General features: G+C 35.9%; 6 protein-coding genes across 12 annotated transcripts; 3 read left to right on the top strand and 3 right to left on the bottom strand.

The window, feature by feature from the left end:
• Positions 1-8104: 8104 nt before the first annotated feature.
• LOC144436374 (uncharacterized) lies at positions 8105-26544 on the bottom strand. 5 transcript variants are annotated; one of them, XM_078125162.1, is made up of 12 exons: positions 26263-26544; positions 24886-25019; positions 24000-24121; positions 22935-22946; positions 20886-21053; positions 19517-19695; positions 18519-18649; positions 17809-17841; positions 17225-17480; positions 11887-11976; positions 11355-11471; positions 8105-9934 (listed from the first exon to the last, which is right to left on the bottom strand). In XM_078125162.1, exons 1-12 carry the CDS (start codon positions 26385-26387, stop codon positions 9598-9600), a joined length of 1704 nt encoding a protein of 567 aa, XP_077981288.1. In that variant the 5' UTR covers positions 26388-26544; the 3' UTR covers positions 8105-9597. The 5 variants fall into 5 exon arrangements, with proteins under 5 accessions (XP_077981288.1, XP_077981290.1, XP_077981291.1 ...); XM_078125164.1 differs by having other exon boundaries at positions 11887-11949; XM_078125165.1 differs by lacking the exon at positions 17809-17841.
• A 31153-nt stretch (positions 26545-57697) lies between these two features.
• Positions 57698-61555, bottom strand: LOC144436777 (frizzled-7-B-like). Its single transcript, XM_078125637.1, has 2 exons — positions 60976-61555; positions 57698-57822 (listed from the first exon to the last, which is right to left on the bottom strand). The coding sequence occupies exons 1-2, from the start codon at positions 61553-61555 to the stop codon at positions 57698-57700; spliced, it is 705 nt and encodes a 234-aa protein (XP_077981763.1).
• Positions 61556-63845: 2290 nt separating this feature from the next.
• On the top strand, positions 63846-69115 carry LOC144436776 (uncharacterized). Its single transcript, XM_078125635.1, has 8 exons — positions 63846-64146; positions 64737-64847; positions 65436-65564; positions 66437-66646; positions 67281-67363; positions 67586-67638; positions 68151-68300; positions 68872-69115. Exons 1-8 carry the CDS (start codon positions 63846-63848, stop codon positions 69113-69115), a joined length of 1281 nt encoding a protein of 426 aa, XP_077981761.1.
• Positions 69116-81986: 12871 nt separating this feature from the next.
• On the top strand, positions 81987-89628 carry LOC144436220 (uncharacterized). The gene is made up of 10 exons (XM_078124954.1): positions 81987-82115; positions 83078-83225; positions 84457-84729; positions 85320-85413; positions 85871-85989; positions 86514-86702; positions 87321-87453; positions 88242-88507; positions 88974-89042; positions 89492-89628. The coding sequence occupies exons 1-10, from the start codon at positions 82068-82070 to the stop codon at positions 89590-89592; spliced, it is 1440 nt and encodes a 479-aa protein (XP_077981080.1). The 5' UTR covers positions 81987-82067; the 3' UTR covers positions 89593-89628.
• Positions 89629-91293: 1665 nt separating this feature from the next.
• On the top strand, positions 91294-111724 carry LOC144436219 (G2/M phase-specific E3 ubiquitin-protein ligase-like). 3 transcript variants are annotated; one of them, XM_078124952.1, is made up of 14 exons: positions 91294-91377; positions 92501-92773; positions 95714-95810; positions 99010-99228; positions 100307-100347; positions 100945-101063; positions 102163-102225; positions 103129-103182; positions 103830-103949; positions 104738-104950; positions 105858-106119; positions 106369-106523; positions 106981-107219; positions 107624-111724. In XM_078124952.1, the coding sequence occupies exons 4-14, from the start codon at positions 99105-99107 to the stop codon at positions 107869-107871; spliced, it is 1638 nt and encodes a 545-aa protein (XP_077981078.1). In that variant the 5' UTR covers positions 91294-91377; positions 92501-92773; positions 95714-95810; positions 99010-99104; the 3' UTR covers positions 107872-111724. The 3 variants fall into 3 exon arrangements, with proteins under 3 accessions (XP_077981078.1, XP_077981077.1, XP_077981079.1); XM_078124951.1 differs by lacking the exon at positions 91294-91377 and adding an exon at positions 92099-92400; XM_078124953.1 differs by lacking the exons at positions 91294-91377; positions 92501-92773; positions 95714-95810; positions 99010-99228 and adding an exon at positions 99812-99928.
• On the bottom strand, positions 111687-121572 carry LOC144436775 (uncharacterized). The gene is made up of 12 exons (XM_078125634.1): positions 121536-121572; positions 121119-121209; positions 120489-120576; positions 120216-120301; positions 119163-119256; positions 118562-118644; positions 116449-116499; positions 114832-114929; positions 114212-114351; positions 113365-113477; positions 112943-113094; positions 111687-112656 (listed from the first exon to the last, which is right to left on the bottom strand). The coding sequence occupies exons 1-12, from the start codon at positions 121570-121572 to the stop codon at positions 112451-112453; spliced, it is 1239 nt and encodes a 412-aa protein (XP_077981760.1). The 3' UTR covers positions 111687-112450.
• Positions 121573-144179: the final 22607 nt, after the last annotated feature.

Below are 144179 nucleotides of genomic sequence, written 5' to 3'. Positions count from 1 at the left end.
CGTCAAGGAAACAACAACATGTCCGTTTATAGTGTCTCCGACGTGATATACCTCGATTGGATCGTCCAAGTACACGTCGAAGGACTTCACTGCTCCCATGTTCAGCATTTTGACGATGTTCTCTCACTTTCCCTTGGCTCCAAGAATGTATTAAAAGGGGATGGTGGTGAAATTTGCCGGAACTGTTGAAATCCGGCGATGTAGCAGCATAATAGTTTACCGGTACATGTGGCTTCAACACTGTTCTTGTTTCATGTACCATAAATACGTCCAGAGGTCTCCACACGTACCTATAACTAAAGATGTATGATGTATTCCACATAGACTGTAAACATTGATAGAACACCTACACTTACGACTTTATACAGTCTTTGCAACAAATTGTTGTTTTTTTCTGACTGTGATATCACCCGTCTTCCAGATGACATCTTTCACGTCATTTTGACGGATATCGGTCGTTGAACGAAGATTAATGATGATATCACCATCACCGTACGTTATTGTCACAAAGCGGCGAGGTATTACACAACAAAAAGCCAACCAAGGTAGTAGGGTATAATAATGCAGCAACACTGTTGTTATAATGTTTGCTTACATCACTTGAGATTCTTCAGTTCTGATTGCGTTTCATTCTCACCTTTAACAAAAAGAAGAAGCACAAGTGAATTACGTGCACTAGTCACAAGACAAGGTATCAACGTGCCTGCAATATGAACTCGTCTGCCCTATAACGAACCGAACATCGAAGACAGAGATTTACTTATTACCAGCTGTCATGTGACACGAGTCTTGTCGCTGATTCTTGAAATCCGATATCCAAAAAGGACAACAATTGCAATAACAAAATCCCACTTAATTTGATATCCGTGGCAATGACAAGGAATCATCCGCTTGTAAGACGTAGGTTTGTACGTGTGATGTCCTGAGTAGTTGGATTCCACGCCAAAACGGCTCTATTGCTGTTGTGAGAATGTATTGAATGTCACCAGCATCTGTGGTCTGCAGTACCACGTACATCATCACCGTACGTAACCAATGACCGATGAGCGTAGGTGTAGTTCATCAAGGTGTTGTTACACCACCTTTCGAATGCGACGTGATGACGGTATGACAAAAACGCGTACGAAATTCCACTTTTTTTTTCAACAACGCTCAAAAGGAGAGATCTTGATATCAGTCAACCGAAGCCAGGCACACACCCGCGCTTGCGGCTTTTTTTCCATCACACTGTGCTACCTAAAGCAAACGTGTTTAAACACAATTTCCTTGTTTTTGTGGTTGAAATAAAGATTTATGCAGAACTAGAAAATCCTTGATTTGTTTCAATATGCGGCAGGAATTAATTATCCGGTTATTCACTCCTCTAACGATATCCATAAGCAATGCAGAGTTGATAAGCTTACACTTCAAATGGAATTATCTAATTTTGTTACGCAACAGTGTAAATGGAAATGGACTTGATGAGTTAAAGGCGAGGTCTATACAAAAACGAATCGTACGAACACGGCACGTATTAATATCCTGTGCAGTGTGCTCATGGTTGACACGGGTGACTATGTAGGGCGTTGCCATGCCAACGTAATCCTCTAATAAAGCCTCCTTTCTCATTCACTTGCTGAGTCTCTGTTTCTGACAGAGATGCATTTATTAAATCATCTAAGGCGGTCTTGCTCATTTCTCGTATGTATGTATGTATGCATGTATACATGTATGCATGTATGCATGTATGTATGTATGTATGTATGTATGTATGTATGTATGTATGCATACATGCATGCACGCACGTACGTACGTATGTATGTATGTATGTATGTATGTATGTATGTATGTATGTATGCGTGTGTGTGTATGTATGTATGTATATATGTATGTATGTATGTATGTATATGTATGTATGTATGTATGTATGTGTATGTGTGTGTATGTATGTATGTATGTATGTATGTATGTATGTATGTATGTATGTATGTATGTATTTGTGTGTGAGTGTATGTGTGTATATATGTGTGTGTATGTGTATGCGTGTGTGTGCGCGCGCACCTGTGTGCGTAGATGTGTGTATGGGGGGGGGGGCTATAGGCTAATTCATATCAAAATACCTAACTTACATTAATGTATTGAACAAGAAAAAACACGGTTTGATAGAAGTTATTGATTGCCGATGGACTTATATCTCCATAACACGTAACATGTCCTCGCAACCAAATTTTGCTACTTAGCAAAGAACCAGGTTACAATTTCACACGTTACTTATACCGTGCTTCTCACGTAGCATACAGACATCACTTCTTCCCTTTGTTGAAAATGTTAGTATTCATGCAGCCGTCAACGATTTCCGAAGATAACTTTTTTATCAGCAAATACCCTGAAAGGATGCACTTCAGTGTGTCTATACAAAACTCAAGGCCATACTGCTTAAAACATCAATGTATTTTCCTGGATGATTTGTTTTGATACTTGAAATCGAAATCATGTGAAATAACAGAGTTAATACAATACTACTACGGAAACTCAGTTTTCAGCATATAAGATAAATGCAAACTATTGTTGTTCGATGTGTTAGATTACGTGAATGGATGATGGCGATACCTCTGTTGTGTGGATATATTACTCTGGTAAATGAGCTTACTAAGATATATATATATATATATATATATATATATATATATATATATAGGAAGTCGGTGGTAAGATTTAACCGTAGCACAGTGCTCGATACGTCTGCACGCATATATATATATATATATATATATATATATATATATATATATATATATATATATATATATATATATATATATATATATATATATATATATATATATATATATATATATTGCAATGAAGGCCACAGAGCTTGTGCAACATAAACTATACAGTTCAGAAAAGATGATGAAAGCACTGTATGGAACTTGGGTTCTCATTTTGAAAGCACAATACTAGTAAATGGAACATGCCAGCTCATTTAACTTTGTGACATTTTGTGAGCGTATCAGTGATATAAATTTATCATGTGAAAGGTTTTCGCGAAACCATCTTGGGATGAGTTCATCATAACGAGGACAGAAATGATACTCGTTTTCTATAACGGAAACATTGTCTGAGCTACAGACGTGACAATAACGTAAGTTTTCTGGAATGTTTTGATGCCTTCCTCTCTCAATATTCAGATCATTATAGGACCAACGAAATCTAGACATTGCAATTCTATATTTATATAATAGACACAACTTAAATATTTCTCAGGTTGCAAAATTGACTAAAAGATGAGTAAGTTCACAGTTTTGATGTGGACGTTATTTCATCATGCCAAGTTTGCATTGCACAGTCTTTCATTCTTTGGGTTAATAGTATTAAAAAATCAGTGGTTGAGCCAGAAGGGAGGCGTCGCAGAGTTTTATTGACAATTAAAGTTCCATGAACTTACAGAGTACTGTTTTGGGACTTCCAATGTTTCCACTATCTTGATTAGAATTGCACAACAGGGGAACTGCTATCACCCAATTGTACAATTGTGTTATCTACCACATTGAAGAACAATAGATTTAGTTTGTGCCTAACTTAGGAAACCTAAGGCTCGATCACCAAAATCGTAATTAGCATATAAATAAAATCTAAATATTGGAAGACCCCAAAAGTGTATATAATGCACGAGTACGAGTATATGGAAGTCATCAGAAATACCAGCCTGCTGTGAGAAAGGTAGAATGAATCTCAGGGACCAATTTTCCAGATAATCAAAGTTCATGAAAGTTTGCTATAAACTAGGAAAGCTTGTTCCTGGTTCTTTTGAAATAAATAAAAGAAATTTGGGGTTTCACCGTCTACAAGGAAACCAATACTTTTTTGTTTTCCCTTAGAGTTGACATGTGACAGCTAGTAGGCGGCGGCCATATTGGATTCTAAAACGACTTTATTTTGATATACTTTTGACCTATTGAAACAGTACTAGTTTGTCAGGTGATCTGCCATCAAGTTGATTTTAACGGGCGAATTTGAGTTTTCTTGAACAAAGTAACGAAAACGGTTTAAACAGGCTTTTTCTTAGGTGTATAATACCTTTTTATCCAAATACCCTTTTTAACAAATCACCTAACATTACACTTTATTATCAAAATGTCGGTAGTATCGCTAATAAACTTCAAGAGTTTAATATGTATTTCAGTGACTATACTTGGGACATTATTTCACTCACTGAAACTTGGTTAAACTCAAAAAATTTTATACTGAAATATTGGACAGTCACTACAGAGTCTACCGAAGAGATAGGGAAACCACAACTAATAATAAATGTCCTAGTGGCAGTGTTTTAGTAGCCTTGAAAGATGACATAGTCGCTACAAGAAGGCCTCACCTTGAAACTGATAATGAAATCATTTGGATTCAGATTAAATTGAAATGCCACACTCTCTTTCTTGCGACTGTATACCTTTCACCTGATACCAAAGAATGTACAATGAATGACTTTGACATGTCGTTAGATCGTGTCCATTCAACTGCTAAACGTTCTTGTCTGTGGTGACCTTAATTTACCGGATATCTACTGGAATATAAATATGGAGATTCATTTGCTGAACCGTCACAGTTAAAGTGAAGTTCTAACAAATCTGATCGTTTTTTCGAGATTCTCTCTGAATAGAATTTATTGCAATTTAACACTAAGAACACCTGCAATTCCAAAGTACTTGATCTAATTTGCTGCAACGATGTCATGATCAGCCTTGAAGTTTGTGTTACTGAACCAGCTGTTAACTTTGATCAATTAGCTTTGGAATGCAACATCTCCAATTCTTTTGATAAATGTGTGAAATTACTTGACAGATTTGTATATAATTTTAAGAAGGCTGACTTTGAACATTTGAATACACAATTACGTTTGTTACCATGGGGTGGAATATTCAAAGTCTTCAATCTCGTAGGAAATTGCTGGATGCAGTCTTATCATGCTTAAATGGCTCTGTTCCGTTTCGTGTGACCTCCAGGAATCTCCACTACACATTTAAAATGGCACGTTTTAATTCTACTCAAAGGAAAAACTCGTTTTTACCTCTAGGACCTTCAATTTATCAATAACCTGCAAAACACTGACATATTTTCCAGTCTCAGTACTTATAGAAAAGATGTCCTAAATGGAATAGTTGACGCAATTTCGGTAATGTTATCTTCTTTTAATTTATTTTATTTCTATTTTTACTAGTTTTGTAAATATTATATGCATTTTAGTCTTTCCAATTTCAGAGTGTCTGTAAATGGGGTAATCCTGTAGACATCTCAAATGAATAAATAAATAAATAAACATCCATTCAATATCTTATATCAGCATGTGGCGTCAGGAGTTTTGGTTTGATAATGTTCAGCTTAGACTAACATCAGTAATATGAAACATCAATGTCATCAATTGCAAAACGATCATATAACAACATAACTCATACAAAAAATACCGCCAATGGCATTGTAGCACAACTGTACAGTTTTTAAAAATGTTTATCCATATGCTAGTCCATGCTAACAATAGGTGTTCATTTGCTGAATCCAGTTGCCTATCCAACCATGTTGCTATCTTTGTGATATACGCAATCATTTGGCTGTTCCTATGGGTGTGGTCATGTTGCTAGATATATTTGCATACATTTCTTAATGTTTTTTGTTCACTTGTGTATGAATTCCTGATGTTATCTTTGCAATATACGTGATCATTTGGCTGTTTCTATGGGCGTGATCTTGTTGCTAGTCACATTTGCATGCATTTATTGAATGTTTATTCATTTGTCTTTCAATTCCTGTTATCTTAGTTTGCAGTATACATGATTATTTGACTTGCTATGGACGTGGTCTTGTTGCTAGGCAAATTTACATACAATTGTTGAATGTTTGTTCAATTGTCTATTAATCCCTGTTGTTATCTCTGTGAAATACACGACCATTTGGCTGTTGCTATTGGCGTGGTCATGGTTGCTAGGGCCGATTGTGTCAAAATATTTTGAAGAAAATCTGCAGAATAACACTTCTAGAAACATCTCACCAATAGATATACCAAAGTTTCAGTCTCATCGACCAAGTACTTTTTTGAGATATAAATTTTTGACCAAAATTCAAATTTTTACACCAAATTTGCATATTACTGACGAGGTCATTATATGCTTAATAGTTCTTCATCTATACACCAATACATGCACCCCTCTTAAATTGCAGCCCAATATGCTGAGTAGTTTTGGAATTATAGGTTTTTGACCGAAAAGACACATTTTTAGCCCTAATTTGCATATTACTAAGTGAATCATCTTGTCATGAACAAATCTTAATTTACTCACATCTAAGAATGTCCCCATCAAATTCATGCCAATCTGCCCGGTACTTTTCAAATTCTTTGACCAATAATCACATTTTTGACCCAAACCCCACATCTCTGATGCAATCATTTTCATTTGAACAATTTCCCAACTAGACACCAGAAGTAACATGACCACCAAATATCAAAGCAATCGGTCCAGCAGTTTTTTATGCAAGTCTTTTAAAGTCACCTTTTGTTCTTTGCCTATTTTTTGTTCTATTCATATAAAGTATTTTTAACCACAACATTCTTATTTTATATTTGACTATAGTAAACACGGATCCCGCCAGAGTTACAACTGTAGACATGCAAGCAGTAACAAGTGGAACACTCTTTACAAACGGGACAAGTGAAGCAAAAAAATGAATTTGATTAATAACACAAGACACAACATGGTGGAACAGCAGAGACTTGTCTGTCATGGTTTGATAAGAAGTTATATGACCTCTATACATGCATATGATCATGAAACGCCAGAGGAACTTCAAATTACTGTGATTGTGAATAGTTAATGAAAATAGACCATAAAACTGTCCTTAGAAACGATAAAATGTTATAAAATGTAAAACTTTATGTCCAATATGCAACCCAAATCATAGTTTACTTTCCCCTGTTTGTAACAAGTTCCGGCATATGGCTCTGGTTCCATAATAGTTACTGCTTACAAGCCGATAGTTGAAGATGAATTTAAATGCAAATTGTAAAATCGCTCTCTCACATCAAGTGGAATATATTTTGGACTTAGTTTTAATGGATACTTAATATTAAATAAATCTATAGAGCAAATTTTCATTTTTTATTATTGCAAGTTTGTTGTTACTTTCAAGTAATATCGATGTTTATTATGATTTGATTTGCTTAAGGGACATGGCTTGCAACTCCATAATGATAGTTTTCATCATTTTTCCCCCAAAGAAAAGGTTACTTCTATTTTATCAGTTAATGTAATTTGTCTAATATCTAGTAGTCACAGGCAAAACTCCCACAGTATTAACTGCTTTGATACTGTATTATATATATATTATATATATATATTATTTACACCGCTCTACATATATATGTATTGAGCACTGTTTACTCCAGCATAGACATTTTACATATACTGAGTTTATATGTATATATCCAAATCCAAAAGAATAAGGATGTTATAAGTCACTGATCAGAGTTTCATGCTTCCTCAGTGATCATCTGGCGACTGATATAACTGAGATTTTAAAGGTCACCAGATGATCGCTGAGGAAGTGTCAAACAACTTTCAAGTTATAACATCCTTATTCTTTGGATTAAGTCTATAATGATCTGCTTCTAATATTGCATCAAGCAAAGTGCTCGCCAGTGAGACACTTAATGAATATATATTAATATATGTACATGTATGTGTGTGTGTGTGTGTGTGTGTATATATATATATATATATATATATATATATATATATATATATATATATATATATATATATATATATATATATATATATATATATATATATATATATATATATATATATATATATATATATATATATATATATATATATATATATATATATATATATAAGACTACAGTAACACAGAGTGTATGGTAGGAGTTTAGCTGGTGACTTCTTTCTAGTCATTAGACAAATTACATTAACTGATGAAATATAAGTAGTATTTTATTTGGAAACAGAAATGCCGAAAATATTTTGCAGACCATGTCCCTTAAACTGGCAAAAAGAACAGACAAGTACACAAGACATTTATAGTGAAGACACACAAACACAAGTACTATGTCAACATACTTTTAATAGTATCCAATACTCTTGGTAAGAATACAAATATTTGGTTTCTTTGTCTACAAATCTACCACTAAAATTCTTCAATAATAATAATACAAGAACAGTTTGATTGCTTGATCATATTGGCTAGTAAGAGGCACATTTGTATCTCATATTGATGACAATGGTTTTCACACACAAAGGTTGTCACTGAAGAAAACATAACAAAATCTATTTACTAGCTTATCTTTTGTCTGTCTAATTTTCATTTGTTTTGGAGAAATTTTTACAGAAATTTAAACAGAAAAAATTTTTGGGGATAGACAAAATATTTTGTTATGGACACATACTTATACAAAAATGTTGGTACTGTGCTATTACTGGTAACAGACATTCAAATGAAGACCAACCCTGTTGAGATGCGACAAATTGTTACAGTGGTCAAGCATGTATTGTATACACACTACCGTAAGAAAGATGGTTTATCTGGAATGTTTGGTGGACTCAAACACAATGGTAGATTACAAAAGTGTTGCACACTGTACAAGGTTCTGATCACGGCACATGTAATAATTTACATACATTAAATGGAAAACAAAAAGGTTAATTTGAAATAGCTTGATAAATATCATTTAAATGCTACAAATCATGAAATGTGTATGAATTTCAAAACAGCTGTAGTACAACAGATCATGTGTCACTCCTTGAGGACAGCCATTTGCTACTTTCTGTTTCCTTGGCATTGATGTGATATAAATATCCGTGCTTGAATTGAGATTATCATTTAATATTGACTTCATATGATAATTATTAACAATACATGTATGCACATAACGATTGTACAATGGCACCATGCTTACATGGTATTTGTAAAATATTCACATGATGTCCATATGATAATACCATGATGATCACATGATATCACCATGTCCACATGATATCAACATGCCCACATGATATCACCATGATACTCACATATCACCATGCTCACATGATATCACCATGATGCTCACATATCACCATGATATCACCATGATGCTCACATACATTTTGTATCACCATACTCACATGATATCACCATGATGTTACCATGATGTCCACATGACATCACAATGATGCTCGCATGATATCACGAGCTTGTATGATATCACAGTGACCTCACATGATATCACAATGATGTCCACATGATATCCCCATGATACTCGCATATCATCACAATGAGCTCACATGGAATAACAATAATGCCCACATATCATGATGCTCACATGACATCACCATGGTGTTCACATGATATCACCATGGTCTTCATATGAAAACCTTGTGATGTCACCCTGTTGTTTACATAACATCCACATGATATCAATTCCTGTACAATGCAACAATCATCATCATTAGTGACAGTAAGTACATAAAGAGTTAATCAATATGAAAATGACACTGGTATGAACTAGAACTTATTGCAGACATTTAAAATTGTTTTAATATTTCAAATATACAACTGTGGCAGTGTCTAATCACTAAGATCCATATCCATTTGTTCTGTGTTTTCTTTGGGACTAAAGTCTCTTTCAGTTTTAATGACAGGATGATCATCATCATGGCGTTCTTTACTGCTACCACTACTTTCACGCTCCTTCTCACTATCATAACCTTTCTCTTCTTCATCATAATCTCTAGTAACCTTGACTTCCTTGGACTTACTCTCTCTGTGCTCCCTGTCCCTGTCTCTGTCTCTTTCTCTTTCTCTTTCTCTGTCACGTTCTTTATCTTTCTTGTGTTTCTTACTTTTACCACTGTCTCGTTCCCGGCTTCGGTCTCTGTCGCGGTCTTTGTCCTTCTTCTTGCGTCTGTTGAAAAGAAATCATAATATGTATCAGCAATGCATATCCTCCCACTATGATTTATTACAAAGTTGAGAACTAGTATTATACTGCTAATGTTGATATTATAGTGTCCTGTCTATGGAGTTTATATACAACCGTGTACAGTTGAGGAATTCTTTATCCGTCACAGCTATGTACTAGTATGTGATTTATATGCCAATGTTCTGCTTCTGCTTGGCAGTGTGCAAAACACCTTGTGGTTATTGTGAACAGGTCAGGGTGGTACAGAAGTCATATGAGTTGACAGTTTGTGGTGGCTCTGGTTTGTAGTTCTTGTAAGTTCACTAATACCTAGTCTTGCTGCTAGACGTTCAGGCTTTCTTTCGATGCTATAACTATAAGCGAACGAAGTTCGCATGTGAGGGCTTGCCCGAACAGTCTAGCGAATGTCATTTTCAGACCGGACATTCCATTGAGATTACGATAAGCGGTGGGTTGGGCCATATATGCATATATATACTTTAATATATTCAATCTCTGCATGCAGGTGTTGACAAACACATTTACGTCATTACTATGTCTTATCAGTTTATGGTAATTGTGTTTGATGAGTGTGTAGACGTTGTCATTCACACATTTTAGTTAACGCACTGGTGGTTATTTTTACAAGCCCCTCCTTAAGATGAATATGCATGAAAATTTAGCTATTGTCCTCTGTTTGTGCTTGTCGCTAATACGGTTCTCTGATTGGCAGTTAATTATATCCTGATGACATTCACTAGACCTCGGATGTTCCATCCTCGATAGTGTTGTTCGGCTGTGTGTCGTATTTTATCGGAAGAACATCCGAGGGCTAGCTGATAGACTAACTAATACCATGCACCAGCCATTTAGAACAAAAAATATGGAATATATACTCTGGTCATTCTACGTCACATAATGTGCATCTATGTCATGATAACATGAGTCTACACCACTGGTTCTACTGTGTTAAAAATATTAGTCTAAACGTTCAAAATTAGCATTACTTTCCCCGATTATTATTTGATATTACTGGTGCTGGTATAATTATGTTATTCTCCAATATTTTTCTTCATTCAGCTGGAAAATACTTGTGACCTAAGGGTTGTCACTATGAGTAGCTAGACGAGTAATGACAAAGGCCCCTTAGGTCACTTGTAATTTCCTTAGCTGAACGAAGAAAAATATTGGGGAATAACATCTAATTGTTGTTGCTAGTTCTGAAAGAGTTGATATTCTTGGCAGCATGAACAGCTGGGGAGAGTAAGTTCTGTTTGGGCTTGGGTTTTGGATTGTAGTTTTTGTAAGTTCACTTATTGTTGCTGAACTGTTCCTTGGTATGAAAAGTTGAAAGTACAGGTTACAAGTTTCATTTACAGAATAAAAAAACCAACAATAAATGTTACGGAGTTAATTAACTGACCTTGATCTTTTAGGTGATTCAGAGGATGACCTTGACCTTCTTTTGGGTGACCTTGACCTCCTACGGCCTCTAGAGCCACGTGGTCGGGGTGGGGTAGGACTGCGTCGGCGACGCTCTCTGTAAATCAATCAAGACAAAACCATGCCACATATGAATAAACTGCTGGTAATGATAAGGAACAACACCATACAATGGCAATGCAAAAGTATGTGATGACGAGAACCCAGTGACCTGACCCAACAGTTGCCTAGACATCAAGTACTGTATGTACATACATGTACAACTCTTGAATATATATCAGATCAGTAGTTTTGCTCTGTAGTGGCATTCGGGAATAGAAAAGTTTCATGCAAAGACACAAGATGTATGTTTTGTAATTAGCATTGGTAATATTTTCAGATAAAGTGGTGTAAACATGAGAAAGTTTGATTCAAAATAATCAAATTGCAATACAAATTGTGCAGACAAAAGATTGAGGATACAAGTTTTCCATGTATGTTTGGGGGTACTAGTTTCATTTAGCCATACATACCTGCTCCGACTGCGTGAGTATCGCCTGTAGCTACGTGGAGGTGTTCTGGATCTCTTGTGATCTCTGGAAGATATAGCAAATATTTTTTTGCTAAATCATTAAAATGGAGTATTAAATTAATAAAAAAAAAATGTTTTACAACACTTATCAATATTAATGAAGAGTACAGATCAAAAATGTGCATATGGAGAATATGACAGAACCCCATGAAACGTGAGTACAAGTGCAGCGTACTCAAGGTATAATAATTTGCATGAGCGTTTGCAATGTTCTCTATGACCGTAATTTAACGAGCGTAGCAAGAAAACACTGCAAGTACCAGAGTAAATACCCCTGGGTACCCACACTGGAACTCACATGGCATGGGGTTCTGTCATTATTACATATGTTTATCTGAAACAGCATATTTCTGTAAAAATCATGGTGTGATCGCGCGCTTTTATGTACAACAATTGACCACATCCTCATTTGCATATCATTAGCATGCCTGGATGCAATAATATTTTTGGTATTGCACTGCAGTGCAAATACCACTAGCATGTGCAGGGAACAGTGCAAGTAATCTCTGGTACATATGTAATAATGTATGGTATTCCCAGAGGACCTTGTCACATGTGGTCATTGCAACAATTGTGACGTCCTTAAATTTATCTATGTATGATGTTATTTTCAATTTTGATTACTGCTTTTTTTTTCTCGGACAGATGAAAGTAATTTGTCCAACAACCTATATTTTTCTCCATCAATAAAAGGACAATGCCACTCCAGGAAACACCTATATTTTCATGAACTATGAGTTCTAGAGTCATTTCATGATTTCATATCAAATGAATTTTGCGTGATTTGCCAATCCCCCCCCCCCCCCCCCAAATTTAAAGTACTGTACAATGTATATTTCTGAAGGCAAATAGGATTCATGAATATTCATTTTTCAGGTAATACACAATATGTTTATCTGCTAATTCCCTTGAATCAATGGTGGACCACTGTAAGAACAATACAGGTGAAATAGAGTTTCAATTTGGCATTTCATGGCAATCATATTAGATTTATCATTCAATTATCTGATGTGCAATCATTAAATGATTCTCCAAAACTCAAACTTTATGAAAATACCTTAAAGGTGATTCAAAATGCTCACATTCACTATCGCTAATTTGCTAGACGACATGTTTGTGAAATGCATTCTGGTTTTAAAACTTTTCAAAAGCGTCTGCAAACACCTTAAAATGACCCTTTTTCAGTCACTTCCCTTCGGATTTACTTCGAGAGTTTTCGGGTATTTCCGGTCCCACCTAGACCACGGGATTTTATGACGTCATAAAGAGACATGGATAGCACGTAGCCTATGACGAGCGTAGTCACTAGGTGAACAAAACTCAACAGCATTGTGAAAAATACATTGCTAGTGGTTGTAACAGACATCAGTAAACAAAAACTACACTCTACATGTCTTATTAACCAACATTTACCGATATTTACTCACACTTTCTGACTAATTGGCAGTGTCTGTTGGTATAAATGCTAAAATATGATCTCCCCATATTATGGCAAAATAAATCAAAAACGGCTAGACTAGATATATATAAACACTTGTAATGTCGCGTGTTTCACACTCATTGACTTTTATTTATCTGATTTTTTATTATTTGCCGACAAGAAGCATTACGATACCGTGGTGACGTTTGACGGCATCCCCGGGCCAAGGACGGCATATTTTAGCCCAATCGTACTCGCGTCGCCTTTTGAACAGTGCATTTAACAACAAAGTAAACATATTTCATCTCGAATAAATATACTAGCTATTAATAGTATTAGAATACCAATGGGAAACTTCAAGAAGGCGTATCGGGACATGTGCCACAATATATTTGTTGGTCCCATAATACACTAATTGATTCGATTTGCTCCGAGCATATGGAAGTACGCTCCGAGTCATTGCATCATGTACATGTAAATGTAAATGGAACTGTGACCGACCTAAGTTTGTTGTCCATATATAAAATGAGACTGACCTGCAAATTTTTCACAGTTTTCGTTGTGGTCTTGTATTGTCACATGTTTGGCTTGTGAACACAAGTTTACATATATTATTGTCTAGGGCGTAATACTCTAGTCCGAGTCTGAAACCCATATAAAACCTAAGAAACTCGCATTCGGATCGGACAGAACAGAAGTAGGTCTCATCGACTTGTTGGGGACTCGAATTATTGCTTGTTTTTATCACGGTATACAGGTGATTATTATATATCGGTAGAGGGGTAGTGTTGTCAAGTTTTGCCACGTGCAGTCACCGCGGCCGCGGCAGTAAGCTCATACTAGGCCGCCGATCAAAGCTGAAGCAGTGTATGTACAATGTACGTATGGAATCGGGAGAGCACAGCGCACATTCGTGTCGGGTTAAATTTATCCACGTGTTGATGTAATCCATATTTATCAATCAGATATATTGTAAAATTCTTCAAGTCGTACAGAAATAACGTCTCTAACTTCAAAACAAACCCTGAGAAACGGGACCGGACGTGGCTAGCCAAGTATCTAGTTGCAGGCTTTCTTTCATAACCATGTGCTGGGGTCACGACCTTGATTGCCGACGTCAATATTGTCCAATCGTATTTGATATCATGAACACATCGCGATATTTGATTTGTTGGTTTCCTAAACTGTACACTTCGAATACCATGATTCGTTACAGAATTCTTCTAATGAATATTAAATAGGCTTGTTGCATTAAATTAAGTGATATCGCAACAAGGGAAACCATACAAGTTTTCTTCCAGACGAGTTGCTAAAGTCATGTAAATGACAACACTAAACTCACGAAATTTCCTCAATTCTTTACAATTTTATTGCTGATGATATGGCAATCTAATAGCTAGTATATTTATTCAAGATAAATATGTTTACTTTGTTGCTAAATGCGCCGTTCAAAAGGCGACATCAGTGAGTATAGTGGGCTATAATATGCTGTCGACGCCATGCCTGTCGAAGATATTGTAATGCTTCTCCTCGGCAAATAATAAAAAAAATCAGATAAATAAATTGAAACACGCGAGCGACATTACAAGTGTTTATGTATATCTACACTGTAGTCTAGCCGTTTTGATTTATTTTGCCATAATATGGGGAGATCATATTTTAGCATTTATACCCACAGACACTGCCAATTAGTCAGAAAGTGTGAGTAAATATCGGTAAATGTTGGTTAATAAGACATGTAGAGTGTAGTTTTTGTTTACTGATGTCTGTTACAACCACTAGCAATGTATTTTTTAACAATGCTGTTGAGTTTTGTTCACCTAGTGACTACGCTCGCCATAGGCTACGTGCTATCCATGTCTCTTTATGACGTCATAAAATCCCGTGGTCTAGGTGGGACCGGAAATACCCGAAAACTCTCGAAGTAAATCCGAAGGGAAGTGACTGAAAAAGGGTCATTTTAAGGTGTTTGCAGACGCTTTTGAAAAGTTTTAAAACCAGAATGCATTTCACAAACATGTCGTCTAGCAAATTAGCGATAGTGAATGTGAGCATTTTGAATCACCTTTAAGTTTATTTCCTGGAGTGGTGTTCCTTTTTAAGACAGCTTTTCGTCTTTCACTGTCAAGTACTTGACATCTAGCCTATATATGATGCCGAGTTTGATTCAAACTGTGTTCTTCTTCTAAGCTTTAACTGATTCAGTCAGCCACATCCCAAATTTATTGATTCACTTATTTTTTGGAGAAGAAATTCTACTTCCCCAACCACATGAGAACACCCACATCAAAAGTAAATTCTTGTCCAACCATCTTGATATGCAATTAAATAACTAAATAACCTAGACAAACTGAACCAGTTGTCGGAAGTTAGCAAAAGCGTGAAACTCAACTTCCCAATTTCCTTGAATTAAGTCTATACATGTGACATGTATAATGCTCTGCTACTAATACTGTATTGAGCACAGTTCTCCAGAGACGCCTTCAGTTTATTATATATATATATATATATATATATGAACATAAATATATGAATATATATGAACATTTGAACATATATAACAAAGAGTAAAGTGTTTCTGGTCAAGACATGTCGCTCAGGCTTTGCTGAGCTGCCTCAGTATGCCCAATCCATCTTATACCGCTTATGTGAGACAGTAATTTCACTATAAATTAAGGCCACCGGACATAAGCAATCAATTAGTACGATGGATTGGGCCTACTGACCTGAAAACATATTGGGCAGAAACACTTTACTGTTTATAATATAAAAATATATATATATATATATATATATATATATATAGGAGCCATTACACAGACAGTGATCGCAACAGCGTGAAACACTGTGTAACAGCTCCTGTGTGTCTTGCTTGATACTGTGTTATGTATACGACTCTACATACACTGTTTTCTCCAGCATAGACATTTTACATATACTGAGTTTACTATATATATCACTCAACAATTTCAGAATATTATTTATCAAAATATGCTTGTCATGCTGTGTAGATTATTTTTTGACAGCTACTCATATGTACAATGTCTTTTTAATGAATGCAATTACTGATAAGATCACAATGGATTACTTGTCATGGTCTACTGCCATCAGTCAGAAAAAAAAGAAAGATTAAATTCTTAACAAATTCTATGAGCTCCAACTTATCTTTGTGTTATTGCCGTAATTTTGTTTTGGCCTAGACACACACACACACACACACACATACTTTTTCATTTTTTTGATGTTCAATTCCCCCTATTTCTCTGTGTAATTAAGTATATGTTTCAATGTTATATTTTTAAGCATGTTTTTATATCTGTATTTTTTCCTGAACCAGATTGTCACAAATATATAGATGTTGACATTGTACACAATGTAGTCCAAGGAAATATTTATTTGCTCTATGTTCCTCAATTGTGTGAATTTCTAATTGGTATATATGTAGTACAAATCTCGTTGATGGCCAATAAAAGCCTTAAATGGGGCATGATGAAGGCAAGATCCATCCTGTCACTGTCTTAGTGATCAGTGGTCTTCAGGCTACATCTCTTGCAAGGATGTATTATTGCACTTAAAACACTGCAACCAATCAGCTAACGGGAATATTTTTAAATCGTAATATCCACTTGACAATGACATGGGATTGTAACACAAGTTGAGAAGACAACAGCTATCATAATCACAGTCAGCTAGTACTGGTTCTGATAGCGATACATTCATTCTAAAACATTAGATGGACAATGTCAATGTGACAAGAATGATTTGACATCACTAGCATAACATAACTAAACTTACATTGTATGATAGAACAATGTTTAGTACAGCTCTTCATTGAAAATTTGCAGGATCAGCAACTTACCTTGATGGTGAACGTGATCTAGACCTGCGTCTGTCCTTACTTCGTGAACGAGATCGGCGCTTAGGGCGAGGACTTCGTGAACGTTTCCTTGGAGATCTAGACCGTCGACCCCTTGACCTTGATCGTTTGCGTGAACGGGATCTGGAACGCCGTCTGGAATGGGAGCGTGACCGAGATCGCCTGTTTCGATCCTTCTCTTTAGACCTTGATCTTGAGCGGCTCTTCTTTTTCTTGATTTCGCCACCTTCTCCAAATTCTGCAGGAGAAAATTGAGGAGACAGAAAAATATACACAGAAATGATGAAGTTTTGTAACACTAAGAACACACATGCACTGCCTTTTTATCTCACACTCTTCAAATCGATAGAGAGACATACACCAAAATGTCAGTTCAAGTGATACCTGTTAAACATCGAAACCATTTGTCTGTTACGGATCCACAGCTCCAAGTTGGTTGCCTACCTATATGTGTGTACATTTGCCCCACGTCAATTGTTCCCTAGTTTCCTGCTCTCATTTTAGTTGCACCAAAGCTAGGGTAGAGCAGAGAAAAACTGCGTTTGTGTAATGATAAAGTTATTTACCATCAGTACTTGAGCCTGTCTTTGGACCCAACTCTACAAGATAAAAATACAATTGAAATGTCCAAGAGGGTAAACACACGTACACACAAAATGACTGAAACAGAACGCTGGTTAGTACAACTACAAGCATGCCAGCAACAAAACATCTACAAACTTTTAACCACGATGAATATGATGAGCGATCACGACACTGGCAGTCTGGTTTCGAAATTTTACCTAAAGTTTTTCACACCGGAAACAGTAGACACCGCAGAGTGAAAACACAGAAAGTGATAATTCCTAGAAACATTCCCAGAAATATGTTAAAACAGACATCTTGAGCTCTGGGCTCTATGTCAATGTATGCATATGGCTGTATCAGCTTTTAGAATGGGCAAACCAAAGAGAGTGAAACCTGTGGTGTATAACAATCACCAAATACACAATCAACCTAACAGAATGATACAATTATTACAGTATATCTCTCACCACTATGATCAAAAATATGATGTTGAACAGAGCATTGTCTGTTCTTCTAGAAATAATTGTTATCATGTATTTCAAGACAATGTGATGAATGCAATGATATGTTTGGTGAACATTTCTGATAATATTAAGAGCTACATGTATGCGTATGTATGTCCTATGTTACAGACACCTAACTGGTGAATCTCATGTAATGGTAACTGTAGAACAAATAAATAGGAATAGTTGGTGTGACTAGAATATACCTGGATCAATAGCTGCTTGAATCAAGGCTTGCGCATCTCGTACTCGTTTCATAGCTTCTTCCATTTCTCTTGCTGCTGCCTCTGGAGTCTTGGTCTGTGGTTTCACAATGGCGTTATTGGAATGGTTTATCCTGTTTTGGAAAAATGGGATAACACTTACTGACATGCATGAACTGTGATCATTATAATACATGTATATATCAGAACCCCATAACGCATTAGTGCTAGTGTGGCATACTGACACAAGTGATTGTAGTGTTCTCTGCAGTTGTTTGTAAAAGTACATCAGAAAACATTGCAAATAAGTGCAAATACCACTGAGTACCAACACTGGCATTCATGCACTATGTGCTTCTGTTATTGTAACATACATGTATGTCAGCAAACTTGTACAAACACAATTACAAATATATAATTGTGTTTGTACTGGAATACTCACTAGAGTAGACTGTAAGATACATCGTGTTGTTCAGCCTTATCAGGCTTCTTAACAAGTATAAACAGTTAAAAAGTATCACCACAACAATTATTATTAACATCAGAAGCAGAAACTATTCTGTCTATTTGATTGTTAATCTACATAATGACATCTGTTTGAATTTCTAATCATACGTTCAAAGTGTGGCCTAAAGCACAGTTCCACAGAATAGTATAGACGCGAGTTGTGCTGGCTGATAGCATGGCACAAACGTCTTTATCTTATCAAAGACCCTCCACAGACTATACACTCACATACTCATCTTCATGCAGTTACATGTATATGTAATGTTTTTGGTGTTGTACTGCATTGTAAATAGCAATACCATGTTCCTGGCCTGCATGCAAGTGATTACGGATACTTTTGTTATAAAACGTTACTTGTTACTTTTAAAACGTGAGAGAATATATATTGGGTTTTTGCTACGTTTAGACTACAGGTGATCTATCACATTTTTTCTGACTGAATCTACTCGTTATTCAAACACTAGGGGGTACAAGTACTGACTGAAAGGACTCACTTGAGTGGTCTTCCTCCAAACATAACTCCATTGTAGGTTAGAGCTGCTGCAACTGACTTCTGATCGCTGAATTCAACAAATGCAAACCTGGTTGGTTGTGTTTCATCGCCTGCCATTCTCACGTACTTCACTTCTCCAACTTGAGAAAAGAAATTCAGTAACTGTTCAGCTGTGACGGTCTGCAGAATACATAACAACATAATAGTTATTATACCTTGCATGAGCCAATTTTAGCAAAAAATATGGAATATATACTCTGGTCATTCTACGTCATGACAATGCACGTCTACATGTATGTCACAACTCAATGTGTGTTTACGTCACTGGTCTGCTACATGTATGTTTGAAATATGAGACAATATGTTCAAAATTGCTATTACTTTCCCTGATTTTTCTACGATATTATTGCCCCTAGTATATATAATTATGTTATTTTCCAATATTTTCATTAAGCTGGAAAATTCTCTTGACCTAAGGGTTGTAACTATGTGTCGAGAAAGCCCACTTAAGTCACTCGTATTTTCCTTGGCTGAAGAAAGAAAAATATTGGGGAAATAACATCTTAATTAATATCATTGCTATAATATTATATAGATACAGCAATAGACCTGTTGCCGGTTCCAAGATACATTGTGTGTCTCTCCATACAATGCCATGTAATTGATAATTGTGTATGCGCTGAGGGGTTTGTACATGCATGCGCTACTCAGGGGGATGGTTGTCACCTGACCGTACCCTGTGTTCACCTGTAAAATCACTGTCTGTCATTGATGGTGTTTAGTCTTTGTTCTATAAAATCACTCATAATCAAAGAGGTCAACTTGTGTTTCCATAATTTCCTAATGAAAATGTTATTACAAACGTAATAGAGACAAAACAAGACTACATGTAACAACATAAGCGACATCATCTTGTGCAATGCATCTCGGAACCAGACAAAAAAACTATTACTGTTACAAAAAATAGTTCCATCATTGCATAACAATGCATTTCTTGGTATGGTTGTGTGATGCTAGGTTGTAGTAGTCCAAATGCAAACTACATTGCATATTCCTATTGTGTATCTTTAGAGTATGCACAACAGGTTTTACATCTCATCCATGGATGTTTTATGTACATGTCTGTACATGTACATGGTGGTAGTGTCTGACTGCACATTTCTAGATACACAATGATATATGCCACATATCGGCTATGGAAACAATAGGTAATCTAGTGTAACCACTAGGGGTGCTATAAATGTGACAGGCTTGTGTATAACACTAGCGAGTGGAGAATCCAGACCGTCAACCTCCTCTGGAGATGACATGAAAACTGAACTGATACAATTTACACCATGGTAAAACATAGCACATAGTAAGACACTCACCTGCGAGTCCAAGTTACCAACATAAATAGTACGACGTATTTCTTCTATTTTGGATGGGTCAACATTTCCTGGTAGTGGTGGTGGCTGGGGAAGTCCTAGTGCAGCAAGGGTTGGGTCAAAGGGTGCTGTAATCTGGGCTGCATTGGTTAAACCAACTAAACTTGGAACCTGAAATGTTTACATAGAATTAGATACGACTTATCTTACTATTATTAAAGACAACTCAGGCTGATCTACTGGGAAACATCATATGGATTGAAGTATGCAACCAAGTTATAAACATTTGTCTATTTAACATACTGCTGTGAAATTACTGAAAAGCCTCGGCTAAACCAACTTTCATCACAGAGTATACTGTTACTAAATATGCAACACTGGTAAGTTACGGTATGTTAATAATTGCTCACACAAACCATCTTTTCTCTCTCATCTTTTGAAATTTGGCTGCAGACTCTTTACTATGTGATAACATAACTTTTTCACTCCTTTTTGGTGCAGATGGTACTGGCTGAACTACACTAAAACTACATGTAGAGCTCTGTTCTATCGGCCATTTGGTATTAACTCAAATGTGAGTTTCACTCTGAGGTGACATAAAGTAGTAAAACTAATAAGCTGGATTTGGGATTCCATTCACACTGAATTTTTGTACCGGAAACAGCTCACATATCAAAGTCATCCAATATTAGCATAGCCTTCATTTGTTCCAATCATTTGGAATCAATGTTGAACTTTAACCCTGGAACCCTCACTTACATTTATGTAAGAAACTAAATACACCACAGGGGGCAGCGAGCATGTAATTGATTGATCAATCAATCGATCGATCGGTCGGTTGATTTATTTATTCATTTATTATTTAGTTGAATGATTGATCAATTGAATGATCAATTTTTGTGGTGCAATATAACTTATTTTGTGCGTGATATTGATCAATTCACTCATTGAGTTTTAAAACTATCTCTTTTTCTTTCCCTGGTTACTTTGCTCTCAGCTATATCTCAGACCACTAGCAGTCTGAGGCTGTATGTAATTTTCTCTTTTCTTTATTGTCTAAAGAAAGACGCCTTGTCAATTCTTCTCCTCTTATCTAAATCAAAACACTCCTAATCTTATAATTGGGGAGAGATCACTTACATTAACAGTTTGCTTTATCTCTCATCTCCTGGGAGATTATCACACTGGCCAAACATTCGATCATGCATAAACTAGTAAGGAAGACTCTTCCTTCTCAAAAACATGCATAACTGTCTACATATAAATTGTATCACACCATATAACCGAAGTCCTGTTGTGGACATCTGTATGTCAGATTCATCCATAAATTTGACAGTGAAAGGTTCATGTTCAACCAGAAAATCTAAACATGTCTGTGTTTAGATCACATTATGTCAGCTACTACATGTAGTTTGCACATTTTCACACTTTGATATTGATCTTACATGTATACATGATGCAATGGCACAGCCAGGATGTTGAAATCAATACGTTAGCATTCTGCAATAATCTTTTGTTTGACAGATGATGATGACGATGATTAGTTAAAAACAAACAGTGTTTTATTTCTCATTATTGTTTAGCTGTTACTGACTAGTTTTAGTGAGTGTTCACTATCATAACGTAGACATGTGTAATGCATATTAATTGTGTTTGTATGTCACTTCATTTCATGACAAGTTAGTAAAAAAACAGAAATACCACATTGCTTCATGCAGGACGGCATGACACAACATGCATCTATTGAAATTTTGTCACCATTTTGAAAAAGAAAATCACAATTGTTTAATATGGACTTGCAGAATTCTTTTTTTGAATGGTCTGTATGCATGTGTATCAAATGATTCATCATCAACTACATATTACATTAGACTGGGGCAGTCAACTCTAGCGATGTTGTCGTTATGTTTTCATCATTCAAATTTTAGTTTTAAGTACAAACTTAAAGTCCTGCTTGCAAACAGTGTACATGTATGGGACTATATTGTAAATTCTAACAATGTCCTGAAGGGAAGGGACATTGCCAAAATTGTTTTTTTCCCCCCGACTTACCCCGTCTGCAAGCTTGAGAGAGAGAGAGAGAGATACAGAGAGATAGGGAGAGAGACACACAGAGAGAGAGAGACAGAGAGACAGAGAGACAGAGAGAGAGAGAGAGAGAGAGAGAGAGAGAGAGAGAGAGAGAGAGAGAGAGAGAGAGAGAGAGAGAGAGAAACTTTAGATGAGTACATGTTTCATTCAGTCTTTGTTGTGTGGAAGCTTTATGAAGGTTGAAATTTTTTTGGACTTCCTGGTGATATTTAATTAAATTATAGTTACCAAGACCTCAGTCACGTCATAATTGAGCATTTGGTTTACTTAGATAGGTGCAAACTAAATCTATTGTTCTTCAATTTGGTAGATTACACATGTGGTGAGATAGTGGTTCCTCTGTTGTGCAATTTTAATCACCCTGTGGTGTAAACATTGGAAGTACTAAAGCAGTACACTGTTCATGGAACTCTGCGACGCCTTCCTAGTACTGGGACTATAATGACACCAACGTCCATTCAATAGCTTATCACTGTTGTATCACCATGTTGAGTCTATCTTAGTAAACCAAAGACTAAATTGGCGATGTACAATGCCAAACTACTAACTAAACAATCAATTTTATTTACAGGTATCAATTGGTTCTTAGATGGAAATAAAATGGGCGATTGGAATGTTCCATTATCAAGTCACTGTTCAAAGTATTGTTGTGGATCATTGGGCAAAATGTTGTGCCCATTGATAAGACTGCCACCAGTGTTTGGATTTTGAAAACATAAGTGGATGAATCCATTATTACTTGGGGGTAAAAACCACCTACATGTATATATGGAGTAAATAAAGTTTTTTTACTACAAATATGTCCACCATTCTGTCAAATTTGCAAATCTCGTAAGACAAACGTATGTGCATATGTTTCATATTATATGTCACCTTTGTACCAGGTTTGGTTGAAATCAGATTTTGCGTGTCAGAGACATGATGTATTACGGACGGACGGACGTTCAGACACATGGAGCTCATAGTCTTCCTTTCGGGGACTATTTAACACACATGTTCTATACCATTGTATATAACAGTACCTACCTGTCCAAGTATTCCTGGTGCTGGTGTTGGTAGTAGACCGCCCCCTGGTGTTGGCATTAATCCTGCTACAGCATTAGCTGGAGCTGCTATTGCCAGGGCTTTGTTTTCATCAGGAATTATTCCTAGAAATTTAAAATATGTTATATTTGAAATCTAATTGGAAAACGAAGACCTTAAAAAAATTTATAAACACATGAGTTAACTCATCCAAATCAGTGGTTGAAATAAGTATGGGTAAACCGTAATTATTCACTGAAAGGAAGAAATATAACACTACTTGTACAGTTTGTGTTTTTGCAAGGGTTTGGAACCCTGATAAGACCCCCCCCCAAAAAAATAAATAAATAAATAAATAAAAAAAAATAAAAAAAATAAAAAAATAAAAAATTGTGTGGTTCTGCTTATGCTAAACTTTACAATAGGTGGGGACTGGTAGATTTTTTTGTTCATGTGTGAGTGTCTATAGTTGTTCAGCAAAATGTAGTTGTGTTTTTCGTTGTTTTCCATATGGTCTCTGTGTTGTTTATTTCTTCTTATCAGATGTACAGCCATTACAGATTGGAAGAATGGTTTTATATTGTCTTTTTAAGTTGATGTCAGTTTCCGTACACCCACTATTTCTTGCAAGACTTTACGATTTTCGCGATTTTATTATTATTTTTCTCGAATACGTAAAAAAAGTTTAGGGCCAGCATAAAAAACTAGGTGGGGGGTTGGGTAACTGGAACCAAACAACTTTTTTTTATTTAAGTAGATTCTATCACACTTGTAACAAAAGCACTGATGCTGCTTTCAGAACTTCATATCTCAAAGGGAACAGTTACATGTATGACGACCGTATTGTGAGTACGTGTAGTTATCTAGTTCTCTGTTTTAGAACACTTACCATCTCCACATGGAACCACAATCAAGGCTCTGTCAATAAACACTGTATTTGTCAAATGTTGGGCAACACCAACACTGGCAAAGTCTTCATACTTTACAAAACATACCCTTGATGTCACTGGCAATGGAGAGTCCCTGACAAATAAAATACATGTAGCACATATTGTTAATTAATCACTAGAATGATATCAAGAACTGTAGCTGTGTAAGTATTTAACTTTTGATAATTATTGCAAGTTTGGGTAATAATATACATGTAGTCAGGTTGTCAGAATATACATGTACATGTATGCATGTTTTCAATTCTCTTCAATCTCTTTTTCCATGTCTAATCAAATTGTGGCCATATGCTGGCAAAATTGTGAACAACATTATGTCAGTGCTAATCCCTCACATCATATTAGAGAGGTTTGTAGCTACAATGTACACATTAGAATGCATATGCATACAGGACTCCTTGTATGCATAGAAACAATACACAATTAACTTTCAATACATTATTTCACAACTTACACATATAAATACAGTAACACAATGAGTAGCTGCCAGTTGTCTGATGATCGCATATATAATATATATATGTCTATGACTGTTCTCAATAATCCAGGTATGAAGTTAATAACAAAGTAATTACATTTGTATAATCTATCCTACTGGACTTGCTGTTATTTTGAATTACGGGGGACTACATCATAACTTGGCAGGCGCATTACCAGTAAAATTCCTCGACGGTTTTCACCATCATATGATAATCCTACTCTGTCAGGTGTCACCAACCATCTGTCATCACATCATCAATCGACTTGAGGAAGCATCCAGGATAGGACGTGAAACTGTTGCCATTCAAAATAACAGCAAGTTCCGTAGGATAGATTACAATTACATGTACTTCGTTTTATATATATATAACATTAGACTGCAGATTTCCATAGTTCAAATATAATACAGTACTTGTTGTTTACGGAAAATCAGCTACATGATTCACCATGAATGGTAGAAATAACGTCATGTTGACGTATTCATGGTGTACAATGAAGAGACTTACAAATGTACATGTTCAGTTTTTTCTTCTTCTGTCTTTGAGCTTTTCTCGTTCTGTCGTCTAAAGTTTTTCCCCGATTAAACGACGGAACTAAAAAATTTCAAAATTTCAGAAAAAAATGCCACCTCAAAATCCAAAGAACGCTACAAATTACAATTAATATTGCAGCTACCATACACGTGCATACAGTCTACAGAGTATGCATGGTCTAGCATTGACGGAACACTTTCAAAGTGAACAGTTCGGACAAAGAACAAAATTTGAAGCTAATCGACATACTTCATATGGTATATTACTATATATATATACACTTAAAAATAGAAAAATCCAACTCACTCCCTGGGAAACAATTTGATATCTTCAATGTCTCCCAAAAACCCAAACAATGTCTTCATCTGGTCCAAGGTTGCAGCCGGGGCTACGTTTGTCACCTGAATTACTCGCGTTGAGCCCCCCATCATGGATGCACACGTTTTAAAGTCGATCAAATATGCATATGGAATATCTTTACTATGTCCTAGTTAGCTGTGAATAGTAAAAATAAGCCTCGCTTCTGTAGAAAAATTCGTTTGAAAACGTCGTTGTTCGACAGACTTCACTATGGGCTTTATATCAACGCGCATGCCGCCATTGCCACCTCGTTCGTAATAAGTGTTTTCAAATGTATCCGCACAAAAATTAAGACGACACACATAACAATGTTTATGATATCAAATAAACATACCTGCATTTAAAATTACCTAAACACTAAGTACTTAATTCTATTCAATAAAAAACATTTTAGAATGGCTTTTATACTGAAACTTATTTTGTAGTTATTTATTTTGTAATTGTGTTTGAACGAGGCTAGTTTTCAATGCGCTCACCAATTTTCAAAATGGCGCCCATGTTGAACTGAAATTACGGAAATTGCAGCACGAGTGTTATTTTTCAAAGAATTGGTAATTTTTGTCATTTATCCGTAATTTGTATTTGTATTGCATATTACGATAGGTAATTTATGATACAGGCAATTTGAATGATTACGAGAACTGTGTCATCGCAAGGATGAATCAATGAGTATTTTCATTTTTGGGGAGAAAGATCAGTTCCAAGAACTACACCGAGTAAACGCGTTACAGTGTACAGGCAACACACTCTCAGTCTCAGCATTATCGTGGCGTAGCATGAACAGGTGAGTTCACGTACAAATTCAATCCGATATCAAGTTAAGAAATTGCATGTGTGTTTTGTTGTTCATCGTCCGCCGATTTTTATATGGGGTGTTGTTATTTGAAATAACGGATGCAAGACAACGCTCGCGCTCGCGGTAGAACGTGTTGATTTTAGTGTACTCTGTCAGTGATACATTGTATTGCAATGCACCCATGGCCTCAAAACAAAAGATGTAGTAACTAATTAGATAAAGCAATAGTTTTTGCTGGTGATGTCCATATATGTAAGCCACAGTTCAAATTTAAAATATACACAAAAATTTTTTTGTGTGTGTGTTGTTTTCTGAGAAAAACAACTTCCCATTTTGTATACACAACATGTACATCATACATGTACTTTCATTAAAACACCATCAGATAGGTGTGGAATAAACGTGTAAGTCAGTGTACGATCTTGTAGTGGAACTATCTGATAAATTCTGTGCAAAATTCGTGAAGTCTGTCTACCATTTTGGTGATACATTGTACATATAAATTATAATGAAAAAGTAATTGTAATACATATACATGTACATGTATGCAACTAAATGTACATTGTAGTGGGGTAAGAGTCGACCATTGTACAATGTAGAAGGAGTGTTGCAAGCACTTTCTGATGCTACAGGGACTTTGTGATTCTAATTTTGTGGCAAAATTGTGATCTTTCCTATTCAGCCTGTCCTGGGATACCCTTTCCTTTACACACTGACTGCAGTACATGTACATGTAGAAAACATGCAATTGTTCAAAGGAACTTCATGTGGCTGCAAATGTACATGTAGGCCAGGATTGTAACCTCAGCTGCCTGAGGACTGCCCATTAAAATTCATTAACATATTTTCCATAAGTTTAAGAATTATAAATTTTCCTGAGTGGATGAACATATTATAATAAGTTAATTAATTCTCAGACACTTTACGTGGTCCAAGGTTAATTGTATTACAGATTGGAAATATACATGTACATGTAAATATAATTTCTTTATTATTGTCAGGTTGATGGTGAACTAAAATTTCATGCATACACCATGGCAGGATCAGCTGACAAAGTGAAGTATAGACATCCAGATCAAGACTCAAGTGTTCCACTACTTGGTGGAAAACATGAAAATCTAGTCATTGAGATTCCAGGAAGGCAAAGTGAAACTAGCAACAGACAAAAGAGAAAAAGGTCCGGTAAAAGGCAAGGTGCCACTCCCACGCATTTTGGAGGGGTTGATCAGACCTCGCGGCAAGTCAGAAGAGAAGTGAGAAGTCTCGGAGACGCGCATGGTCTGAGACAGTCAGAACCCAATGCAAGTACCAACAACAGTAAAGATGTGATGCAGCAGGACAGAATGGAACATTTACCAGCTCTGGGCACAGATGCCGAGTCAGCAAAGAAAGACAGAAGGAAAAGAAATTCCAAGAAGAAGAAGAATAAAGATCAAGTAACTGGAAATGTTGAACTCCTAGGTATCAGACCAATTCAAAATGACCAAATGAAACAAAATGAAAGTGAGAATGTGAATCTGAGCCAACAACAAGATGACAGACAGTCTCAGGTACCAGTGGGTGGACCGAGCAATAAAGATACCAGCGCTGAAGTACTGATACGTCAACTAGAGAAAGACTATGTATTCCAACTGCTAGAGGTAATGTAATACTTTCTGTTTAGAACTTCTCATAAATTGAACTTCACTGAAACTTAGATTTGTAGGTAGTAGACTGTAAGATATGTCGTGACGTTTCACCCTCACCGGCCTGATGTTTGAGGGCGCCCCGTCACGGCATACCTTACAGACTATGTAGGTAGGAGCTGAGTATCAAAAACTGTTTTTTGTAAATGTAGGACGGGTTGTTTCTGCTGCACATGTCATTGTAGACGGTGAACAGTCGTCTTGACTTTTTTGTGATTTATCTTTAATACTATTGTCGCTGAAATTAATAGAATTAAACATGGTGGGCATAGGACATTCCATGAAGTCAAGACGACTGTTCTAATCTATCGGCCTTTCATTTGATTATTCATGAGCACCCTCGTTTATGCAACATTTAACTCAGATGCCTGGTTAACCACTAGGGGGTGTTTGAGAAGATGGTACAGATGATATATTATATTTTATGTGTTTGAATCTTCAGTGATTTGCACGCGTTCTGTATGTGCATTGTACATGCTGACTATTAGATTGTATGTTATAGGTTATGTATGTGCACATAATTAGTAAGTAAAACTTATTTCAAAAGATTTTTTTAGGAATATGACAAAATATAATTTGAGTCTGAATACAGACTAATGACCATTGTTCTGTCTTTACTTTAATATTTTATCAATATCTCAATATAATTTATAATTACATGTATGTCTATTGGATCTGTTATTTTCATATTCAAAGTGTACCAATATTGTTATTTGTATTTATTTATCAGAAATCCAGCAAGTTTCCACTGGCTAATTACCGTTGTCAAGTCTGTGATTACCACTGTGATAATATCACAGTATGCCAACGTCACATCAAAGACAAAAAACACAAGAAGATGGTTCAGGTATGTATTGTTAATCACTGATTTTACAAATGTCATGTGATATACATGTACATGTATGTTTGTTGTAGAAATGTATCTGGTTTGTAACCACATGTAACTTTGTCCGAGGAGGATCTGATTTCAGTACGGAGTTAGATATTTTTGGTTGGTATAACTCTGTTCTCAGTCAAATAAGTTGTTGCAAACTTGTGAACAATGCATTTGAATGAATATTGAGTATAAAGAGATTGTACATATATCGTTAAAGGTGTGTGTCTGGGGGTAACTATTGCATGTACAAAAATGTAGCAATATTATGGAACACTAGTTCAATTGTTGGAATATGCTATGTATATGGATACAAATTTATGAGCAATTACAACATTGTATTAGTCAATTTCATTTCAAGTCAAATTGTCTTTCTATTTCACTAGTCCTGGGAAGAAGATCAGTTTCTGAGAAATCTTCCCCCACCCTCCAAAGCCCACCTAGAAGCATTGGATACTCTGTTGATGTCTTTAGTCAACCAACATGCTCTGACTTCTGATGAAACGAACATAAGAGAAGACATCGTGGAACGTGTCAATGATACTGTCAAGAAAACAATCACAGGTACCGTCATGTACATTTATGTTTTAATGCAGTATTCATTATATGTATACATGCCAGTGAAGTGGTTACTGGGTTTATACATCTACTCAAACATCCTGCAATTTTGAACCATTTCTGGAAAGTTTTGTTTGATGTACATGTACTCCAAGACAATACTGGAAAATGAAATTTATGATTGGACAGCCTTAAGTATTTTGAAAACTTCTGTCATGTTTAATTGCTATTCAGTGTTTGCTATATATTTGAGTAAAGTTCATAAAGACAACGTCATTGCGTTCACAACACTCATGTAAAAGTGTAAGATTCAAAGTTACAGTTTACAAAACAAAACAAGATGTAGTTAATTAATATTTGCTATTTAAAATTTACAGCGTAGTCCAAAGTCAGTTCTCTCGTGCCCTTGAATTTCATAGTGAGATTGATGAGTATTTCACCACAAAAGTTCTGTGCCTTCGGTAACTATTGGACAGTGTTGGTGGGTGGGGGGGGGGGGGGGTGAAAGAGTAAGAGAGGAAGAACAGGTCAAATTCATTCTTAGTGCTCTGTCACCGTGATAATCATATTGTTATATTGTACATTTCTTATTGTTCAGATTGTCAATTTCATTTGTATGGATCATCTGCCAATGGTTTTGGATTGAAGGAAAGTAATGTGAATATTGATATCAACATACCTAAAGGACTGCAAACTTCTAAGATACTATTACAAGTACTGGATATACTTCAGTCATGTGGTAGGTAACATGTAATGTTTTTGTTTTTTTGTCTTTTGTTAGACTTTTGGATGAGTCACAAAGATGCAGTTTGTATATAGAATATATCATGTTCTCTCTGTTTTCATAAGAGTTTGAAATAATCCCTTGCCAATGTTGTGATTTCTAGTTAAAAGAGTAGAAAGTGAATGTCTCTGTTGTAACTGTCATTGCTTTAAATAGAAGTGTGCTACCTAGGTGTGCCAGTTTTGCAAATCAGTGTTTTGTAAAAAAAAAAAAAAAAAAAAAAAAAAAAAAAAAAAAAAAAAAAACAAAAAAAAAAAACACATGGAAGTCTTTCCTAAATGTCCCATTTGTAATATGTATGTTAAACCTGTAATTAGCCTTACACTTGATATTCTTTTTTTTACAGATGATTTCGATAAAGTGGAGAGTAAATTTAGTGAGAAAATACCAGCTATTGAGTTTATTGACAGAAAAAGGTAATTTTTCACTTTTCAAGTTCAGAATGTTACATTGTGCAAATATTTGAATGTAAACATGATATTTTCATCGTATATATTATTTCACCCATTTAAATTTTCAGTGATGCAATGTATTTTCTGGGACAAATGAGAGAGAGAGAGGGGGGGGGGAAGTAGGGAGGGATTTAATGTGTAAAATAATACAAATTAACCATAAACAATGGGGTAGAGAATTCTGGGATTGGTGCCCAGCATTTCCTATACTGATGTAACCATGAGCAATAGTGTCTATAACTATTGTTTCCACCTTACATAATAGACAGACTGACAGGTAGGGTCACTGGTAACATCAGCATAATTAACTAGGCACACATCCCAAAATTATTTAATTTGACAAATTATATGACCAACTCTAAGTATGTATTTGAAATTTAATGTGTACATTTAATTATAAAATGTACATTCCCAGATTCTGCTCTAACTAAGCAAAACACTGTAGTAAGGATCTCTTATGGAGATACCAATACCTTGAGGAAATTTTTGGACAATATTTACTCGTGATGTGTACATTCTATGACTTCCTTCTCGCAGCGGACTGAATTGCATCTTAAGTTACTCAGAAACAGATGCTAGTCGTCAAACCAGTCAGTTATTAGCCACGTATGCCAAGATAGATCCACGAGTGAATGTGCTAGGTGTTGCGTTACGATACTGGGGCCATTTATGTCACATAGACAAACAAGATGAAGGAAGCTTACCTGCCCATACCTTTCCTATTATGGTTATCTATTTTCTACAACAGTGCCAGCCACCAGTACTGCCTATTCTCCATGGTGTAAGTTGTCATTTAATATTCCCCCAACAAAAATCAAGTTCTTGGGTTTCTTTAGTTTGCCACACAATGTTTGCTTGTATGGAAACAAGTACTGTATAAATTATAATGACATAACCCCATGATGCATACCTGTACATTTGTAAGTGTGGCATATTCGGGGTATTTGCACGAGCGCTTGCAGTGTTCTCTGCGATCATCCTTTCAACAAGCATAGTGAGTGAAAGTGCTGCAGGAGACACTGCAAAAATTATACTCTGCAATCACACGATCTCATTTACAAGGAATGACTGCACTCTCATTTGCATATAATTTGCATACATGTACACAATAACGTTTTCAGTATTGAACTGCAGTACACGTACTGGTACTATGTACATGCACCAGTCCAAGTAATCACTAGTACATACATACATGTACAATTTAATACATTAACAGAATAACATAATGTGTGAGTGCTAGTGTGATGTACACAGGGTATGTGCATCATTGCTTTTGGTGTTCTCAGCAGCCATATTGTCAAGACTGTTGCGAGTACTCTCACTGGTACTCATGAGATATGGGGTTGTGTTATTACAAATGTTTAACCAAAAAAAGCAAATTTCATTTCAAAAATCAACAATATGTTTACATGATTTCATGTACATGGATCTTATAATGTTGTTTGTTTATCTTCTAGCTATTACGTGAAGGGGAAACAGAAAGAGATAAATTGGTGTCCAAGGACACAGTTTGTAGTTATTATGATGATCTAGAAAAACTGGTAAGTACTTACAATGCCCCCACGCTCCCCCATCTATGTTTCTGAATATTTGTAAGGACTTCCTCAAGCATCATGTAAAAGAGAACCATAGATGTACAGTAACATGTACATGTACCTGTTGTAGCATTCCAGTACAGTATTGAATATTACAATGACTCGACCTAGTGTATGTGTTCCCAAGATAGCCACTTTTTAGAAATTTATATTTTACACCTATCTCAGTATCTGTTGTTTACCTAGTAACACTGAAGTAAAGCACTTTCTCTATGTGCTACTCTCATTTATAGCATTTATGTCAAGTGTAAAAGTATACTGTTTCAATTGGTTTATTTACAAGCGTCGCATATGGCATTTCTAATGTGGTCAATTAGCAAATGAAACAGTATACTTTTTCACTTGCTATGGGTACTACCAGTACATGTATAAACCATTGGGGTACATACTGAAAACGCTTTACTTTAGTGTTAAGGGTTGTATTTCTCTTTTTACAAGACCCAAGTTTTGATGCAGTCTTTTATTTATCTTTTCAGCCCACTGTGTGGAAATGTCAAAATAACAGTAGAGTTGGTGATCTGTGGATTCAGATGTTAAAGTTTTATACTCTGGAGTTCAGAATGGCAGACTTGGTTGTTTGCGTACGACAATCCTCACCTTTTGAGAAGGAGACCAAGAAATGGAGTACAAAGAAGATTGCTATCGAAGGTAAGGGTCATTCCTCCTCCCCCTTCCCCTTCTTTGTCCTCTTTCAGCTGCATAGCAGGCGACCACAAGTTTTCTCTAAGCACAATTATCATTTGCAAGTGCAAAATCTGATCTAATTGCAATAAACCCTCAAAATCCCTCAGTGAATGATCAGATTGTATGTATGTGAGTATTGTGTACCTTGATGCCCTAGTCTCAAGCTTTCATGTGGGACATGTACACAGGTATTTATATATAACAGGCTCTGCATTCAGAGAATGTGCCCTAGGAACCTCACTTGGCAGATTTTTATAGAATTAGTGAGAAGCACGGTGTCAGTCTTTGCATATGTGCTAGTAATTGAAAATTCATCTACCTGTAGGTGTTTAATGTTTAGTGTGATCGAATACTGTAACATGAGGTGTCAAAAGCATTTATTTTGTTTTGTTTTTCAAGTCTCGGGAGATCACCCACGTTACACATTAGTATCACACTTACTTACCACCTACACTGTTCAATTTGAAGAGTAATATGTTTCATCCTTATACAAGGGTCATTTCACCCGAATAAACAGTTAATCTATCCTTGATGGATTGGTGTGGGTGTCTCTGAAGAACATGGGTTTTTACAGTTTCAATTACTGGACAATGTTTATGTGGGTGGAATGATTTTGGTGTGGGTGTTGAAGCCGTGATTTAATGATGTGTGATGAACAGCTATAAAGTGCTTAATCTAACATGAATAATATGAATTTTAACGTATTAGCCTCCAAATCGAATGATGTAGGTATTAAGTGTTGTATTAGGTAAACTTTGCGAACCTTGAAAAAAGTCTGAATCTTGATTTGTGATATAGTTCAAGGTGTGAAAATTTAGCAACCAAGTTGACATGGTCATCACTGTCTGTAAGTTGTAGCTGTACAAATGACCATTTTGTCTTTCTTTCTGTGTAGATCCATACATGCCGAAACGAAACCTGGCAAGATCTGTCAACAGTCAGTTGGTCTTTGAATACATACTTGACAGATTGCGAGATGGCCTCAAGTACTTTGGTGTGCCACGTAATACAAGCAATAAAGATATGACAACCAATGCTGGCCAAGTCAGAGCTAGAAACACCTCAGTGATGGGTACAAATACACCAAGTAAGCAATCACCAGTCACCTCAAGTATAGACACTGACACAACCAAACCAGGTGCAAATGTAGAGGAATGTGATACCTCAAGTCATACTGAGGTCAAATCACAAATTGATGCTGCAAGAGAGACAAAGTGTGACTTAGAGATAGGTAGTGATGGAGGCAGTAATGTTGAGAAAGGTACAAGTAGTGAATCTGAGAAAGAGACAAGTTCTGACATAGCTGGTAACACTGACCGTGTAAGTCACACTGAACTAGTCAACCAAACCGAGAGTAGCGATTCTCGACTTCTGACATTTACATCTGAAGGTGCTACGGATAACACTACCAGCAACGACTCAGAAATCTTAGCACAGTTGATGCAGGAGCCAACATGTGTCGACAACAAACTGTCAGACTTTAGCAAAGATCAGGAACATACTGACAACTCAGGGGACAGCACAGTTTGTGGGGACACAGTGGCATCAGAATTCCAAGAGGCTGTCATGAATTCCAGCACAGAGACTGATGTAGTTAGGTTGCAAGATACACAAACCAAAGATCGTGATGTAGCAGGTGAAATGCCAACACATTCGTTGCCAGTGGATGATACAACAGATTCAATGGAAGTGATGTGCGAGGATGATGGAAAGATTGCTAACAAAAATGATTTGATAACGGAGGACGATGCAGTACGGGTGTTGCTAGAGGACCTTGTTGAACAGATTCAGTGTCTCCACATTAACGATGAGGATGCCACTGAGGAGGAAGATGACGAGAATGATAATGAAGTTTCCATGGCATCGGAAGAGGATCCTAAGACAAGTGACAACGTCAACACACAGCATGAATCGGAGAGTGACACCAACTCTGAAAGTGATGATGATGACGAAGATGATGATGATGATGATTCACAGAAAACTACCTCATGTGAGCATGGAAACGTCATGGCAACAGAAATGGAAAGTGACAGTAAAGAAACTGACCGTAGTGAAAGGTGCAGTTTTGAGTTCAATCAGCTGATTCTGACCGGAGGCGGAAAAAAACCTATGATTGTATGCAGTTCATGCAAAAGAGAAGGACATTCAAACAAAGTAAGTTTGAGATTATGTATTTTCATCTCGCCTGTTTGTTATCGGACTGTTCTGTTACAATATAGCCACATACATCGTTTACCGTGGTAAATTTGTAGGTCTACTTGACATTTGTAGATCCCTTTGTGTGTTAGTCTGAATACATGTACTAGGTTTGAGTTTTGCCACTAGAATTTAGAAAGTGATGGTTAAGTATGCGTCGATGAGTACAATACTACAGTACCAAAAATATCCCCCCCCCAACAAAAGCAACAACAACTAATAAACAAAATCAAGCAAAATAAGCAAACAAACAAACAAACATATAAAGTGCACGTAATCCTTGAAATCTTTGATGTAGAACTGTCCAGATGATAAGCCACCAAATCTTCCTAAACTGCCCAAGTTGAATGATGAGGACTTTAGAAGACTTGATCAAGTTTGTGAAGAAGTCTTTGGTAAGTATTTATCCTTATGGAATGTACATGTATGTTATCTGTTTTCAGCTGAAAATCTTAAATAGTTGTAGTGTGTTGATTTATCAATTGATAACTTGGCATATGTTTTTGTGTGTAACATTAATTTACCAACATAACATTAACATATACAATATACAGGGTTCGAAATTAACAGTAGTCCCATGTCCACAGACTACCAATTCTTGTCATCGGGCTACCATAATTTGCAGCTGGTAGCCCACTCAACTTACCACTCATTATGTGATGATTTAAAGGGTGGTATTGGTAGATTTACAGAAATGAAAGTATTTTTAATAACTATTACCAATAGGAGAACGCTGTTTTTCAGTTCAGGAATATGGGACTGTTGGTCACCATCCTTGTGGGCTACCACATTCTGAAATTGGTAGCCTACTAGGACTAGAAGCCCACTGGGAGCACCAAAGAAAAAGTGAATTTCAAGCCCTGATATTACAACAGTTGACCTTAGTAGAAAAATGATAAAAGTTCATAAAGTTATCTTTATTTGTATGTTACCGGTACATTGTAGTATATTGTGACATAAAGATGCAATCCAAATACAGTCATCCATCGACATCTACAGAAATGTTACAGAACATTTTAATAGCAATATCATTTTGTAGATTCACTTTGTTTGGTAAGGAAGATTTTGTGTACGTTGCTCAATTTTACAGTAATCCATGCACTAAATGAAGTGGAAATCCAAATAAGAGATGATGTGTTGAAAGACTTAGAAAAGTTTATCAGAAAACATTTCAACGGTAAGTACAAATGTACATGTAATGTCTATTCATATGTTGTAAATTTGGCAGGTTTAATACATGTATTTCAATGGAAAGAACTGTTAAAACGATGGTTTTGGGTGTCACTCCATGGGCTCCATTTCACCAGTTGTAGTCAAGTGTGTGCAGAAATCACCAACATCTCTACATTATTAGTCTAGTGGTGTAACCTGACATACAGACTTTGCAATTTGTCACATTTGACACAAGATATTATTTGTGTCATGTGTTGTACCATCTACGTCAAGACTCCAGGCCTGTTGTTTCAGAAAATAACTTGTTTTGAAATATTGAGACTTATTTTTCATTAATTTTTTAGAATCACTAAATAAATGTGTCAGTAACAAAGACACTTTTTGTCCTCTATTGCAGATGATGCCAGACTCTGTCTATTTGGATCGTCAAGGAATGGATTTGGTTTTCAACAAAGTGATCTGGATATCTGTATGACGTACAAAGACATTGATTCAACAGAGGTGTGCATGAGTTCTTGTAAAACACTCTCTAGTAGTTGCTTTGTTAATTGAACACCAGAATGCACTTCTTCCACAAAAAATGAATTATTTCGAGAGTGACTTGCATGTGGTATAGTGCCCTATAGTGGTCAGTTCAACATTACAATTCAGAAACCAAATCACCTCTTGCCAAGTAAAGTGTTTTGTTGATTGGTCATGACCTTGATATAGAAGATGGAAGTAGGGTATTTTTGGGTGTCAGGCTTAGTAGGGGTAATTGCTTGATTCTACAAATGGTTGTACATGTACACGTTTGAGAAAAAGTGGTGAAAATTGTTGTGAATGCCATGCTGATGCCGTGAGAAACTTTTGTTGTCTAAATGCAATATGTAAGTTATATGCTCAATAACGCTATTGTGTTGTTCTTTCTTGAAAACATTACATGATTTATTCTTCCATGATTTCTGGTAATGATAAATTTCCAATTCTTTAGAAATCAAGTTTAAAGCTTTCAGACCTCTTCAAGTACAAGTACATGTAATTCCATCATTTGATGTGAATGGTAAGTTTATCTTTGTCATAATACTGAGAGTAGTATAGTTGAAGTTTTTCCAAATTCTAAGATTCTACTGTTATTATTCTATTTTGATGACTATTATCACGCAGGACTTAGAAAGACCAGTCCCAGAAATCATTGAAGTTCTTGCCACAAAGTTGAAGAAACACAATGGATTATATGGGGTGATTGCAATACCAACAGCTAAAGTGCCAATAGTGAAATTTACCCACAGAAAGTCACAGCTAGAGGGCGATATTAGTCTTTATAACACACTAGCACAACACAATACCAGAATGCTGGCTGCTTATTCTGATATCGATAGGAGAGTTAGACAGCTTGGTTATACAATCAAAGTCTTTGCTAAGGTAAGAGTTGTCAATTTAACCCTTTCACCACCAATTCCTGCTATTGCGGGAACGCGCAAGTGCTAACCCTAGAAAATCTCAACTGGACAGTGTTACTGTATGTATAGCACACTAGCACAATGCACTGACTTATTTCACTCCTCGACAGTCACATGGTCGTTGGACAGCTGGGTTATACTATCAAAGTCTTTGCTAAGGTAAGACTAAGAGTTGTCAGTTTAGCCCTAGAAAGTCTCAAGTGGACCGTGATATTGTCTGTATAACACACAAGCACAATGCAGTGACTTCTTGTGTTTGTAATTATATGATTATGGAACAGCTAGGTTATACAATCACACTCTTTGCTGAGGTAAAAATTGTCAATCCACGTTGTGAAATTCAGAGAGGATGCCAAATTATGTCAGGCACAGATGTAATGATAGTTCAACAAGAAATGTAGTGATCGCTGAGCATCTACCTTGGTATAGGGGCAAGTCAGAAGTTGTTGGATGGAGTGTATTTTAAAGATACACTGGGATTATCCTGTTATTTCAAGCATATATTAATTGAAAAGCTCTATTAGCTTTAGCATTTATTGCTCCACAGCATACCCTCTTGTCCATTGTGTCTGTCTAGTTTAATAGGCAAAAGGATCCCTTATGAATTCACTATGTTTAATATAAACTTGGATGTTGAACAAGATAAAATGTGTTTGTTTAATTCAATTTCTCTTATGAGTATAGCGTTGGCATCTATCAGAACTTAGGCGGAAGTGATGTCTAGGAATGTGGAGTATTTCTATTGTTATTGCAATTGATGAAGTCGTCATATCTATAATCATCCATCCAATGTTTAAAAGCTATGACACCGGAATGTGTGATCAACTTTGTACAAGTATATGGCAGACTGTTCTATTTAATAATGGTATTTGATTTACAGATCTGTGATATTGGTGATGCCAGTCGTGGAAGTCTTTCTTCGTACGCGTACACTTTAATGATGTTATACTTCCTACAACAGAGGAAGCCACCAGTTATACCTGTCTTACAGGAGGTGAGTACGTCAATGAAAGTAATTAAGACTGAGTTTGCTTCATGATGTTTTCAAATGAAAATACTAATATCTTGGTTCATTTTGATGCACTTTCATGTGTTTACAGGATTGGCCAACAAATGTTTTGACTATTTACATTGGAAACACCAAAGATAGAAAAACTCAAAAACAATGCTATCATACATGCACAGACATAACACAACAGTAAAACATGTAAAAAGGCATGAGTAAGTACATCATCAATGGGGCCACTACTGAGGTCAAATTTGTGCGTTTCCCAATTGTTGCATTTTTGGTCACTTACATGTCTCTGTTTTTGAACTTTTCTATTTTTGCCTGTTTTACAAGGATTCCATTTTTGATTGAAAATGGACCGTTTTGAAAACAATGCACTATCAGCAGTGTTTTCAAATTCTCATTTGATGGACATTTTTAGAGTCTCCATGTAAACTATTATATCGGTAAACACAACACAACACAATAGTTGTGTTTTTATTTTAAAATGGCATCATGTAAATGGGGCCTAAATCTTTTGCTTCAAGTTTGTATAGAGATTTTTCACTGAGAGTTTATTTCATCTGCCAGTCACAATCCAAACCCTAATGCTAACCGTAATATAGTTCAAAATTAGAACACAGTGACTGTTTTCAATATAAATACAACATCAAGAACAATATTATGAAATAAAAACATAGTAAATTTTGTATGTTGACAGTCTCTTTTCTGCTCACAGGAGGTAGACTTACAGACACTATTTCCTACTCAGACTGTTCAATATATCTTCTAAAAGGCTGTTTTGTTAATATGTTTGTTATTTTTCCTGTTGACAGCTTTACACAGGAGAAACCAAACCAGATAGGTTAGTTGATAGTTGGAATGCATGGTTCTTAGAAGATATTACTAAATTGGTAAGTATAGCTACAAGTCTGTTGCTACGATTTCAACTTTCACATTTTAAGATATTGCCAAAGTGGTTAGTAAATAGTTACAAGTCTGTCATTTTATGATCAAAGTCCATAGTAGATAGATAAAAACACTGTAATCATTTCAAATGTACTGTTACAAAGTAACTACATGCAGTACCATTATTTGACTACGACTGCTGTACATTTGTATGGGTTTGTATGGCTCTTTTACCAGATTTCCCCTACCTGTTACAATCGTACCAAAGCCTTAGCAAAAAAAAAAACTGGGTACCACATCATGTAGACATTTAATTTCAAATACTTCAGCAAGATGACTAAAATACATTTGTTACCCTCACACACAGGAGGCTGTCTGGCCTGACTATGGTAAAAACAAAGAATCTGTTGGTCAGCTATGGTTAGGATTACTCAAATTCTACACAGAAGAGTTTGATTTCAGAGAGAACGTGATCAGTATAAAACAGTTATGCCCACTCACAAGGTTTGAAAAGATGTGGACATCAAAGTGTATCTCTATTGAAGATCCGTTTGATCTCAGTCATAACCTGGGAGCTGGAGTCTCCAGAAAGAGTAAGTCTATGTATTGTCCCATACGGTTACACTCCCAGAAAAAATGTAACTGTCTGTTAGTGTGAGTCTTTGATTCTGTTGTTCAGTTTTGTGTGATTACTCATTTTCTTTATTTTTTAAAACTGATACTGAATTGATTAGGAAGTAGATAGATATGTTTATTGCATGCAAGGCCACGGGCCCAAAGAGTATACAAAACTTGTTTGGGGAAAAAACCAAACAAACAAAAGTTGATACTATAAGTCTTGTATTTGTCATACTCTTCACATTTCTAGTGATGATAATGACCTTGAACATAACAAGGGATGTTCAAATATACATGTATTAGAATCTTAATGAGACACAGACAGACAGGTAGAGAAATGAGTAAGAGAAATGGACAGAGGAGAGGGATACAGAGAGTGTATGTACATTGTATGTGTGTATGGCTACACGTACATGTATGTAAACTATGACCAAGTAAAATTTAGCCATATATTTCTGAACAATAATATACATGTATATGTACAGTTTTTCTCTCTATGTAGAAAGTACTGAACCAACAATTACATATACTTAAGGTATTCAACTATGTTTTTATAGAAATCACTTTGTCAACTAAATGCTTTGATACTGATGCTGTGTAATCCTTGTGTTGCAGTGAACAACTATATTATGAGTTCATTCCAAAAAGGACGTCTTAGGTTTGGTACACCAAGGAAAGACAGTTACCATAGGACAGACTGTGTATGTATCTCTCATATAGATAATAGTTTCATTTGTGTTTGGTATATAAGGGCAATTGTGTTGTATTGTTAAATGATTGAAACATCGACTTTGTTGTTAGGAGCACAAACACCATGGTTACAAACAATTATGAAATGTGTTGTCTTTAATAGCTCGCAGAAGTATTATTTATACACCTGCATTTTTAGAAAATTTTCATTCATTTTATTACTCTGGTAATGGAGGCTTTTGTTTACTTAGATATCAGAAACTAAAACTATTGTTGCAACATGTTGATATGAATAACGTATTGAGTTGACATTGGTTTATTTAAAGTCTCAGTAGGATGGCTGTCTGAAAGCTAGTTCTATAAGTATAAACTTGTGATGTGAAATTTTTTGCCTTCCAATATTTATTCTGTCTTGATCATAGGGTGATTACATTTGCACAACAGAGGAACTGCTGGAGCTACATGTATAACCCACCTTTGTAATCTTATCACCTCGTAGAACAATAGTTTTAGCGATCTTAGTGAACAGAAGCTTGGGTTACCAGAGTCATATCATGAAAATGTCGGACAAAAATGAAGTGATATCCATGTAGATCTTAAAACTTAAGTTTTATTTTCTGGTATGCAGATGTACACTTGTGACCCTTGCCACACATACATTGACATTTCTGGCACTCCTGTGTGCACAAACAGACTGACATGTGTGATGCTTGCACAATACACTGACTTCCAACATTCATGTAAACTCATTGACACTTACAATCACAGCACATACTCACAAATGAACTGAACAGCAATTGCAAAACATGAATGACATAATTGATTATGACCCTTGCACAAATTTGACATTTCTGGCATTCTTGATGGATGCACAAACAGATTGATAATACTTGTGATGTATTTACAATACACTGACTCTTCCAACGTTCAAGCCTCACTGACACTTAAGATCCCAACACAAACACATTCCTACACACTCTCATATGTACACCACAAGCAAAGTCACACAAGTATGCACTCACAAATGAACTGAAAAGCAAATGCAAAAACACGAATGGCATCATAATTTATTATTTATGATCAGTAACGTAATAATAATCCTTATTTTGTTGCAGGAATATTTCTTTGATACAAGATTCCTGACTGATGAGAGTGGACCACCAAATGACAGAGGTTGTCGTATCTGTGGTAAGATTGGTCACTATATGAAGGACTGTCCAAGACGACGGAAGAAGGCGGGAGATAAAAACAAAGAGGGGGAGAAGAAAGATGACCAAGATGGAGGTGGGTAGTAGTGAGACTGTGTAACAAAAGAGAATTGAGGGATTATAATAATAATAATCAAATGATTTATTCAGGGTAGCTCAAATATGTGTTACAGTGTACTGATTTAAGTAAATCAAACACTTCTTCCCATTGAGGCCCTCAAACATCACTACATTAACAATCATACAAAATGATAAAAGTAGGTAAAATGAAACTCAATACACTAAGCGCAAAGGTAAACGAAAGGAAAGCCACAAAATTGACGTACAGTCACAAACGAAAAGTTAAACTGATAGACAAACAAATGTATCAAAACTTACATGTTGAATGGTAAAATGCTAATTAAGTTATGTAACAGAGGAACAAGGCTATGAAATAGATATTATAGAAATATTATACATTTGAAGTATGCCAACGTAATGTAACAAAATAGCTAACAAAAATTGTGACAAAATGACAAAATCAGTACCACCGATTGATAATTTCCATGTTAACAAAATGACGAACTACCCATTTTTTGTAAATATGTTAGAAGGACCTGGAACATGGTTCCAATTTCATGCGGCAGAGTTTTTAGTGATAAAGACGGCTTTGATATTCAAATAGATTGGTCTCTGAAGTGCATATACTTTAATTGACAGCTTTGTCTATCTTTGTTTCAGATTCCAGAGATGAACGCAAGTCAGATCAAAGAAGGATAAGTGAGAAACACAGACACCACTCAGGACAACGTAATTACAACCAACAGCAGGGGAATTATCAACACAGACAGTTACAACATCTAGGAGGTCATCACCACCAATCATCATCATCACCGAAAGGAAGGCAACAGAGTGGACAACATCATCAAAACAGAGCCGAAGACTTTGCAGGGATGCCAGTGTATCAATCTCAGGGTTACCAAAGTAACAGAGGAAATCCTCACTATGGGCAGCAACAGAGGGGTGGCTACATGTACAGCCAGAATCCAACTCAAATACAACAACAACTTTACTATAACTCTAATGCAGGTCAAGGTCAAGTTAATATGGGTGCAACAAGGGAAACAAGGTTAGTATTGCAGTGCTTCCAATCGAAGTATGAACGATAAACTACTGTAATATATTGACATATTACCAAAAGTAGGTTTGTGTCTCAAAAGAATGCTGCAGTTGTGTGCATCAGTACTGATAACTTCAATCATAACTGTTTTCAAATTTGGTGCCTCTTATCGCTACCAGGGCTTCTTGTTGTTAGACATCACTCTACATGTCTAGTTGTGGTGGTGTCTTCCAATAGACGGGTTATTTGCAACATTGAATAACTGTGCACCTGTTTGGTGGTGTCATAAATGTAAATGTTATTCAACTTTGCCACTGTCCAGCCAATGTTGTGACTACTATAGCTAAATCTTTGTCAGTGTTCAGTAATGTATCAATATGTTGCAGTACTTTAATATAGTTCATTCTTCCATTGGAAATTCTGTAATCAATCACAGTCCTGGATGTATGGCATCTCTTTGACTAATCTCAAAGTCATTTCGTGTACTCTTATACTTTGCTATAACATGACTAGAAGGTTATCTCTTCAAACTCAGTTTTGAATTTTCATTCCGCTTTAAGAAAGAGTAACAAGCAGGAACTCGCATCAATCTTGATACTGAGTGGGAAATCAAATGTTTTCCGATGTCTAGTGATGTCATTAAACTCGGCAGATTCCACTTTCAAGCCAAATAATAATAATACAAGAGTTTTTTTATATGTACTAGCTATAGCTATAGCTAAGCCAGTGTCTTTTGATACATGAGTGTGCCCTCTAATGATAGCCAAATTTTGTGAGAAAATGAGAAATGAGAAAAACTAGGATTTCTTGTGAGTCACCACATGAACACCAAATTTTGGTGTGTCATGGAAAATTGTGTCCATCAGTGGCACATCAAATTGGCTTAGAGGGCACACTGTAACATGACTTTTGAAGTTGTAATACATTTACTTTCAAACTAAATGTGTGTTTAACTTTTTGATATTTTGTGTGTTTAATCATGCTAGAATGTGCAGTCATTTTGGTCATTTGGTAATCTGCAAACTGTAGTTTAGATTGTTGGAGTGCCACTAACAACTAAAGTTGTTGACAGTCTGTTCAGAAGTATGCCTAACTTCAGATTTTGTCTTTATGTTTTGTTTTCTATGTTTGTACTTTAATAGTGGTGAAAGAAGTGGACCAGCTGCCTCTGGTCAACCGCAACCCCAGTCGTCAAGACAACAGTCAATGCATTATCGCCAAGGCAATGCGCAACAGAGATCAGGTAAGGAGTTCGAAGCATTTTAATTTCCAAAGAACTTGTCTAAAATACTGTTCTAAAATATACCATCCACAGTACCACTTCAAAATTGTCACCTGCTGTGAGTACAATTAAACCAATATCCATTCAATATACTTATATCAACATATAATTTATAGTTTTAGTCTGTCTCTATCTTAGTAAACCAAAATATTGATGGCCAGAGCAGTGTTTGCTGCTGCATGGCATTTGTATCTACTACTTAATCTTTGCATATAGCTTCAGCTACATACCTGTAGGGCCTCTGTTTAGTTGGCCATAGATATGGGTACCTGGTAGGATGTGAATGTTATGTGATTAATTTAGTGTATGCAATGAGCAGTAACAAGGGTTGTATGTACGCTGTGGAGTTGATATCATGGGTTTTTAGGCTAGGTTATATTGATTTTTGGTGGGTAATAAATGTGAAGTGCTATTATTTTTATTTGTTGATTCCTTTACTTTCATAAGTGTGTGAATAAACATACATGTGAAGTACAGACACTAGAGGTACCGTAGTGAAGGACAGAGCTAATAAGATGATGTGTCTCACCACTTGATTAATCATTACCTCAATACACTAAAAGTGAACAATGTAATAATACTCAAAAATGTATCAAAAAGCTTACAATGTAAATATTATTTGTACAGCAATTTAACAAATATTATCATGTTTATTTTGGAAGATTATCATAAAAATGTACAATTCTGTTATTGCTAATAAAAATATTACAAAAGTAGATATGCAAAATGTTTTCAATTTATTTTATAAGCCTACTTCATAACAAGGACTTCTGAAATAAAGGTACCATCTCTGGCCTGCACCAACTGATTTCAACCAAACCTGGCACAAAGGTAACATATTCCATAAGAGATATAGCAATTCCAAAATCCTACTAAGACCTTTAGTGTAACATTTTACATGCATTAAATATTTCTTGTAGGCAAGAAGTCAAATTACAATCCACACGGCCTAACACAAGATGGGAGACATTCCGGTAGGTCCTACAACGACACAAGAAATCCATCTGCCGGTGGATATCAAAGAAAATGGTCTTATGATGAAAGTAGGTCATACACGCCACCACCACCACAGCAGGGACGAGGTAGAGGTGCTTTCCATCACCAACAACACCACGGGTCACAGTATCCCTACACAGCACAACAAGGTTATGGTGGGAACAACAGAGGTCATCAGAATACAAACAACCCCCATTATCACCAACAACAACAACAACAACAACAACAGCAGCATGGACCTGCAACTAACGCATATTATCAGGCAAACAACCCATCAAGATACTAAGACAGATATTCAAGATCTCAGCCATTCATTCAACTTTTAAGATGAGTAGTACACACACTGGCTCAGGTTGTTTACAACTGATTTTAATATGTGAGAAACATTTATTTTATATTTTGAAAACCATTGAGAGGAGTTCACGCTGTGTTCTTTTTTTCTGTACTTTTTTTTTACTTACTCTCATATATTTTTATGATACATCGTTTGGACCCATCAAGCCAAAGATCCTTTGTCATGTGTCTGTCTGTCTGTCTGTCTGTCTGTCTGTCAGTCTATTTATTTGTCTTGGTATTAAAGATATCTCAAGTTCAAATCCAATCATCACATAGAATTGCAGATTTTGGGACAATAAAGTTGAATTGGAATGTTCATCAGGATATTGCTCGCATATTGAAGAATAATTTGCATAAGTGATGACTTTCATGTATAATAAGTCAATACCTAAACACATAACACATGGTACAGTTGTTGATAACTTTAAGCAACTTGCCTTGTCCACTTAGCATGGTTTTCTTATTTATAACATCATTTGCATACTTACATGAATTTACATACCTCCAGCACACAAAATAAAAAATGTTTTCTGTATGAAAGGTAGCATAAAATAAAAATTCACTTATTTTACCTACAGGTTCAACTATCTTGGGACAAAACATTCAAGTGGTTTCAAGCGCCATTTGTATTTCTTAATGGATCATTTGCATATGAATTTGTTTTTAGAATTCAAGAATTTTATTTTGCCAAATTATGCATATATTATAATAAACCTTTTTTACATATTATCAAATTTTTTTCAGAACCCCAAAACTTCAATAGTGCATTCAGCAACTGATACATGTTTATGGAATGTACAACCAAGATCAAACTTGTGTGGAAAGTACAGTGTATGTGACATTATAATTGAACCCGTTGTCATGTTTTCCCCTTTGACTCTGCCACTCAATGGAAGTGTCAGTGAAAATGTGTGTAACATGTATCAATGAAAATTGTATTAGATACAGACAGAATGTTACAATGTAACACTCACAAACATGGTTTATTTGGTACAGACAGAATGTTACAATGTAACACTCACAGACATGGTCTATTTGGTACAGACAGAATGTTACAATGTAACACTCACAGACATGGTTTATTTGGTACAGACAGAATGTTACAATGTAACACTCACAAACATGGTTTATTTGGTACAGACAGAATGTTACAATGTAACACTCACAGACATGGTCTATTTGGTACAGACAGAATGTTACAATGTAACTCTCACAGACATGGTTTATTTGGTACAGACAGAATGTTACAATGTAACTCTCACAGACTTGGTTTATTTGGTACAGACAGAATGTTACAATGTAACTCTCACAGACATGGTTTATTTGGTACAGACAGAATGGTACAATGTAACACTCACAGACATGGTTTATTTGGTACAGACAGAATGTTACAATGTAACTCTCACAGACACTGTTTTGCATAACATTCCAGACATTGTGTTTGTTGTCTGAGATAAGACCAATTGTTTCTAGTATTGAAAATGTTGTGTCTGGTAACCTTCATGAATTATCACTTGTGTGAAACACTTACAGTTACACTCATGTAATTACCACAAACACATGAATAGGTGCACCGACTTTCATTGAGTGGCGTTTTCAAACAGAAATACATAGAATATTGCGTCAATTGTAATGATGTCATGTAGATTGTATTTTCAAATTCTGCAGAACATTGATCTTGGTTGTAATATTTACAATGGGGGGGGGGGGGGGGGGGGGCTTCAAATAAAAGTCTACGTAAAGTCGTCATTGTGATATGCTAATCGACACTGGCACAGCAAAGTGTCCCATCAATGTAGAAAAAGACAATTAATCTCGCTTTTACTCTTAAGTGTTTTCAATTTCATAATCAGTCACCAAATGAACTAATCAATCATTGAAAGTATATTTTTATTTGTAGCTGATATCAAGGTATTTCTAAATTCAGTGTTTTGTAACCACGTCAACTGTATTACCGTTTGCCAACTCACGTTGTGTCAGCAATTGGAATATATAATATTATCTAAGGTCATCTATAAATGATGACTCACTTTGATAAAATATGCACTTTTGGAAAACACGCACTTTCAATATTATCTTAAACATTGGAAATTAAAAATCCCATTTCAGTGACTGTGTTACTGTAGATTATAGTCATTATTTTGCAGTTTTAAAGATACATGTACATGTATATCATACCAGTTTTTGTGGTGCTTGACATTAAAGTTCTGATTCCGCGTTGATAAAGAGTAGTTTTACAATGTATCCGCTTAAGATATATCTAAAAATACTATCCATCTACACAACTGCATAACACGTTTTAATCTCTTCAAAATGAAAAATTCTAGTCTTATTTAAAATTATTGTTTTTTATTTCTACCAGGGGGAGGTGTTTTTTTCATATTTTAAAATTACTATCTACACAACTGCATAGCGTGCATGTTTTTAATCTGTTTAAAACTCACTGGGGGCAAAAACAGGATTAAGTGCCAATCAAGGGATTGTGTTTCTTGTGTGTCAGTTTTGTAGACAATACTGGCCTTTTGATTTGTTAAGCACCATGTACCATTGTTTAGGGGTTGTTTTTTTTTCATAGATAGTTGTACAGGTTGTTTTCTTTGAAAGGTATCTTCTTGATTGCCATCAGCATAAAACGCTAACTTCATTGACACCAGCAGAAATCTGGGGCTTTGATAAGATAAAACTTTTTTCACATAATATAAACAGAGCTTTTTGGACAAGTGCCATAGAGTGACAGATTTTTGTCATCACCTTGTTGATTTTGCAAAGTTTGAAAGCCAGGTCACAAAGTCTCGGAACCCGACATGTAGTAACAGAAAGGGGGAAAATCTGGTAAAATTGCCAAAGTTTCCCTTACATTATATCATGACTTTTGTAGGGAACACCAATAAAATGACTGGGGAACTCTTGTAGAATTTATTTTATCTACCCTTAATAACAGACAAAGTAAAAACAATAACATGATGATTGACCTGAGCCATAGAAAGTAAGCAGCTCTACCTTTGTTTCACAATGTGTAGGTAGTTTTTTATTTAACCAAGGCGTGCAATATCATAAAATTAACCTGTGTGTGTTTTAGAATCAATTACTTTTTCAGGTAGTAGTAATGGGTATAAAGGAAACAAGTCCCAGTTTCCGAAAAAAAACACCCACCAAATTCTTTATTAGAAGTAGTAGTAATGCTGGGATGTTCTACATTTCAAAACCATTGTATCCATATGCATTACGCACTGTCATAAATAGTTGTCATCAATAGCAAATGTATTCCAGGTATTGTCCAGCATGTCATTTTCCAATTAGCTATATTCCAGAAGTGCAAGTATTCCCAAATACTGCCCACCATTACATTTTCCGTTAGTTCTTTTTTACAAGCAAGTGTTCGCAGATACTGTCCAGTGAGTGTGTTGGTTTCAAAATTTGGTGTTTTTTGTAGGTGTAACTGTAAGCAAGGATTCCCAGATACTGTCTTGTGAGTGTGTCGCTTTCAAAATTAGTTCTAGTTTCATAGTTGCAAGCAAGTATTCCCAGATACTGCCCTTCATGTTTTGTTTTATTTCTGTTCCAGAGGTGACTAATCCCAGATACTGTCCAGTGAATGTGTCACTTTCAAATTTAGTTTTACTTTCATAAGTGTAAGCAAGTATTCCCAGATACTGTCCAGGGAGTGTGCCATTTTTTAAATTAGGTGTTACTGTACTTTCAAAGGTACAAGCAAGTATTTCCAGATACTGTCCAGCGTGTCATACACATATTCATCATAACATTCAAATTCCTTTATTCATGTCCTGCAGTACTTGTTCTTTTGAAATATTTTATATTAGCGGTCTGATTTGTCTTGATATAGTGATTTAGAAACTGTCCAATGATTTGCAAATGATTCAGTCATAGACTCATAGCTAAATATAAAAGAAACTCCAAAAAATACTTCATTTTGAATTTGCATATTGTTTTTGTGCGCCATCTGGCTTAGATCACAATATATAGTTTCGCCATCATAATAGGATATCAAGCATTTTTCCAGCAGCACACTACACATCATTTTTCTTCACATGGTGAAAGGCAAAGGTGAATGTTTTTCATACATACTTAACATTATCAAAGGTTATCCTTTTAAAATTTTTAAAAGATTGTAAATGTAATTTTAGGATTGGCAGAAAAGGTCTTTATCGAGTGGTTAAAAAAATTGATTTCTAAAAAGTAAACGTAGATTCTAAATGTTAAGTGTATGTATCGCTACCATAATATGGGCTTCCTGTCCACACTCATTTGAAATTAACTTAATGGCTATTTTGTGGATATGTTTTCAATGCAAGTGTACTTTAGTATCTCGTGGCCAAGCACGCTATTGAATGTTTGACATCACCATTGTGAAACCTGTCTGTGAATATACCTCAGTATTCTGGACAAGGGATCCAAGCTGAGTTTATAGGGGTATTTTTATTTTTTTAATTTTTTGTTGGGGGAGGGGGGGGGGGATTCTGCACATGAAAATATGCTTGTACATGTGTCTACTTACTGAAGCATACCTAACCATTGCTTGGTATTGACAGTACTCACACCCTAGTATTTACGTATAATGCACAAAAAAGACTTGATGACTGACATTATTTCAGATATGCATACAAAACTGTTATTATGCCACCAACTGTGCTAAATCCACAAACTGCACTGTTTCCACCAGAAAATAATTTCTAATGTCATCAAAGGCATGCAGTGACATTAACTTTAACACTAGAATGTTAACAATGTTTTCAAAATTTTAACAGTATGTCAGTATTTCCATCAATGTAAAAACGCATATAAACTCAGTTTGTGCTACCTTCATTTGCAATTGCCCACATGGATAAATGGATTCGTCAGACGATTCTCAACAACTCCATACAGTTCTTTGTAATCATGTTTCTGTAGCCAATGATAAAGTCCATAATTCACAGAGTGAATAGTTTTGTACATATACATTAAAATTTTGTAGAATAATCCTTTTTTTTCACTCGCAGTACATACCATTTGATTTTATTAGGGTCTGTGGTTATTGTATGTTGTGGCTTCCAGTACATTTTTAGATACACATTCACCTCAATTATTGTGCACAAAAGTAATTTGATGGCACAAACTATATCTTGGCCATGTCAGTAATGTTTTGTAAGTTGATCTGATGACCAGTCCAGGGAGACTAATTAGATGTACATTTTATTTTTATTTAAAGCATTGTATTGTTAGCAAATCACAACAATGAGCATTGAATTGATAGATTGTTTTTAAAAAATAAAATATAATAATTGCACAGTTCAAAAAACTGTAAACCTGATCATTTTCATAACACAAATTCCCGCTCTGTTCACATACGAGGCAAAAAAATGCCAAAATGTGTGTGGTCATTTCTGTCTCTTTTGTACATTAATGAAATACACCTAAAACTTAATAATTGAAATGGTGTTGTAGTAGGAAGCTATTACAGACTAGGAACAGTCACAACATTTATGGAGTAGGAAAACTATCAGAGTTAACGTTATTGTGTTAGTGTAACCTGTGTTGAGGTAAGGGTAGGATGGCAGTCATGACACAGAGTCTATATGAATTCATCAAATAAGCAGAACACAGAAGATCTCCGATGAAGCAGTTGCTTTTTCTGAAAGTGTGTGCACCTCATAGTGTAGGTATATGCATGAATATAATTTGTCATTGACTTTGTCAGCACATGATGTAATCAAAATTAGATTTCACTCTACATTGTAGATAAAACCTACAGGATGTTGCATTTGCAACAGTCTGAATAAATTATACCACATACAACTGTGGCAAGCCAGCTTTCTGCGTACCAAGATAGACAAGCTGTTATCGCATCTTGGAGATAGAAGCTATTACAGGATGTTCATGTAATTAGATTCATAGATAGGACAGTGTCTCTGACAGTAAGTTTTTCTGAAGTGATATCACAGTCAAACTCTTTTCCAACTTCTGCTTGCTTATACCATGGAGGTAGAAGGTGTAATCTTACCTCCATGCTTACATTATAGCTAAAATGATCTGGGCTTGGTGTTTCACTCATGGGTCATTACATTTTTTGACACAGAGATAGATATATTTAAACTCCAGCAGGATATTTTGCCCAATCACATTGAACACTGATAAGCATTGCTATTCTTTCACAGTGCAGTAAAAACAGGCTTCTAATGAAAACATTACACATGGACTTGATCATTTTAATGACTGCAATTTGGTTATTTTCTAACTGATAATCAACATATCAACTTGACTACTTCTACATCCCCACTGTGCACGGCACCTATGTAATTGTTTCTTTTGCATTAGAAGATGTCTGAGGGTGTGTATTAAATGTCATGTTATATGAGTGAAACACCAAGCCTACATCATTTTAGCTGTATCTTGATAACATGGTGATTATAGTGACACACCCAAGGCACTGCTATGACCCAGTATCACCCAGTTCTATCATCTACTACATCACAGACATGTTTCTTCCTTGTCTGTGACTACATTGAACAACAAAAGTTTTAGTTCATGTCTGTCATAGTTAAATGAAAGCTGGCTTTCCACAGTAATATTTTACTGACCAAACAAAAGAAAAACACACCATATAGCTGTTCGTCTCCTCAAAGTGCCGACGTCACATGTTTTTAATGATCTCCCTAGTCAGGACTATTTTGTAACATTTGTCATGTATCTTTAGTAAGAATGTTTTACAGTTATTTCATAAAGGTACTCACTTGTAGTCGCTTAAGTGGTTCCAATACTGCCACAGTGGAAAATCTCACGATGTTACTAAATGATGTAATGTCCACCACCACAAGGAAAACATTTGTAAAGATAGTCAAATTTTGATATTTCCAAATTACAAAACTAATGTTCAAATTCCATGTTCTATTTATCAATTTAAAAATCCAAAATTATAGAAAAAATATTTGTGTACTATCTTTGTAACTTACATTTGTTCTCAAAAGACAGTGCGATTGTGTTGTCCTTCTTATTAGATAAGACACTAGATGTGGTAGATTTTGTGACAACGTATGGTACAGATATAAATTGTTACATGAGTTAACCCTGACCCTGAAACTCGTGATATGATGTGTTGGATGTTTCACATCTGGGTCCATTTTTTCTCTCTCTCGCTCTCAAAACTGAATGTCTAGTCAAAATTGTTAAAAGATATTTAATGATTTTAAAAAGTTTTTCTACACAACTGCTGACAGGTCATGTTTTTGAGATACTTTTTTATAAGTGACAGTAGAGTCCAGTCTTGTCACCACTTTTGTGAAATGTAAACTTAAATCTGTTTGATTCATCAAAAGTAAAATTTGTAAAAAAAAAAATAAATAAATAAATTGATGTGTGCACCTATTAACCCAAATCTTGATACCATAACATATGTCGCAGTCCTGTTTTTGTTTTATCCTATTTAAGAAAAAAAATTGACATGATTTTTTATTTTACTTGTCATTTTTATTTTTACTTGATCAGTGGTATATCAGTGAGGATTGTTGTCAATTTTCCAATGCTGCTCTATACAGTTTGAAGACATCCTTTGTAAAGTGTACATTTGTGGCCTTTAATTGTGTGTAAATGAGAAATTAAAGATTAAAAAAAAAAAGACTTGTACCTGAGTAATTTGTCTCATTTGACTTGAGCGTCTTGGGGGTTATGTGTCACTCCCACAATATACTAAACACAATACATGTCACTCATTTGTTTTTGAGTAGCTTAAAGACAGAACTGCCATATATAAAGAGGATTATGGCTAATCTATGCAAATGCGGGAAATTCAAACTGCTGTACAGAGCACTAGCTTCTGGGTCTTGTTTTCAGCATTTTTTCTGTGCTCTGAGAAACACACAGGTCATGTATCATGTACAAATTGTTTGTGAATGTCGTAGGATGGTAACTTGATACACAAATTAGTTGAAAATCAGTCTGTGTGTTTCATAGAATGAAAAAACCTTTCCAAATGAGACAAATTCCCCTGCAAACAGCTACTTAGATTGTGTGTCATTCAGGATTATTCAAATATGTGGCATTTGCATGTGAAAAACCCAGATATATGGAATGTTTATATTTTGGTGATTACTTGCCAGTGAGTCATCACAAGTTCTCCACCTCCAAACATACAGTCAGTCATATGCAAAATAGGGTCCCAGGTGCCGCCAGTTGCGTGTTTAAGTCCTTGGGCAAGATTTGAACCACGGTTGTGCCTCGGTCAACCCAGCTGAATGATTGAAGACCTGGTAGGATAGAGGTTGCAATGTGAATGCTTTAATTCTATGCGCTTATAAAGGGCTGCAATGTTTTGTGTGCTCCCTGGGGAATTGAGAGAGTATAAAGGGCTGGTGTGCCACTGTCGATCCCTGTCAGGGGTAATAATTGTGAGCACCCTGAGCTTCCAGGAAAAAAAACGGTACATTATAAATTGTATTATACCGTGAACCCACACCAAGTGAATTGAACAAAAACTATGGAATATATACTCTGGTCGTTCTACGTCACTGGTTGTGCTGTGTTCGAAATATTAGTCAAAACGTTCAAAATTGCCATTACTTTTCCCAATTTTTTCTTTGATATTAGTACTACTGGCGTTGGTATAATTATGTTATTCTTCAATATTCAATACTGGGAAATGGAATCTAACTATACTACTCTTGCAATTTCTAAGTAATCACATGACTTTTATTTATACACGGTCCATCGTAGAAAATGTTTTTTGTGTTCAGGTTTATCAAAAGCTAAAGTTCAAACGTTTCAACTCAACTCGATGATAAACCTAGGAGTTGCTATTGGAGAACCTATTTGTGTGAGAGCTTACGAAATCAATGGTATCAGTCGACGATGGGTGCGATTGTGTAGATGAGTGAGATAAGATTGGCCAACCGTCGTATGTGTGTATGGTTTTCCGTAGCAACTCACAAAGAATGAAGTGAAGATCAAACTCAAGGTGAGTTGCTACGGAAAACCATACACACATACGACGGTTGGCCAATCTTATCTCACTCATCTACACAATCGCACCCATCGTCGACAGATACCATTGATTTCGTAAGCTCTCTCACACATATATATATATGTGTGTGTGTGTGTGTTTGGAAGATGCCCATTGGTGCAGATATGCGACAACGAACAATTTTGTTCCAAGGAATGGTCCGTTATATACAACCATCTACGATATAAAGGAAGATCCAGAACTTTTGGAAAGCAAGAGACCGCAGTGCATAGCTGCCTGCCCGGCACCAAATAATTTCAACCCAATACTATCTCGATGATGACGAATGTCAACCCAGAATTGTCAAATACATTTACGCTATGCCAAAGGTGACGGTTCATGTCATACAATGCAGAACATGCTTCATTTTTTGCGTTATGTCATTGAACAATAGAATTTCGAGTCACTGTATAGGACTGCATTGGAGATCATTTTTCCTTCGTAAATGTCTTGGCCAGTACGAGTGGTTACCGGGTAGTATAGCTTGTTTCAAGGTGACGATCGCCCATCTTCATCTAATGAACATATGTTTTTCATCATTACAACTTGACGTCATCACCTTGGCACACTAACACTGTGAGTCTAGTGCAGATCCACGGACCTTAGCAAGGTGACTATCCACCCCCTTCCATAGATCACTGGCCTTCAGCTCAGCCAATGACATCAAAACACCGGTGCTTATTAATAGAGTACCTTCACACACATCCGCATGGTGGCAGTAGTGGAAAATAACCAAATTGAATGCCTTTAAAACTTCCGACATGGTAGCAGCAGTGGGAATAAGTCCTTATATTACCATCGATTCTGGGACGCGTGTCCTTTTACATATCTTACGTTTTGAATTACTTGAAGTCATGTTTTAGAGAAAGAAGTTGGGGTAGGGCCACTTTCTAGCACGACGGAGCCGGGTCACATTTTACGCAATAGCGCGAGTCTGATTTCCCAAAGCCCCCCTCCCCTCTTGGAATTACTGAAGATTCCCTTACAACTAACAGTTACATTGGCAAATAGTTTCTAACATGTGCGCATTGTTATGGTTGATATATGTACCAAATTATATTGAATTTGAAGAGTGTATTCTTAAGATAAATCATAAATACTGATAATCAATAATTACGCAAATGGTTCGATTAAAATTAAAAGCAACATCAACACGCTTTTTAAGAACATTTGCGATTAGTTATATGTTTGAAATATGTACCAAAATTATGTATTAGATACAGCCTAATAACTGAAACTTATTAATTATACAAATGGCTCATTAAAACTAAATGCGACATCGACAAGCTTTTTCTGAACATTTGCGATTAGTTATATTTGAAGTATGTACGAAAATTATATTGAATTTGAAGTATATGCAAATGTTATTCTTTCACATTAGCCACTTACTGATTGTCTGCAAGTGTTCCTATAATTAATCTTTCTTGAAGAATCTGTCTAAAAATTATATCATGGTTGTCAAAAATAATCAGTCAATCAGCAAATTTCAAACTTATTTATTTTCACCAAATTCTGTATTTGCAATAGGCTAACAGAAAGAAAAGTGTATAGTATTAAATTTCCAATCTTATATATGTGCAGTAATCTGTACGTACTAACGAAATACAAAATATTACGAAATAGTTTTGTCTTAAATGTCGAATTCAATACATGGATGATGGTCGGTCGACTTTTTTGGAAAGTTTCGGCACTTTAAGTTATCTGGCCAAGGAAAGCCATACTTTCTCAACCGTTTCCCGCAGGATTTCCTCACCCTCTTACAAAGATTACGGCACGGCGGGATTGGTGTTCCGTCACTGGAACTCATCGAACATGGCGGCGCATACACAGAACAGAGGAAGAGAGCCAGATGTGGGGAACATTCCATTTTGCTCAGAGGGATGAAAAAGTTGACGTCGTACTCGGCATCGTCTTGAGATCCATGGTGCAGTATGTTTGGAACTACGGTTTCGTTGTAAAGTTGTAGTTCTAAGCACATTGGGATAGTCAACGGCTGACATGTGGGGTGGTACACCAAAAACTGACTCTCAACTAATACCACGCTGAAAAGAACAACGACTATTAGCATTGAGCAAAGCTTCAGCTCGGCCATCTTTGTTGGCAGATGTGATGGAGATAGGATAAAATGAACTCTCACGAGCAGTCGATGACCCTGTGAGTTAAAAATCAAAGAATGTCATTAAACCTCGTCTCAAAGTAGTGTAAAATCTATTTCCAAAGGTGAAAATGTGATTTGTAATGTAGTGGTTCGACTTACCGCTGAATCCTTACCACATACACTAACAAGATACGGAATCAACGAAGACGTGTACAGTGAAGAATCAGAAAGTATCAAATGCCTTCGCTGTAGGAGATCAAGTATCACTTTACTCATTGGACCCTTGTTGACTTTGCCCCAGACTACACTCGTGATCTCGAACAAACATATACACAATGTAACCACGGGACGCTCAGGCTTATTGTGTTTACGAAAACACACAAAAAAATCAAACGAACGAACGAACGAACTAATGAATAAACAAACAAACAAACAATAATAGTAACGACGACGACGACAACAACAACAACAACAACAACAACAACAACAACATATACACCCTGACAAACATAAAGACAGATTATTATATAATTACATATCGATATCAACAAAGTTCCTAGAATTACAATATGCGTTTTCGAATATGTGAAATGCTCACTATGGAGATACAATGCAAGGGATTGATTGATTGATTGTTTGGTTGCTTGGTCGGTTGATCGATCGATCGATAGCTTGCTCGCTTGCTTGTTGCTTGCTTGATTGGTTTGTTGGTTAGTTGATTTGTTGGTTTGTTTATTGGTTGGTTGGTTGGTTGATTGAGTAGCAGACTTCAACAAAATCTGAACAATATCGTGATAGTATTCCCTTTCAAGTTCGACGTTCCCATATACGCGTAGACATGTAGAAACAGTTCCAGGGTGGTTGGAGGTGGGGGAGGGGCGAGCACACGCCAATAACCAGAAACTTGGCTATCCAGCTTGTCAATCATTGTCAAACCATTATGTCAATCTAGGTACTCAAGTACTTGTATGCTAACTTGACAACAACAGAAAAAAACACTCCTATACTTGACACTTCAAAAAGATCAGAAATCTGAAATTTTGACATTTATTTTTGCTATTGATACGTTTGTAATATTAAATGGATTTTTGCTTCACAAGTGACCTTGGAAGGGGAGAAGTAATATTGACTAATGCTTGACGTCAAACTTAATAACCTAATTAAATCCATGTGTTACGATTTGGCCCTCGAGCTAAGACCTCATTGGACGTATCATGTTTTCAATTCAAAATCCATCGGCTAATAGCCTCTGTGCAAACCTTCATATCACATTGTGCTCGGCCCAACACTACGTGCCCGATAGATAGACTTGTGTACTTTAGAGGATATACAAATTGTGATTACAGTCACTTGTAAGCTAATATTCTATTCCGGGATAATCATAATACAAAATAATGACGTCATTACAGTTAATTTAATTTATCTACGACGGCATTTTTGAACATTTGTAAATATATAACATTATTTTATATTATGATCATCATTGAATAGAATATTAGCTCACAAGTGACTGTGGTTGTGCGTAATCGACTAGCCTTCGACGAGTCGGTGTTATCGATCTTTTCAGAAAACTAGCACGGGTTTGAATATCTCTCCCCTCTCTCGCTCCCCTCTCCCTCCCTCCCTCCCTCCCTCCCTCCCTCCCTCCCTCCCTCCCTCTCTCTCTCTCTCTCTCTCTCTCTCTCTCTCTCTCTCTCTCTCTCTCTCTCTCTCTCTCTCTCTCTCTCTCTCTCTCGTCTACGTCAAAGAGTTAAGCTTCAAAGTGAGGTTCGTAAAATTATAAACTAGTTCTGGTGACTATATTTGGTGATGTTTGCTGTCATTCGGGATGGAGACAGGGTATTTGCTTTCTGATGTGGTGAATTGGCTTCAGACACCTCATCGTTGTAAGACCTTTTACGGCAGCAACAGTAGTTCCCCACCTATGGTACGAAAATTATTACGATTCACGAAAATTCATTCTGAAGTATAGTATTAAACCTTCTGATCTTTTTTTAGTTTTATTTTCTTAGCAAATTTGATAAATTTTACATCATAATCTTTTGGTTATCTTTCAAAACGTTCACCGTACGAATGAAAATACTGCAAAACAGTAATGTTTTTCGAAAAGTTGCATTTTACCAGCAAAATACCAAAAAAGTTTTAAAATAAAAACTCGAAATAGCTAGGTGTTTAGTATAATAAAAGAAAATTTTATTTGATGACGTCATTCGGTACTGTTCGTACATGACAGTGTATGTGGTTATGTGAAACACCTTGATAATAAGCAGATTACACAGCAAAAAGAAACGTCCCAATCTGATTAAAATCTGATGTGGTGGAAGCGGCTAGATGTCTTTATTTACCTCTGTTTCAATTGAGTTGTGTCGTTTGTTTTGTTCCGGGTGATCCCCGCCTTCCCACATCTGACACTGTGGCGGTGGCGGCGATCACCCAGAACAAAACAAACATCACAAATAGATGGAAATAAAGACATCTAGCCGCTTACACCACATCATATTTTAATCAGATTAGAAACGTCCATGCTATTTCTATGTATTGAATACAAGAATTGAAGTTATACAGATTTGCTTTTATTAAACAGAACAGTTCAATTCAACCGTGTTTGTTTCAAGGATGAGAGGTTCAGCCACGAAGTCTGAACACAAACGAGGAAAGAAAAGTCATGGAGGCATGTACATACATGTACATTGAGTAGCCACATGGCCGAGTTCTTGGCTACTGAGTTGGATCACAGGGGCACGTATTATTGCTTAGATTGCCGCCCTGGATTGCCGTTTTCTTATGAAAATATCTTACGAATCCTGCTGCTACAAATGTATCAATCTCTATACTAGTAGGATACTTATAGGTAGGATTATATAGTCAAAAGATTGTTATATTTAGTTTGTAGACCAGGAAAACAACAGTCTAAGAAATATTACACGCCCCTATGGGTTGGATGTGTTATGCCGTTCATCAAACTCGTAGAACTGGCAGTATATTTTATACATTCCATTGATGTGTTTCACTGAGGTAATCTTCGAAGTCAAAATCGTTATGAACCAAGGGACAAAAGTTATTAAATGGTCACTAGCAATGTTCCATAATATTCGTTCAGGATTGCGTTATTTAGCTTCTCTTCAGACTAATCAATCTTGTTACTGAAATTTCAGATCTGTGTATAATAAGGAGGACCGCCCTACTACGGAATTCTCGTACACTCACATTGACAGTTGCATGTCTGTTTTACAGTTTCTGAATTTGTGTCTTCGGTCGGCAAATTCGTCAGTGATTCTTGCATAGATACGGTGCTTGCTGCTTGTTCGGGTATGTTCGGAATTGTAGTCGGTGCACTTGGTTTGTCAAGATCTTCCTCGTTAATAGGAACACACACTTTTCGAGATCCAGCTGTCGGGAAATCTCGGCACTTTAAATTATTCGGCCATTCCATTCCGAATGATATTAGTAGTGATTCGCAGCCTTCCTTTGCTTGTTGGCAGGCGCTGCGACACGGTGGAATGGGCCCAATAACAGTGCATACTGGCACGTATGCAGCGCACAGGAATGGTAGCATGAACGGGGAACACTGCGCTTCAATTAATGGAAGGAATGTGTTGAGTTTTCGTTCAGCTTGCCTTTGAGATTTACCACCATGAGGATTGGGAAATATCGTGTGGTTGTACTTCCCAGTCGTATAACCTCGGCAAACGTCGACGGTGATCGGTTCACACCTGTTCCCTCCTTCAGACTGTGCTACCGTTGTACCAACAGTGATGGCGAACATGAAAACTAGAATAAAATTCATGTTTGACAGTTTCACTCTCATACGATGGCGTTCAATATATGTTAGTAGATCTGTCAGAAAGAAGAAAAAAGCCAGTAAATAGTGATTCCAAGGGAGAGGTTACTAACATTGAAATTTGTATGAAAAAGCTATGAGTCAGTAATAGAAATCAGTTTCACTGTGATAAGATATCTAGATGCACTGCCGACCCAGATGATGACATGCAGTAATCGCTGTTCTCGATGATCAACAACACTGTTTGACAAGCGCGCAGGACAATAAACTTAATTAGCACTGTTAGTAACATTTTTGTCGATAATATAATGCATAGCATTGTGTTTTGTAGACTAAAATAGAGATACAACTTGTAAAACGTATTGTTATGGGGAAATAAACATTTTGTGACATGCCTGCTTTCAGGTACTTACCTTGTACTGTTACGTTGATATTAGCCAAGCTTAGAATGAAGTTGAGTTTTTGTGCACGTTATTAGCATAAGTTGAGCTCGAGTATCGATTTTCGCAATCACCGCGTGACACTGTCACCATATCTGCTGGGAACTGCTTATAACAAACAAACATGTTGAGGTAGAAAATTAATATGCCTCGGGACTAATTTCCTAACAGAGTGGATTTAATTTTCCTTTATAAACAAAGTTTACGGCAAAGGCATGTATTTGCAAGGCGCAATCTACGTTAATGTCAATCTATAATTCATCTGTGTTGCGTAGCATGGTGACTCTCTCACGGTACAATTCTTATTGGGTGAAACAATATGCAATCATTACCCTCAAATCATGTGATTTTGTTTATAAAAAATATCAACAATCATAAAGAAATATATGTGTATCAACACCCATAAATAAACAAAGAAAACAAACAAACAAACAAACAAACAAACAAACAAACAAACAAACAAACAAACGAACAAACAACACAAACAAATAAATAAACTCAAACACACGTACACACACACACACACACACACACACACACACACACACACACAACCACACACACAAACGTCAGTACTCATATAAGAGCAAGAAAATATTAATTTCAGTGATTTTTCTACGACAAATTTTAATAAAGGGATTATTGAAACAAATTGTTTATCATCATGGAGTCGTCGAAGTTAGATGCATCCGTTACTACGTACAGCCATACCTTTCAAATAGAGGAACGCCTTTCGCTGTAAAGCGTGTCCTCTATAATAATGTTATGTTTGATTTGTTTTGTTTTTGTTTCTCTAAATTTTTATTTTACTGATGTGTGAACTCAAGCAATTTAATTATTTTTATTTATGGTCACATTTTTGTTACATTAAACCATGTATTATAATGTATTATGTATTATTAACCCGCTTTTAATAGAAATGTGCAAAGTTTTGGCTGTATTAAATGACTACAATATGAAGTGCTGGCCTTGTGGCTTGATAGTGTTAGTTACCCAGCCTCTCGCCCGGAAGATGCTAGCACTATAGCGGAGACGAGTTTCCTCCACATAATGTTACTTTAGTAACCCATAAAAACACCGTAACATAAATTCTATAAAAAAATAAAATAAAAAACTTATTAGTACTCACATTATGTTTCAAGAGAACGATTCAAGTTAGCTATTTTAGTTGCCCATGGCTCACGTTTGATGAAATGTGAATAAGGCAGACAAATTGTTAATACCTGAGAATTATATAAAGAGTTACCTGCAATATGTTGAATTCACATAGTTATCATTGTGTGTATAACAACGTGTGTTGGCTCGTGTATGATTTAAGCCGTCTGTCCTGAAAATACAACGAAAATACAATCTTTTTGCTGCTATATGCCGATCGTGTATCACATTTTGTTAGGTTGCAACGAGTTTATGTACGTATTTAGCATGTTAAGGTAAATTTTCATCGAAAAAAATAAATGTTTCGAATTCCCCTCTCACACACACGGTGTATTGTATGCCTTCGTCTTTCAATACTCAAATTATGGCACATTATTAGTATATTTAGTCGACTAATAAATTAGTTTGCTCTAATTTCAATTGTTATTATCACAAATTCATGGATTCATGATTTCATGATCTATCTTTAATATTCAGTTGTTATTATCACAGGTTAGTGGTTTCATAAATACGCCGTACAGTACACTTGCATGGCAACGTGAGCTACTGTTAATATTTCATAGATATGTATCTTAAAACAGGATGTCTGCAGTTTTCTTAAGATTTCTCCCAGAGATAAAGATATCATTGGAACACTATATAATAGATTGGAACCGGTGCTTTGGACATCATAGAAAATATCGCACACGGAGTAAAAAAAAATGTTGCTGCTCAGTCTTCTCGTTCTTTGTGGAGCGTCTGTGCTTTCTACCGACGCTGCCTTGAAAACTCGCGAGCTTGGTTACTTCAGCGTAAACCGTCCTGGTTTCACTAGCGTGTTCAACTACACGTCTCCAGACAAGTGTGACTTATTCGTGACAACGTTCCAAGCCGTTCCTGGAATCCCCGATGAAATTTATATGATAGAAGACATCGGTAGTCAACTAAACAAACTCAGTGTGGTCAACCCAACTGTCGTAACCAGGACGATTGCATGGCCTAACGAGGTAGAAGAAGTGCCAGGTAATAATAAGATGAACCAGAGTCCCTGCCAGAGTCGTTTGTTTTCTGATAACGAAATGTTTTAACTGGTGATTCGAATAATTTCATTTTTACATCAGACAAGTTGATTTGATAATTTCTCATTTCATTCTAAATCTTTCAATTACCAAAGAATTGCCGTGAGGAAATTTTGCTTTTTGATACAGGATATAGTCTTATATTCAATAAGTGGCGAGTTTCCAAATATTCATTCTGGTATATCCTTTCTATTTTATTTGTCATTAAATTTGCCGCGGCGTTTCTTGGAGCGGTCACAGCCTTTATTTTTGCTTCAAAAGTAATGTCGCGAGATAAATACTGGAGTATTAGTGTTACACCCAAATTAAAAAAAAATGGCGATTTCTGACGATGGGATTCGCAATTAAGAATGTAGTGTGTAACGGACTAACTCAATACTGTCTTTGAATAAAGTGCCCAAAAATCAGCTGTGCCATATTTGCAAAATGCAGTCTACACCGTTCTGAATCAGTGATGAGAATGATCATATAAACGAAGTATATCCATCGTACATAATGTATGCATTTAATAAATATATGTAAATTTACTGGCAGTTGATGTACTTGGAGAAGAAGGCCATTTATGGGTAGCTTCTGGCTTTTTGGTAGCAGGGAAAGATGATGGCGCCATCAGCGTTCTAAACCCAAAGAAGGACGGTTTTCGTGGTGAGTGGGGATATTGTTCATGTTGTTGGTAGATTTCATATTGTGTGTTTGTGTTTATTTGTTTGTTTGTTTGTTTGTTTGTTTGTTTGTGTGTGTGTGTGTGTGTGTGTGTGTGTGTGTGTGTGTGTGTGTGTGTGGCATGGGGATGAATAAAGAGCAATTTTAAAATCCCTTTAGATTTATAGCTTACTTCTCGTTCTTCATCGTCAAATGTTGCCTATAATGAATAAAGCCAATAAACCAAGTATTTGTATGATAAATAAAATTTTATCATTATGTTGATCAGCTGACCTAACCTATACTGTGTATTAGTTGTTGACGGTAAACGTGTATACTTCAGTGGTGTCCATTCCGACATAGTCACGGAAGTGGCATAAATCATTGATTAACTTGTTTTCGTAGATTATATACATCACGTGACCACAACAAAGGAAATTACGTCGAGTGACATCCACCTCAGAGTCCTATCTTCAGCTTCAAACTTGTCATTCCAATGTTGACGATCTCATCCCCTTTAACATTACAATGATTCACCTTTCTGATTTATATATTTTCTTTTTCTATCAATTCATCACGTGACCGGTATAGCAAGTCCAAGTATTGTGTCCATAGACGTCAATGGATTTCCGTGGTTTTATCATCGCACTGAATGGGTGGACATGAATAACGATGGACTGAAGGACGCCCTCACAGCCCGTGCTCGCGTAGTAAATGATGGTAAGTGTGACGTGCATACATTTGCCACAACAGCGCAATACATTTCAATGTGAAGCAAAATATGTGTGTTAACGTGCGAAAAATGTGAATGTTCGATTTACAAATAGTTTCATTGTGCACCTTGTTAACCATTTCAGATATTCTTCAATCTCATTCAAATTTAAATTTGATGTAGGAATTGGATTTCGGGCGATCACTCTCAAAATAGCAAAATCGAAGAGAGAGAAATAAAACAATCGAGCCTGTTCCTACATATCAGATGTTAATGAGATATGGTGTTACTCTTTGTTTCACATTCTTCATGTCACGTACATTTACACATGTCACAGAAGATGAAATATTGAACATTTGAGTGTGAAACGTAATCCGGCTTATATACTAGTATAGGCTGTAAGATAACGCATATAATCAGTCCACACTCATCGCTTTGCTCTTATAGAGTCTTGGCTAAATGAAACAATTCTGAACTTGCGTCTTTATGCTTTCATCAGAAATTGAATCCGTTCAATCTACCAGAGGAGGAGGGGGGGGGGGTTCTTGATTACTAGTACTTACTTTGACGTATTGGGGTGCCATTCATGTCTGTTTCCAATGAATTACTATGATGCATGTGTCCATTTTGTCGTTGTGAAAGTATTTGACGTTAGTGGCCCTATTCTGATAATCTACACAATGGGGGGGGGGGGGGGGTGTTAATCCGGACAGACACTCTTCGTAAAACTCAAAACTCAGATGCAGACATATGGAAATATGAAAAATACACAGCTTGGGATAACATATTCATTGAACAACCGCTCCTCCAGGATCCCCCCCCCCCCCAACTACTAGTATGTGACACTTGGACAATTTTGACTCTTTTCTCTTTTACATAGGGATTGGTCAAAGTTCTGAATATGGAGAACTGGTGTGGTTTGAAAACTCAGGTACTCTTGACTCAGTTCCATGGGTGCCACATATCATAGCTGACGGACCAGATTGCTTTTTCCGTACACTAGAACTCACTCTTCCCGATGGTACTGTCAAACACTGCGTCCTAAGTGCAGAGTACTTTTCTGAAAAACTTACACTTGCATGGACAGATGGTGAGTAAAAATAACAAATTAACGATGAATATGAGATATGAAGATATGTTAATTTTGTATCTGACAGTCAATTTTTTAATGACCAGATCTAGAACTAGCACACACACAAAAAAGAAACTTCCATTTACCATGAAAAGAAACTCACACTTACCAGATACACTATATAGAGTAGAAGTCAGTTGCATACGTCGGAACAATACCGAGGCCGATTTGATCTTAGTAGCAGCATTTCGTTATGCTTTGGAAAAGCAGAAAAAAAACATCTCCACCAAATCTGCATGATCGTGAAATCTGTCTGATGTAGAACAAACCTGGAGATATTTTCTATACAATTCTCAGATCATCTACGCTTGAATTGGATCATGATTCGTCAGATTTTTACCTTTATAGCTAGCTAATAATAGTTACTAAGCTTACCGGTGTTAGTAAGGTAACCATGATTACAAATTAAAATTATAGTTTCGAAAAGGAACGGCATCATTATATTCTGCTGGTCATAGTCCTTTGCCAATAGAATAATATTTCAAACTTAAATTATCCACACCATCGTTGCCATATTTTGGTCATCAGTTCCTGTGTACGCTAAAACCATATATGGAGTGTTTAATAAAGCTCTTCTAATTCATCAAAACAGATCCTAATGGTTCTTGGACGGATCTATCACAGGTTCACATTCGTACCATTGATGAAGGTCTTGGTCATTATTTCGACTTGGAGGTACGGGTTTTTTTTTTAAACAGTGACCAGTTTTTAGACATAGGGGGCGCCCTTTACATGAGCGCTTGCACTGTGTTTAACACGTGACTTTGTATGGCGTAATAAAATGACTACCTCAGAATTCAAATTATAGTATGGTTTGTGGATCGCAATAAATCACTAAAACTTACGTATTATAAATCAAATTATGTCTTGAAAATATTTTCTGATGTTTATTTTCAGGTCGCAGATTTGAATATGGATGGTAGATTGGACGTACTGGTAACAGTCAACAGGTAAACGTCTGTTTGTCTGTCTGTCTGTCTGTCTGTCTGTCTGTCTGTCTGTCTGTCTGTCTGTCTTGGCTCTTGCTGTCTGTTTTTTCTCCAAGAAAACTCATTCTAATCTACAAGATTCTCAATTTCCTTGAAAATAGACGGTAGACAAGACAAGAAAAAACTTCTTTGTATATCAAAATTTGTAGATATTTGAAGAAGTTTTTATTTCAATTAAATTCGTCTCCTAGGTACATTATTCTATAATTATTCAAATATACACAAAAATTAATCAACATCAGATGAAAAATAGCAGCCACCTTCAATAAACTGTTTTAATTAAAGTTACTACATGAAAACAAACTACGCAGAAAATGCTCTATGCTGCCAACTATATTTTCTAAGAGAATTGTTCAAAACTCCTTATTTGCGAAAACTAATAATTCTAGATTATGAGAAGTTGGTGATTTGATAAATCTAGTTTTCACTTTGACCATGACATACACTATTGATACACGTGTTCATCTCATTAGGAATTTCAATGGTACAGTCATGGCTTATGAAATTCCTGATAATTTCCTGACCGACGAATGGCCAAGACATCTATTAGCAGATGGATTCGACGGTGGCATCGGAGAAGGAAGGGGTGCACCGGGATCAGGTTTCACTTTCCGTCCAGCAAGGTAATATGTCAAAGTATATCATTGATAGATGGAATAGAAGACAACATTTTGATGGCTAATTATAAAAATCCCTACGTGATTGTTATTTGATTAATTATTGAATTATCATTCAGTTAATTTTTCATCTCCTTCAAGAAAAAAGTAAATGTCATAAAATCATAAAAGTGTGCATTCGTCTTAAAAATGTGCGAAAGGGCAAGGACTTAATTATGGAATCAACGAAAATTCCTTGGCATATAAAACGTCGGAAGGACGGTAGTTACTTTTTCATCCGAAGAGATGAAATTTTACTGTTACAGAAATGGTAACTATGAATTCCGTTTTTGATTTTATTGTCACAGTGGCAAATCAAACCAATTTTGGGAGTCGTTTGCTTTGTTTCTAATGTTGTTGTTGTTGTTGTTGTTGTTGTTGTTGTTGTTGTTGTTGTTGTTGTTGAGGTGGTAGTAGGAATGATGATGATGATGATGATGATGATGATGATGATGATTTCTATTCTAAACTAAGTCTGTATTAAGTGACATGTGATATAAAGCGAAACCCATCTGACATTGCTTTTCTTTTTCTGCAGTGAGCCAGATAGAATCAAACCCCTAATAATGGTGACAGGAGACGACGACGGCACAGTGTACTTAATAGAACCATACAATGATTCAGACGTTAACGACTGGAGTTATTACAAAGTAGCAATGTGGAGTATTAGCGGTACACTCGGTGCCCTTACAGCTATCGACGTCGATAATGATGGGTATGAGGAGATATTTTGCCCTGCTTGGTCCAAAGGACAAGTTCACGTTCTGACATTTGCACCATGATAATGTTCATGACAAGTTGAAGTCACTGTTATGAGTAACATCAGATGTAATTTACATAGTTGCCATAGTAAAAGGTCTTTATTTAAAAGAAAAGTCCGTGCTATTTTGTTTATTCAATGAATATATAAAGAGATCCGGTAGATAGATTCCGTTCTGCGAAAACTTTTGCGCTTGGAGATTACAAGTTAGTGTCGTGGAATAGGAATGTTGATAAAAATAAAATAAAATAAAAACCCAACGATTCGGATATATATAATAAGCTTATATACATAAAGTGAAAATGTTAGAGAGAGACAGCGCCTCGTACGGTCCAATTAAGTCATAGTCATTTTTTCATGGTTTATTCACAACACTTTACTTCTAATTCAAAATCCAATTTTCAATATCGCAAGTCTTGATTTTCTTATCTTGATTTTATACAGTATTTAGTAAAGTCAATATTATTTCGACAAAACCAAGTCTGTATTTCTGGTTGGAAACTGTCATTAAATGATTTTTTTTAAAAATATCACACGATTGTTTTTGCATCACTGTTTTCTTTACAACTATATGGTGTTGCTATGGCATTTTTAAAATTTAGACTGGTGTTTTTGTACTGTGGCAAAATAAGACTGAACAACGACAAAAAAAATCCTACACATGCATACACACACACACACACATGCATGCATACATACATACATACATACATACATACATACATACATACATACACACATACATACATACATACATACATACACACATACATACATACATACATACATACATACACATGCATACATACACATACATACATACATACATACATACATATATACACATACATACATACATACATACTTACATACATACATACATACATACATACATACATACATACACACACACACACATACATACATACATACATACATACATACATACATACATACATACATACATACATACATTCATATGTATACTCTCGCAATTGTGAGATTTTCTGAAATCTCGTGAGTGATCGTTACTTCGTATAATGGGGGATTTGCATACAAACTGTGCATGATGGCGCGGATACAATAGTCTTTTAGTTGATAAAGCAAAGATCAAAGGTCGTAGTCAACGTGCATAGTATTAGTAACCTACCAACCAGTCTAATATCTTTAAACCGGTACATACTATTGGTGTGTATTATTAATGTGCACCAGGATTTCAAAGTCAAACAAAAGGTTGAAATGTTCATATGTGTTTAAGGGTGAAAGATATGACTTTATTGTAGCAAAACAAAAATGGTGTTGGGGCATACGGATTGGGATGAATGTACACACTTGACGTAACTCGGTAAACCTCCTCAGTAAATGTAAAAGATGGGACAATATCTTCTTGACGAAGAACAAAACCCCATACGTACTACTCGGGCAACAACGAGTAGTAGTTGCTTGACAGAGGTACTGGGTAACTGACAGATGCAAACATTACATGCAATTTAGATAGTTGCCAACTATCTAAATAAATCTCAATACCTACATCACCCCCTTCCTCTGATATGTTGATAGCTTCGCAGTTGTAAATTAGTACGAACAATATATAATACTTAAATGTGGGAGACTTTGATCGCGTCAATGCATTGTATCTCAAACAATTGATAAGAAACTTTTTAGCATCGACGATCAATAGTAACACTGTACACTCGACAGTGGGATATATGTATTCTTTCTTCCGTCTGACATGACCACTCTGTCTGTTTGTCTGTTCATGGATTTACTATGGATTAGTAATTATGGCAATTTTTGGGTATCACAGGGAGAGCTGCAGTGACCGTAGCTGTTTTACCTTGTTTGATGCGTCATAAAAACACCTGGTCCCTGTGCAGACTCAGATCTGGAGGAGTAGGTGTATTTGCAAGGTTGGTGGAATATTGTTGAGTGGAAAGTATTTGCACATTCTTTGGAAATGACAGTATCTTTCTACGAAACGAATGTCATCTAAGCTATAGCCAACGATGGTTTTCGTTCCTTTATGAAAAGCTGCTAAAATTAATTTTGAAATGATCACGGCTCGCTGTTCAACAAGTTTCAACTCACCAAAACCTAACTGAAGCTCACTATACACAGTTGTGCTTTAACCCTTAACCTATTCATGACTGCTCGGGTCGCCAGTGTTAACCTTTTTTTCTCACTTATCTCGCAATTTTAAATAGTTAGCTTTGCATTTAACATATACAGATGATTTTTCATAGGGAATTGTGAATCACCCTTTAAGTACATGTATGTATGTATGTATGTATGTATGTATGTATGTATGTATGTATGTACATATGTATGTATGTATGTATGTATGTATGTATGTATGTAGACAGTGGAACCCCATTAAAAGTCTAGGGTAGTAGCACCCTCGTATGTCCTTTTGTATATAACTCCAAGATCACAGCATATTTCAATTCAGATCTATGATGACAATAATATGCTTTATTCTTTACTGTCTACCATAGCGTATGTAGGTAGACATCAAACGAACTAGGACACTCTGTAAATATAGTAATCACTGTTTGTTACCTGGTGGTTATTTTAGTCCCCTACGGGCAGGACTTGGAGGGGACTTATACGTTGGGTTCCTTCCATACGTCCGTTAGTTAGTCATGTGTGCGTGCGTACGTACCAAGTGATTTCAACCAAACCTGGCACAAAAGTAAACATACTATGTGAGACATGCGCTCTGAATCAAATATTAGTTGTTTAATTTGCACAATTCATGTCATAGGTTTAATACATAGTGACTCCATACAAATGTCTCCACCCATATATAAGAACTTTCTTTTAAGACCTCGAGCTTCGACCCTGAAAGTCTTCTTCAAGGTCAAATAGGCAAATTTTGGTTATCTTCATAGCTTTTGAATCAAACCATTTCAAGTGATGATACTTCAATCATGTCTTTTATTCGTTATTGGACAAACATATGCACGCCAATTAATTTCAAATCTCACATAATCAATAATGAGCTTTCCAATTATATATTGACCTTTGACTTTGACAAACACTTTCAAGGTGAAATGACCAACACTTTTCTTTCTATGTTAACTCAAGAAGTTGAATGCACGAAAACTCCATTTACATGTCCATATAAAAAAGGGTAAGCTTCTTTTTATATCCCGACCTTTGACTTTGATCTCCATATTCAAGGTCGCGGTCGAATTACAACAAATTGGTCAATAAATTATGAAGTTTTGTGTCTAGTGACACATTCAAGTTTGAACTGTAAATTTGCCATTTAACACACCAGTTGGGGACTATGTCTTCAATGAAGTCTGTACAATGATGTTTTGTTATATAGTACGTGGGGGTCAAGGGTTACTCTGATTCTGTGGAGTTTGACCAAACCATATAAAATACCTGTTGTACAAGTTTGGTAACCATAATGATTGCATAGTTCGCTGACCTCTTTAAAGTTACTCAAACAATATACATTATTTATACATTTATACATATTTGACTCAAGTGGGACATTTTACAGAGCACCACAATTAAAGGGGCACAGTCCAGGTTTGGAAGGTTTTTTGGGTTAACTTTTGACGCCTAAGAGTCGAGGTTTTAAATATAATGTATTCTAGTATAATGTTAATGTCAATGCATGCCTTCAGTGGCACTGAAATCACATTCTGACGTTTTTAGCACTCTTGGTAATATAGTCGACATTTTAGTAAATAATTACGTCATCAAAGCGTTATGTAGTATTCCTAAACACCTGGTTTGAGTTCAGTCAATAGCAAATGATGGCTTCGGGAATTGTAGCAGGCATCTTGTAGTCTAAGCTTATAACAAAAATGATATAAAAATAACATAATTAAACTCAATCTCAATTCTCTGACGTGATCTTTACAGCCTAGAAGTGTGTGATGGCTCAGTTCTCTGTATGTACTATTCAGTTTGATTGATCAATATTTCCTTCAACAAACTGTTAATATTAATGACCACAATACCTGTTGGCTGGTCAATAAACTCAATCTGTCAATATATATAACACAATTAATACTTTACTAGCCATGACATCACCTTATGACATAGGGATCAAAAGATATCTAAATGGCTGAAATAGATTTCTTGACCTCGAAAATATATGAAAGCATATGACAATCATCGTTGTAGTAATTTAGATGTGCAGATGTAGCATTTTCGTGTAAAGACAGCCATATTGGTGGTAGTCTAGAATATAACAAAGCCCACAAGGATACAAGCCTATCCATATGTCTTGGATTTCAACAGTATTGATCAACGAGAATCAATTGATTGTATACGTAGCTGTGGATTGGATCAGCTGTACTCTAACTTGTGGTAAAATAGGACAGTAAGTCAGTCCATAGAATATACCATGATCAGTGTAATAACATGTATGCCAAGCACGTGATACCTCCATGGGTCAATCATAGCTCGTTATCCATAACTATCTTGTGACACACTGCTGCTCCACCGAGTCTGTTCCTTATTCAAGTCCATCATAACTTGCAGGTGAACAATCTCCACTGTTTTCAAAATGTACTTGTACGTAGCTAGTTGACTGAGCATTCTGTCATCACCTAAAGTAACAAAAGGGTACAACTGATGTATCATCGGTGTATGATGCCAAATTCCCCAATATCTTATCAAAATATGTTTCAGAATACACGGAAATTGGTATTTATCTTCAAAACTGGATTGCATCCCCTTTCCTAAGATTATAATACCATATTCTAAATAACAATACTCCCATAGCTATCCAATCAAAGCTAACATCTGTAATAACATCCCGATCCCTAAGGTTTAACCCCTCAATTAACACAGTTGCATGTGTGGTCCACGGACCATGCTTAGTTCCTAAGGAACTATTTCCATGGCCCTCTCGAGAATTGTTCTTTATGCTGCTTTCAAAGACTATGTATATATTTTTCTTATCTAGTGGAACATATTTCAATTCAATTCAATGTACAAGTAAATCAACATAAACCTACTTCATCTGTACTGATATCAATAAAACTAGTTGTTACAAAGTAGTATCAATATGACATACCTTCCACAAGAAACCACCACCTATTAGCGCAATTACAGATACAGTTGTTGTGGCAATGTTTAAAGGGTCGCGAACAGATCCATCCAGGCAATATGGAATGCACCAAGTACTAATCACAGTAACAAATGCCATAACGAGCTCTAGCATAATCAAAGTTTTCACAGCTATCGATTGGTTTTGATTCAAAGGACAGGAACAGATAATTACAATAGCGATGATTACCAGAAGGATAAGGAAAGTTATAGCGAAAAGAACCAATGGAATCAACTGCAGAAAATGAAAGAAACACTGGTCATATTTGGTTTAGAAATTAATTGCACTTTTGAATCAGAATACTTTGAAGTTTTTACCTTTGCTTCCAGACAATTTATCTTATAGAAACACATTATATAATCTGTATACATTCATCTTAAGAGAGGAAGACAATAGTTTAATAATTTACAGATAAAAGATATTTATAAACCAAAACACCAAGGTGAAGGGATATTTACTTACATTTTTCTTGTCTTTACGTCTTGTACCCTGTGTACGGCTCATGTTCTCTATGTATAAGTAAAAAGAAATTTAATTTTACTGTATTGTGTAACAGCTGTATTTGATCACAGTTATAAGTAAATCACTTAGATTACATTATATTTGATGAATTGCAAATGCATTCCATCTTTGATACAATTTATGTCTCCTTTATCATTTTAATTTCCCTAATCCCAGCATTAGATCTACGCTTAACTAAATCATCTCCTTAAATTTCACTGTTCTTTCAGTTATTTCAGATATGTCGTCGATGAACTTGTTCGACATAATCTCAGTATGTTTCTTGATGTCATATAGTGTCCGTACATTTCGGTGTAACGCGATTCCAAATTGCTCTTCATAATTAACGTGTGAATTAAACAGGGTAATTCGAATGAACCAATCATTGTTTTTAAGACTGTACATGTATATGTATATGTAAATTTTACACACAAAAACACACACACACACACACACACACACAAACACACATACATACATACATACAGAGGCACACACACATGGAAACAAACACGGAAAGAAACATATACATATACACAAATAAACAAACAAACAAACAAAACAAACAAACAAACAGACGACAACAACAACAACAAAACTTTGAGTTATGTAAATTTTCCAGTATATGTGTTATGGTGGATTTCGCTTTGCTGAGTGGCAAGTCGACATTATTACAACACCATATATAAGAATTAATCAATGTTGCATACTAGATTACCATTGTTGTCGACTGTATTGTCGTCAAAAGGTTCCATTCTTTCAGTCTCATCACCAACTTCCTCCTTATTAGTTTCCCTGATCTTATGTGATTTGCAACGTTGATAGAACATTAATACAAGTATGACTAGCATCGCCACAGCAATAATTGGAAGCGGCACAATTATTATGATGAAGTACCAAGGCACATTTCCATCTTCATTGTAACTTGCAGTACTGTTGACAGAGTGTTCTGTGAATGGGGAGCATATGATGAAAACTTCATAAGTAACTCTGTATGTATGTATGTATGTATGTATGTATGTATGTATGTATGTATGTATGTGTGTGTGTGTGTGTGTGTATGTATGTATGTATGTATGTATGTATGTATGTATGTGTGTGTGTGTGTGTGTGTGTGTGTGTGTGTGTGTGTGTGTGTATGTCATGCCTTGTCAAGTTATATCACAGGGGCTTGCAATTGGCCATATTTGTTTAAAAGTAGTTGTTTTAGTTTATTGTTTACTTTCTTTCTTTACAAAAAATTCTTTTTGTTTCTTTCCTACCAAGGTGCCATGTAATAAAGCGATGATTTGAAAATCTGGTGTGTTTTTTTTTCAAAATGAACTTTAAGCTGTTCTTTTGTTGGTGTTAATAAACCAGCCTAACTATACTATGTTTACCTTATTAATTATTCATGAGTTAGTTCTACGGCGCGCCCTTAACCATTGACTCTTCCTCGTCCCACACAGAGAAAAGACTACTAATTACATGGTGAGTGGGCCCGAGGAAGGGTCAAAGGTTGATGGCATGCAGTAAGAACAAACACAAAAATTGATTTAGTTTTTTCTAAATACACAGCACCAAATTTTCATATCGTTACTTTATTACATGGCACCTTGTAGGGAAAAGATATTTTTTAAAGAGCAAATGTAAGTGTAGACAATAAACAATTTTGTTTAATGAAAGAAATTAAACAATAAACAAAAACAACTATTTGTAAACAAATATGACCAATTTCAAGCCCCTGTGATTACACCAGAGTACAAGGTAATAAATACTTACCCTGTCCAGCATCTACAGATGATGCACATACAGAATTTCTGAATTTTGAACCCTTCTTGATATATTTCTCACACCTGAAATGAAAATTCAAACAAGCCTATTTAGAATGATGTTTATTGATACATTAGATTTGATATTATTTTCTTATAAAGATGGAAAGGTATGTCACATTAAAGATTTATAATTCAAACATCTTAAAATCTCACGCGTCTCACATTCAATGCCAACTTTGTTTAGATCTCAAATCAATGAAACTATACATTGGACACCACATGGTAATATTTGTCACTGCTTGTCAAGTATAGATTTCCGATAATTACTTAATCAAAACGTCTAATTATGAAATACGTTTTTTAACATCAGAGTAAGCAAGCATTCGAAGCATAAATGAACTTACTTTGTGTGTTTTGAACATGTGGATAACGAATCCTTCACATCTGAGTAGAAATCCTCAGCACACACCTCACAATACACATCCGAAGTTGGAGTTCCTTAAAATGAAGAACGAAACCAAATGCAACAGGCCAAATAAATACAATAGTGAGTTTCCGATAATCCGACAGACCCTAGTTTAAGCCCTCGACCCTTAACATTATTTTTTAGCTTACAAAAGGTAAAATGTAACAATTTTCTTCTGTTTCTGTGTACATGCCTTTGTCTATACTTCTGTACATGCCTTTGTCTCATCTGTGCTAACATTTTATAAAGGTCGTATTCCAAAGAGAAACTGGGTATTTTTTTAGATCATAACGGTATGTGTAGTCTACGTATTTGTCTACTTAACTATAATTGTCATCATTTACTCCAATCAAACTTTCATGGAAGTATTGTGACTGACTACTGTCATATCTTGGCGTAAAGTAATTGAAAAAAAAAACTCTGACCTACCTACCCTATTTTCGGATGTTATGTTATCGGAAATGGACATTTGTTTTATATTGCATAATCAGCTGAGTACTTACATTAGAGTTTCATACTATCCAGTCAGCATGTAAAATAACATTAAAGGCCATTTAGGATTGTGGATATTCATATTGTGACGTAATTACATCGACCAGACTGAGTCAATTTTGAATATAAGAGACGTTGGCGATGTTGTTGTTGTTGTTGTTGTTGTTGTGGCGAGGAACTATGCAATTTGAATATACCTCTGTGTACGCGAAGTACATTGTCTCTTCAATTACTCTTTCCCCTGTCATTTGCCATTGTTGTTTTTTTGCTTTTTTCATCGAATTTTCCAGTCTCACGCCAATCTTCACTAACACCCGTGCATTATATAATCGTCGGAAATACAAAGGTATGGTATTCCTCTTTTAAATTGACAATATTTTGGGAGAAATCTAACGTTAATTCTTACTTCATGAGGTATAAGCATTTAGAATGACTAAACAACATTTTCTTTTACCTATGATGATGTTAATGGCCACAGTCTTTATGTACATATTAAACTGCATAGATTATTTAAATTGTTTTATACAAAATTGTTATTAATAAAATTTACCACGTTAGCTTTATATCTAAGGATCAACTGCTTATCACAAAACCTAACACTTACCTGGAGTTACAACACCGCTACCTTTATCACAGACAGACCATCTTTGGCAATTTTCTTCAGGTCCCTCGTAAAACCCATCTTTACACTTGCACTTAAAGTCATGTGTTCTTGACCCATTCTCGATAGTAATTTCTCTGTTGAGGTCACATGGGTTGTGTGGAAAACATGATTCATACGAATTTGGAAAGGCTGTGTATGTTCCAGTTTCACATTGAAGACAGGCTTGCTGGTGTTTGCTACAGAAGAAACCTATTTTGCCAAAGAAAGTTGTTTTGTAATTGTCAATACATCGGACGAATACATTGCTCATGTTGACCCTATACGTGTACTACGTTTTAAAATTAATTTTTGGTGACAATGGGAATGTGGGACTGAACATATATAACATTTTACTTGCATGTCCACTACATTCTTGTAAATATTTAAATAGGATGGAACCGACTACTTCAAAGGTGTTGTATGGACACAGATTATGTTAATTTGTAAGCGATGATATGATCATTGTGAGAGTGGAAAGAATTCGTGTTTGAATATGCGGTCTGCCATCGGTTGTAGGTAGCAGAGAGGGGTTTTTAATAAATTTGCAAAGTAGTAAGTTTGACTCTACCAAACAACACATGTTTTCACTGAGCATCCTGGTTACCTCCTGCATTAACACTGACCCCATGAGTGTTCGTCGTCAGTTATTACACCTACCTGCATCACAGTTTCTCTGACAAGGCTCTACAGGTCCGTGACCGCTTGAGTCCAAGATCAAAGCTAATGTATATATAGTTAAGAGCAGCTGAAAAGTGGAAAATAATTCTGCATCAAATACCATATACATACTAATGTTACCGCAGTCGTTTATAATTTCACAATGAAAGAACTAAATATAGGTTTGAGTTCTACGGTATATTATGGATTGTACTGTTCTTAAAATATCTGATTTGCGGTAACCGCCATTTTGACAATCGATAAAGCTCATTTTGATTACCATAGACTCCCGACATTTTACCACCAACAAGCTCAGTTTTTGATTCATAATCGACACCCTTGTAAATAGTACATGGTATGAAAACTTTCAGGGATACCCTGAACCCTGAAAACGTACCATTTTACCGTAGTTTTAGTAGCAAACATGTAAAGGGTGTAATATCTTCAGCGAGTTCATAAAGCTTATATATGCGCATGCGCAAGTCCATCACGCCTTAATCACGTATAGGAAAATTACCAGATTTAGATATAGATAGTCCATGTATGAGGAGAAAGGATATTTTGATAATGTTTCAATGACTTCCAGCTGATATTATCTGAGAGTAAAATTGGGAAGCTATCTTGAACACGGTTAGTTTCCAGAAATGACAACACATGATAACGTCGTGATCCGAACAAGTAAGATAATGATCTTTGACATATTTGTCAACACAACCATTAGCTCGATATCATATATCATGACATTTTCAGTTATCTCGATTTACAATTTTGAAATATTAAATTAGCTGCAACAGTAAGGGCAGGTGGGGGCCACCATCAAACATGATCTGGGCAGAAGACTGTCAAACAAGTAACAAGTAATCATCTTTTTCAATACCTAACAATGTTGCTGATTGGTCTTGGTCTTCGGGGATCACTGGATTGAAAAGGTTCAGTCCCAACATTTGAATATATCCAACTTAAAAGTCCAACTTCTATCAATCAATAATGCAAACTTGTGTATAACATATTTTGCTAAAACACACTCAGCAACAAAGGTAGGGGCAAAGCTTGAGATGAGCATATGTACACCTTTCATTGGGGAGGGGGTCCTACGATCCGCGAGTCTTTCCTTGAAGCTCTGGAGGTGTTTGACACTTAAAGCCAATTTACGCTATTCAGACCATTTTATAGGCAATATAAACTGTATTTTCAAGCTGTATGAGACAGCAGCAACATGTAATTAGCAACTACATAGTGTTGAATATTTAAAGAAAAAAATCAAGTCTGGTCTGTTTTCAAGCGAGGCATAGTGTATGACGATTTTGTGGTGGTGGTGGTGGTATGAGGGGGAGGGGTTCAATGCACTTCTTCCCCCCAGGCCATAAATAATGGTGGCCTCTTACTAACTTTTTCTCCTATCTCTCCCCTCACCCCCTCCCCACCGTGACCATTTCGTGTATAATGACGGCTACGTAATGTTATCTTTCCTTACGGAAGGTAAAAACTGTTCAACTCAGGAAAGGCATAATGATTTCAAGTGTCACAAGTTGAGTTTCTAAGCGTTTGAGCGTGAAAATACTAATACATAACATTGCAATTAAACAATTCTAGTATAATGTTAATCACGACGCATGCCTTCTATATATGTCAGTACAGCTGTCTTCTGGGTTAGAATTGCATAGTAGGGTAGGAAGTGGCTCAACATTGGCATTACAGTTGTCTTCTGGGTTAGATTTGCATAGTAGTGTAGGAAGTGGCTCAACATTGGCATTACAGTTGTCTTCTGGGCTACATTTGCATAGTAGTGTAGGAAGTGGCTCAACATTAGCATTACAGTTGTCTTCTGGGTTAGATTTGCATAGTAGTGTAGGAAGTGGCTCAACATTAGCATTACAGTTGTCTTCTGGGTTACATTTGCATAGTAGTGTAGGAAGTGGCTCAACATTAGCATTACAGTTGTCTTCTGGGTTAGATTTGCATAGTAGTGTAGGAAGTGGCTCAACATTGTCATTATAGCTGTCTTCTATGTTACATTTGCATGGTAAGGTAGGAAGTGGCTCAACATTGGCATTACAGTTGTCCTCTGGGTTAGAATTGCATAGTAGGGTAGGAAGTGGATAAACATTGGCATTATAGCTGTCTTTTGAGTTAGCCAGGACTTCTATAGCACAGGCACGGAAAAAAGTTATGAGGAAAATTAGATTTTACATCTCCCCTGGAATATCTAGTTTTCACATTGAGTGACTGCATACTGCGAGTAAATGTTTGTCAGCAGATCATAATATTACATTTCCTGGTATTAGAATGCATTTATTTTCATTTTCAAGGCTATCATGTTGTCAGCAATATACTGGACAACATAGTCAGTAGTAAGTGAATTGAATTAGTAATCTAGTTTTGGAACATTTTTTAATTGCTATTTTTGAAATCAATGACATTTATCACAATTCATTTTTCAAAACCTTTCAAGGACATTTTGGTTAAAATTAGCAGTTTGGTCAATTAAGGGGGGGGGGGGCTTGAGTCAGTGCCATGATTAAACTGAACAATTATGAAAAGGACAAACAAGTGCCTTGAGGAGTGTGAACTAGTCAATGCGTGTACATGTATGGAAAGCAGCAATTGTCTTAAGTCTAAAGAAAACAATATATTGACTATATGATGCGAACATATCTTTATATGATGCAAACAATTCATTATGTGATGCAAGTATATGTACATCATTATGTGTGACAGTTATTGACATGGGTTTATTAAGTATATTAACTCCATTTATAATATTGTACTTGATAATTAGCTGAATTAATCAATATTAATAGTTCACTCAATCTATTATCTAAGAGATATATCCTAGAACTTTTGGTTACTAAACCATGAATATTTTGTATGTCTGTGAACAGACAATCATACTTCTCATAGGGTTCCTGTCTAAAGAGCTTTATACATGTGACGCAATGTAACATGTAAAAATAGCTATGCAGTGTGCGGTATTATGCTTTAAGAGTGTCTTCTGCAAGAAAAAAGTGTGTTTCTTGTCAACAGATGGGGGGGGGTCATTGTGGGGTTTTTTATTTGTCAGAGGGGGTTGGATTGTTTTGTGGATGAATTGCAGGGGGAGGGGTCATTACTTTTAAGTACAACATGATCAAAAAGTCACTGGTCCACCCCCGGTCGTAAAAATTGATCGCTCCCTTAGACATACATGTACATGTAATAACAACTTCCTTGTCTGTGATACATGTATAATGACGCAGCCAATGTCGAGTATTACGACGTCGACCTGCCATGACAGACCACTGTTAAACTGAGTCTGCGCACGAATCGTCACAGTGCTGGGGATTTACCAATGCAGTGAGAGTGTTGCTAAGCACGCTATGTGCACCAGTGACATTTACGGGCATTATGATTTGTAAAGAAAGTTCAGGAACAAGTGATTCAAAATGGAAAAAGGTATTTCTGTTTAAATTGTAACCGATTCAGTCATTTTACACGAATATACATCAATATACTTGGTTATGACATAGACTAGACTAGTCCTGCTTAGAGACGGTGCACGGGTCTATATTACTACGACCGTACCATAATTACAGTCTAGTTAAAGTAGTATAAACAATTATACAGTCAGTGGCCACTGCTATATTACTACGACCGTACCTCGAGAATGGAGTCCCGGATTACTCCTTATAATTATGCAAGCAGGACTAAGACTAGACGTGCAGTGGCCACTGACTGTATAATTGTTTATACTACTTTAACTAGACTGTAATTACCACAATTTAAGCGTAAAGAAACTCGCAAACCGGCTATTATCAGTGACTTCGAAATCAGTATGTATTTCTAAAACAGGAAAAGACTTCGTTAGTATTGAACAGAAATCATAGTTCGATCATGACGAGGCCCCAGTGGACCTGCCACGACAGGCCACAAGAGCAGGCACCGTTGCTAAGTTCGCCACTAGAGGGCGACCCGGAGGGTTGCTTAGCGAGTGCGAAGCATGAGTGGTACATTTAAATACGATTGAATAATTTACGTTTCTTTATTGATTCTTCATTTTGAAATTATTGCGAAAAAAAGAAAGCTACGATTGCTTTATTTTATGTTAAAGAAAGAAAAATGACAGAACATGCAAAAAAGAAAACGTTAAAAAATCTAATTACTGAAAAATGAAATCAACGCAAGTAAGTAGCTGAGGTATAGCTTTATAATCTGAAGGTTTTTAATCGCTCTCAATACCTGATGAATTTGTTTCACAATTTCACAATTTCACAATTTCATTTCATCACACAAAGTAGACTATGAAAATCATGAATGTCAAAAATCGTACACAGCACAAAAAATTGATACGTCGAAAAGCGATATTTTTGTGAAAATACAAACAAGCTAATTAATTTACGGATTTATCTTTTCCATAGGTTGACATGGCCTTGAAACTAGCGATGCTTCTCTGTGTATTTAAATATACACTGGCTTCTGGAGAACTGACTTGTCAAATAACGGACTACCAACAAGGATGGACCAGCCAAAATGGAGTAAGGCGTTGTTGTGACAATTGCGCAAAGGGTAAGACAGTTTAGTACAATGTATATGCTACATAAGACATCTTAGGATTTGTACACATTGGCGGAGATATGCAGACTGAGGGGGGGGGGAGAAGACCAATGTTCGGAAAGTATCTGCCGGTTCCTTGGTAATAACTGACTCATTGTGTACGCGGACTGTAGAATACCGTCGCCGTATTACTAGTTTATTTCTCCAGAGGGGGGCCTATTACAATTTATTCCGTCTGTTCAGAGCACATCATCTCTCTGACAAGGAATATCCAATTTCATTTTGGTAAAAAATCCACCATATATTTGTAAAGTAGTTTGGGAATGGAAAAAGACTGGGCACTTAAGTCTAGTTTCTTCCAGTAATAGATATATTAATTACATCATGATGGCAAGGTTGAAATGAAAGTACAGTTCTCTTTGTTATACAAATGAATCGTCTCTAAAGATGTAAACCATTGCTTTACATAATTTATCTGAATAGAGTTATTTACAAATAACATTGAACGTATTACTTTGGAGGATAGCTTATCCACATACACAAACTCAGAATTGTATAATACACCATATTCATGATTGCCACGTACTAAAAAGGACTTTAAAAGACACCATACTTCTCAGACCATTTGCAGTTTCCTCTCCGGCCTTTAACATTATCACTACATTTATACCATGCATTCAAAACATTCGCATAAAACTCAGAACTTTACAAGATAAGTTATTTGGTATTTTGTTCCATGGGTTGTTTAGGTGAAGTAAGTAATATAGTTTAAGAATTATGTCTTCTACAAAGATTCAACTTTGTTGACTTGTGGTTTACACAAACGTTGCAGTTCAAAGTAAATGTGTATATTAGTCAAGTAGATGTTTTTCCCCAATATATTTCTTCGTTCAGCCAAGGAAAATAAGAATGGCCTAAGGAGTCTTTATCATTACAAGTCGATAGACAAATAGTGCCAACCCTTATGTCACAAGTACTAGTATTTTTCGGCTGACTGAAGAAAAATATTGGAGAATTACATAATTATAACCAGCGCCAGTAAGATCAAAGGGAAATTTATGGTAATTGCGAACGTTTTGACTCATATTGCGAACACATCAGAACCAGTGACGTAGACACGCGTTGCCGTGACGTAAAACTAGCAGAGTATATATTCCATAATTTTAAATTTGTTGGTTTAAATGGCTTGTGCATGGTATAATGGTTAATATTCTGACTTGAATCTCTTGATTCTAAAATGTAGGAAAATACATGACGCAGCCGTGTCAAATTGGACAGCCTGCCACAACGCAGTGTGCTACATGCCATTATGGGACCTACACAGACATTCCAAATCTTCTCAGAGCCTGTCAGTTTCTGTATCCTTGTAGAGAGGCTGAACACAGAGTTGTCAAAATTCAGGGATCGAAAACTAATCAATACGTGTGTGAATGTGAATCTGGTTATTATGAATTACACGAGGGAAGTTGCAGATCATGGACTAAATGTGGGATAGGCAGCGGTGTTCTTACATTGGGTGAGCGAATTTTAACTTAAAATCTAAATGAACACAAATATATATGTACGTGAGTGCACATTTCCTTATATTTGAATTCACTTGACACAAACACAAAATTTACAAATGTAATCATGGTACTTGCAATGTCACTCATGACATCATAAATTCTATGGTACTGTTTACTTTCTTCTTTGTCACCTTTGACCTTGTAAACTGTAAAATGTTTTGTAAGTCATGTGTACCAAGAGGCCAGTGGCCTAGCTTGTACACAGGAATAATATAAACTTAGTATTATATTATAATTTACTTGACATTCATACGACGATTATAATGACATTAGCATATACAATTGAAGTTAGTGAACCAGACCAAAAGTTACTGTATCTTATTTTATTTTTTTATCTGTTTTATATTCATTCATGCATTTTTCTTATATACATTAATTTCATTGCTTGGTTTTTGCATAGAGTATTTCAGTTAAGTAATTATAGAATGATTTATCATGTACATGTAAGTGTGTTTAGTTTTCTTTCATTTTAATTGTGTTTCTGTATTGTTTTGGTTTGGTTTATTTGCATTCGTTTTGTTTTGTTCTTCATCTGTTAAAGGAAGCGCAACTGAGGATGTGACGTGCCAGGTATGCCCGCCGGGGACATACTCCGATCGAGTTGACAAGACTTCGAAATGTATACCACATACAAAGTAAGTTTATTCGTAAATACTGAAGTAAAAATCATTCCCTCTTTTAAAAGTTACGATCTGTTAATATTGGAATTGATATTGGTGTATTTCTATAGCTTTCTTTGTCGCACGTGATAGTAATTAAGTGATTTAGAACGGACTAATTATAATAAAAACTGTATGAATGTTCGCCCAGTGTTCTACCTGACCGGTTTGTGTGGTATGCAAGCCATTGTAACTAATCTGGCTCCGGCATCAAAATGGACTCTAAGATACGTCGTGTCACGTCGCCTCACCGGTCTGGTTTATCTGCTCTCGAGAGTGGTTGATCGATGTGTACGTGTGAGGGCGCCCCATCAAGGCGTACCTTACCAGCTTTAAACCGTCTTTACATGTTTATACAGGTAGGTGTATGGTTGTTGGTATATGTTTATTTGTACTTATTATTCATTGTGACTATTTACACAATTTATTTTAGATGTGAAGTTCATGGACTCGTTACAGTGGAATCTGGCACAGGATCATCAGATGCTACGTGTGATGGCCCAACAGTAACTCCATCAGACATATCAATGTTACAAACTTTCACAGGAAATGGTCAGTATTTTGTGGCTACAATCATTCAATATTAGTTAGGCCTAAAAAAATTATTTATAGTTCCAGTTACCCAACCCTAACTAGTTTGTCACTATCACCCCTAATTTAAAAAAAAAGTATTCGAGAAGTAAATAATAAAATCGAGAACATTTTGAAGTCGCGCGGGAAAGAGTGGAATCCGATGCGGCAACTGACATCAACTTAAAAAGACAATATAATCCGTAATGGCTGTACATTTGATGAGAAGAAACCAATAACACAGAATCCATATGGTAAACAACGGAAAACATAAATACATGACACTCACACATGAAAAAGAATATACCCACCCGCCTATTCAGAATCTGAAATTGAGTGTAATCAGAACCTTAACCAGACAATTTCTTTTAGGCCTTATGGAAAACCATTATTATATAAATGCAGCTTAGATGAAACAGCCTACTTTTTTTGTTTCCCTTTATAATTATAGAATTTTGAATAGTAACATGTTTATTTCTTGTTTATCCTCACAAATATTACTCTAGCAGGTAAATCTGAAGGAAACGGACTGCAAGGGATATATGTAATATTAATAGTAATACTTGTACTCGTCGTCTTAATTATAATCATCATACTTGCTATCCTATGTGTGAAAAATCGATGGAACAGAAATATATACAAACCTAGTGGATACAGAACTTACATTGCTGAAAATGCTTCACCTTGCAACAAAGGTATGAATTATCACTTGTTTAGATTACTGCTATCTTTAAACATGTGATTTTGGGTGATGAAATTGCACATTGGGAAGTTATCGACATTTTGTAAAGAATCCCTACTGCATTTAAATTGTGTTTGACCAGTTTGGCGAGTTCCTTCAATGATGTGATGACGTCACAACTGCATAACTGTCTTCGTGTTGACAAATACAGAGTGAGTTAAGACAGTGAGAGCGGGGTCAATGTGATGTCAGGACCAGAGGTTTTCCCATAAATCCCTACAGGAAATTCTCAAAATGACAGTGAACACGTCAAGTACAGTAGGGCTTCGATCTTTACAAGCTCCAGTTTTCAAAGTTGATTGCTACTTTATCATCCCAAACAATATGTAAGTCGATAGCGGTAATCAATACAAGTGCACTAAAGGCAGAAATAAGCCTGGCTCAGTCTGGACTTATTGGATTTTATCGCCATTTAATTCTCTCAATAAGAACATGAAGAGAAATTAAGAAAATTGTATCCTGATATATGTGGTCATAGACTCTGATGTAAGGTCTATGTTTTTCTACATTCTACATTTCTACGGTAAGTGTTCATGACGTTAAAAGTGTTCATTCATTTTTCTTCTTACAGAATCCAAAGAATGCAAAGTTTTCATTCCGAGAAAACAAGACTACATTGAAGTCATTGGTAATCCTGCAGCACCACCAAGCATTCTTAGTGATGCGAAGACCGACAATCTACCTCTCGGAGCTGAAGCAGTGGGGTAAACACATGTTTGAATATTCCCCATATAGTTGTTGGCCAAATATGTCTTTCTGGGTCCTATACAGGAACCAATTCAAAGCTGGCTCACTATATCGTACATGCTGCTAAGTAAATGACTGATCATGGTCTGGCTCAACAATAATCTCACCAACATTAAATTGCTGCTGTCATCTTATAGTTTTAGTGTCTAGATCTGGCGTGACAACAATCAAAGTACAAATTTTACATTTTAAACCTTAAAGTGGCCATATGGATGAGGATTGGGTATTTATTAGGATAAAATTGTTTTATAAATTGAAAATCCAAAATAAATACGTAATTTTTTTCTGTGTGACCACTTTAGAATACCTGACATTGAATACATTGCAATTAAAATGTATATGATGTCATGACGAAATGCAGAGATAATGATGATAATAATACTATTTATTTCTTTAAAAATGTCTTCCATGTAAAAAGACCTCTCAAGGTGCTGTACAACACAATCATAAAACATAGTTAATACGTAAAAAAAAAAGAGTACAGTAAAAATCACTAAAATCGGAGCCCAAAAACGCGAGGGGAAAATTGACCGGTACAAGTTAAGAACGCTAAAAAATCAATTACTCAATAGGATTATAGCTCTGGCAAATAAAGAATTTGGTCATGACGGACACTACAAAGAAACAGTGTTACGAAGATTTCTGTCGCATCAAGTCATAAAATGTAGCTATGTTCGTAAGATATTTGTTGGGAAACGAGATTTCGTTTTAAAGTAAACTGACTTCCATGTTGTATTTTGTTTAGCTTTGGTAACCCTGAACATCAGCCTAGCTCGAACTCAGGGACGGCTTCAACTATAACATCGGGTTTAACTCAGGATAATGCTTGTCCAAGCGAGACGCCATTAAAGGTGCCTATAGCGATGTCACAGTCAGATTTCAGAGGCAACAGACACCCGACAAGTCAAGTCAGTTCTCAGGGAAATTCAGATGTTCATCGGGTTGGCGAGACGGTTTCAACACGAAGAAACATAAACGCTAGTGGCGGCGGTGCTCAGAATACATGTAAAAGTGAGGGTTTCATTAATATCTCTAATATTTGAATAACCAGGAGTAATGTCTGTGACAGAGTAATGTATGTATGTATGTATGTATGTATGTATGTATATGTGTGTATGTATGTGTGTGTGGGGGGGGGAGTGCATGGGTGGTTGACGTGTATGCCCGTGTGTGTGTGTGTGTGTGTGTGTGTGCTGCATGTATCAACACAAATTACATGTATTCATTTAACCTTTAGTTGCTTAAGTTGATTGAATTCGTCTAATTTTGTTTCCACTGAACTGGTTTTAAATCAGATGGTTTTAAAATTTGTTCAGTGGAAACAAAATTAGACGAATTCAATCAACTTAAGCAACTAAAGGTTTAATGAAGTGATCGGTCACTTGTATAACATGTACAATAGATCACACCAATGAACCAGGAATTGCAAATATGGCCAAACTGTGAAATTCCTGACAATCCCACCTATTACTTGCAGGATGCAGTTGTGCTGCTGGAATTACAGAAACAGGAAGTCATCGAAGTATAACTAGTGCTACTGACATCAGTAAGGAAACCTTTAGTGTTTTTCTTGAACACATTTCCTTTACCCCTATCAATAAACTATTGAAATCATTAGGCTAATCTGTTAATTATTAAGTTACATGGATAATTAGTTTCTCTTTATATTGCACAAAACATTAATGTTGGTGATGAGCATGTATCATTTACAACACCACAGTTACTCCTGTTATTCGACTTCTTGGCGATTGTAGATTGAACCATCTTATCAAATTAACATTCAGTATCTCAAATAAAATGATCGCAAAAATTATATTTTTCCCCCGATAATTGGAAGAGGCTGAACTGTTATTAAAACAAAATCTTGGCAATTCTGAGATATTTCTACTATTCGTGACATTTGAAAAAAAAATTCGATATAACTCTTCTCTGTGTAAAATGTATATATGGAAAGAACACATATCAGAGGAAATTGTCTCTTTTCTCTTTTCACAGGGCGTGTTGTTGATAACCAAGATGATGGTATGCCTACGTCTAATTCAGGTTTTCCACTAAAAGAAAGGAACGTACATAGAAATTGTATACAGGAACCGTGACATGAAGAATTGTTATTGCTGTATAGATAGTTCTTTGTTAAAATTTTGATAAGTAAATTGTGTCAAATTACAATGAAGCTTTTCTGTTTGATACAACCACGCATACACTAACAAGAAACTGGTTGTGCCACACTTCAATAGCAAGATTGCACTTTTTGCTACATTATTTTAGTCTAAATAAACCATTTAAATGTATTGCAACCTCATGCAGACATTCGGGTGCCAATGTTTTTCTTAGAATCAAACATCTGATGAAGGGCGCGTAAAATGTCCTTTGCGGTGTTCATTTGATGCCTGTATGGTGGCATGTGCAGTTAGACAAAATGTAGCAAGAATCTGTACGCATTCAATCTTGCTATCTTAAAGTGTAGCAGGTCCAATTTCTTTTTGGTTTCTGCATGATTGTATTAAACAGAAAAGCTGCACATTATTGTGAAATTTACTGTATTTGGCTTCTTCTTAAGTTACAGTCAAGTCAAGTCAAGTCAAGTCAAGTTAAGGCAATAGATTATTTGTAAAGAGACAACCAGTGACATGGAAGCATGAACAAGCAGACTTGTTACAAAACTGAGAAAGTAAACAAATAAACAGGGTTTAACAAACATTGGCAGAACATATTGGAAGATGAATCGATGTTTATAACATTTCATGGTTTGATAAGAACAGGTTTATGGCCTCTTTACCTGAACATGGAATACCAGGGAAAATTGAAATTTATTTATGAGCTATTACAAATTAAGTTAAAAAGGGTCTGAAAACTGTTCTTATCAAATGATGGAATGCAATACTTGTTTTTATACTGCCAACATGCTGTGCCAAGTGTAAGTTATTAAATGCAGTACGTTTACTATAAGTATTTATTTGCTTCTAACAAGTTCCACTTGTTCATTCTAGTATGTCACTGGTTGTACAGCTAAGGAAACCGTTAAGATTTACACAGGTGCTATATCATTGTCATGCCAAAAGGCCAAATAAAAAAAAGTTGCTTGGTTCCGGTTACCCTACCCCACCTAGTTTTTCACGCACACCCTAAAGAAAATCACGAAAATTGTGGTCTCGCAAGAAATAGTGGATGCGGAAACTGACATCAACTGAAAAAGACAGTTCAGCCAATCTGTAAATGGCTGTATATCTAAGGCGTAAAAGTTTTTTTGTGGTTCCGATTACATTCAATTTTAGAATAGGTGGGGGTAGATTTTTTTGTTTTATTTTTTACTTTTTTTATCATATGTGAGTGTCTTGTTCAGTTAGTTATGTTTTTCTGTTATTTCCATATGGTCTCTGTGTTATTGGTTTCTTCTCGTCAGATGTACAACCATTACAGATTGGAAGAACAGTTTTATAGTGTCTTTTTAAGTTGATGTCAGTTTCCGCAACCACTATTTCTTGCGAGACTTTAGTTTTCGCGATTTTCTTATATTTTTTTTCCAATATGTAAAAGAAAGTTTCGGGTCGGCGTGAAAACTAGGTGGGGTCGGGTAACCGGAACTGAACAACTTTTTTTATTTGGCCTAATGAGAAGAAGCCAATATCACAGAGGTCATATGAAAAACAACAGAAAAATCATAACTAACGTGAACTAGACACTCACATATGAAAAAAATGTTAAAAAATAAAATAAAAAATCTACCTACCCCACCTATTCTAACATTGAATGTAATCGGAACCACAGATTTTTTCTTTAAGCCTAATCGATAACCCATTCATTATAACAGAAAGATGCAAGTTACAAAATATCACTTAACATGAAATAAAGGGTTGCCTGACTCCACAAAATCCTTACAAGTAAGTTATATTGCTACATTTTCAATAATCTGGCGGGACAAATATGTTACCCACTGCCGCAGTTCATTTACTACATTTTGTTACCTCACACAGCTAAATTATAGCTGGTCCGAGGTCCTAAAATAATTACATTGCATTGTAATGATAAATATTGTGCATAATGTTTTACCAAACTAGATGATATAGTGCAGCAATGTTAGTGAGATTTTTGTCGTGCCAGACGTCGTTAAAATGTAGCAATGTTTTACTGCAAACGGTCGATAAAATTAGTAGCAATGACCAATGACAGTGAGATTCTTGTCATGCTAGACAATAAAATGTAGCAAATGTATTTATATTTTACTGGAAATGGCCGATAAAATGTAGCAATGAGCAATGTTGGTGAGATGTTTGTCGTGCCAGACGTTAATACGTAGTAAATATATTTATATTTTATTGGAAACTGCCGATATAATGTAGCAATTCCCAATGTTAGTGAGAAATGGGTGTCGGGTCATGCAGACTATTGAATCCAGGAATGTTATTGAGAGATTATTGTTTTACATTGTACTGATATATACGGTGGACGAGAAGGACATTTCCGCGCTCTCAATGATTGGGCGTTCAAAGCAATTTCCGCGCTCTCAATGACTGAGCGGTCAAAGCAATTTCCGCGCTCTCAATGACTGAGCGTTCAAAGCAATTTCCGCGCTCTCAATGACTGAGCGTTCAAAGCAATTTCCGCGCTCTCAATGACTGAGCGTTCAAAGCAATTTCCGCGCTCTCAATGACTGAGCGTTCAAAGCAATTTCCGCGCTCTCAATGACTGGGCGTTCAAAGCAATTTCCGCGATGTCAGACATTTCCCCAACAGAAACGATTTCCCTGGCAGAAGCGATTTCCCAGACGTACAGAAGTGGAATCCCCACAAGTCACATGTTAGTGACGTGTCTTGACCCGGAAGTACATGTAACTTGGTAAAAATTGTGGACACGTGCGCTCGTTTCATGTGTACGGACTTGGCTGTTTTGACCCTAAAACTAAGGTAAGTCAAACATTGAATTAACCACTGCGTTTATAAATCTTGCATTCTTGCTGTTGAAGTATCACATATCGTATGACACTTAACGGTATATCATTTGCAGATATGGTGTACCTGTATAAGGCTACCCATAACTTCTCCCCTGAAAAGGAGGGAGATCTCCGTCTCCTAAAAGGGGACATTGTTGAAGTGGCTGGGCTGCCTTGGCAGTTTCAAGGCACGCCATACAACCCAAAGGGCTGGATGAAGGGGCGGCATAGAGTACTGCAAACAGAGGGGTCTGTCCCCAGCACCCACCTGCAGTTCTTTGGAGAGGTGGGGGAATCTCCAGGAATGCAAATGACACCTGCTCTGCCGTTACGAACAAAGGCTGCAAGTAAGATTTCCGTTGTCTGTATCACACTGTATCACTTTTAGGCTGCATTCACAAACAACGACTTGGGGGGGGGGGGGATTTTTAGGTGGGTGGGGTACTTGAAAATATATGGCACATGTGAGGGGGTACTTGAAAATATTGGACCTATGTGAGGGGGGGGGGGGGGTACTACTACTTAAAGATATGGTGAATGTCTTGGTCGGATTTTGCAATATGTTTTTAAAAAATCAAATGTATGAGACACACGTTTAAATTATCTTTATGACATGTTTATTGTAACAAAAATGAACTTGTCATCCATTGCAATAGTGTGTCAAACTATAAATTATGGATACTGAAAATATGAATGATGTCAATATAAATATAAACTTTAAACAAATACTCTTGAACATATATAATTAATTTGATAAACAACAATAAATATAATTTCAGCAATACTATTGTTGAAGATTAAGTATATTTTGATGGTTATGAAATACATATACAAACACTACATAAAATTATAACAAAATTAAACATCAAATATTAAATGAGGACAAAGAATAAAACAAGAGAGGAACTTCTTACCTTCTCCACATTTCAACAAACCTGAGTAGTAAATAAGATTATATATAGTTTCTCTCACCACTACCATCACCCACAGCCAAATCCTCACCACTCTCACCAATGACATCACCCACAGCCTCCCCCTTACCACCACCACCACCACCATCATTCTCACCACTACCATAACCCCATAGAGACCATACTGTGAAAATGTTATGAATATATATTTTCTAGTCCACAATTGAACATTTTTTTTCACAGTATTGGAGCTGAATCTATTAGTCTGTCATTTATTTTCTGTCATGTACTTTAAAAAAATTCATGTATAGTAGGGGAGTACTGCAAATTGTTTTATGTGTAGAGAGGTGTCACATGCAGTTTGTTATTCTCTTTTTGACACTATCCTTTTTTGTATTTCTGATAAGAGGGGATGGGTTTAAGGTTATATGCAGCCTGTGGAAGGTAATGTACAACCCTTCAATTTATGATGTGATGTGGTTTGATCAAAAAGGGAGGGTTATAGCTATGGTTGTCTTAAACATCCTGAAAACTCCCTAATATATGTGTACATTTCAATAAAGAATCATACATACATGTGTAAACAACAGTTACATGTATATTGCAATGCAAAATATTGCCGGGGATGCAAAATGTCATGGGGTAAGGGCCAAGTTTTAGAATGTTTTTTTTGGGGGTGTCACATTTTAAAAATGAGGATAAGGGGAGGGTCACATTTTAGAGTACAGGTGCGTGCTGACCCCCCCCCCCCATGTAATTACTGAAGGCTCCCTTACTAAAGTGCAGATGTTTCATTAATTTAACAGGATCATTTACAGAGACCAAGGCTGCAGCGCAGCTAAAACGAAAACGTTTCTTCAAGAAAGAAACATCAGTCAAAGTATAGTTTGTGCTATCGCTCTAATGGTTTTGTTAACTAACATGTTAGCATAATTATTGCAATAGATATAAAGGTGCATGCTTGCATATGTTAATTAAATCTTGTAACATATAGCATGACAATGTTCTTTTTTTCATGTACATGAAAATCGCATACATTAGTTTTTCCATACTAACCTTATTACCATTAAAATTTAGTAAAAATATATAGGAAATATTTGTCATGTACAGATAAATGTCTATGCAAAGTGTCATGGCACCCTACTAATCACCAATTCGTCTGTTTTGCATGAGTTTGTTTTGAAGTAGATGTATGCACACCAATTCTTCCACCTCCATGCCAGTTTTGGACAATATTTGGTCAATCTAATTATTTTGGAATATTGATTTAAAACAAATGAAATGTCATGCACAAATATGTATTACATATTTTTTGTTGGTAATTCATATTTAATTTGCGCTTTACATTCTAAAGAGACTTTGTTCAGTGCAAAACAAATGTCATAAAATTAGTAAAATGTTGTTTATATAATGTACATTTATCATGGCAAATAATATCACATGAGTTTGATAATTGACCCCTTTTGTTTTTTGGTCCCCACCGGACAGGTCTTATATAGAATATAGGTTCTGTTCGTGTGTCCATGGTTCTGTCCAGAGTCATTTCTCAGGCATGACTGAACTGATTTTTCTCAAAATTGGCACAATGACAATATACTATGAGATACTTATGCACATGAATTTGTTTTGAAAATGATCTCATCAGAGATGTGGATTTTGGGTCCAAAAATGTGTTTTTTATTATTTTTTTAAAAACTTACACTTCTTAAAGTCCAAAACTACAATCCAAACTAATGAACACCACCACAAGATGAACCGCTGTCCTTTTGACAAGAGATACGATAGTAATATAGATAGTAATATCACAGTATGTATCACAGTACTGAAAATCTAGTATAAGTATAGACATCTACATGTTCATTCTGTATATAAATGTGGTAGTACTATGAGGGGTACGTTTGTATAGTATGCATGATGCTATTGACAAAAATCATATTCATATTCTCTCATGTTGGTTGACCTAAAACATAGACAATAGAGATTGCATATTGGGAAGTATTACCTGTAAAGGAATGTTGGCATGATTTCACTGTACCTATGTCAATAGCAAAAAAAATAGATGGGTATTCCAATTGTATACTTCCTCTTGACAAGTAGGCAGGTGTGTGCAAGTCATGTAAACATTTACAGACTACCAGTAAGCTAGCATGGATAGGTAATCATTGGTAATATTAGAGGTGATTAGCAGATTTATTTTGAATTTCCTTTCATTGTGATTCTATTGTCTATGGCAAAACAAAAACATATAATAGTCATTCCATTCCATGGTGTTATTTTTAGTCATCTCCAGTGTTCATCACATCTCTTTGATTTGTTTGTTTGTTTGTTTGTTTGTTTGTTTGTTTATTGACAAAATGCTATCTTTCTCTACTGAAGTTAACTGTGAATACAGTCACCCTCCAAGGTGGTCTCTTGAAACCATCCAGAACCTATGATACAGGTTTCCGTGTAGCTGTGATTGTCCCTCTCTCAGGTTTGTTCAATAATATTTATCTGCATACATACATGTATATGCACTTAAGTTAATCATCCATTACATTCATCATGTAGAAGTAGAACATTTCAACACACCTATCAAAATAAATGAATGTAGGTGTATTCTTAAGATACTAGTTCACTTAACCTGTATACCTGCTTTATTGTACTTGGTGTGACTACATTAAATACAATTGCAGATCGACTACTATGAGTCCTACTAGAATATGTGCATTTTGTTACCCCACAACTGAGACTCTCTTCCCAGAGTGTTATGGTCAGGGTGACATGGCTGTATGATAATTATGCTTACATTTGTATTTACTTTGAGTTTGTAGTATTTTCTTTTGTTTAATTACTCCCCATGACGAAGACTGGGATGGGGACTAATAGATTGGGTACCGTCCGGCCGGAGCTGTTTCTGCGACAAGTTGTGGACATGTCTGCTTTTTACAAACTTTATACAAGAGCAGTATACTATGGCATACATATACACGTCAAATTGTTTCATGATACGCGCCAATATGGCCACCGAGGGTCATTTGTTAATGATTTGTTCATGTACAGAACCAGTATTGGGGGATAAGTGGAATGATTTTTGTCAAACTTGGTACAAGAACAACACACAATGACATACTGTATATACATATTGTATGCATAGCTAGCATTGTCATATGAGTGGACCGATTTCTCTCAAATTTGGTACAAGAACAACACACTATGACATGATACACATGCATGTCAAATTGTTTCAAGATATGATTTATTAGTCCCTGCCGGACGAAGTCCGGGACAGGGACTTATAGATTGATAGATTGGGTTATGTCCGTTCGTCCGGAGCTGTTTCTCGGACATGCCTGGACCAATTTTTTTCCAACTTGGTATAAGGGCAACATACTATGGCTTGCATATGCACGTCAATTTTTTTAAAATAATCACATCAGAAATGTGGATTTTGGGTCAAAAAATGTGTTTTTGGTAAAAAAACTCCAAAACTAATGAATAGATTGACATGAAATTTGCTGGGAACATACTTAGGGGTGAGGTAATTGGGATTTGTTCATGAGATGATGATTTCCCCAATAATATGTAAATTAGGGCTAAAAATGTGTCTTTTTGGTCAAAAATGTGTAATCCCAAAACCACTTGTCAGATTAGGCTGAAATTTTGGTGGAACATTCTTCAGGGTGTTTTTACTAAGAGATATTCATGGTACAATAATCCGATCAGTGATATGCAAATTAGGGCTAAAAATGTGTCTTTTTGGTAGAAAATCTGTAATTCCAAACCCCAAAGAAATAGTAAGCATATAATGATTCCATGAGTGATATGTAAATTAGGTGTAAAAAATGTGAATTTTTGGTCAAAAATATCCACTCAACAAGCACTTGGTCAATGAGTCTGAAACTTGGTGGAATGTTTCTAGAAGTGTTATTTTGCACATTTACCTATAAAGTCAACAAAATTAGCCCTAGCGACCATGACACACCCATGGCAACAACTAAATGGCAGTTTATTTTGGTCAAATAACAACATCATCTGGTGAGCAACAAAGTAAACATTCAAAAAAAATATGCACATACCCTAGCAATCATGACCACGCCCATAGCAATAGCGCAACTGCTGTATTTCACAAAGATAACAACAGAGATTCAGACAGGTGGACAAACGTTCAAGAAGTGTATTTAAATATGCCTAGCAACCATGACCCACACCCTTAGCAACAACAAAATGGGAATACATTTTGGTCAAATAATGATATCATCTTGTAGGCAATTAAGTAAACATTAAAAAATATATGCAAATATCCCTATCAAACATTAATTCATTCCTAAGGATGTTCTTGCCAAATTTCATGCCAATCTTCCAGGTAGTTTTGGAGTTTAAGCTTTTTACCAAAATCTCTGGTGCAATCATTTTAATTTGAACGATTTTTCAACTAGACACCAGAAGTAACATGACCACCAAATGTCAAAGTTCCCTTTTCACATCAGTAGCAATCACTTGCCACAATGCAAGCATTTGCTGTTCTATTTCTATTGTGATACAGTCTAAAATGGTTACTAGGTAGCCAGTTTGTTATGATCTTAATATGTACAAAGTCATTACACAGACATTATTTTTGATACTGTTCAGTAACATGTTACATGCATTAAAGATAAGAATTTTTCATAAACATGGCAATTCCATGCCCTTTATTAAGTGGCAGTGATAATCACCACTATTTAAACAATAATGTACGCCCTCCCAGCCCATAATGGACGAAAGCAAACTTTGAACGACATAATGGGCGAGGCGACAGCCGAGCCCATTATGGAGTGCAAAGTTTGCTTTCGTCCATTATGGACTGGGAGGGCATACATTATTGTTATTATTTTATAGTTTTGCCAATTCCAGTGAATTTGTAGACCGAGAAACGCAAAACAACGTATAATATACACAGCGCTGAACATCGTCTGCCATGTTCGGCCCGGAAGCTGAATACTAATCATAGCGACACACGTACGTACACGTACACACACATATACACTTCAATGAACTGCTGTGAACACAAATTTGTTTCATGAATGCGTTGTATTTTTAAACAGTGGAAATGACAATCATAAGTAACAACATACATTTCGAAAAAATACCTAGTCGTATGAAGAAACAGAACAAATAAGCTTGTATTGTTATGCTCGTTCCGGGGCCGTGATGCCCAATAACGGAGTACATTATCAGTAATAATGTACAGCGATGACGTCACAAAATTCACTGGAATTGGTAATGCTATAATATAATAGTCAATAATGCCTGCAGGGGGGGGGGGGGACTGTGTCATGTAGTGATTTGTTATTATGACCACCAGACGGCCATTTGGTTATTAATTTTTCCTGTACAGAGCCAGCATTTGGACATTAGTGGACCGATTTCTCTTGAACAACACACTGTGGCATATAGTCTTACATATGACAGAGCAAAAAATGTGCTATTCACAATAACATCACGTACTGTGTTACCCATTAAGCTTTCACCACAGTCACCTTATATCTTCACTGGGAAAAACAGTGCAATAATTGCCACATTGCACTTTGATCAAACTATGTCTTCAAGATCAAAATTTCCTATTCACAATAGATTAACTGCCAACCCATAGTCACTATTAGGGACTACGCCATCGATGATGACTTGATTATTTTATTATGTATGTCCTGCAGCTAATGCTGAACAACTAAAACAGGCTGCTGTCGAAGAGCAACTCAGCCAAAATCAACGATTGACACTTGATGATGTGATTCTACTGTACAGAGATATGTCAGAAGTGATAACAATCCCTGGAAGCAATGAACCATTCACTTTGTTGAAATATAAGAACAAAGTGCAAACAAATTATTCAAAGATGATTTTCTATCTGTGTGATAGAAAGACACACCATGGTAAGTGTTGATTTTAATTGAGACTAATTCATTAAACTTGTTGCTGTCAGATACTTACAGTTTTGTATACTGGCAATCAGTGACAGTACAGGCTTAATCAAATCACAGTGAGAGACTTGTTACTTATCAAAAGGAAAGCTCCTAATTTATCATGTGCTGTATGAATATGGTGAACTGTTTGTGTCAATGTGCAGCAAAATAGTCATGCTTTGTAAATCACTACTGTGTGCATGAATACACTGTTTTAAACCCAGGAACACTATTTACAGAGTCTATGAACAAATCTTCATAGATTCTGGTTTGTTGATACCTGGATACAGTTTAGATTGAATGGGACAGATTATTGTACATTCAATATTTATTATCTGGCTCACAGTGAAACATGGACATACCAGATTGTGAATGCTGACACTATTATTGAAAGTGGGTTTCATTGCATCATTGAATAGTTATTTTTGATTTCAGAAGATGTTGTGAAAGTCAAATAGCTAAATCTGTGTTACATTCAGCTTGTCTATAGTCTATACCCCAACTTCAGCATTAAAGGCACAATACAAATCAAGGTTTTTGGAAAGACACCATAAGTAAAGACATCATAAGTGAGCTGAGCCGCCAGATGTGGAAAAATACAGGCATGGTTTGCCTGTAGTTTTAAGGTTCATCTCATGCTACATGTACTTCATTACTGCCTTACATTGTGGTTTGTACTTCTATGGGTCTACTACAAAATTGAACTTTAAATTTACTGCATGATACTTACTTTAGAATGAAATTTTGTGAACATGTAGTCATGTGAATCATGTAGTTTTTCACTGTCTCAACAACATTTCCACAGATCTGCATGTCTATGATGATATCTGAAAAAATACTCCTACCCAAATAGGAAAACAAACATAAAACTTAACCATTTTAGATGTCTTTACTGTAATACGGTTCATATTTACAATTGCGGAATATTGTGAATGATGTGAGATAGATGCTAGTAGAAATTATGATATTTTAAAATATGTAGATGCAGCACATGTGACATACTAGACCTTTTATGCCCGTTTCATACTTTCATATTACTTTCTTTCAGAGTACCAAGAAATTATTGGCACAAGACCAGTGGAAACCAGGGTAAGTCCAAATTAAGTTCCAAACATTGTAATTGGTGACCCACAGTCACTTGCAGGGAGTGTGTCATCAATGATGACTTGATTTCAAAAGCATACAGCTGGTCGTTCTGCCAGATTCAGAATTGCAGATATAGAAATTTGCGATGATATAGCAGCCTGTTCACTATGGTATGGACTGAAATTGACCCTATTAACTGAAATCAACCTGGAATTATGCATAATGCTGATCATAACCTTGCACCTTGGGCATATAATCCAATGTCAATGCAATAATAAATAAACCAACTAGTACTAGCAGCAAAATGAGTTCAAGACTTAAAGGGGAACCCCTGAAACTGTTTAGCTTGTACAAAGAATAAGACAAAATTTCTGATGTGCATACCAGGCTACCTGTGTATATACTAGTGATAAAACACAAGAGACTGTTTGGAATTTACCCTCAAGGCAGAATACAACTTGCATTTTAAAAAACCCTGCTGCAATCATGATTTAATATAGCATGTTTCCATTACCCTGATGCATACATGACTCTGAAAAGGTCTTAAAGATTTGACAAGCAATGCATTGATTTGCATGAAATATTTGTGGTTTCTTGCAGGGGAAATCAAAAAAGAAAATCAAAACAGAGCCGATATGTATTTCAGAAGGATCCTCAGATGATGAGGTCACTTTTAATCAATTCTCCTCGTCACCTTTAAATGATACTTTGCCGTATGTGTGAGTATTACTTTATTTCTTTTCTGTCTAAGAAAAGTAATCCATGAAGGATATAAAGATTGTTTCATCCATACTTATACTCTCACACACACACACACACACACACACACACACACACACACACACACACACAAACATATATTATATTTTGTGATGTTTATATTGACTGTTTTGAATATCTCCTCTTAAACAGTAAAACTTGTGGAAGGAGATGAAAGCTAGAACACTTCGGTGTCATGCCACTGAAAACTTTGCTCGGTCATTCTTAAAGCCATTCCTACAAAGCTGGTACATTCACGTTCATTCAAATGCATATCACCTGCACCACGTAATATGAAAACAACCGCCACAGAAACTCCTTTATAATAATGCCATGAACAGCAACAGACCAACAGATGAACATCATCGAACCAAAATTTGAAGACAACGTTAAATTATGGAGATAACTCTTGTATACTTTTTAATTCAATGTTGAAAACACAAAATGTTTACTGTGATTGGCTTGAATCACTGTAACTCGATGGTGTTTGGCTGGTCAACTAGGTGATGATGCCACTTTGATGTTTGGATGTACACCGCTATCATGCTAGACATTTGTTTTTTAAACAAATTCCATGGCAACTGGGGGGGGGGGGGGAATTGATGTCAAACTGTGATATACAGATTTTGGATCTGTCCAGTTGTACGTCACACAGGCCCTATTTATGTGTTGTATATATATATAACTCGATGAATACCAATCTGCTAAGATATTACTACATGTGGATATACTGCTGTGGCAAAGTGTAATAGTGATTGTAGTCTGGAACGCTTGCTTGGTTGTAATTCATGCTTTAATGTTTCACACATGTGATCATCAGAGAACTCGGATGTTGTCTGATGATCACATTGTGTGTGAAACTCTCAGTTACAGCTAAGAGAGTTCCATAGTACCATCACTAATGCAATTGTGTAATCTATTCAAGCACATGTTTTTCTACCATCATGTTATGCTTTTCCTGTTTTGGATTGATGCCAGTTAAACACATACAGTTGACGTCGCTGTCTTTGTAAAACCATGTACATGTACAATATGTTTTTCAAACTTATTCTGTTTCAGTAAAATTGGTGTTCCCAGTACCAGTAAAGGTATACCACAGAAATGTGCAAGTAGTGAAGTAGTGTAAGTATAAGTACTTGTTTCAGAAACAATGTGATCCATTTTATATAGTTACTGTACTGTTAATGTTACTACGTTCATTAATTTTTTACAAATTTTCTTCAAAACTATTGACAAAATTGGCCCAAGCAATGGCCTCGACCATAGCAACAACTAAATTGCAGTATATTTTGGCGAAATAACTACATCATCTGGTAAGCAAGTGAGCACACATTCACAAAGTGTATGCAAATACCCTAGTAACAATGACCACACCCATGGCAACAGCCAAATGTATTTCCTATAGTTAACAAGATTCTTAGATAAGTGAATAAGACTTTCTGAAAAATATGTAAATATGTAAATATGCATAGTAACAAGGCCACACCCATACCAACAGCCAAATGATCATATATATTGCAAAGATAACAGGGAACAATACATAAACAAATAAACGTTCAAAAATGAATGTAAACATACCTGGGAACAAGACCGCACCCATAGCAACAGGCAAATGATCACATATACTACAAAGCTGACATTGGGGGTATATAGACAAGTGAACGAACATTCAAAAAGTGTACTCAAATATATCTAGTAACATGACCATGTATATAGCATGTCTTGTAACACTGGCTTTGATCTGTCGCTGAAATCATATTGATGGGTTATCAATAAGTATCTAATCTTATAGGAGGCATAAGTTTACACTGGGCAAGTAAAGTGTCTGTAAGGGATCGTGACATGCGATGTTTACACACACACACATATATATATACTCAATCGCAAACACAAACACTTCTTACTCAAGATCATGTTCCTGTACCATTGCTACACCCAGTATGTTCTTGCTGAATCAACATTTATACATATTTTTGATTTATTATGTTCTGAATACGTCACACTTACAAAATTTGAACATTTCAGAATGAAGCACCAGAGTGCATATAGCAGCCAGCCACATAAGAATACAATCGCTGAGTAAGTATGTGGACCAACATTGTCCTTCTCTCCTTAGGGGTACATCCCAGTCACTGGATTATTTGACCTGCATGATAAAGGTTACACTGAATCTGTATTTATTGTATTACCTCAGAGTTTGTCGCATACTTTTAAATTTCCTGTCTTTGCGAGAATTAATATCAATGTATTTGCAGCTGCATGTGACTAAGTGTTAAATATTCAATATGACATTTTGTTGTTCTATACTTCGATGTCACCCTGTGGTATTTACTGGATCTATGAATGCAACAAATTATATATCACATATAGCTTAGCTTGAAATTAAAACTGATGTTTACATTTTCAATTCCCTAGTGTTCAATTCCAGGTACCATTGATATTATTTCTAGCACGGAATTATTTCATCTGTTCTGGTGACAAAATAGTTTAGTTAGTCATCATAAAAGAATTGATACTTAACATTTTGCAGGCAAGTCTGGGTTAAATGTTATACATAGGGTATGGTGTAAGTCCAAAATTACCAGTGAATGTGTGTCATCAGGCAATGTTTAAAAACTAAAACAATATTGTTACACAGTAATGTTGTTACTGTTATTGTATAATAAGAACGTTTTGGTCCTTTGAACTGCACATGTCCATTGTAAAAAATGCTAATCTTATTGCAGGTCAGTGTACTCACAGTATTCAATGCTATTGCACGAGAGTGAAGATGAGGCAAAAGAAACAGATATATGTATGGATGGTGACAATACAGTTGTGTCAGATCTTCAGCAACCAAGTTCCAGGTGATGTATTTTTTTAGTCATGTAATATGCTCAACTGAACTGATAATACAGTTCCTATGGGTAAATGAAGAATTTTGCATGGCATTATGATTAATTATTTGTTTGTAAATATTTGGTAATCTTCAATATATATCTTAGGTAAATGTTGTGCTACAGTGATCTTTATACCACAATCATGATGTCTTTTGGGGGCAACACAAGTCTTAGATATAGAAGCATTTTCTGTAAGCTTGAATGGCAGAGTACTCATTTCTTTTGTTTATGTCATGCTCTTACCACACGACTATAGAAGGAAGAGCAAGTCTGCAGATATGCAATGTCCCAGCATACAGTGGAAAAGATGAACAATTGATGATCAACTACATTGTCTGCCATGCCCAATGCAGTGTCACACTAGGAACTAATTGTTAATTGTTTACATTTTCTGATGCATGTTGGGACATTCCAGGTTCACAGTATATTGAACTGCCACTATGTAGGAGCTCAGCAGCAAGGCTCAATCGTCATTCTTGGTGGTTGAGTGGAGAGAAAGTCACATGCACAAGAAAAGAGTTATCCAGACTTAATCTTTACTAAAACCTTATTTCCTAGCTTTGTATTCCCCTTTATGTATTGCCTGTACTACACCATAAATTAAACTATAAATTAAAATGAAAACTAAAAATGTGTTATCAGTTACCAGTTATCACATACATTTATACTACTCTCATAACCTTCTTTGCTTTGTTCTTATGTACCTATTATAAATAGTATAATAATTTTTTCATATTGTAAATCATTCTAAACAGTTGTGAGAAGGACATCAGAGTGTTGTTACAGGATTATATTGATACAACTATTGGCAAAATAACAAGTACTGTTATAATTTGGAGAGCCAAGCTACTTCCCAGTATGCTGAGGTATGTCAACAAGCCGTCATTCAACATCAGCAATCCTCTAAGAGTCGAGTTCAGTGGTGAGGATGCAGAAGACTTTGGGGGACCACGCAGAGAGTTGCTGAGGTAATTGTAGTTACTTTACTGTTCTTTTTCTTAATCTAATCAACTTAATGACATTATTGTTATGTTAAGGAATAAACAGGACCAGGAAGTACTGTCATCAACTTTTTGAGTGTTTTCTAGACGATTGACTTCCTTTCCAATAAATTATGTACAACTGAGTTTCTACTATTCTTGAGTACTGTAGAATGTCAAGTAAACTGCAATTTGATTTATCTTCTAACTGTTACAAAACAACAAGTAATTGCTGATGACACAGTCCCCGCTAGTGACTGTGGGTGGGCAATCAATTTGTTTGGAACAGAAAATCTTTTTAACATTTGGGCCATAGTTTTAATGAAGTGCAATGGGGCAATTATTGCACCGTTTTTTCAGTGAAAGGATGAGGTGATTGTAGTGAAAGCTTGGGTTATGTGAATGGTACATATTTGCTCTAACATACATGTGTTGTGTAAGTAATGTATGCCATAGTGTGTTGTTCATGATAAATCAGTTCACTAATGTCCAAATTCTGGCTGTGTACATGGAAAAATTACATTACAAAATTAATGTACCTGTAAGATGATATCTTTATTCGACAAGAATATACTCTAATTGTCATGGTTGCTAGTCATATTTGCATACTTTTTAAAGTGTTTCTGATTGAAGTGTTTTTTTTACCAAAATCACATTTTTTGACTATAAATCTGTCTCTGATGCTATCATTTTCAAAAAAAAATTTCATGTGCATATGTATCCCATTCTAAGTTTGAGAGAAATCAGTTCAGTCCTGTTTGAGACATGAATCCGGACAGGCAGAGCTCAATCTATAAGTCCCTGTCCCAGACTTTGTCTGGCGGGGACTAAGTAGTGTGAAACAACAACAAAGAATACAAGTTCAATGACAAACTATCACTATTTCATTTGGCAGGTTATTGATGATGGAAGTTGGAAGAAATATGGGTGTTTTTGAAGGAAACGAAAATGCCAAAGTATTTTCGATGGATATCCAATTATTGGAAGATAAAATGTATCGAAAAGCAGGGAAATTGACCGCGATGTCAATTCTGAATGGAGGACCAGGCCTTGCCTGTTTGGCAAAGCCTGTGTATGAACACCTAGTTGGTATGACGACAACAAATCTAACTCTGGATCTCCTCCAAGATGCAAATACTAGAGAAAAATTAGAAGAGGTATGGGAAGAAATGAGATGTACATTCAATTATTGATTTACACAGAGTTCGAATTTTGAAGATGCCTGTAATAACTGCTGTATGCAAAGTTCTAAAACACTTCAATCTATACCTTTAGTTTATGTTCAATTGTGGCAAGTCCATTCATTTAGGAGAACTTTGCAAACTGTGCTTGTTTTCATTGTTATATGAAAGACCTATTATGGCTGATTCATTGACTTGTTGATTGAATACATGAAAACTCTTTAGTTGCAGAATTGCGGTTCCGAAGAACACATGCAGTCTTTTATTTTTGCACACGGTGACTGGGTAGCCGATGTTGGCTACTCAGATATTTATTTAACTAAGTTGGAGCAGAAAGGGGTAGTTTTAAATCTGCTACTTAAGCAGTTGGTGTTGATCAGGTAAGTAAACTACTAGTCTGTATCGTCTGCCAGTTTTTGAAATTGTACGACATATAGTTCAGAGGGTAACAAATTCAAAGACCATTAACATCGAAACTTACAAAACATACTATTCAGATTTACTCAGAATTGTTAAAAATGCAACACAAGATTATTTGTCAGCACTTGATGTGGATATCTAAACGTCATACAACATCTGCATGTACAGGCTGAGCAATGCCACAGTGACGGTTGTACAATTGTACCTTGCATTTGAATGTTGACCATGAAACTGTGACACTCTAGATGAATGGAAAGGAATAAACGAACAACCCAGAATATGTGTTCTAACTGTCAGCATAACTCTAACCTGTTTGCCTATCTCAATTTATTGTTTATTATCCAAATTATTAAACAGTTGAATTTTACTGACCGTTGTTCATGTTCACTTACACTATAAATATATTTTCTACGATAGAACCTCTGCTGCTGTAAATCAGTTCTCCCAAGGTTTGGATGATGTTGGGCAGCTCCACAAACTTATGAAAAGTAATCCAAGGCAGTTCATGCCTCTCTTTGTGTCTGCTGGGGAGAAAGTGAAGAGAGCAGAATTCAAGGAGCTGTACACTGTTGCCTACAGTGAAGAGGGTGGCAACCGAAAAATCAAAGAGGAAGCAACAGTGTACAGCTTCGAGATATATATTGAAGAGCTAGAAGGTACAACCCCCGTTGTAATAACTCAATTTTCTGTCCTGTTTGAAATACATGGACACTTGCTAAAATTAGAGTATCTCATTAGTTTTGGCTTTTCAGTATGGAAATATAAGTAGACAGAAACTTCACTTACACATATAACTACCGATTGTCATGAAACAGTAGGTATTTATCATAAAAAGGAGGTAAAAAGTGTAATTTTGACTACAAGTTTATAGGTTGTTTTAATATTAATACCATATCATACTTTAAGGTTCGTCGTCATTAACAGCTGATTATAGTAAATTGTTTGTAAAGTTAAAGAAGTGAAATGGGGGATAAGATGAAAAAAGATACTAAGATTCCTTTCCCTTTTCTGTTTTTTTTTGTTATAATCTTGTGTTCTTTTGTTTGTTTTTTACATCCAGAGAATCAACATGAAATTGGTATTGAAGATCTATTGATCTTCATGACGGGAGCTGATCGTGTTCCTCCACTTGGGTTTGACAAACAAATTACCATAGATTTCTATGGTATGGAAGAGAACATTACAAGATATCCATCTTCTTCGACGTGTGATCTACGGTTGTGGTTGCCAAGAGGGTGTCCACCAGAAGACTTAGCAACCCTCCTGACAACGGCAATCCTAAATTCGCAGGGTTTTGGCAAAATATAACTTGCTGGGTAAATTACCAGGTCATGTGTTGTGTTGTGATTCTGAGTCCCCAGTTGGCAACACTTGGAGACTTGGGACAGGATGAACCTTGTCTTCACTCCTCCCTCAGGTCGATTGTTTCTTATAGTTTTTTTGTTGCCATTGTTTGTTGTTTCATCAATCACATAAAACATAATTTTAGGAAGTAAATTGCACTAGCAATGCCACCATGGTCATTGATAAGTATAGTAACAGGTATTGTCAGAGATAACTATAGTGGACACATATTGCCTGGCCATGAGGGCTGTAGCACCCGTTTATTACACCCGAGGGACTGAGTTACCAGAATCACATGCTATTTCCTGAGACTGAAGGCCGAGGGAAATAGCTTGCGATTCTAGTTACTCACAGTCACGAGGGGGGTAATGAACGGGTGCTATAGGCCAGACAATATGGGTTTTATAATATACCTCATGCTGTGAACTCGCGGTGGCAGACAACATCATCAGAAGCTGCCATTTTGACCTGCTGTGAACTCTCGGTGGTCACGTGACCATGTGATAGTTTTTGGAACTACTCCCCTAGGGAAATAGTCATTATATTTTTCTATCATGTGACTGATTCTAGCGAATCATGGGACAGCATTATCTCTAGGTATATTAATATAACAGATATTGTCAGAGATAGCTATAGTTACAGTAACAGGTATTGTCACTCAAAGATAGCTATATTAACAGGTATTGTCAGAGATAACTATAGTAACAGATATTGTCAGAGATAACTATAGTAACAGATATTGTCAGAGATAACTATAGTAACATATATTGTCAGAGATAACTGTAGTAACACATATTGTCAGAGATAACTATAGTAACACATATTGTCAGAGATAACTATAGTAACAGATATTGTCAGAGATAACTATAGTAACACATATTGTCAGAGATAACTATAGTAACACATATTGTCAGATATAACTATAGTAACACATTGTCAGAGATAACTATAGTAACACATATTGTCAGAGATTACTATAGTAACACATATTGTCAGAGATAACTATAGTAACAGGTATTGTCAGATATAACTATAGTAACAGGTATTGTCAGATATAACTATAGTAACAGGTATTGTCAGAGATAACTATAGTAACACATATTGTCAGAGATAACTATAGTAACAGATATTGTCAGAGATAACTATAGTAACATATATTGTCAGAGATTACTATAGTAACAGGTATTGTCAGATATAACTATAGTAACACATATTGTCAGAGATAACTATAGTAACACATATTGTCAGAGATAACTATAGTAACACATATTGTCAGATATAACTATAGTAACACATTGTCAGAGATAACTATAGTAACACATATTGTCAGAGATTACTATAGTAACACATATTGTCAGAGATAACTATAGTAACATATATTGTCAGAGATTACTATAGTAACACATATTGTCAGAGATTACTATAGTAACAGGTATTGTCAGAGATAACTATAGTAACACATATTGTCAGAGATTACTATAGTAACAGGTATTGTCAGATATAACTATAGTAACAGGTATTGTCAGAGATAACTATAGTAACACATATTGTCAGAGATAACTATAGTAACACATATTGTCAGAGATTACTATAGTAACAGGTATTGTCAGAGATAACTATAGTAACACATATTGTCAGAGATTACTATAGTAACAGGTATTGTCAGATATAACTATAGTAACAGGTATTGTCAGAGATAACTATAGTAACACATATTGTCAGAGATAACTATAGTAACACATATTGTCAGAGATTACTATAGTAACAGGTATTGTCAGATATAACTATAGTAACACATATTGTCAGAGATAACTATAGTAACACATATTGTCAGAGATAACTATAGTAACACATATTGTCAGAGATTACTATAGTAACAGGTATTGTCAGATATAACTATAGTAACAGGTATTGTCAGATATAACTATAGTAACAGGTATTGTCAGAGATAACTATAGTAACAGATATTGTCAGAGATAACTATAGTAACACATATTGTCAGAGATAACTATAGTAACACATATTGTCAGATATAACTATAGTAACACATTGTCAGAGATAACTATAGTAACACATATTGTCAGAGATTACTATAGTAACAGGTATTGTCAGAGATAACTATAGTAACAGGTATTGTCAGAGATAACTATATAGTAACAGGTATTGTCAGATATAACTATAGTAACAGGTATTGTCAGAGATAACTATAGTAACACATATTGTCAGAGATAACTATAGTAACACATATTGTCAGAGATAACTATAGTAACATATATTGTCAGAGATTACTATAGTAACAGGTATTGTCAGATATAACTATAGTAACAGGTATTGTCAGATATAACTATAGTAACAGGTATTGTCAGATATAACTATAGTAACAGGTATTGTCAGAGATAACTATAGTAACAGATATTGTCAGAGATAACTATAGTAACACATATTGTCAGAGATAACTATAGTAACACATATTGTCAGATATAACTATAGTAACACATTGTCAGAGATAACTATAGTAACACATATTGTCAGAGATTACTATAGTAACACATATTGTCAGAGATAACTATAGTAACAGGTATTGTCAGATATAACTATAGTAACAGGTATTGTCAGATATAACTATAGTAACAGGTATTGTCAGAGATAACTATAGTAACACATATTGTCAGAGATAACTATAGTAACAGATATTGTCAGAGATAAATATAGTAACATATATTGTCAGAGATTACTATAGTAACAGGTATTGTCAGAGATAACTATAGTAACACATATTGTCAGAGATAACTATAGTAACACATATTGTCAGAGATAACTATAGTAACACATATTGTCAGAGATTACTATAGTAACAGGTATTGTCAGAGATAACTATAGTAACACATATTGTCAGAGATTACTATAGTAACACATATTGTCAGAGATAACTATAGTAACAGATATTGTCAGAGATAGCTATAGTAACAGATATTGTCAGAGATAACTATAGTAACAGGTATTGTCAGATATAACTATAGTAACAGATATTGTCAGAGATTACTATAGTAACAGATATTGTCAGAGATTACTATAGTAACACATATTGTCAGAGATTACTATAGTAACACATATTGTCAGAGATTACTATAGTAACACATATTGTCAGAGATAGCTATAGTAACAGATATTGTCAGAGATAACTATAGTATACTATGGCCAGACAAAGAAGAAATTATAATTACTAGTTAGGATTTTTGGAAAAATAGAACATGTTTTTCCAGTACCATTGGCAATACTGCTACAAACATAAAGATACAGCCGTTATACATGCAACACTGCATTTTGCATAGGTTGTCATTGATTATGCAGTACAATTGCAGTGCCTTTCACTTTCATTTGAATGTACCTTTATGTCTAAACATAAACCAGCATATTGTGATTACAAACACCTTTTTTTTCAATTAGGAAACAGAAATGTTTTTCAGCACAAGTGAACTTACAGGTGCCGGTACTGCTATAGGTGTCACGCAGCTTTTTACTGTGTGTCTGTGTTAACAACTTTCAGGTTATTGTGCTTGTTGGGTGTTGACTACAACATCAAACATGTACTTGCTGCAATGTGGGATGGTTTTGTTTATAACTCTTTCCTTTGTTTTTTTGTGTTTGTGATGTACTTCAAGTAAAAACACTTCAGCGTCTGGTTGAGAGAACGTCTATTTGACCAGTGTTTGTAAGCCATAGTCAAGCCTCCATAGTCACATGAACAGGTTATTTCAAAATTATATTTATTATCTTTCATTGAAGTTATGTGTTGTTTCCAAAAGAAGAAGTGAAATAAAAGTATTTTCAACACTTGATACATTTCTCTATTCTTGTATGTTTTTCTCTTTAATATTGACAGTTCTAGGACAATCCGGAAAAAATGCCCCCGGCCTCTGGTGGGATAATTACATACGAGGATAGGTTCAAAGTGGTCCTGTTTATGAGTTAATAACTGCTTTATTTAGAAATCAAATCCCATGTTTATTGCACTTTTTTTTATAAATTTCATTTCATTATCAATATTTCAGTCTTTGTCGGCATGTTTGAAATGAAAGTGTATGTGTATTTGTAGGCGTGATTGGGGCATTTGTCCTACGGGTTGTTTGTCTGGAGGCGTATGTCCTGTTACCAATAATCACAACATCATAGTCCTTTCATTTTACACAAATATCAATTTCATGATAACTTTCATATATACTGACTGTAACCAATGTTGGAATAGTTGTTTCAACATTCTGATGATAACACATGAAGTCTATCCTCGATACTCTGTCTGCATACTGACTATCTTTCAATCTCAAACTATTGGTAGTCTCAAATTGATACATCATCAATACATAATTTCAATCATTCAAGGACATAAAATTGGTATTACATATAGTGGACATAAATGAGTTACAAATTACTGTCATGTTCTGCAACATTTTCTGCTGAAGTCATTTTTATTGTTTATGAACATCAACTGGCATTTGTAAAGTGATTATTTCTCCCTTAAGCATACTAAGTGCATTGTTACAATTTATAGATGGGGTACCAATCTTTCTAAAATTCTTTCATACAACAATTGAGCTTCTGCAGGACTCCTGGCTGGCAAAAGTTTATCCTCTTTCATAATGTCATCCAGATACACCTCAACCTCACTATCCCCCACATAATTTGGTAGACATGTGTAATCGTCCAACTCGTCAATGTTGAATGGTATTTCCTGTAGGCAATCTACACCACCTGCAAACATAAGAAAGATTCTTGTATAAAACACAACCATGGAATTCTGATAACACATAAAATAAGTTTTTATTGTCTTTTTAGAACTACTTAAATGGGCAAATAATGAAAAATTCACATACGTGTACAACCATTGCTTTTACTATGTTGTTTTATGTAATGATAGAATAGTTTGTGATAAAAGTTTATTTGGATTGGCATATCATAGTGTTCGTCCAATTTGAGGAAGGATACAATTTTTGATAAACTATGTGTTATCTGGATTGTATGTTTGCCCACAAATTACCTGACAACTCGGGGCAATAGTATAATAAATTTGGTCTCCCACATGGCACCGCAAGTTGTGATTGTCTACGGATAGAGTGGTCATTCCATTCGGAAATAATGTCATCGAGTTCTGTTTGGATGACGGGCAAATAACAGTGGCGAATTAGACACCTGTAACAGAGCAGATGTGGTACAATTATATTGACATGCACATATTGGATTAACTTATGGAACAATTATATTGACATGCACATATTGGATTAACTTATGGAACAAAACTACTGTTAAAATGGTAGATAGAACTGCCTAGGGAAGTTGCACAGGAAATCTTCATGAAACTTGCATTGCTTTCCGTACATTGAGATGATCGAAACAATTGGTTATTTTGTGAATGTGTATTGCCTGGCAGTAAGGATTGACCTTCAAGAGGAATAAACTTACTTGTGTATTTGACTTCTGTTAACAAAGAGACCTTCATGTACCAAGCCTGAAAAGTGCTGCCGCCACCACTCTGTCCAAGCTCTCAATAGGTACGACCAGAATGCTTCAATTCTCTATAAAATTGAAAGATTGTTATAATTGACCTTTTGTTGTATGGTGGAACAAAAAGGTCAAAATCTTTGCTTTGTGAAAAAATAGACAATTGGGAAGTAGTGTATGTGATGAAAATTTGAGGTAGGAAGTCAAATATAAAAGAGGTCATCAGTAATCTGAAAACTTTGAAAGGGGAGGTACCTCGGTGAAATGACAGAAACCCTTGCACATTGTAGTATTATTGCACTAATTTTCATACACTGAGATCTCCACTCAACAAAACAAATCACTGCTTTATTTATGCCTTTTCAGGTTTGGTTCAATAAATATTAAAATTTATCGACATCAACACTTTCAACAAATTTGTCACTACATATGTCTCAAAATATGTAATATCATAATCATCTATGGTGAAATTGCTACACACAGTTTACTTATCCTCATTTGAACCTGTTCCCTTTCAATAACAATATCGATAGAACTGGCAGGGCCTTTGCGGAACAACGCCAGTACTACTTCAGAATCATTAAATTCCCCAGTTAGATTGACCAACCCATTAGCCATTGTGTGTACACTTTAAGTAAAATGAAATTCCAGGACCGTTTGGACACTGATAAGAACTTTCTATTAACATAACCCTCCCCCAAGCAAAAGTGGTGGGCCTTGTGGTGTTGGGCCTTGTAATGACCATGGGCTATAATGCAATTGAGTACAGTACTAATAAATGCCACACTGATTGAAATCGTTGTCCTACCTGATTGGCACAGGACTTTCCATAAATGAAAGAACGCTCTCCTGAATGAGGATCATTACCGAGTTGTCGTATATACATTTGCATAGCAGCAACAGTTTCATTTTCTGTGCCTGGATCTGCACGCATTTGCAGTGGACATCCTAGTAATATCAGATAATATAGGAATCACACATTTTAGCCAAACAATATATCATTTCATGTACAATGAAAAGTGCCAAGATCACAGCAATTGCATTTGATCAGCATCTTTGCATACAAGTGTGACATATAAATATTATATCATGTGTATTCCAACCCAAATCTGATGCTCAAATGCTGTCCAAGCATCAGTTGTGTACATGGTTAATGAGATCAAATGCTGTAGCAGTTACTTGATGCTTTTGTTACTCTTGTCACATATCTGTAATTTATTTTTTAACCGTCAAATACAGTTTTCATCAGTGCCAATCTTTGCAAAGCAAAAGTTGGACTTTTAATAACACATGTCTGTATTTAATCACATGGTCTTTTAATATCAAACTCACCTATGAAAGCTCTGCAATGCAAGACAAACAGACTCTCTAACTACTCTCTAAATAACATCTCTACAACTATTTGATTTCATTTCAGACTCTACTCACCATTCACTTCTTTAATACAAGCCAGGTAATAGTGTGCAATAACTGCTGGATTGTTATTGGTACTTGCAGCTTTTACCCACATAATTTTCCTTGAGTAGCTATAAAAGGGAAGACATCACATCAAACAATATATACTATTTACAAATTGACATGAGTGCTCTTGGAATGCATTATTCAATTTTTGTATTACCACAACAAAGATGTTTTCTTCTAGTAAGTTCTACATATTGTTCCTTGTCAAACAAGTCATTGTCGGTGAAGCAATCCCACAAGTGAGTGTGGGTAGCCAATCAATATTTCTGGCACAGAAATCTAGATATTGAAGACATAGTGTTAACAAAGTGAAATGGGGCAATTATTGCACTGTTTTTCCCAGTGAACTGATGAGGTGACTGTGGTGAAAGCTTGGGTTACACTGAGATGTTACTGTGAATAGCACATATTTGCCCTGTCATAGGTAAGAATGTATGCCAGTGTTGTTCAAGAGAAATCAGTCCACTAATATTCAAATGCGGGCGCTGTATATGAAAAAATCATATCCAAATGGCCGTCTGGTGGTCATATTAGCACATGTATGCCATAGTGTGTTGTTCTTGTACCAAGTTTAAGAGAAATGGGTCCACTCATATCCAAATGCTGGCCTGCTCTGCAGTGTACACGAAACAAGAATGTACTCCCATTTTCTAGTTGCTATGAGTGGTCATGGCTGCTAGGCATACACATTTTGAAAGTTTGTTCAGTTGTCTAAGAATTCCCTTTTTTATTTTTGTGAAATACAACACTGATTGGCTGTTGCTATGTGAGTCGTCATGGTTGATACAGTATTTGCATACCTTTTTTGAATATATCCTCAATACCCCATCAGATAATGTTATTATTTAGCCAAAATATACTGCAATTAGTTTGTTGATAAGGGCGTGGTCATGGTTGCTAGGGCATTTTTCGTCAAATTATTTGAAGAAAATCTGCAGAATAACACTTTCAGAAACGTTTCTCCAAGTATCAGATTCACTAACCAAGTACTTCTGGATATGTAATTTTTTTAAACAAAAAATGAACATTTTTACACCTAATTTGAATATCACTCATGGTATCATTGTATGCTTAATATTTCTTCATCCATACATCCCTGGTTGCATTACTATTAACTTTCTCTTCAATCTGTTTAGGGGTTTTGGAATAATAGATTTTTATCAAACATATTCATTTTTAGTCCTAATTTGCATATGACTGACTGGACAATCATACCATGAACCATGCTTTGTAAAAACACCCAGTAGAATGTTCCACACAAACTTCAGCCTAATCTGACGAGCAGTTTAGGGATTATACATTTTTTCAACAATAAGACACATTTTTAGCCCTAATTTGCATATCAATGGGAAAATCAAGATATCATGAACAGATCCCAATTACCTCACCCATAAGTATATTCCCACCAAATTTCATGCCAACTGAATCTGTAGTTTTGGAGTTAAGTGGGGTTTTTTTAAAACAAAAAACACATGTTTTGACCAAAAATCCACATTTCTGAATTTCTGAATTTTTAAAAAATGCATGTGCTATGTCCCATAGCATATACCCATTAATACAGCCAGTAATACCTCTAATACATACCCATCAATACAGCCACTAATACAAATGCCATATGGTTTCAATTTATCATACCTGTAAAACAAGAGAAGGTATAATAAAATACAAATGAAACAGTTACTATTGATCTGGTGAAATACAGTAACATAATCATAACAAATTAGAAATAATGTGAAACAAGTCGCTGATAGTGACACAGTCCCCACTGCTATTCATGGTTAATAGGGTATTTGCATACCTTTTTTGAATGTTTATTCAATTGCCCACCAGATGATATTGTTATTTCACCAAAATATGCTGCCATATTTGTTGCTAAAGGCATTGTCATGATTTTGTCAAATATATGCAGAATAACATCTCACCAAGTTTCACACTCAATGACCAAGTCCTTTTGGAGATGTAAAGTTTTTGACCAAAAATGAAAATGTTTACATGTAATTTGCGTATCACTCATGGTATCATCGCATGATAAATACTTATTCATCCATACATCCCTAGATGCATTCATATGAAATTTCAGCTCAATCTGTTCAGTGGTTTATGAATAATAGTTTTTTTACAAAAAAGACACGTTTTCGCCCTAATTTGCATAATACTGATGGGAACATCACACCATGAACTTTCAGACTAATCTAATCAGTAGTTTTGGAATTATACATTTTTCACCAAAAATACACATTTTTTTTACCACATATATCTCTATATCTCTGATGTGATCATTTAAGAGAGAAGATGATGTGCATATGTAGTCCATAGCAGGTTGTCCTTGTGCCAAGTTTGAGAGAAATCAGTTTTCAGTCAAGTGTGAGAAATGACACAGGACAGATGGACGGAACCAAATCTGTAAGTCCCTGTGGGGACTAATAAGCAAAAGTATGCATATATATTGGCAATATATGTGTCAGTGTTTTGTTAGCTGTCCTCAATGTCACATAGCATGTAACATTTAATATAATGTAGCACTGGATTAGTGGAATTGACTGAAATTCTACTTCCATGTTGTATTGGGGCCATATTTATTGTCTCATATACCTGTGTAAAACATGCATACATATGTAAAACTACAAATATTGATAGAAGAATAATGCATTGAAATAAAACATTCATCTCAATTTGCTTATGATTGCACAGAAAAATGATTGCTGCATTACATTGCATTCATATATATACGTCATTTGTTGAAGTTAATAATTAGCCAAGCCAAAAGAAATGTACATTTGTACCCACTAAGAATGCAGTGGTAACCAAGCAAGGATTATTATTATTATTTTATTTATACTCGGTTTAAAAAGTAGCACAAACGTGCTAATACATCCGAGATGTAAAATATAAATAAAAAAACTACAGTAAAACCGTCATGAAGATCAAATATACATCACATTAATAACTTATATACCAAACAAAACAAACCAACAACAAAGACTCAAAAAACACATGATAATTGCACGATATGTAACTGTGAATAGGCATACAGATCAGATCATACATGCATAAGAGAATATAAATGATGTATGGTTGCAAACCCAATGATGCTATGTGAAAAGGGTGAAAGCTAGTCAAATTTTTTTGGAAATCTTTTTCAGTTGTGTAATGTTGTAGCCATCCAGTGCTCAAGTTTGTTTATAAATATGTGTGATCAGAGTTTTTTTTCAGACAGGGATCATTTTGTATTTGAATCTGATCAATAGATGCTCATATAGCATCTAAATTTAATGATCACACTTGCTCTCATGTTCACTTTCTCATCTTTCTAAATTATCAAAACCAGCGGTTACACAATTTTGACTGTTTACATTCAAATAAGATCATAACTTCACCAATGTTGCCACTTGACACTTGACATATAGCCTTAAGAAGTGGAGAGACATGATTCAAATCTTGCACTGGTTTGTTTATAAATGGACAAGTTAGTGAACATCTAAACACTGCCCCTGAACATAAATTGTTGTTGAAAATGCCACTGAATGTCCATTTTGAAACCAAAACCTCATATGGCAAATCATCACACAACAATATGAATCACATGCAATTGTATGCCCAATTATTGGCCATTTCACATATTCTATCAATGCAATAATACTGCCATAATGCTCAATAATACCCCCTACACACATATACATATAAAAGAAGAACTTACCCATCCAGGTGCCATACTTGATTGGGACCCTTCAAAGAAAACATATATTGTGCTAGAAAGTCACCATCTAGAACAGTTACACACTAACATGGCAAAGATGTAATAGAAATAGATAAAAACTTAGTTTAGACACAGGAACTATGAAATTGTAAAAATTAAGGTCAGTTTCTTCTCTCTTGATGCATATTGATGACTTATCTGCGGCTATTGGCCTGTTGACTTATGAGTACCTGTTAATAATGTTCCTTTTCCCCATCAGATGTAGGATGTACCTAACAAAATTTAGACTTGCCATAATTGTCAATAAATACCAGTGTGAATTTTAGTGAAACGACTCAATATCACAAAATGAAGAAAACTCATTATAAGGAATCCCTTTAATGAATTTAATTAAATTAAACTCTGTATATTGTGTAACTTTAACTTTATTGAATATGAAGGCTTTGAAAAACTGTGCAAACTGAGCTAAAACTAAGCTAAGTGAAAAGTGTAAAGTCCATGATGCAAAAAAAACCCAACATTTCTCTGAGTCATTTGGTGTATGATTTTGACAGGATGAGTTCACATTAATATACACAAAAAGTATCATAAACAAACTTACGATGCTTCTGTACAGTCCACGTTTGAACCTTTTTTTTCCTCTGGCTTGAACACCATCGGGGTCAAGGATCCTTAATTTAGTAGCTACAGAATCTCTATGATATGAAAATAACATAACAATATTAAAATGATTTATAACAACAACAACAACAACAACAACAACAACAACAACAATAACAATAACAATAATAATAATAATAATAATAATAATAACAACAACAACAATAATAATAAGCTATCTATAAATAGATTGACAGAGCTCCACTGAAAGTTACTCATAGCTAGGAAGTTGCCGAAAGATGAATGCCAGATCACGACCAATTGCAAATTCAAGGGTTTGATGCACCACTTCTCATTGGCCCTGACACATGTGCCAAGTTAGATAATTATGCTTGCAGGAAGAAAAAAAAAGAAGAAAACCCCACTAATACCAATAGAGACCCATGCCTTGCATAGTGGCTGATATCCTTCAAAACATGCTAAATGGCATGCAAAGTGTACAGAGTTGTCTGTTTGAATTAAAATGTTGTGGGTGTGGATTTGAAGGTCAAATATCAATCATGAATTCACAATGTTAGACCAGAGTGAATAATAGGGTCACTTTATGATTTGAGTATGGTCATGGATATTTTGAGCAGCTGTGTGAAACTGGATTAGAAAAACCGGGCTGGATTAATTTTGTGGAAGCTCTTTGAAATGTGTGCTGTAAGCCCATGGTAAATATGTACATGGAAATAATAGCTAGATTTTACTTTTGACATCAACAGAGCCACACACAGGCATATATGCCACCATCAAAGAACAAAACACACATCTCTGATGTAATCATTTTCATTTGAACAATTTCTCAACTAGACACTAGAAGTAATATAACCATGGAATATCAAAGCAATTGGTGTGGTACTTTTTTTACTTTTAAGTTCTTTACAAATACACACACACACACACACACACACACACACACACACACACACACACACACACACGCACGCGCGCGCTTGGTGATAGAAATATTGTAAGGCCTGGTATCACGGTATTGATCTAATAAACTTGCCTGGAGACATTTAACTTGTACTTCTTTTTAAGTCGACACCACATAGCTCTGTAGCCACATTTGGATCCAGAACCATTAAGTTCATGCTGAAAGTACATGTTGAGAAATATGACTTACATAGTTTCTTATTAAAGGTACAGGCAGTGAGAAATGTAGCTCTGTAACTAAGTAACTACACTGTAACACACATGTGTATCCAAACAAATTAGTCAAATTGTTCAAAAATATCTTATAGTATTTAACAATAAAAACTTGTCATGTTTGTATACTTACTAATATAGCATTGTCTACATCTTCGTCACTGGACCGTGTCGTTCTCACCAAATTCAATTTCTTCATTCTGTACTTCAGCTGTCTGGAACTGAGCAAATAACATTTGCAAAAAATTAGGTAGGTATGATTTAATATTACAAACACTTGTGCATACGGTACTGTTAATTGATAGCAAAGTTAATGCACATCATAAAGCACTCAGGAGTCAAGGCATTTGAAAATCACAGATGTCTACATAATCGATGTATAAAGCCAACAGCCACTTCATTTCTTTTGAAAACAATAATAATCATAAATAAATTTTGTCAAAATAATTGCCTGTAGGAATACTAACTCACAAATAAATTTTGGAAAAAGACAACACTTTTAGGCCTTGATTTATACTGTGAACAAAGATAACATGAAACAAACAGAGCCTGATTGCAACTTTATATATTGTTCACAATTATGGTGGTATGATAATGGTAGTGGTTGTTTGATTAATTGAAAGTTACTAAGGTGTAACAAACCTACTTTTAGAAAAATTCCATTCAGTGACAAAATTTATAATCATAATTTATCTTTATAAGGATTCATCTATCATTCACTGCCTGGTTTCATTTTATGACAATCAACATCAAGAATGCTTACCTGAGGTATGTATCATGGTAAATTTCCAGTAACATTTTTATGTGATATGATGAATAGCCAGCATGCCAGAAGGCTTGGATGGCAGCATTTTCTGTTAAAGAATATTATTTAAAAAAATGAAACTATGTGGAAGGGAACACGTTGATTCAAGCAGGAACACAGGTACTTTTTTTTAAAGGTAATACAATGTTTATCTGTGGGTTTTGATATCCAAGTTATAATATCAAGTGACTAGTTGATATCTGATCAGCAAATTTCTGACCAGTCAAAGTGACTCAAGTAGCTACATGACAAGATGACTACATGTACATGAACAAAGTCATCACATACTATAGTATAGGCAATCATGGAATATGTTATCAGCTTTCATGTTTAATATACACATACATACAAACAAGCCATTACATAGACACTCACCATCAGTGAAGTTTTGTAGGAACACTGGTAAACTCATCTGTAAATACAAAAATATATCTCATGATTGAAATGGCGTGAAATACTGTGTCACTGTTCCTATCTACCTTACTTGATTCTTTATTACATTATAATAATAAACCACTTGTCTGTGAATACACATAGATTTGGGTGAAGTTGTGTATGGCTTTACTCAATTTACACTTCAACAATCACTGTGATTATGTAACGATATACCATGGAAGTATGAATACTAGTATACCAACCGTATAAATACGATATGTGATACTTCAACAGCAAGAATGCAAGATTTACAAACGCTGTGGTTAATTCAATGTTTGACTTACCTTAGTTTTAATAGGGTCAAAACAGCCAAGTCCGTACACATGAAACACATGTGTCCACAATTTTTACCAAGTTACATGTACATGTACTTCCGGGTCAAGACACGTCACGAACATGTGACTTGTGGGGATTCCACTTCTGTATGTCTGGGAAATCGCTTCTGTGAGAGAAATCGTTTCTGTTGGGGAAATGTCTGACATCACGGAAATTGCTTTGAACTCTGTCATTGAGAGCGCGGAAATTGCTTTGAACGCCCAGTCATTGAGAGCGCGGAAATTGCTTTGAACTCTGTCATTGAGAGCGGTGAAATTGCTTTGAACGCCCAGTCATTGAGAGCGCGGAAATTGCTTTGAACGCCCAGTCATTGAGAGCGCGGAAATTGCTTTGAACGCTCAGTCATTGAGAGCGCGGAAATTGCTTTGAACGCTCAGTCATTGAGCGCGGAAATTGCTTTGAACGCTCAGTCATTGAGCGCGGAAATTGCTTTGAACGCTCAGTCATTGAGAGCGCGGAAATTGCTTTGAACGCCCAATCATTGAGAGCGCGGAAATGTCCTTCTCGTCCACCGTAGATATAATTTATTTTTTCAAATTACCCAAATTGTAAAATAGTACGATATTTTATTACAATTTATAACTATACAACTACATTTGCAATTTCCTAGTTTGAAACATGTATAATTTTATGTACTTGATATTTACTATAAACAACTAATGGATACGTAGAAGTTGTGCTACATCTATGTTCCAAAAAAAATATAACAAAAGGACACAAAGTTTTACAAGAGTACAGTCAGCTATTTTGTTTACAGTTTCATTTATTTCAATAGATAGCTTTAGGATTTATATTTCTTATGTATCAGCATTCCTTTTCTTCACAGTAGCATATCCAATATGCAGCTATATTTTTTTCATATTTTCTGGGTTTTTTTTCATATTTTCTGTCTGACGTTTGTACTTTTATAGGTTTTTATGTTTTGTCATCAATTTTAGCCTTTTGAATAATTAACTAGTAGTGCCAGGCCAGACAGAACTTTCAAGTAGTTTTGTGGTACATTTTGTAACATTATTCCTAAAAGGAACTTATTTCTGTGTATATTGTCTAGTCATAGCACAAGTACATTTACATATAAATAGTCAATATGTAAATTAAATATTAATATTTACATATATTTACATATAGCTAAAATGATGTAGGCTTGATGTTTCAATCATGGGACATTACGTTTTTGATACAAAGATAGACATATTTCAACTCTAGACTAACAAATAACAGAGACACAAAAAAAACACAGCAAGATTCTTTGTCCAATCAAAGTGAAAAGTGATAAAGCATTGCTATTCTTTTACAGTGTAGTAAAAACAGGCTTCTAATGAAAATATTGCACATGGACTTGATGATTTTAATGGCTGCAATTGTTTATTTTATAACTGATAATCAACATTTAAACTTGACTACTTCTACATCCCCACTGTGTGTAATTGTTTTGCATTAGAAGTTGTCTGAGGGTTTGTAATACATGTCGTGTTGCAAGAGTGAAATACCAAGCCTACATCATTTCAGCTCTAATCTTTGCTTCAACGTATTCCATTCTTGCTGTAAGTTATATTTCAAATATTTACATTACCAATTTACATCGACAAGGATAATGATACAATTCGTGTATTCAGAGAATTTCACAATTTAAAAATATTGTAGTAATGTTAATTGTGCTCTGGCACAATTTCATGACACACAAACGGCAATATAATTTCCCTGCCATTTTCTAGTGTAGTTTTTCTATTGTAATATTAATATTATTTTCTTCAAAGGAACAAAAGAACTTGGTTGAAAAGTTGTGGGTGTGCTACAATAAGCAATGAGAAATGTAATTAGATGAATGTTATCGCCCGTTACCATAGTCTGCAATGTGGACTACAAACGATCACAATTCTGCCATTGGTGGCGCTATGACTATTGACCTGAACTCGTTACCCTGTCGCTGACTCTCATCCTCTTATTAGTCAACAATCAAATTCCCGAGTTTCGGAATCAGTTTCACAAAATCAAATCTCACAGTAGGAGTATATCTCGTCCTGACTGATTAAAATCTGATGTAGCTATAGTGAACTTGACGTGATCTCTTTATTTACGTCCTACTTTTATTGTCCTTTGTTCTTTTTTGTTCTGTGAGCACCTTAATTGTACTTGTAGGTGTGTGGGTGTTGGGTGGGTGAGTACATGTATTGATGAGTGGATGGATTGATAGGTAGATGGATAGATAGATAGATAGATAGATAGGTAGATGGATAGATAGATGGATAGATAGGTAGATGGATGGATGGATAGATAGATAGATAGATAGATAGATAGATAGATAGATAGATAGATAGATAGATAGATAGATAGATAGATAGATAGATAGATAGATAGATAGATGTACATGTATAGATAGGTAAATTCTGTGCGTTCATTAACAAAAGGCAAATGATACAAAACAAACCATATCGCTATTTTTTTTTAAAAGCAAGATTTTCTTACAAATAACTAAATCAAATCTATAAATTGTTAGGTGAGAACAAGTGTTCAGTCACTGCACTACGACGGACATATTTGTTGAACGTTAACTAGCTACAGGTGGTTCATAACAAGTCGTTGAGGTGACGTGTTTCAAAGTGTATTCCATTCATTATAAATAGACTGTGATATTTAGTATTCCATTCATTATAAATAGACTGTGATATTTAGTATTCCATTCATTATAAATAGACTGTGATATTTAGTATTCCATTCATTATAAATAGACTGTGTTATTTAGTGTTCTTTCATTATAAATAGACTGTGTTATTTAGTATTCTTTCATTATAAATAGACTGTGTTATTTTGTGTTCTTTCCCACGTCGCAGTATAATCAATTCCACCAAGTTGCAAAACCATACGTTTTACATAACTGAGCGTTTTTGCTTGTCGCTTAGCAGAAATTACTAATGTTTAGGACATACTGTATCTTTTAATCAGTCCGAACGAACAAGTAAGGTAAGTACTCAGTTACTTAAAGTTTTGATTACAGCCACTTGTATTTTTTTTGGTAATATAAATTCGTTAAATAAACAAAAAGTGTGACCTGTGGGATGAGTTAAAAGTACTAGGCTCCTTCAAACGTAAATAACAATGCCAGTCTGCAGGGTGTACTTTGTTAAGCTTTCACTCCTCTTGGTAATGAGCCGTTTCCGTGTACCGTACATAGGCGATCAATTCCAACCACAACAAGCCTAAGAGCTGGTAAATTCATAATTCGGATAAATGTTGAAATAAACGAGTTATAGTTAGGTGTATTGCCGTCTAGTTTATATGCAGATTTGCCGATGTGCATTTTTTTCATCCAGAGTGGTTGATGACGATCAACCATAACTTATTAGATGTGAACATAATCAGTTTGAATTCGTCAAGCTAGAGCCACTCACACACTTTGTGTAGCGCCCAGGATATCTCACCGTCTGACAGATCCTTGTGTACTTACACACAAATGTCAATACTTTTGTATCCACCTTGAACTTCAGATTAAATTTGAGTCTGCAGAATGGCAAGATTTGTTTACTGGTTTCTTTTGTGTTTCATAATGGTGCTCTTCAGTGCGGAGTCGAAAGCAGGTATGTGTTTATTTTGTCTGAAGTGTGTTTTGAAGGAATGCATACAATTGTGGCGTTGTACGTATTCATTTGGTTTACAATAAACGTAGAAGTAAACGTAAGCCTGCCGTATTTGCTCATACCTTTTAAGTAAATTGTCACTTCTAGCACATTTTGACGAGTTTTATTTAATAGAGTGCGCATGCGTAGTATATGCAAGAGATCCTTTTTGCCTTCTATCCAAAATGTCGAGACGTATTCTTTTAAGAAGATTTATCATTTTGATAATAATCATTTCGTTTTAATGTAGTATATCTTTTTTGTTTCGTCTTTTCAGGCCTTGAACTGATATCTTTTGAGGTCATCCGTCCATACCCATCCGGTTCTATTTCGTTCCTAGTAGATTCAGCCATAGACACTCATTTTGATTTTACCGTACGTGGTGATGACGTTGCCATAGAAAACATCAATATAAGCCTGTATTTGGCTGACAGCGCATCTCAGAACAATTTACATGATGTCGATCACGTGATCTCCGCCGATAAAACTACACTGGGGAATAATGACGTACTCGTGACGTCATCAGGTCTGCTGACGTATCCAAAAGACGGCTGTGGAGTTGCATCTCTTCTTTGTGCATCGATTGTTGAATCAAATGCGGCACAAGAAAATGGGGCTTTATGTTTGGAGTTAGTACAAGGTGAAATCAATGGGGGCGCCACTAATTGTCAGGGTAAGAATGTACAAGAAGTATAACAGATTATCGCTTACAGACGTACCATATAAAATATATATTATCAATTTTCGAGCAGTGAATGAACGAATAGACGAATGAATGATGAATGAATGAATGAATGAATGAATGAACGAATGAATGAATGAATGAATGAATGAATGGAAGAACGTATGGGTGAATATATGGATGAACGAACGATTACACAAACGAAAGAAAGAACGAAAGAAAGAAAGGATGAATGAATACGAATACATGCATGCAAGAGTTGATGGCAAGATTGAATAAACAAATGATGGCTGAACGAACCATGAACGATTGAAGGAAGACAGGAAAGTAAGAGTAGTATAAAATGGTGAAATGGCAGTAAGACGAAAATAACCAGACAGAAGAGAGAAAACAATCAATTATTTGTTAATTTGTCCGATGGAGGTGGAGAGAATAAATGTTAATAACATAGCCGATATAATTTCAATCATCTTTTCTTCAAAAGTATCGTTCTTCTTTCATCTTTGTGGTACTTACTAGCATCTATGATCTCCCCCCACGGGTCACGTGATGCAATCCTATCAGTAAGTATTTTCACACGTCATCCGTGATTTACAGAAGGGATTTCTCAATTCTTTTCAATATGATTATTAAACACTTACTTGTATTCAATTCAAGATGTACAGATCGATGCATTTACGATAACAGCGCCACCAACGGTAGAGTACAAACCTAGCGTACCCATTGCTATAACTGGTACTATCATCCTGATGAATTCTGGAGTTGACATTGGAGCAGCAGCCTCCAATAAACAAAACTTTGCATTTGATGTCGTATTTTGTGATCATTATGACTTGACTAAGGTAGGTGACGTCATTATATTCATTCAAAATGAATAAATCAACTTGCCAACTGAATCCATTTTTGGGGGACATATTTGGAAATTTTGTTTTCATTTTTTATTGAAGTTACAGAAATAAAAGAATATAAATGAATAATGAAAAAGAATGTTACTCAAAATTGATGATATTAACAGCAACACCAAAAAGGGTCGGTTTTCATATTTTGTTGAAAATTGATTATGAATGAGTGAGCTCTCGCTATATCAACTTGACAAGTTTTATTTCAAACATCACCTTGACAACTGTCATTTGAATAGTCAGACACCCCATTAAAATAAATCAGTATCATGATAGTGACGTCATTCGATGATATTTGTTGTTGTTTTTATTTGTTTACCGTTCAACGTCAATAACTGTATATTATATAACTGATAATGTTTATTTTGATTTAAATACCGCTACAGGCCAATGTTACGCAAACAACTTTCAGAATGGACCAATCGGAAGCCAGCAACGTGAACGGTGGTATCGTACAAGACGGAGCCCTGTCAATCACGGGTGTCGTGGCAACGGTGTCAATACCGGAGGAGGACTGCACGCTGTACAAATATTTCTGTGTTGTTGTTGGGAAAGGTCTGGCTTAAAGCGCTTAACATCTTTCAAATTTGTCAGAATTGATTTTCTTATTTAAACGTAATGACCACGTGACAAATATGCACGATTTATGGCGACCACTTGAAAATTCCGTCGTTTCAGCCATACAGCAAATGAAAAAGTGACTGGTGATTGATAAATACAGGGGGAATGTGAAAGATCTTGACAATTTAAAAAAATAGATTTAGTCTAAGCACTGCTCATCATATTGCTCACGCCAACTTTATATAAATTTTTGACTTAGTCGCTTACCCTATGATGAAAGTACGCCCTCAACGGCAGGGGTGGTATATTAGTCATTTATCCACAGCATTTGGGTTGTTAATTGCTACTACATGTGAAAGTTACTTTGAACTCAGCCTATAACTTGATCAAATGATATTGCAGGGGTATTAAATTCAGCAATACAACCCGCGGACTTCTCACAATAATGTCTTAGGATCAACCAGGTCAATGTTAGCTGTAACGTGTTTTCTCACAGACGGATATATTGTTAATTAATTATTTATTTATTTTAAAAGATAGTAATATGTTAACTGTTTATTCTCTTTGATTATATAGGAATAGATTCTACATTCGGCGAATTTGAGACTGGCAATAATGCAATATGTTTTGAGTTAAGTTATGACTTGGACAGTGGACCAGGAACTTTGACGTGTACAGGTAAGACACATGGACACGTACACTGTCGGACCGCGGAAGGGTCATTTTTAATTTGTCCCCTCTCTGTATTTCGGTTTGATGACCTGACCGTACATGCTTTCCATTAAAATTACCTTATGTGTCATACTAGACGGTAAATGTCTGTCTGTCTGTCTGTCTGTCTGTCTGTCTCTGTCTCTGTCTCTGTCTCTCTCTCTCTCTCTCTCTCTCTCTCAATTAGCAAACACTTTGCGTTTAAAGTGCAAGATCCAACAAAAGTTTTATTTACCTACACGATCTGTGATTCAACTTTATATGAATGTACACATATCCCACCCCACTACAATGTACAATTACCTATTTTTCACTGTAACTCTCTATATTGTCAATTATTTTTTATCATTTCTTTGTTCGAGGTGACTTACTATAGTATATGTCCGATGGGCTGGGAGGTATTTGATTACCTCGTGTCACTATAATAAAATAATCTAATAATCTACATACCAGATGCGAAACTCCGTGATATTATATTGTAAACTGACTCTAATTTATATTTTTTTCTATATCTTGTCACGTCAGGCTGTTCGTTGTCGGCTGGTAAACTGGTAATAATTGTACTTTCCCTAATGACGATGAAAGCCGTCAAGACCTGATTTTCGTTGTAGATACAAGTTAACGGTCGTATGAAAATCTGAACCCTAGTCGTGATTTTTTTCAAGAAATGTAATTTATCTTTCCGGTTTACGTTTGCCATTTTTATTTTTCATGGATTGCGATGTTCTTCTACTAAGTTAAACATAGATTTTCTTAAAATTGATATGTTGAAGTGATATTTTGAATACATATTAAAATTGATATATTGTACATATGCTGAATTTATAAGTGTCGTTTCGAGATGTGTAATTTTACTACATCTATAAAAAGAACACCGTAGGGATGATTGCATAATGTCATAGAGTTGTTAAACTTCATATGTTCGCACTTCTAACTACAGTTCGAAAACTTTCACTTATGTTCATACTAGTAAGATCATTAAAATTTACTTCTATTGTGATATACATTGCTGGGTTTCAGGTAGTATTTTAATGTGTTTACCATCATGTTTTTACAATTTTCATTATTGTTTACATCGTATAAAAGTGTCGATGTCGCACTTGTACACGTTCGTTTTGGGGAGGGGTGGGGTTGTCCTAAACGAACTTAGTTCGCTTAATATTGAGTTTATTCGACATTGTACGATCGTTTATACCTTATAATTAATATTCAACTTCAGTGAACTTTACCGAAACTTGTGATTAAAAGAACTCGAACTTGGATATCTCGACGTTATTAGTAATCGACTGTAAGTTATAATCAACACCCCACCACACCACACCACACCCGAGCAAATTAATACATCCTACCACATCCCACCACACCACACCACGCCACACCACACCCATCCCACCACACCATATCACATCACCACACCACATCACACCACACCACACCACATAACACCCGAGCAAAGTGATACACACACCATACCTATCCCACCATACCATACCATACCATACCATACCATACCATACCACACCATACCACACCATACCTATCCCACCACACTATATCACACCACAGTGATCACTTCAATGAACGAGTCTGATGCTGGTCTTCGTCAGCAGTGGTTTCATTTGTATTTGATTACCGATGTCGAGGCTTATACTTACACAAAATGTTACACGTCAAATTGCCCGATGAAAGTGTTAAACGCGTCAAAGTCCACTACATTGTAACCTGCATTGTATATTTTCTTGTCAATCATGTGAACGTTTCAAAAAGTAATCAAACAATTTAAATTTGCTCGACCGTGACGGAACCAGTGACGAGTTCTAAGCCTTTATTGGGTAACAGAGTAACATGACGTATGGGTATACGTTTCAGCTATTTTGAGAGTCAAAAAATATAACCCTTTAAATACAGCTTTTGTGCATTCACCAAAAGCGTCGTTTTGCAATTCCCTTCCAAACATAAAATAACTGAAAACCGAGTTCATAAAATATGTATGATGTTTGCTATTTGCTTCTGTGACGAAGCAACTATTATTAGATGCGACTGGTGGCCTTTTCCCTAAGTGCTCTAGCCTAAGAATCGCCAACAATACATTTGTAGTCCGTCTAACATTCCACATGCACCACACCCGTCTTTTCTTTTGGTTTTGTGGACAGAGTGTACACCTTACCCAAATATACCCTTATTTGATATGTGTCGAACCTTCTGTCGTTCAGAATAGTTTACCCCTACAACCGTTCAATGTTTGTCTGTGTGTTTGTTTTGTACGCATCACTTGCTACGAATTGAGCCTAGGTTAATCGGCTCATTTACACTTAGCATGGAAGTATAACCTTCCATGCACTTAGACAAAGCACTACACATGATTCTGTCAGTGACGAATACTGCTAACACAGCAGACTCTGAGCCTATTTAAGTTTCGATACCACACAAAATCACTGACGAGTAAATGTTAGAGTATATAGTATTATCCAAGTAAAAGTTTCTTCTTTAATGACGTAACATCACCGAACTGTAGAGTTTTGATTGACAAATGGACCTCATCGAAAAAAGATACAAGTAATTTAGCTTACCTTGAGATAATATGGTAATATCTCAAGAAAGTCCGTATTCTCAGGTTGGCAGCATTTTTTTCTGATCAGAACAGATTTCGGCACAATATAAGACTTAGTAAGGATGATCACTATTGTAATAAGAGTTGTTCTATAATCTGTCCCTTACCTATATTTTTCGTAAAAGTATATTTTACTTGTAATTGTACTGATACAAAAATACAGAGTTAGAAATTATCAAGGTTGGAGTTAATCGCCAAGTCACGTACATGCTAACCTGTTAACTATTATCACTGAGAAAGTTCGCTATACTTATTCCCTGTGGTGAGATTTTGAACGATTGTCACCCCCCAAAAAACCATGCGTGGTAAAACCGATTCAACATAAAACTTGATGTAATTGCATATTGATAGGGTTTTAGTTCCAAATCTGCTGATATGATCAGTGAAACATGTCAATACAAACACACTACACCGTGCCTTTTATAAATCGAAATCCAGCTAGCCAGAAACGAACGTTGTCAGGCCAGGCTAGATAAAAATCTCACTAGCATTGCTACACTTTATCGTCTGGCCCAATAAGAAACATTAATATTGCTACATTCGTCTTGTACGACAAAAATCTTATTAAACTTGTTACATTTTGACTTGACAGAAATTCACTTATAATTATTACATTTAATCCTTTTGTGGGCGGACCACCTAAAGTTTGGCTTAGCTCAACAAAATTTAAAAAAATAAAATGTTGCAGTGACGATGCAAATGATGTAGCAGAGACAAAGTCAGAGTAACTGGTTTGTTTTATATCCCAGTGTGTTTTATTAAATATGTTGGTAAGAGGATTTTCTACTATTAAAGGATCAAATAAAATAAATAGCGTGTTTCCAATAACACGACTTTAAACCCCCGATCCTAAACATGTTTTTGCAATCAAATTTACAAAAAAGGTAAAATGGTAATTATTTACTTTTTTCCCTGCATTTGCCGCATCTATAATCAATTTATTTAAAAAATCGTATTCCAGAGAGAAACCAGGTCTTTTTAAAAAGACTATAAAAGTATAGTCTGCATATTGTGTTCGTCTTCTTAACTACCATTTACTTCTTCTACACCTCCTCGTCAAACTCTCACAGATGTATTGTGACCGACGAGTATCTTATCTCGAAGTAATTTACAAAAAATTAAAGTAAAAGAAAATGAAATTCCGACCTACCTATCCTATTTAATGTTTTTGGCCTAAGATACTTGATACCGATGTGTTTGTGGATACACGTACTTGCCACGAGTCATTCTCCAATTGTTTGCATAAATTGTCAATAGCAAGGCTCATATATATAACATATACTAACTTGTACTCACACTGGTGAACAAACATCGATGTACTTAGCTGCCAGACTAACACACCAGTGATAATAAAATGCCCGTGGACATCAACGACACAATGTAGTGTATTGTGCATTGTACCCAACCTTGTTCACAGTTATTGTACATGGTATAAAGTTCGTTTACCTCGATTGACACATACACTATATTGTACATCATAAATACAAATATACTATCACGGTTATTAGGCCCCGAGGATCGGTTCTCTTGTGTACATATCACCGAAATATAGTGTCGATAAAGACTTTTACATAGTTCTGTAATGTTAACATAGCGGAATTCTGCGTACAAAGTGGGTGTAATGTACCGAACGACAACGTCATATAGAGGACACCTCACAAACAACGTTAACAAACAATAATTTAGGAAACACGGTAGCATCTTACGCTACTAAATATGCCCATTCGTACTATATGAGTACAGATTTGTAGTTGTTCCGATTGTTTCATTAAGGTCCCCGGTATAGATGTTACCCTACTAGTTATCTAAAATCCACTCTCAGCTCAGACTGTCAGTTACCTGTATTTGTACACTTGTTCTAGGTCATACAACAGAAGCAACCTCAGAGCAGAAGTGTGAGTACAAACGTAGACCCTCTACCAACGGGTCTATGCTGCAATGTATGATGGATAAATTGAAGATAGGGCAATTATTTACAGAGTAAAATGTTGGCCTATTTTATGGATTGTTGGGGAATAAACTCTTAATGTACGTAGAGTGAAGAATCTGCAATTTCTATGATGATTAGTCAAACATGATCGGGCCAAGTGTCGACATAGTTTGAGAGGTTATGGTACATATATGCTCAATATATAATAACATTTGATAAATGTGTTGGACCAGATTGTTCACTTTCAACTTCAAAGTTGGGGAATAGATTGCACTTTAAGTTGCCAGCGCTTCGATATAGTTTCGATGGTTTATACAATCGTCATATAATCCAAGTAGAAACATTCAAAGATTTCATTAGAAATATGTATGTATGTATGTATGTATGTATGTATGTATGTATGTATGTATGTATGTATGTATGTGTGTGTGTGTGTGTGAGTGTGTGTATGCATGCATGCATGTATGTATGTATGTATGTATGTATGTATGTATGTATGTATGTATGTATGTATGTATGTATGTATGTATGTATGTATGTATGCATGCATGTGAGCGCGTGCGTACGTGCATGTGTATGTGTATAATCATTAATATACTGGTCAACATTTGGTTTAGATGTCATCTCATAACCATGATTGAGTTTAAATTTAGATCAATATGGGTAATAAATATGTATTCTTATAACTCAAATGAATACAAATAAAAACAAAAAGCACGCACACACACACACACACACATACATACATATATATATACACACACACATACACATATACACACACACACACATACAGCAACAACAACAGCATAACGACCGTCAGTGAAATCTATATGCATATATTATAATTCCCTGATACGTCAGCATTTACCATCGAGTTTTGATTTGCCCAACTGTGTAATATAGTGTTTGTCCCTAAACATCTCAAGAAATGAACGTGACAAAAACTTTGGGAGGGGGACGTTGGTAGACGATTTGAATATAAAAAGCTAAATAACTGAATTATGCAAAGTAGGTGTTTGCAGACGACCGATGACTCTTCAGAAACGTGATCTAGAATAATATATACTACTTATAATCTTGTCATAGCGACGTGTGATTATTTTATTTATATTACATGCTTTACACATCTCAAACAGTTTAAAGGGACACAAGCTGGCTTTATAGGGTTTTAAAGAGTCATCTATACTGTACGTGTATATCAAAAAGTGTTCACAGTATTTTATTTACTGAAGCATACATAATTAGTACTTGCAAGTGACTGAACTCAAACCTAGTGTTAAGATATAACATATAAGCTACCCGATGACGTAATTTATTACGCGTATAATAAAATGTGGAGGAAATCTCTATTATGCCATCAACTGTTCCAACAACGCCGGACGACAATTGTAACGTCGCAGTAGGTATGCGTCAACCTTAGCATTATGCTAGAATAATGTAATCGAGGTTTTATTTAATTGTCACCTCTTGAGATTATGTCACTTTAAAGGGCAGCATAAGTGTCACCACTTGAGATTATGTCACTTTAATGGGATGTACTCTGCAACTTAAATTTAACGCCCTCTTGTGTCATTCTTGTATACCAGTAGTAACAGAGTAGAGAAGACCGCCGCAAGCTTAAGGTTGACTTAGCTACATTATGGTTCTTATTTAGGATTGTGTAGTTATTATTAATGCTACAATGGTTGAATGACATCTGCATGACGTCATTATTTCACTCTAAACAATGACGTCATGGTCTTAAATACGGCCATAATACGTTGTCAGTGGTTAACGTATGCTTATGTTTATGCAATGAACTGTAAACAGAACGCTATTAAAAGATTCCTGAAATGAAATCCTATGATATTGCAGTACTTTGTCAAAATCCTTAATCTTCCACTATACGAAAAGTCTCATTTGCCCATGTCTGTCAGGGTGGGTAAAGGTGGGTCGTATTTTGGGGGGTATATTTGTCTTACTGGGAAAGACCATACTGTCATCCATCTTCACCAGGGGTGGTGACAGGGGGGGGGGGGAAACCATAGTGTTTAACATATTTTGTCCTCCTAAACCCAGCGAAATACTTGCAAGTGTTGGAAGCATTTGACACCCCGGGTATAGTTACCATAGTGACACCTTTACCCAACCTTTTCACCCACAGGAAATCAAGGTAAACATGGTTGTTTGAACTTTGGACATAGTGGAATATTTGTCAAAACTTTTACCAGGGGGTCAAAGTCCAATAAATGTTAGCCTTTCACAAACAGATTAAGCTGGTAATTTGAACATATTTGTCCCGGTGGTACTTCGCTGATCATAGCTGCTCGTAATCTATAGGAGTGGTATTCTTATGTTGTTCCTAACTTTACACAGGGGGCAAAGGTGGTTATATGTGGATGGACGTTCCAGTGGTAAATGTTTCAATTTTACCCCTATTGTTCACTATTGTGTCAGTAGTTCAAAGTCACAGCTGTATCGTTTCGGTAAATTTGGTCGTTTGTGTATTACCTTCCCATTCTAGTTCATCGGTACAAAACATGGTCCTCTGACTTCATCTTGCACCCAGTTCATATATTAGCGTTATGTACATGTGTATACGTGTATGCCCCCATCTAGAAAGGGTGCTAAAGACACATATTTGTCTGTGTGGAAAACGGTCAACTTTTACCGTGAGGGGAGATGAGGGTAAAGTTTTATGTCTTTCCTAAGTTTGTCACCACACACAATTATCTGATTGTTCCTATCTTTACACAGGGGGCAAAGGTGGTTATATGTGGATGAACGTTCCAGTGGTAAATGTACCATTTTTACCCTTATTGTTCACTATTGTGTCAGTAGTTCAAAGTCACAGCTGTATCGTTTCGGTAAATTTGGTCGTCTGTGTATAGTCTTCCCATTCTAGTTTATCGGTACAAAACATGGTCCTCTGACTTCATCTTGCACCCAGTTCATCTATTAGCGTTAGGTACATGTGTATACGTGTATGCCCCCATCTAGAAAGGGTGCTAAAGACACATATTTGTCTGTGTGGAAAACGGTCAACTTTTACCGTGAGGGGAGATGACGGTAAAGTTCTATGTCTTCCCCAAGTTAGTAATACCATAAACAATTATCTGATTGTTCCTATCTTTACACAGGAGGCAAAGGTGGTTGTATGTGAATGTTCCAGTGGTGAATGTTACATTTTTATTTTACCCTTTCCTGTCGTTTCGGTCGTCTGTGTATTACCTTCCCATTCTAGTTCATTGGTACAAAACGTGGTCCTCTGACTTCATCTTGCACCCAGTTCAATCATATTTCTTTTCATCTAGAAAGGGTGCTAAAGACACACGTGTGCGTGGAAAACGATCAACTATTTTACTTGAGGGGCAATGAGGGTAAATCCCCTAGTCTTCCCTATATTAGTTATACCACAAACAATTATCTGATTGCCCCATTCTTTTCAGAGGCGGCAAAGGTGGATATATGAGGATAAAAATTCCGGTAGTAACCGTAATTTTTTACACTATTTGTTTACTATTATGTCAGTAGTTCAAAGTCACGCTTCGGGTTTTATTATTTATTTCGAGTTAACTGGTACAAAACATGAATGGTCTTCGATCTGGTACCCAATTCATCCTTTAGCGTTATGTACACGTGCTGATATGCCCCATCTAGAAATGAAGTGACAGGCGTACTTTGTTAGTCATACTATGAAGATATATCTGATAGTCCCTTTCTTTACACAATACTAGGCAAGGGTAGTTATATATGGATAAACGGCTCCTCGATCACTGTGATTGGGGAATTTGAGCTTTTCTTTTGCGAACTTGAACATAGGCGACATTGTCGATATTAGATACATGTAAACCGAGAAAAGAAGCCGGTCATGCTTGTTGTCCGATATTAAATCATCCTGTCGATAATATACTAACTATGCATTATTAATGTTGCTGTTTGTCTTTCCCACAGCATGTAGTTACTCTTATCTCACTGTTCCCTGTCTCTACAGTGTAGGTGTGACTTGCGACTATGCAAATAATCTACTCATAGACAATAGAAAGAGACACTATTCTTTCGTCAACGCTTCGATGTTTTTTTTTTTTAGATATAACAGAGACAGCATAATGGATATGTCTGAGCATATAGCAGACAATTGGCTTGATCTAAATATCGTTTAAGTTTTCAATCAGCTTCAATTTAGAAACGTAATGTCCCTCGTTTTCTGCCAACGACTTGTCTGTTATCATTACAAACTCCCGACAAGTTGTCCCGCACAAGAGATGATCCAACCACAATCACCCCGAAATTGTAGGGTTAGTTAATATGCTAAGCCATAGATTATAGAGAGGAACATCTCTATTATCTATGGCTAAGCCAGCAAAATGTGTGAATTGGTTGCCATGGACAACTTGCGCAAAATCTAATACTGCATGTTAAAGATTTGCGTTTTCCTTTACATCGTAACGTTCCAACCACAGATAAATGTGGTTCAACCATTCTTGTGTGCAGTATTTCGTAGTGTTACATAGTATAACGATTGAGTGCTTCCGCAGTTTGACTGTACGCGAGACAAGCTCTACTTTCGGATGTTCAGACCACGGACATAAATTACGTCCGTGTTCAGACGACCTAGAACATGGTTAAAGCATAGATAATAGATAAAGACTACTGTCTATGGTTAAAGCGTAGTTAAAGCATAGACAATATAGAAAGATTGTCTATGGTTAAAGTAGGATGACTGACTGGTTAAAAGAAGTTAATTCTGACAAATATATGGTAAAAATAGGACATTTTGTTAATATGAAACGTTATAACGTTTGTAGTCCAAGTCATTGTAAAGTAACTGTAGTCAAAGTCGCACAGTCAACGATGACCCAAAGATCAGCCGCTACTTTCACTAAAATAACGCATTTTTACCAAACCCGGACAACTTTATGGGTGTTTCTGCGCTTTCTTAGATTAATTTAGCTCGCAACTCAGTTTGAACGGCTGAGTCACATACTTGATAAATTTTAGCTACCGTATCTATGAACACGTCATTGTAGTGTAATGGTAAGGATGTGAGAGGACGCGCGGGTGGTGGATGGGTGCTTGGGAACTCGATAGTAGGATATCGCGACATTGCACATTTTTACGATATCGGATGTTTATCGTCTGGTATCGATACTACAATAAAATAGATATTAGAGTATAGCATATGATTGTATCGAATAATATCGATGCTATTGTCTAAGTGTCGTCCACGGCTTCAAGCAAGACGATATGTTTGTACATTTCGTGTAGGATCGTTTGAGGCACATTATATCTATCACGATAGAAAGACTTCTCGGGCTACAAAATAGACGATATTTTATTGAACTGGCCCAACAATGTCGCACCCCAAAATATGCTATGATATCGGATACTTTCGATACTATCATCTTGTATTGTCAATGGCCACAAAACAGACGATGTTGTTTTCTATTTTAACTGTGACCGTGACCCGACAATGTAGCTCCCAAAACACCAGATACTATCTGATGATACTATCGTATGGTATCGTCTAAGATTCCTAACTAGACGATATATTTTAAAGTTTGATCGTGATCCAATATTGGTCTATAGGAGGTAAAGGGTACCTGAAGTGGCAAAGTGGGACCGTAAAGTGGGACTCCAACTTTGTGCCAAAAGTAGTGTCAGTCCAACTTCGCGCGATTTTCGGCAAAGTTGGACCGTTGCAACTTTGCCAATCTAGGTACCCTTACATACATGCTCGTCGAATAAACGAGACGATACTGTTGGATATTTATCTTGGTGTACACCTCTATTGCTGACAATGGTCTCCAATTCATATCATTTAACAATTTTGCCGTAATAGCTACGATGTCGCACCCCCACCCAAAAAATGGGATGGTGTCGGATAATATCGACACTATCGTCTAGCATCGTCTAAGGCTTCAAACGTGACGATATTTTTACAATTGTGACCCGACATACGTGTCTAGTGAAATATACTTGACGATAATAGAAGTGTCTCTGTCTCTCTCTCTGTCTCTGTCTCTCTCTCTCTCTGTCTCTCTCTCTCTCTCTCTCTCTGTCTCTCTCTCTCTCTCTCTCTCTCTCTCTCCCCTCTCCCTCCCTCTCTCCTTCCTCCTTCCTTCCCTCCCTCCCTCCCCCCCCCCTCTCTCTCTCTCTCTCTCTCTCTCTCTCTCTCTCTCTCTCTCTCTCTCTCCCTCCCTCCTTCCCTCCCTCCCTGCACTTTACACAAACTCTGCTTAAAATTCACATGAAACATCAACGAGTCGCATTTTTGTATTTTTTGCCATTATCTTACTTATTGAAATTAATATGTCGAGTCACATTACATTACTTGATCTAACATATCTTGAATTACTGGATCAAATTGACATATTTATGACCCGATTTACGATTAACATAGCCAAACTGGTACACACTTTTGCTGCTACAAATTTTGACATTATTTGCTGTCTCTACCCATCATCCCAGTCTGACTGTGATTCATTTATAGCCATGGTTAGACGACTTTGACACGAGGCAAGCGGGCTAAATTGAAAAGTATGCCCGTCGCAACGGTTACCACAACATTATTTCATCAACAGCATATATAGATAAAAGATACATGTACTAATGTATATGTATCCTTTATCAATGTCAACAGGCAGAATATGGGTTATTCATTGGAAGTACCATGGAAGTGTAAGTCATTCCATTAAATGCATTGTACGTGAACTTCACGGCGCGTGCATAAGGGCATGTTTACACCACCCACAGACAAATAATGCCATTTGTCTGTGCATCCACCCGACATCTCTAACATGACTGACAGTAATAAATGTGACTACATGGATTTCACTGGGCACTTTTAGATCTCGATAAAAACATTTAAATGGATCGGTTGTTATATATCTCCTTTATTGTATCATTTCTTTTCACCATGTGCTCCGCTTTTATTTTTTCTTACCAAACAACCAGAAGTCGGAAGGTTCTCCAGTCTACGGACTTTCATACGCGATCACACCAAGCTACGCGGTCATGAATTTTTGACATGTTAAAAACACGATATCAACATATTCTTTGTGATAATAGATTGTGTGGGCGCTTTTAACAACCATTTGGAGAGTGTGAGGTGAAAGTTTCGGCATAGAATGTCCACAACTCGAGGGAGTACACATCTCTTGGTCAATGCGAAACCCTTTGAGTTGCCGCACTGGGACTGAAGTTTTTCGGTGAATTTCGGTTGTGTTTCAACGCCGATGAAATCTTAAGGGTGGCTAAAGCCAAAGAATGTGTGTATTTCTTGGAACATGCTTTCGGGAAATAGGGTAGGTAGTAGGGAACCTGTATTTCATTTCGCTTTGACCCAAGAAAAGGGGCAAAATTTAACGTTTTTGTTTTTGAAAATTTTCCGGGACTTTGCTTATTATAGATAAAAAAGAGAAAGGGCTTTCCCATTCTAGCAAAGACAACTCCACGCACGGTGCTCACAGTTCTTGTACCATACACAATCGTCTGCATACGGATTGCATCAGGATCAGGACTTTTTAATTAGCTTGGCTTTGTAGCGAATGGTGAAACTTTCGGCGCAGTATGCCGACAACTCAAGAGCGAACACGTCCCTTTGTCAATGCGAAACATTTGGCAAATTTCACCCCACCCCTACCCTTAAATTTTTGAAAATTTTCCTCTGTTCGCGTGACTTTCCTTATAAGCGGGTTTGAAATAGGGTGGTCGTGTTCCCGAAAAATCCGCACATTTTTGTTTCTTGGCCCAGGATAGCTTTTCTCTCATATCCCTTATACGCTTGTATGAAATCGGGCAACGTACATGGATAAATCATGATGGATGGATTAGCAGTTTACCCGCCTTGACACACTGTCACTATTTCAAGATAATCATCTTTTGGATACCATACGCTGCACCTAATGTCGACCCTTGACCCATTTTACCACTTAGCTGAGAGTCACCTCGTGTTTGGGGATTTTGTAAATAATTGCAGGAGAACTAAATATAAGGAAAAATAGAGTTCCCGTGTCTATAGCTACAATTTCATACAAATATACATCTTGATCTGTAGTTACATGTATCTCTGCTAATAGACTGCACTAAGCTTGTTTTTTTATGATTATACCACTGAACTAAGGAAAAATTAAGATTGTTTCCTATCCCCTCTTGCACCGATCTGAGCGGGCCATGTCAAGCATTTTTTTTTAGCTTACGTGTTAACAAAATTTATTTTTGATTTGTTCAAACGCAGCGTAGTTACACGATGCAACTCATGAAGCAATTCGTCGATTGCGACGAGGCTAGCAACTGTGATGGAGCGCGCACACGACGCAACAAGTCGCATGGTGAGTCGCAAGAGATAACTGTTGCACATGCGTAGATATAAAAAAAGTTACATGTCATAGAGGTCAAGTCGTCTAGCGGCAGGAACTTGGCAGAAATGCTATAAAATTGCTTGTATTTACGAATACAATGACTGAAAATTTGTTGAGGTATCGATAGTAAAACTATATTCAATTCGAAGTTCGTTTAGGGCGATGTTGATCTTTTCGACATCGCTACTTGCATTCCTTAGAAATAAAATTATATTCAGCGGAAATTAAGCATTCTTTGTATACTATTGATAAGTGGTAATCATGGTGATAAATCAAAATTTTATCAAAAATACTTGCCGAATAGAATATTTATACTAAAAACATGGCGGTCATAACATTGAACGTCATTTGACACGTTGGTATATGTCAAAGGTTATCACTTGCGATGCGACGATGTGGTTACACGGTGCAACTCATGAAGCAACTCAAGAAGCAACTTGCGACTCGTCGCAGAAAAACCGACATTTCGGTTTCCTTGCGACGCACCTAGCGACGACATAAGACCCTGTAACGGAGCGAGTGCACGATGCAATTCGTCGCATGGTGAATGGTGCGTTGCTCGTCGAGTTTCATCGTGTAAGCGGGCTATATGCGTGCAATGTGATACAACGTGTGTGTTGGTCGAAAGTAAAAACTAATGCACGATCAACCTTTACAGCAGAAGGGAGAAGTGTTAATCACTGTCGTGGTGAGACAGTCAAAATCAAAACTATGTTTTGCAGAGACAGTAAAATGTTTTACAATTTGAATTGCAATCAGAGTTTGTTGTGTTTATCTATGTCATGGTATATGATAAACATACATCTGTGACAGGTCGTTCATTTTCCCTTTTCGCGTTAAGAGTATGACATTTCGTTTTTTGTTTTTTTTTGAAGTTGTTTTTCTTGTTTGTTTGTTTGTTTGTTTGTTTGTTTGTTTGTTTGTTTGTTTGTATGGTTTTGTTTTTGTTTTTGTTTTTTTTGGGGGGGAAGACGTTACGGTTTCGACTACGGTCAGACGAAGAATCTTCGTCCGCCCTGTCATGACCGCGGCTGGACGGCAACTAGTCCTGCTTGCAGACTGTGTACACCTTTCCAAAGACTCAAGGGAAGACTTCACTCTGTATGCAAGCAGGCAAGCAGGACTAGACGGCAATTTGAATTTTGAATCTAGGATAGTCTGACAGGGGGCATCATCCAAATGGGGGGGGGGGGCATTTTATCTTTTTAGGGGCCCTGGCCAATATTATAGTAATTATGAAACATGACGGGTCAGGCTTGATATACGAAAGGCGTACCCCCCTATGCTTTATCTAAACTCCGATCCGGCGCAACACTAGTCTAATCGTAAACTGACATCGAGGGCCGAAGGCCCGAGCTTGGGCCTTCGGCACTCGACCACTCTGGCCTTCGGCACTCGATATCAGTTTGCGATTATACTAGTGTTGCGCCGAATCGGAGTTTAGATAAAATGTAGGGGAAAAAAAGGCGCGAGTGACTGTTGACAGTTTAGGCTGCAGGTTGCTATTTTTACCCACTTTTCAAAATCAAAGAAACTAGTTGGCTGGCCACTGGGGGTAACTTATTGTGCAGGTCACATGCGAAATGCACTGTATTATTCGATAGAACCTATGTGCTGGGCTAACTGCACACATAATTTTGTGTATTATACCCCCACCCCTAAACTTGATGGCTATTTTAAAACAATGATTATAGTTAGCATATCATTGACCTCAGAAAATATCTCAATTCCACTATTACAATGTACTTTAAATGATTATATAACATTAACTATTTACTGTAACAGAGATGACAGTGGACCAACTTATCTCTAAAACAACTCTTACTGATAACAGGAAGTGGTCCTGTTGTTTTAAAAAACACCAAGTCAAGATTATGGCTGAAATCTATCTTATACAATCAAACTAGTCTGACTAGTTACACAAAGGCACCCACACACTACCCTGACCACAGTAAGATGACAACCAGTAGTTTACTAATACATCACTGAGGAACAGAAAGGAATAGTGGAACAGCCACAACCTTGAAAGTGAATAATGAATAATTGAATAATCAGTACATCCAGTAATTTTGTCTCTATTATTGTCCAAACAGACCTCCAAAAAATTAATCATCATCATCATAGTGAGGTTGACCACCATTGACTGAATACTTATGTGCTCATACAGATTATTTACGTTTATATGTATTCATTTGTCATTATTTTTTGCAAACTTATATATGTTTTGGATGATTATTATGATTTTATAAATAATTGTCGTTTGAACAACCCGCAAATTGACCCACAGTTAGGCCTGTCGACCCGCAAAATAACGATACTGCGAATTCCGTTAGTCTAGCTCAAATCACGACATCCATTAATTCCAATCTGGGTAAAGTGATTTCCTTGATTGGACCAAGGCGTTTTTTTTCCACTGCAAGCGATTATTTCGCGTCACGAACCAGGTACAGACTAGGCAGTGCAGCTGTATGCATCGGCGAAACAATGTAATTCGTATTGTTATCTGGAAAGTATTGATTTGGCAATACATACCGTTGCGTGATTGAGATCCGATTCGATTTCACGCCATTTTAGTCACAATTTTTTGAGGTAAACATTCGTCGGATTTAATTTCATCTTGGTCGTTCAGATCACAACGTCATCAATCTACTTCCAAGATACAGACCCTTTGTTCAGAGAGAACCCACCTGTACTCGTTCAGTGAAAGTTTGGTCGAATTATTCCATCGAAGAATTGAAAGTTTCTTTTAAATGTACAGATTGGGATGTGTTTGTAAACTCAGCCGCTAATATTGACGAACTTGCAGATTCAGTCTGCAGTTACATTAACTGCTGCGTCAGGTGTAACATTTGTATCCAACAGTATGAAGTGACTTCTAAACCAGAAGAAACAAGC

The sequence above is a fragment of the Glandiceps talaboti genome, chromosome 6, assembly GCF_964340395.1.
Source record: "Glandiceps talaboti chromosome 6, keGlaTala1.1, whole genome shotgun sequence".
NCBI lineage: Eukaryota > Metazoa > Hemichordata > Enteropneusta > Spengelidae > Glandiceps > Glandiceps talaboti.
Note: the sequence above shows the minus strand (reverse complement) of the source record. Positions and strands in the feature narration are given on the sequence as shown.

Coding starts and splice junctions, on each gene's coding strand:
- LOC144436374 (XM_078125162.1), bottom strand. CDS start 26,387: ATGATGGGGGGCTCAACGCGAGTAATTCAGGTGACAAACGTAGCCCCG. Junction 24,122..24,885: donor TGTGGTTCCATGTGGAGATG/GTAAGTGTTCTA, acceptor TTAAATTTCTAG/GAATAATTCCTGATGAAAAC. Junction 9,935..11,354: donor GAATCACCTAAAAGATCAAG/GTCAGTTAATTA, acceptor TCTTTTCAACAG/ACGCAAGAAGAAGGACAAAG.
- LOC144436777 (XM_078125637.1), bottom strand. CDS start 61,555: ATGAATTTTATTCTAGTTTTCATGTTCGCCATCACTGTTGGTACAACG. Junction 57,823..60,975: donor ACAGACATGCAACTGTCAAT/GTGAGTGTACGA, acceptor TTTAACTCACAG/GGTCATCGACTGCTCGTGAG.
- LOC144436776 (XM_078125635.1), top strand. CDS start 63,846: ATGTTGCTGCTCAGTCTTCTCGTTCTTTGTGGAGCGTCTGTGCTTTCT. Junction 65,565..66,436: donor TGCTCGCGTAGTAAATGATG/GTAAGTGTGACG, acceptor TCTTTTACATAG/GGATTGGTCAAAGTTCTGAA. Junction 68,301..68,871: donor TTCACTTTCCGTCCAGCAAG/GTAATATGTCAA, acceptor CTTTTTCTGCAG/TGAGCCAGATAGAATCAAAC.
- LOC144436220 (XM_078124954.1), top strand. CDS start 82,068: ATGATTTGTAAAGAAAGTTCAGGAACAAGTGATTCAAAATGGAAAAAG. Junction 84,730..85,319: donor CAGCGGTGTTCTTACATTGG/GTGAGCGAATTT, acceptor CATCTGTTAAAG/GAAGCGCAACTGAGGATGTG. Junction 88,508..88,973: donor TGCTCAGAATACATGTAAAA/GTGAGGGTTTCA, acceptor TATTACTTGCAG/GATGCAGTTGTGCTGCTGGA.
- LOC144436219 (XM_078124952.1), top strand. CDS start 99,105: ATGTCAGAAGTGATAACAATCCCTGGAAGCAATGAACCATTCACTTTG. Junction 101,064..102,162: donor AATGATACTTTGCCGTATGT/GTGAGTATTACT, acceptor ATTCTGTTTCAG/TAAAATTGGTGTTCCCAGTA. Junction 106,120..106,368: donor CTAGAGAAAAATTAGAAGAG/GTATGGGAAGAA, acceptor AAAACTCTTTAG/TTGCAGAATTGCGGTTCCGA.
- LOC144436775 (XM_078125634.1), bottom strand. CDS start 121,572: ATGAGTTTACCAGTGTTCCTACAAAACTTCACTGATG. Junction 114,930..116,448: donor ATTAGTGGCTGTATTGATGG/GTATGTATTAGA, acceptor TCCCTTTTATAG/CTACTCAAGGAAAATTATGT. Junction 112,657..112,942: donor CTATTGCCCCGAGTTGTCAG/GTAATTTGTGGG, acceptor TTATGTTTGCAG/GTGGTGTAGATTGCCTACAG.